The 144179-nt window shown below is 40.0% G+C and overlaps 2 protein-coding genes and 1 long non-coding RNA gene across 14 annotated transcripts; 1 reads left to right on the top strand and 2 right to left on the bottom strand.

Moving 5' to 3' along the window:
* Nucleotides 1-24691: 24691 nt before the first annotated feature.
* On the bottom strand, nt 24692-53208 carry ZNF286A (zinc finger protein 286A). Of its 4 annotated transcripts, none has more exons than XM_004779862.3 (7): nt 52959-53103; nt 52322-52562; nt 51250-51338; nt 47668-47782; nt 46377-46466; nt 29147-30398; nt 24692-25068 (listed from the first exon to the last, which is right to left on the bottom strand). In XM_004779862.3, exons 2-6 carry the CDS (start codon nt 52356-52358, stop codon nt 29170-29172), a joined length of 1560 nt encoding a protein of 519 aa, XP_004779919.1. In that variant the 5' UTR covers nt 52359-52562; nt 52959-53103; the 3' UTR covers nt 24692-25068; nt 29147-29169. The 4 variants fall into 4 exon arrangements, with proteins under 4 accessions (XP_004779919.1, XP_012905084.1, XP_004779918.1 ...); XM_013049630.2 differs by lacking the exon at nt 24692-25068 and adding an exon at nt 26125-28226 and having other exon boundaries at nt 51250-51305; nt 52959-53208; XM_004779861.3 differs by lacking the exon at nt 24692-25068 and adding an exon at nt 26125-28226 and having other exon boundaries at nt 52959-53097.
* Nucleotides 53209-67939: 14731 nt separating this feature from the next.
* On the bottom strand, nt 67940-86154 carry LOC106004431. Of its 3 annotated transcripts, XR_006608233.1 has the most exons (4): nt 85799-86154; nt 84848-84960; nt 80728-80828; nt 67940-67980 (listed from the first exon to the last, which is right to left on the bottom strand). It is a non-coding gene; the product is annotated as an uncharacterized LOC106004431 (long non-coding RNA). The 3 variants fall into 3 exon arrangements; XR_006608232.1 differs by lacking the exon at nt 67940-67980 and having other exon boundaries at nt 80351-81718; XR_001177422.2 differs by lacking the exon at nt 67940-67980 and having other exon boundaries at nt 80351-80828.
* Nucleotides 86153-132065, top strand: LOC101692738 (zinc finger protein 624). Of its 7 annotated transcripts, none has more exons than XM_045085397.1 (6): nt 86153-86237; nt 95178-95266; nt 98393-98458; nt 118888-119014; nt 119724-119819; nt 129334-132065. In XM_045085397.1, exons 2-6 carry the CDS (start codon nt 95180-95182, stop codon nt 131550-131552), a joined length of 2595 nt encoding a protein of 864 aa, XP_044941332.1. In that variant the 5' UTR covers nt 86153-86237; nt 95178-95179; the 3' UTR covers nt 131553-132065. The 7 variants fall into 7 exon arrangements, with proteins under 7 accessions (XP_044941332.1, XP_044941334.1, XP_044941338.1 ...); XM_045085398.1 differs by lacking the exon at nt 86153-86237 and adding an exon at nt 89133-89174; XM_045085399.1 differs by lacking the exon at nt 98393-98458.
* Nucleotides 132066-144179: the final 12114 nt, after the last annotated feature.

The raw sequence follows: 144179 nt of genomic DNA, 5'->3' as shown, positions 1-144179 counted from the left end.
TTATTAATTACCAAAGAAATGCAAATCAAAACCACAATGAGAAAATACAGCTGTCAGAATGGCTAAAATAAAAAAGACAAGAAATAGCAGGGAGGATTGGCAAGGTTGTGGAGAAAAGGGACCACTTGGGCACTGCTGGTTGGGGATGCAAGCAGGTGCAGCAGCTATGGAAAACAGTATGGAGGTTCCTCAAAAAAATTAAAAACAGGATGACCCTATATGATCCAGTAATTCTACTGCTACTTACCCGAAGAAAATGAAAACACTAATTCAAAGAGATATATGCACCCTTATGATTATGGTAGCATTATTTCCAATAGCTAAGATACAGAAGCAATCCAAGTGTCTACCAAAAGATGAACAGATAGGGACGTCTGGGTGGCTCAGCCAGTTAAGTGGCTGCCTTTGGCTCAGGTCATGATCCCAGCCTCCTAGAATCGAGTCCCACATTAGGCTCCTTGCTCCGTCGGGAGCCTGTTCTGCCTCTGCCTGCCACTCTGCCTGCCGGTACTCTCTCTGTCTCTCTAACAAATAAATAAATAAAATCTTAAAAAAAAAAAAAGGATGAGTGGATAAAGATGTGAGATATGTATACTATTCAGCCATAAAAAGGAAAAAGATTTTGTCATTTGTTGTAACACCGATGGACCTAGAGGGTATTATGCTAAGTGAAATGAATCGAGGACAAACACCATATGACTACACTTACATGTGAAATCTAAAAAAACAAAACAAAATGAAAAACAAAAGCCAGAAACAAACTCCAAAATATAGAGAACAAACCGGTGGTTCCTAGGAGGGGAGGGTAAAGAGTGAAAGAGGTGAAGGGATTATGAGGTACAAACTTCCAGTTAGAAATAAATATGTCACAGAGAAGAAAAGTACAGTATAGAGAGTACAGGTAATAATACTGTCACAACAATATAGGGTAACAGATGGTAACTACAGCTACTGTGGTGAGCACTGTGTAATGTATAGAGTTGTTCAATCACTAGGCTAGACACCTGAAACTAATAAACTTTGTACATCAACTAGACTTCCAACAAAAACTTAAAAAAAAATTTAAACCCTACAATTCTAGAAGTATCATCAACAGAAGCCCAAGAAACGGGGCACATGGGTGGCTCAGTCAGTTAAGTGTCGGCCTTTGGCTCGGGTAATGATCCCAGCGTCCTGGGATGGAGCCCCATGTGGGCTTCCTGCTTGGCAGGGAGCCTGCTTCTCCCTCTCCAGCTCCCCTGTGCTTGTGTTCCCTCTCTTGCTATCTGTCATAAATAAATAAAAATCTTAAAAAAAAAAAAACCCCAAAAAACAGAAGCCCAAGATTTATGTAAGTCATTAATGAGACATCAGCCACTTGACAAAGCTGGTTCAAAGTAGATAGAAAAACAGGTGTCTACTGATAGCCAGAATAAGACATGTCTAATATGACAATGAAAGGGTACACATTTATTTTATGCCTTATTTCTTATTTCTAAGTTTTAGGTAATTTTTCTTACATATTTCATAAATTTCTGACTTCATTATTTTTTGGAAAAGTCAGGTGGATTCTGTACTCACAAATAAGAAAATAAGCTTAAATGATAATGAAATAAAAAAAAATCTAAACTAATTTAAACACATCTTAAGAATGTTTCCACTCACATTGATGCATCCTTGGTATTTCTTTTTAATTTTTATTTATTTATTTGAGACAGAGTGTGAGAGACAGCAGGGGAGAGGGCAGAGGGAGAAGGAGAAACAGACCCCCGGCTGAGCGGGGAGCCAGATTCCAGGCTCGATCCCAACACCCTGGGATCGTGACCAGGGCAAAGGCAGACGCTTAACTGACTGATCCACCTAGGTGCCCATTCTTGGTATCTTTAATGACATTGACTCTCACAATGCAAATCGAGAATCAGAGAATGTCATAAAGGATACTTCATCAATTAGCCATGACAATGTGACCATCTGCCACATTAGGGCTGCCACCACTGACAGAAATGAAATCTGCCAAATGGATGGGACCAGCCCTGGGGTTACCACACCTATCAAGTGAGATGGTGTTCACTGTAAACTTGCAGTGAACTAGGAACATTAAGAACCAGGGGCAGTAAAAGAGACCCTTCTCCATCCCCTTACATACATGTTATTACCTTTACCAGCTAGGGCTTCTCTGGCTGAAGGTGAAGATCATTATCTGCCTGGGAATCTTCAGGATTCTGAGGGGATACAGGATAAGATCTTTCAGTGACAGGCTGCCTATGACCTATAGCAGATCCTCAAGAAGCAACATCCGTCCACGGTGGATATGGCATATACAGGATAACCTCTTTTGTTGTTTTATTTAGGGCTGAAATTAATGTCCTGGAGTAACATCCAACTATAATTTTCTGTGACCTTGTTTAAGACAAGGACAAACATAAGACTGAGACAGATAGAGGGGTGCCTGGGTGGCTCAGTGGGTTAAGCCTCTGCCGTTGGCTCGGGTCATTGTCTTGGGGTCCTGGGATGGAGCCCCACATTGGGCTCTCTGCTACACGGGGAGCCTGCCTCACCCTCTCTCTCTGCCTGCCTCTCTGCCTACTTGTGACCTCTGTCTGTCAAATAAATAAATAAAAGCTTTAAAAAAAAAAAAGACTGAGACAGATATAACTGCATAGTTTTTAAAGCAGGCTTCCAACAAAGAACCTACCACAACAAAAATAAATTTACAAAAAGAGGCCTTCAGATGCTACACAATTTTCCCTTTAGATGTAGGGTTGAAATGTATTTCTCAGAAACAATCTCTCTCACTCAAGAAAAGTACTTAATACCTGCCAACACTACATATTTTTCACAGCTGAAAATCATTACAGTGTTGTGGGGGGTCCAAGGGACCATCTCATTCAGGAAATATTTCAGGGACTTCTCACTATATTGTTTTCTTCCAAACCTTATAAACTGTATCCCCATGAGGGACTGATTTTTACAGATGAAATGATCTTTTATTGTATCTTTCCATTAGCACTTCACAATTTTAGGTTTATGTGTGCCATTTTAAAAACTATGGGTAATATAACTATCTAAAGTCCATTGAGAAAAAAATGTTATCTTTCTCCCCTCCCAAGTTCTTATCTAAAAAATATAAATATTTAGCTTCCAGAAAATGTGAACCTCAATATCTGGTAATTAGGGATGGGTTTGACCATGTCAATACCAGACAAATGCTTTGGATCTACTGATCAAATGCAATATTTTGCTTTTTATTTATCTTTTCTCTTTTTCAAAAAAAAAGGATCCATGTGGAGGTCCTGAACGCAGGACCTGAACCCCAGACCCTAAGATCAAGATCTGAGCTGAGATCAAGAGTCAAACACTTGAGGCACCTGAGTGTCTCAGTTGGTTAAGTGTATGTCTTCAGCTCAGGTTGGCATCCCAGAGTCCGGGGATCCCACCCTGCATCAGGCTCCCTGCTCAGCTGGAAGCCTGCTTCCCCCTCTCCCTCTGACTGCTGCTTCCCCTGCTTGTGCTTTCTCCCTCTCTCTGTCAAATAAATAAATAAAATCTTAAAAAAAAAAATACCAGATGTTCAACCAACTGAAGCACCCAGGCGCCCCTCATTTATCTTTCAAGGTATGTTTTAAGGACTATTTTCACTGTACATCCCAACTACAAAGAATAAAAGATCACAACTACAGGTTACTGCGGATTATTACTAGAACAAATTATATTTGTTGGTATCATCTTTCTTCGGGATCTCCTATTTCAGAAAGTCATGCTAAAATATAGCTTTTATCACATTAACACCTATCTCAAACACATTCACACACACACACATACGTACACTTAAATGTCTTCAGGGAAACATTGAAAGATTCAGCTTTAACATCTAACTCCCAGGCTTCTTTTTCATAACTTTCCCACTGGAATCACTAGCTCACTGCACTGTTCTCTGATGCAGAGCCTTGCCCTTGAACTCCCTTCTCACCTAAAGTACCTTCACAAACACTTCAAGACAATTTAAATCATTGAATCATTGTCTTGGTACCACCTTAAGTCTCACGGCCCTCGTGAGCTTTTCCATAGACCAATTTGCCCATACTCATGTCCCACTTCTTTTCTTTCTTTTTTTTTTTTTTCTTTCAATATTTTATTTATTTATTTATCTGTCAGAGACAGGGAGAGAGAGAGACGGAGCACAAGCAGGCAGAGAGGGAGAGAGAAGCAGACTCCTCACTGAGCAAGGAACCTGATGCAGGACTCAATCCCAGGACCCTGGGATCATAACCCGAGCCAAAGGCACCGGCCTGACTGTGCCATCCAGGGGTCCCCATTTCTTTTCTTTTATAGCAATCATCTCTTTATCATATGGCTAAGCAACTATCATCCACCTAAATAAATTATGGAACTATTTCTTTTGTATGCCTTACTCAATGAGACTATAGTTCCCTACAGCCAAGCACTGTGTCTTGAACACTTTTTTTCTCTCCATGTTATCTATTAAGCTTGATCACTTCTTAATGGGTAGCAAAGAGGAGATCACTGAAAGTGGTGGGCACAAGGGGAATGGTCCCTCTTAATTAAGAGGGTGTGTGGGTGTGTCTGTGTGTGTACATATTTTTCCAAAATTTCCTAAGCAAAATTCCAATTTAAAATATTCCATTCTTCTATCCCATAAATATCTGGGAACTATACAAACTGAACATTAAAAGTAAATTTCCTAGGCTCTCTATCAAAACTAGCAAAAGTATTTTTTGAAAGCTCATGTACCTTAATAATTGGTTCAATACGTATAATGAATCTTTTTATAGAGTCTAAGCTTTACTATGATGAACCCAACTTCCATGGGTGAAACAATTTGATTCAGTTTGGATGTGGGTAAGGTAGAGAAGTCACAGACTTCAACAAAAACCAACATGCTCTCAACCCATGAGGCAGGTCAGGACCCGAAGAAACCCCAACCTACCAGAGGTCCAACTGAAAAAAACCACGGCAGCCATAATCTCTTCCTCTGTGTTCCCCTCTCTGGCAAGAGTGAAGTCCTGCAGAGGCATACCTGAGAAAGAGAAATAAGCCATGAAAACCCATCCTGCTTTGGAAATCGTAGACTTACCCAGCTGGAATCCTGACATTACAAGAAAGCAATGACTTTCCTAAAGAACACAAGATTAACCCTCCAAAATCAGTGGGAAAAAATGATCCTTGATCCTGGAGATTTTGTCATTTTAATGCCATTAAACGTAGTCATGGCTAGCAGGCCATTGTACAAGGTTCTTTTAATTTGAACTTCACGTCAATCCAATGGGAATTATATTCCCATTCCACTGATCAGGAAAATGAAGCTTAGAGAAATAATACTATTTATCCAAGGCAATGCATGACCCCAAATCAGTCTAACTCCAATGCTCACAACTTTTCCACTAAATCAACTTGCTACATGATGTTGAAGAAAACAATATAATCTTTCTTTGCCACAATCACCTATTCATCTAAAAATGAAACATTCGGGACGCCTGGGTGGCTCAGTGTGTTAAGCCTCTGCCTTCAGCTCAGGTCATGATCTCGGGGTCCTGGGGTCGAGCCCCGCATCAGGCTCTCTGCTCAGCAGGGAGCCTGCTTCTCTCTCTCTCTGCCTGCTTGTGATCTCTGTCTGTCAAATAAATAAAATCTTAAAAAAAATAAATAAAAATGAAACATTCTAAGAATCTCTTCTTCCTATCTTTCATGTGATGATCAATTTGCTAACATCTTCAGAGATTTCAGCTACAACTTCCAAACTTAAAAGAAGCCCTAATATGCTTCTCTCAATCTCATATTCAAACAGATCTTTACCTAGTCATTCTGTATCAAGCAAACCCAAATAAGAAAGAAGCAAGGGGAAAGAAACAAAAAAAAGAATATGACCCAGCTAATGCTGAATTTGGTTGCAAAACGAGAGTTTGCAAACTCTTATAAAAATGTTTGTAAACGTTCTCTTAATTAAAGGGCAAAGTTTCAGGATGATCCTGCAAGACACAGAAAACGGCAGTGGTGCAATAAGAATTAAGCTTCCCAGATTTTGTGAAATTCTTTTTAATGACAGTTTCCTAGGAGGTTTGATGCTCTCACCATGCAGTAGGGCTTGTGGGGCCCAAATGAATCTTGGCAGGATTATGCTGAATCTGTCCCTGCTTTACAGAGTCCATCTGCCTCCATTAAGAATTCATATCCAAGACCTTTGTATTCAAAAGCCTAGTCCAAAGAACAGCAGAGTAAGTATTACTGGAGAGCTTGTGAAAATGCAAAATTTGAGGTCCAACTCTAGAACCGATTGAATCAAGAATCAGCTTTTTAGTAAGATCCCTAGCTGATTCATGTGCACATATCAAACTTTAAGACAATATGGATCAGGCCAACAAATGGACAACCTAGAAGAAATGAGTAAATTCCAAAAACACACAATCTACCAAGACTGAATCATGAAGAAAGAGAAAATCTGACAGGCTGAATACTAATAAGGAGATTGAATCAATAAGAGTCTCTCAAAAAACAAAGTCCAGGACTAGCTAGTTTCACTGAATTCCACCAAACATTTAAGATGAATTAGTACCAATCCTTCTCAAACTCTTCCAAAGAACACAAAGGAAGGAACACTTTTAAACTCATTTTATGAGGCCAGAATTATCGTGAAACCAAAACCAGGCAAAGACATCACAAGGGAAAAAAAAAAAAAAAGACATCGCAAGAAAAGAAAATTAGATGTCAATAACCTCTTGAATATAGATGCAAAATTCCTCAACAGAATACTAGCAAACTGAATTCAACAATACATGAAAAGGCACATACACAATGACCAGGTGGGATTTATTCCAGGGATCCAAGAATGGTTCAACATCTGCAAGTCAATCAATGTGATGTACACCACATGAACAAAATGAAGAATAAAAATGATATGATCATCTCAAGAGATGCAGAAAAAGAGTTTAGCAAAATTCAGCATCCATTTATGATAAAAACTCTCAATAAAGGCTATATATGACAAGACCACAGCTAACATACTCAGTGGTGAAATGATAAAGCTTGTAGAACAAGACCAGGATGCCCATTCTCATCATTTATATTCAGCATAATAATGGAAGTCCTAGCCACAGCAACTTGGCAAGAAAAAGAAATAAAAACTATACAGATTGGAAAAGAACCGTTACTATTCACAGATGACATAATATTATATATAGAAATCCCTAAAAACTCTGCCAAAAAACTGTTAGGATAAACAAAAAATGGTTAGGATACAAATCAACTTACAAAAATCAGTTGTGTTTCTATACGCTAATAATAAACTGTAAGAAAGAGAAATTAAGAAAATAATCCCACTTAGAATTGCATCAAAAAGAATAAAATACCTAGGGATAAATTTAACCAAAGGGCTGAAAGACCTGTGCATTGAAACCAGAAGACATTAAATGGAAAGATATTCTGTGCTCAAGGATTAGAAGAACCAATATTGTTAAAATGTCCATACTACCCAAAGCAATTTATAGGTTTAATACAATCCCTATCAAGTACCAACAACATTTTTCACAAAACTAGAACAAAGCATACTAAAATTTCCTCAAAAAATTAAAAATAGTACTACATTTTCCAGTAATTCCACTTCTGGGCATTTATCTGATGGAAACAAAAACACTACCTCACAAAGATATCCACACTCGTATGTTCACTGTAGCATTAATTACAATAGTCAAGAAATGGAAGTGTTTGTTGACAGCTGAATAGATAATATAATACCCTCAGAGGAATATTATTCAGCCATAAAAGGAAGGAAATCTTGCCATTTGTGAAAAACGTGGATGGAGCATGAGAGCATTATGCTAGGTGAAACAAGTCAGACAGATGTAGACAACTATCAGCTCGCTGCTATGTGGAATCTAAAACAACAAACAAAACAACCCCCTACGCCAAACTTGAACTCATAGAGAACAGACTGCCAGAGATGACTGCCAGAGGTGGGGGTGAGCAGTGCAAGAGATGGGCAAAAGTGGTCAAAAGCGATAAATTTATAAAAGTTATAAAAATAGTTATAAAAAAGTTATAAAATAAGTAAGTCCTGGAGATGTAATGTACAGAATGGTGACTATAGTTAATTATACTGTATTAGATATTTTAAGTGGATAAGGGTAAATCCTAAAAATGCTCATCACAAGAAGAAAACCTGTAACTATGTGTGATAATGGATATTAACTAATTTGTAATGATCACTTTGTTATCTATATCTATATCTATAATGATTATTTTATATACCTGAAACTAAGATAATATTTGTCAATTATATTTCAATTAAAAATGAAGTACTGGGGTGCCTGGGTGGCTCAGTGGGTTAAGCCGCTGCCTTAGGCTCAGGTCATGATCTCAGAGTCCTGGGATCGAGTCCCACATCGGGCTCTCTGCTCAGCAGGGAGCCTGCTTCCCTTCCTCTCTCCTGCCTCTCTGCCTGCTTGTGATCTCTCTCTGTCAAATAAATAAAATCTTAAAAAAAAAAAAAAAGAAGTACTAAGTATCTCTGTAGAAAAAAAAGAAAGATCTCATTATAAACACACATACATACACTAAAATAAATCATCATGCCAGGTGGTGGGGAGGTGGGGGGCACATGGGTGGCTCAGTTGGTTAAGTGTCCAACTCTTGATTTTGGCTCAGGTCATGATCTCAGGGTCATGGGATTGAGTCCCATGTGGGGCTCCATGCTCAGTGCGAAGTCTGCTTGAGCTTCTCTCTCTTCCTCCCCTTCTGTCCCTCCCTCTGCTCTCACTGCTCTTTCTCTAGAATAAAATAAATAAACCCTTAAAAAGAAAACTGAATAGGGCACCTGGGTGGCTCAGTGGATTAAGCCACTGCCTTCGGCTCAGGTCATGATCTCAGGGCCCTGGGATGGAGTCCCACATCGGGCTCTCAGCTCAGCGGGGAGTCTGCTTCCTTCTCCCACTCTCTCTGCCTGCCTCTCTGCTTACTTGTGATCTCTGTCAAATAAATAAATAAAACCTTTAAAAAAAACCCTGAATATATGACATTCTCTAACCACGATGTAGTAGAATTACAAATGTAAGTTTGAAGAGGGGGGAGAAAAACTCCGTCACCAGGAAATTAAAATAGATCCTCTTGAGTACTTATTAAGTCAAAGAGAGAACTTTAACTGCCAGTGAAATAGAAAATGAGAATTATAGGTTAAAAACTCATGGGTTGCCAAAACTTTCAGAAAGATAAAATTTATATCCCTAAATACATGCAACTGATATTTTTAAAAAGAATAAAAATATTAAACACTCAACTATGTAAGAGAAATAATTAACAAGCAAACCATAAAGAAAAAATAATAAAGAAATAAATAAGAAAACAAAACAGTAGACAAAGGGAGGAGCTGATTCTCTAAATAATGAAATACATATGCCACTGGCCAAAGAAAAATACCAGTAAATCAAAAACAGAAACAAGAAAGGGGCTATAATATATAAATTATCTTAAAACCATATGCCAATAAAAAGAAAATTTCCCAAAGAACAATTTTTGCTTAAAAATTTTGTAAGACTGACTCAAACAGCAGGAAACTTATATAGGCCAAAGTAGCAGATAACTGCTAATTGCCTTCCAACATCCAGTCTCCCCTTTCATACCGACAAAGGCTTGAAATCTCAGCTGGACACAAGGCCACCCAGGTAGAGACATTTCCCAGCCACCACACAGGCAGGTGTGCCCATGTGACTAAATTATAGCAAATGGGATTTAAACAAGAGAGCTGACGTCACATATTTAAAAGGGAGCTGCACGGCCTCCAGTTCCTCATTTCCCAAAGGCCTGGAACGCAACTGATGAGAGTGAGCCAGCCTCTGCCAAAGGAAAGACATTCAGGAGGTGCCAAAGCGAAAAGCTGAATGGAAACTGGGTTTCCAGAAAAACCTAATGGATGAGAGCTGCCTACCCCTATCACTTTGGGCCACCTAACAGCTCAGAGTTCTGTATCAGAAAGAAACAGGCTTTCTTGTTCAAAACACATAGACTCCATTAAAGCTGAAAAATGAATTTCCTAATTAGTAGAATGAGTGGCCCTGAAAGAAAAAAGGCAAGTTCTCAGGTAAGCAGGGGAGAGTAGGATTTTAGTTAAATCAAGAGAACATGTGAAGGGGTCCCTGCGTGGCTCAGTGGGTTAAAGCCTCTGACTTCGCTCAGGTCATGATCTCAGGGTCCTGGGATCGAGCCCCACATCCGGCTCTCTGCTCAGCAGGGATCCTGCTTCCCCCACTCTCTCTGCCTGCCTCTCCGCCTACTTGTGATCTCTATCAGAAAAATAAATAAATTAAAAAAAAAAAAAAAAAAAAGAATGACCTGAAGAGTGGGTTGAGCATCTGCTTTCAGCTCTGGTGGAGATCCCGAATCCTGGGATCAATCCCCGAATTGGGTTTCCTGCTAGGCCTAGAGTCCACTTCTCTCTCAACTTCTGCGCCTCCCCTGTTTGTGCTCTCTCTCAAATAAATAAAATCTTAAACAAACAAACAAAAAGAATGACATGTGTCATCATTGCTTTTTAAATTTGTAAGGATTAATAAACTCCCCCTGGGCAATATGCCATACAGATAATGCTAGCTAAATCTGGTTAATACCAAACTGTGCCATAAACATCTTTTAAAGTTTTATCATCAGAATAAGCAATGCTACTTCAAATTCAATAAATTCAGCCTGATCTCAGTTATGTCAAAATAATGCACAGAGACAAAGACAGCATGCGAATCAGCCAAAACCCCACTGTGACCTGAGCGTTGGGCCCGAGGTGTCTACCTTCCTTCAGTTTTTCTTCACTTTCCACGTTGACAATGAGGAGGAGTCTGGTGTGGGTTCTAACTTAACTTCGGTTTGGCTACAGTGGAGACTCGCCCACAAGCAAACCACCTGGGCTCAAGGCGAATCATCTGAGCAGTTGCTCCTTTCACCTCCGACAGGACACAGAAGATACCCAGGCCGATACTTCACTCAGCAGTCATAATTTCCTAGATGTTTTCTCTGGATATTGCGACTTCACCCAAGCCCTGTCTACGCAAGCACTGCGGAAGCATCAGGGACTTGAGAAATTTCTCTCGCTGTGGCTCCCAAGCCAGCTTTGTTATTTTAAAATAACGACGGGGACCCTATTCTCGGTGAGAACTTCAGCGCCTGGGACCAGTGCAGCATTTCCCAGCCGAAGCAATGGTGCCATTACCACGTCAGGGAGAGACAAGGGACTTAAAAGTGATGACGTGAATGTAAGGGCCTATTTCGCCAGAGCGACTCCGTCTCGGTTAAACAGCTGTTGTTCGTTGTTTGTGCAGTAAAACTAAACCTGGCCCCCCACCCCCATCCACAGTCCCTGACAACGGAGCCCAAATACAAGGACGGTCAGGTAAGGTGGAGATAACAGAGCCCAGAATGCAAGGACGAGTCGCGGCAGGAGGCCGGCTGGAGACATCTAAACAGTAAAGCAGGCACACACTATCCCCTAACCACCAAGGAATGTAAACCCGGCCTTTTGGCCGTCAATTCTGACCAGAGTGATTGGCTAGTTCAAACAGCTACTATAGGGCAAAGTGTAATTCAATTGGCCACCTGCGTGTGACCTAACATGACTATGCAACCCTCTCTGTGTGTTACAATCTCATTGGCCAGGCTCAACCACATGGCCATTGCTCTATAAAGGCTAGCCTGTGAGGCTGGGGTGGTCCCTCTCTCCATAAGAGACGGCGGTCCTTGGCTTAGCTTGACCTTCGCTTTGTATTAGTCTCCCTCCTTTGACCACGGACCCCATCAGTGAAATGCCATAAAATGAGGCAGGGAAAAACTGTCCTAGGCATAGAAAGACCGGAGTTCGTCCGCCTGTCAGGTCACCACATATGAAACCGGTCCGTCCCCGCCGCTTCAGAAGCCGGCAGGAAGACTCCTTCCTCCCCCCTCGCACCCTCTCCCTAAGAGTACATCGGGCGTCCCCTCCTCCCTCCATCAAGGGTAAAGGACTGGGAAGAGGCGGCCCGCCCCAGGGCATCACGCAAGCCGGCCCCCGCCCCGGCGCTTCCCGACCCCGAGCCAAGCCAAGCCGGCGAGAGACCAAGCCGAAAGCCAGGCAGGAGGCCCAGCCCCAGTCGCCTATCAGGTGGGGGTGTCGGCTCAGGGACCGGAACTCTGGAGGTACTGGCCATGGCCCGGATGCCGCTAGGGGCCAAGGGCCGAGGGAGGTGCAGCGGAGAACCAGGGCAACGAGTACCTGGCTGCCAAACTTACAACTGCGTGCACTCGCAGAGCCCGGACAAGAACACTTCCGGGAATGGCGCCATATGGGGGTGGGGCGGCCTCCAGGCAAGCCATTGTGCCTGCGCAGCCGGGGCTCCCGAACTACAGCACCCAGAATCCTCAGGGCGGAGCTTTTTTTTTTTTTTTTTTTCGCCGCCTCCTCTTTTTCTTCTACTCTTTTGTCTGGATTAAGAGGAATTGGATGTGTTTATCGACAGTTTGGATGACCTAAAAAAACCTATTCAAATTGAACAAACTTGTATTGAGAAGCTATAACTATGTGTCAAGCATTATTAGCACGAAGGAGGCAAAAAAGAATGACACCACTCCTTGACTCTGAACGTTTCAGGGTGACTAAAGAAATAAAGTCAATGATAGAAGATACAGGCCTTTTGTAAATTAGCTAAAACTTCGGATGTCAGTAAAGTTGGGAAGTGCTGTGCGCACTTTTGTTTGTCTTTCTTGAATGAAAAATCGATAATAATTTCAGGGTTTTTGATCTAGAGCATCCTTCCTCAGCTCATTCAAATTTAAAAAAATAATTAATATTTATATTAATTTATAGTAATATTTTAATCTTATTATTCATATTGATTTTTATTATATTATTATATATGATAAAGCATGTTTTCCTTTGTCTCAGTTCCACGGTTTAATGCCCGAAAGCCATATTTTCCATAGTGAAACAGGCTCCATAAAGTCTCTAGGGCAGCTTCCCTCAGTGAAACCATTTCCTCCCTAACCCAGTCCTATTCTGTGTGCCTTGGATTGTATGCTGCTGTGACTGTGTATGGGGCCCACACAGGGTGAGCATATGGGGAGCATATGACATATGGGGATCTGCAGGGAAATAGCTCAGTGAAGCTGAACGTTGTAGAACTGGGTTCTTGGGATCTCAAAAAGCCAGTGGATACCTTTGGAGAAAGTATGACATGTGACACTTGAACTATGAAAGGAAAAAAAGTAAGTGGGAAATCAAACTATTGGAGATAACAAGTATATCTGAAATGAAAAAAGAAAAAAAAAAACAGTAGATTAAGAGCTGATTAGACACTGTGAAAGGAAAGAATCATGAATTCAAAGGCACAGAAATAGAAACTGTCCAAAATGAAACACAGGGGTAAAAAATAGAGCATCAGTGAGTTACGGAACAACATGAAGTAGCCTAACTGTGTGTAATTAGAATGGTAGAAGGAGGGGAGAGAGTTAGGGAGTAGACAAATATTTGAAGAAATAAGTAAATACTGTCAAAATTTGATGAAAATTATAAACCCACAGATCCAAGAAGCTCAGTGAAATTCAAAGAAAGCACATGAAGAAAATCACACCAAGGCACAGCATAATCAAATTGCTATAAACCAGTAATAAAGGAAAATCTTAGAAAAACAAAGGTATGTGCTTACTGGGTTCAAAGATAATTTCTTTTCATCAAGGGGAAAAAAAAAAAAAGCAAAGCAAGCCAGAGGATAATGGAGTGCTTTTAAAGTACTACTTACTACCAGTTTCCTAAGAACTGAGGAATGTATAAGCAATTAGTGCTCAAATGCATTTGCACATACTAGAATTCCAGAAAGGTAAGAAGATTCCAGAAAGATGGGAAGATTGCTTAAGAACCCCTGGAGGGGCACCTGGGTAGCTCAGTCATTAAGCATCTGGCTTCTGCTCAGGTCTTGTCCTGGGATCAAACCCTGTGTCTGGGCTCCTGGATGAGCAGGGAGTCTGCTTCTCCCTCCTGGACTCTCTGCTTGTGTTCCCTCTCTCGTTGCTCTGTCTCTGTTAAAAAACAAACAAACAAAAACAAACCAAAACACAAAAAAAACAAAAAACAAACCCATGGAAGTGCTGAGTCACTTTTACACCTCTACAAAGTCCAAAAAGCACAAGGCCCAGGCTACAACAGTACCAGCCAAGGGCTTTTCTTAGCCCTCTTTCCTCTCCTAGCTCCAACTCTGGAGGAGCTGTAGCAGCTTTTATTGAGATAAAAGGAGTCTATCATGCCCTCCTCCTGCACATACATGTATGAAAACTCTGCATGAAACAAAGAGCAGAAGGGAAATTTCACTTTAAAATCAAGTTCACATTGGAGGGGCATCTGAGTGGCGCAGTGCGTGAAATGTCAGACTCTTGGTTTTGGCTCAGGTCATGATTTCAGGCTCCTGGTCTCAGGGTCATGAGACGGAGCCCCCATGACAGGCTCTGTGCTCCACACGGATTACGCTTAGGACCATCTCTCCCTCTGCCCCTCCCCCGTGCGCGTTCTCTAAAATGAACAAATCTTTTAAAAAACTCAAATTCACATTGATTCTTAATTATATGGAACCAGCCATTTTCATTTCTAAATTGTGACTATATTTTACAAATACAATTACAAAATCTCTTTTTCTCCAAATGTTATGGGGCTTCTTTTCCCCAAATTGTGATGGACAGGATTCCAGATGACTCTATTGCCATCCCTCTCACATGTGACCCTCATTTGGTTCATATTCATGTGATGCAGACTTGGCCTGGATTTTCAGCCAAACGAAAATCCAGCCATCTATGAAATTTCAACTGAAAGTGACACATAAAGTTGCTCCCTCCTCCTTCTCTTGATTTCTGTTTAACACCCTGGTTACACTTCACACCACAAAGGGGAAATATATTTATGATGTAATGTTAAGTGAAAACATCTGCATAGTGAGATTTTTTAAAGTTCATTTACTCTTTTTTAGTAACCATTACCATGTGGGGCTCAAACTTATGACCCCAAGATCAAGAGTCACAGGCTCTTCTGAGAGAGCCAGGAACCCCCTCATCTGTGTAATAAGATAAAAACTACAAAATATGTATATAAAAGTAAAGCCTAGAATAAACATGTTATACTACTTATTTCTGGGTGGCAAGATTTAGGTTGTTTACTTAACATTTTTCTCTATTTTTACCCTTATTACAGTGTTATTTTTACAATAAAACACACATGGCTATTTTATTTTTAGAAAAGACTTGAGGGGTGCCTGGGTGGCTCAGTTGTTAGGAGTCTTCCTTCAGCTCAGGTCATGATTCCAGGGTCCTGGCATCAAGCCCCACATGTGGCACCCTCCTTGGAGTGGGGGCTGGTTCTCCCTCTCCCACTCCCCCTGCTTGTGCTCCCTCCCTTGCTGTCTCTGTCAAATAAATAAATAAAATCTTAAAAAAAGAGACTTGAAATAAATAAGCAAAAATTATGAAATGATTATTAGGATGGTTGGGTTATAGTGAATTTTTTTTCTATACTTCCTTAGTACCTAGCAAAATAATTACATAGGTTTTATAAGATAAAAATAATTTTTAAAATTTTGCATATCTTTCTGTGCTAGATTATACATGTGTTACTTATTTTTCTACCAAAGTTTTTATTTTACTAATTAACATAATTCTTTAAGAGACTGATGAATGAGGGGCTTTTGTTTTCTCAATTTTGAAGTTGAATACTTACTTCCACAATTCACTCTCCTACATTTGTTGTGCTATACAATTGATTTCCAAGATGGTTTCGAAGGTATTCAGTGAAAACTGAAAGAATGATATTTGGGGAAAAAAATCCATGTCAATTATGGTTCATTTATTAACTCTAAATTTTCTAGTAAGTCACAAAATTTGATATATAATTAATTTTCCATATTTGTAATAGTTGTAAGTTTTCACTCTCCAGAATTTTTTTGATGAATATGAGTTGTAAATAATTGCTGAAGATTTTCCTTCCCGTATTCATTAAACATATACAATGCATTTCAGCATGCATTCTCTGACATTATATGGCCTCTTGTATTCCTTATAGCCATACTGTTTGCTGTGTTCTCTGATGTACTCTCAAGGCTCGAGCTACATCTGAAAGCTTGTCCACATTCACTTATAAAGTTTTTCTCTAGTGTGTACTCCATAATGTATAGTAAAGTCAGAATTACTCCTGATGGTGTTCCCACATTCCTTCCATGCACAGGGCTTCTCCCTGATATGAACTCTTCAAAGAAGGGTAAGTTGTGATACACTGGTAAAACTTTCCGGATCTTCCTTCTCTCTCGTATGTGTTCCCAGATGCACAGCAAGGTTAAGAACCTTTACTGAAGATTTTATTTATTTATTTGACAGACAAAGATAACAAGTAGACAGAGAGGCAGGCAGAGAGAGAGGAAGGGAAGCAGGCTCCCTGCTGAGCAGAGCCCAATGCAGGGCTCAATCCCAGGACCCTGAGATCATGACCTGAGCCAAGAGCAGAAGTTTAACCCACTGAGCCACTCAGGCGCCCCTCCTGGATGTATTCTTTGATGGGCACTGAGGCCTGCATTACTGGGTGAAGACTTTTTCACATTGATTACATTTGAAAGGTTTCTCACCAGTAGGAGAGAATTTATGCAGACTGAGCTGTGACACAGTAGCAAAAAATTTCCTACATTCATTTATGTTGTTTCTTCATCGTGGGTCTTTTGATGTACAATTACTCCTCAAAGATTTCCCACAGTAGGTACTTTGAGATGGCTTGGATGCAATGTGAATTTTCTCACGCTCTGTGAGACTTACCATTTGAGTGAATACTTTCTCACATTTAGCACATTGGTACGGTTTCTCCACAGTACGGATTCTGTGGTGAACAATTAGGTGTGATTTTAGCCTGAATGGTTCCTTGCATTCATTACTCCCATAAGGTTTCTCATTTGTATGAATTCACTGATGAACAGGAAGAGATGAGGAGCATGAGAAGGCCTTTCCACATTCACTGCATGTGCACAGTTTATCTCTCATGAATTCTTTGACGTACAGTAAGGATTGATTTATTTCTAAAATTTCTCCCCCATTCGTTACATGTATACATGTAAAGCCATGTATATGGCTTCTTCCTTGCATGAATTCTCTGATGTGCTCTGAGGTTTTGTGTACAAATAATTGATTTTCCACACTCACTACATTCATAGGGTTTCTCTCCAGTATGGATTCTCTGATGGATGGCAAAATCTGGGAAACTCCTGAATGCCTTCCCACATTCATTGCATTTACGTGGCCTTTCTTCAGAATGGATCCTCATGTACAGTAAGGTATAAATTATTGCTAAAAGCTTCCCCACAATTGCCACATCTGTAGGGCTTCTTTCCAGTGTGACTTCTGGTGAGGAATCCAGTGTGATGTCTGGTGAGTTTTGATGTCTGACTGGAGGCTTTACCCCATTCATGACATACATAAAGTTTCTTCCAGTATGAATTCTCAGTAGTTGAGTAAAGTGTGCACATTTCCTGAAGGCTTTTCCACAGGCAGTGTGCTCATAAGGTTTGTCTTCAGCATGAATTTGCTGATAAGCAATTAAAGTTGAATAAACGGGGGCATCTGGGTGGCACGGGGGCATCTGGGTGGCTCAGTTAGTTAAGTGTCTGCCTTTGGCTCAGGCCAGGGTCTCAGATGTCCTGGGATCGAGCCCTACATCGGGCTCTCTGCTCAGCGGGGAGCCTGCTCCCCACCCCTCCCTGCTTCTCTGCCTACTTGTCTGATAATTGGCAGGCTTGAGACCCAAGGAAAGCTGATGTTTCTACCCAAGTGTGAAGGCCAGCAAAGACCAATGTTCCAGCTCAACAGGGAGGAGGAGTTCCCTCTTACTCAGCCTTTTTGTTCAGTTCTGATCTTCAGTGGATTGAATGGGGCCTACCCACCTGAGATAGGGCAATCTCTACTCAGTCTGTAGATTCAAGTATTCATCTCATCCAGAAACATCCTCATAGACACACCCAGAATAACGTTTGACCCAGTCTGGATGCCCATGACCCACTAAGTTGACATATTCACATTTTCTCTCTAGGGAAAATGTTCTTATATAAAATAGTTAGTGTTGGTCTGTGGTTCTTCAATTAAAACTGTCTTTCTGAAGTAACTTTTCAATGGATGATTAAGTCAGAATTCTTTGTGATCTTCATTCATGTGCATTCATACGTGGACTCTTTCCTGAAGGCTCTGTAGTAAAATAAAGATAAACTTCAATCTGAAACCTCTTTTCCCAGTTTGAGGTATCTTGTAAAAAAGTCTACTTTCCATCAGATGATACCCCCTACCTTTTCAACAAGTCTTCATGTTCCTAGGATTTTTCCACAGTGGACTGTTGACAGCACTGTAAGTCTTCCCATTCTTGCCCCCTAGGTTTTTTTCTGCTTTAGAAAATTCCTCAGATCAGGGGTGACTGGGAGACTCAGTCAGAGAAGGGGCTGCCTTCAGCTCAGGTCATGATCCCGGGTTCCTGGTATCGAGCCCTACATCAGGCTCCCTACTGTGCAGAGGGCCTGCTTCTCTCTCTCTGCCTGCTGCTCCCCCTGCTTGTCCTGTCAAATAAATATATAAGATAAAGAAATAAAGAAGGAAGGAGGGAGGAAAGAAAGGAGAAGAAAAGAGAACAGAAAAAAGAAAAAAAATTCCTCAGATCAGATCTATGTTGGGCAGGTGATAGCAGATGAACCTACTGATGTGTGGGAGAAGATAGAAAATTGGTTTGTTTGTATGTGATTTCATACAACTCCAGAAAATGTCTCCTATTCATCAAAAAGGACAGCAGTCCTATGAGACCTGCACAGGTGAGCTTTTGCATTGTTTACCTTTGACTTGTGGTTAAGGTTGGTGAAAAGCTGCAAGCTATTTGCGTATCTGTGTCTATAAATGAGACACATTTATCTTACTGTGTGTTTTTCAAATATTTCCCTACAATTGGAGGGGATTAATTAAGTTATAAAGACTTTAGGTAAAGGAATTCTGATTAATTTCTAGAGAATGGTAGGAGTTTTTTTTAATAAATCTAATATAAGGAAACTCTAGGAGTCCCAGTGGAGAAACTAAACCTCTAATTCTCTGAATATGGCCTTTTTAGGAATACAAAAATAAAACTTCTCATAGAAACACTAGCTTAGGGGCACCTGAGTAGCTCAGTCGGTTAAGCATCTGCCTTCAGCTCAGGTCATGATCCCAGGGTCCTGGGATCAAGCCCCGCATCAGGTTCCTTCTCCCTCTCCCACTCCCCCTGCTTGTGTTCTCTCTCTCGCTATCTCTCTCTCTGTCAAATAAATAAATAAAATCTTTTTAAAAAGAAAAGAAACATTCGTTTACAGGGTTTTTTGTTTTTTGTTTTTTTTTTTCATAAGAACCAATTGCCCATAACCGAGGTGGCTCTGTAAACAAATCAGACTGGCTTGATGATTTTGGTTGAAAAAGAGCCAGATGCTTCTTCCTGAGTAAGCATGCATTCTCTTGTTTTGTAATATTTGGCATGTTTCAGATCACCAATTCTAGTGTGTAGGTTTTTTTTTTCGTATACATCCAAGCAGTCCTTAGACATCAGATGGGTGTCCTATAACTTAATTCTGATACAAGGACCGGGAGATAGCCTCAGATTCCAGAGGAGGCTAAGGGCTCAGTCCTATAAGACTGTCCCCCCACTCCAGTTGCCAGTCACAAATCCAGGTTGTCACCTGTTCTTCTGACCAACCCCCCCCCCCCCATAGATTGGAGGTTCCAGTGACCCCCTCCTTGGGTTCAATTAATTTGCTAGAGCCACTCACAGAGTCAGAATAGCATTTCACTTAGAAGAGCACCAGTTGACTACAAAAGGATTTAACTCACAAACAGCCAGTTGGAAGAGATGTACTGGGCAAGGGGTGGGGAAAGGGCATAGAGGTTCCCTATCCCCTCCAAGCACACCACCTTCCCCAAAACTTCCCACCAACCTGGGTTTCGGTTTTTATGGAGGCTTTGTTACATAGGTGCGATTGATTAAATCATTGGCCACTGATGACTGATTTGACCTCTAGCCCTTGTCCCCTTCCCAAGGTCAAGGGGGGTAGGGCCAGTTCCAACCTTCTAACCACCTGGATGGTTCTCCTGGCAAGCAGCTCCCATTGTTAGGTGCTGTACAAAAGTCATTAACATTACAAAAGGCTTATCACTCTCATCACTTAGGAAATTCCAAGGGTTTTAGGAACTCTGCCAGAAATGAGGACAAAGACCAAATATATATATTTCTTATTATAAGTCACACTATCACAGTTGGGTTTGCTTTCTCCCTCAGGGCTTAGTTAATCTAAACTTATGATTTTACTTATCTGCTAAGTTATATTACTTCCACATGTTTAAGATTATGAAAAACTTAGCATTGGTGTTCAGTTCCCTTGAATTATACTTGTGACAGGCTTTTTGATATCAACAGTAAATGTGTTGCTCTGTAGTTAGCTTATATATAATTTCCAAAGGACCTTAACCTTAGTGAATTTTAAAGCCTAGAATTTACAATGAAATGAAAAAAAGGGACACATACACACATGCACATTGTTGCTAAACCAATGACTCACCTCACTGGCCTGAAGCAGAAGCTAGACCTGCACTTGCTTTGTCTTTCTTTGGATTTTTCCTTCAGTTTCTCTGATTCGTGGGATGCAGATGTGTATTTAGCTCCAGGATGAAGGGCCTTGCCTTCTGTAGGACGCCCTGGTCACCAAGGTCAGAGGCAAGAAGAATGGATGTAGGTTTCAGTCTGACTGTATGAGGTCCTAGCTCCTGCTAATGGGATTCCAACTTGTTAGTGATCTTCCCCTGCTGACTGCCTGTGGACTTCAAGCATCAGATGCAGGGACTGTGACTGTATTCAGCCTCCACAATCCCCAGTGCAGGTCTCTTTTCAGGTACTAAGCAGGACTCCCCAGGAGAGGATCCATGACTTTCTGGCTCACAGCAGATTTTCCATTACATCAAGGAATGGTCATTGCTGGGATCCAGGGAATACACATGGGCCTTGTCTCCATGGCCACTGTAGCAAACAGAATAGTTATAAGTATGCCCTCTCTGTGATCCTGGAACATAAAATCTTTTCTGATAACAAGGTCACAGAAACTAATGAAAGAAAAGCCTACAATGAGGGGCACCTGGGTGGCTCAGTCATTAATCGTCTGCCTTCAGCTCAGGTCATGATCCCAGGGTCGTGGGGTCAAGCCCAGGATCGGGTTCCGTGCTCAGCAGGATGCTTGCTTCTCCCTCTCCCACTCCCCCTGCTTGTGTTCCCTCTCTCACTGTCAATGTCAAATAAATAAATAAAAATCTTAAAAAAGAAAAACCCCAAATGAGAGATGGCATGTGCTTCTAAGAAATCTCATGTTTTACAGAGATAATGAAGAAATGACTTTTTTGATGTTTCTACTAATTAGTCACAGGTTGGACTCTTCTGGGAAAGCAGCTTCACCACACGGATGGGTGTGGATAGCTAGCTCAACTTTCAACTAAAAGATTACAGATGCAGGGGCACCTGGGTGGCTCAGTGGGTTAAGCCTCTGCCTCAGCTCAGGTCATGATCTCAGGGTCCTGGGATCGAGCCCTGCAACGGGCTCTCTGCTCAGTGGGGAGCCTGCTTCCCTCCTCTCTCTGCCTGCCTCTCTGCCTACTTGTGATCTCTCTCTGTCAAAAAAATAAATAAAATCTTAAAAAAAAAAAAGATTATGGATGCAGCAAACTATAAACATAATTGTGCTTTTTCTACAAACGACATTATATCAGATAGTTGTGGATGTTCAAAAATATACATATATAAAAATATATTTCTATATATTTGTTGATGTAAGCTGAATAATTGAAACATTTCAGCTTGGAATCCTTTGCATGACTAAAATGGAAATGATATTAAGATTGCAAAGTCTCATAATTTACCTTTTTTGTCCTAATAGTAAAAATGTATTCAAATACATTTATCAAAGTATAACATGCATACCAAAAAACACAGGCATAAATCACAGCTCTAATACTCAGTGATGTGTCACAAAGTGAATATGACCTTGTAACTACAACTGAGTTTGAGGAAAAGAAAACAAAACCCAGAAGCCCATCTCTTCAGAGTCCCCCAACCACGATCCATTCTATCTTGCCAGAACTAACCATCATCTAGTTTTTAACACCACAGATTAGTACTGCCTGTTTTAATAAATTTGCGTTTTTAGAACCATACAGCAGAGGGACGCCTGGGTGGCTCAGTGGGTTAAAGCCTCTGCCTTTGGCTCAGGTCATGATCCCAGGGTCCTGAGATCGAGCCACGCATGGGGTTCTCTGCTCAACAGGGAGCCTGCTTCCCCCTGTCTCTCTGCCTACTTGTGATCGCTCTCTGTCAAATAAATAAATAAATAAATTTTTTTAAAAAGATTTTATTTATTTGACAGACAGAGATCACAGTAGGCAGAGAGGCAGGCAGAGAGAGAGGAGGAAGCAGGCTCCCCGCTGAGCAGAGAGCCCGATGCGGGGCTCGATCCCAGGACCCTAAGATCATGACCTGAGCCGAAGGCAGAGGCTTTAACCCACTGAGCCACCCAGGTGCCCCAATAAATAAAATCTTTAAAAAAATTTTAGAACCATACAGCAGGAATTATTCTGTGTCTGGCTTCTTTTACTCAGATTATATTGGTGACACTCATCCATGTTTCACCGAGCGATTCATTCATTCTTGCTGCAATGTGTTATTCTTTTTATGAATATACCACGGTTATCAGCTCTGCTGTTAATGGACATCTGCTTTGTTTCCAGGGTGGGGCCATTAGCATTGAGGCAACCATACCATTCTTGCTGGTTTCCTTTGGTGCACATGCCTTCAATATCTTAAGTATGGGCCAACCTATAAAATGGCTTGGCCAGAGTCCCTGCATATATTCAAATTATGTATCACTAAACAGTTTTCCAGAGGTGTTTGACCAATACGCAACTCAACCACCGGTTTAAGAGAGTTCTAATTACTATATAGTTTGTTTTGATGGCTACAGTAGAAACCATGATAGGCATAGCTATTCCCTTTACCCAATATTAGAAATGATCTGATTGTCATTCTTTCTCATTTTATCTATTATTTCATCTTTATATATTTTGATCATTTAATTATTAGAAGACCTGAGCCTATTTTTTTTATATTTCTTAAAAATTTATATATAGTTTTTAAGGGTCTATGCAAGTTTTCTGCACTTTTTTTCCTACTGTGATGTTAATCTTTCTAAATGGTTTTGAAGAATTTAAAAAAATAATTGTTTTTTTTTTTTCCTGGTTAAATGTGAAAGAATCTTTTCCATTCAAAAACTTATTAATGGGTAATCTTTGGATACTTAGATTTAAAGTAAGATAGAAAAAAGTCTTTTGGGGGTGCCTGGGTGGCTCACTACGTTAAAGCCTCTGCCTTTGGCTCAGGTCATGATCTCAGAGTCCTGGGATTGAGCCCCACATTGGGCTCTCTGCTCAGCAGGGAGCCTGCTTCCTCCTCTCTCTCTCTCTCTGCCTGCCTCTGATCTCTGTCAAATAAATAAATAAATAAATAAAATCTTTAAAAAAAAAAAAAAGTCTTTTAACATAGTTGCATTGTCTGTACTTTTCCCTTTTGTTTACGTATGTTATAGTGGGGGTCTGATTTGGGGTCCTGTTAATGTATTGTTCTACTTTAAAAAGTTTTTTAAAGATTTTATTTATTTACTCATGAGCAGAGAGGGGCAGAGAGGGAGAAGCAGGCTCCGTAAGGAGCAGGGGGCCCAATGTGGAACTTGATCCCACGAACCCAGGATTATGACCCAAGCCAAAGGCAGATGCTCAACCATCTGAGCCACCCTGGTGCCCTAAAATGTTTTTACTTGGAAATAATCTGAAACTTACAGAAGTTGTATTAGCAAAGGATATCATTTATCATTTACTCTATGTATACATACTTTTTCTGCATTGAGAGTAAGAATGTGCATTGTTTTCATCCCTCTATGTACTTCAATGTGTATTTCCCAATAAGGATATGCTTCAATAAATTTAATGGATGTAATAGTTTTATCTACTCTACTTCTTGTATTCCAGTTTGAAAAACTGAATCAATAATGTTCAGGATCAATCAGCATGATCTCAAGCAAAGCTCAGAAATAGCCTTGGGATTTTGCTGGAGATGTATTTTTTTAAGGATTTTATTTATTTGAGAGAGAGCGAGCGAGCATGACAGGAGAGAGGTCAGCGGGAACAGACTCCCCGCCAAGCAGGGAGCCCGATGTGGGACTCCATGCCAGGACTCTAGGATCATGACCTGAGAAGGCAGCCGCCCAACCAACTGAGCCACCCAGGCGCCCCTTGCTGGAGATATTTAGAAAGAAGTATTCTCCTTGGGGTTGTAAATGCTTAGAGCCATACTAATTTGGAATTGCCAGGAGATGTATTTGTCATCACTGGGAAAGACTGATGAGAATATAGCCCATACAGAAAAAAACAATGCAGATGGGGGTAAATAGTCGCAGATCAATGAATGTCTGAGTCTCTAGTTTCACTCCTGATTCCTCAGACATTTGAACTTTTCTGACACCAGTCTTTTTTTTTTTTTTTAAAGATTTTATTTATTTATTTGATAGAGATCACAAGTAGGCAGGCAGAGAGAGAGGGAGAAGCAGAATCCCCCCGGAGCGGGGAGCCCAATGCGGGGCTCAATCCCAGGACCCTGAGATCATGACCTGGCCGAAGGCAGAGGCTTAACCCACTGAGTCACCCAGGCGCCCCACCACAGTCATATTTATGGGTGAACTGGGGGGGAAGGGGAAGGAGAGCGAAGTAAGCACATTTTATGTATAGTCAATTCAATCTAAGGGCAGATTATCTGGTTTATGGACCAACAGAGGTTAAAAAATACGAGGTTACATTGTAAAAAATTTGAAGAACAATTCAATGAAACATCTGATTTTTTTGAGCACATCAACTGGAACTATAGGTAATCCATAGATGCTATGTTCGGTGATTGCCTCTTGGCAATACAACCTATGGTGAAGGACAGCTCATGTGGTTCTGGATCCAGGACTGCCACATTGGGACCTAAAAAGAGGTAAGGAAAGGCAGAAAGCAGGGATGAAGAGCTTCCAACTTGAGTCCTGTTGTGATATTAAAAAGTGAAAACTCATCTAGGAAAACAAAGTTATTAGAAACTTTTAATAGACAATGGAACCTAGCCAATTGCTAATTTGAATACTGTTCGGTGTTCTTTTTTTTAAGTTCGGTGTTTTTTTTTTTTTCTTTAAAGATTTTATTTGTCAGAGAGGGAGAGAGAGCAAGCGCACAAGCAGGCAGAGCGGCAGGCAGATGCAGAGAGAGAAGCAGGCTCCCTGCTGAGCAAGGAGCCAGATAAGGGACTTGATTCCACGACCTGAGCTCATGACCTGAGCTGAAGGCAGGGGCTTAACCAACTGAGCCACCCAGGTGTCCCCTGTTCGGTGTTCTTATACAGTACTATTGCTTTAATTCTTTTGGTGATGTAACATCGTCCTCCCAAAAGCCAGATGTAATTTAAAATTTATACTCGGGGTACCTGGGTGGCTCAGTTGGGGTCTGCCTTTGGCTCAGGTCTTGATCCCAGGGTCCAGGGATCAAGTGCTATGTTGGGCTCCTGGTCAGCGAGGAACCCACTTCTCGCTCTCCCTCTGCCTTTCCACTTGTTTGTGCTCTCTCTTTCAAATAAGTAAAATCTTGCCAATAAATAAATAAATAAATAAATAAATTTACACTAAATCAGTCTACCTGATCTTGTCTAGTTGTAACACTACTTTTTATAGTTACCCCTGATAAATGAGTGGTGTCTTTTTTCCCCAATATCCCCTCCTAAATGAGTGGCACCTGCACTTGGCCAAAGGACTCAACACTGTTTGGTAGAAACAACTTTCCTGTACTCTTTAAGCTTTTTGCAGAGACATGGGCTGTGGGGGGAATTCCCCAACCCATGTCTTCAGAAATTTCTAAGCCCAGATGAACAATCAGAAATGTGATTGGTTTCCCAAATGCTATGGAGATAGTTTATGGTTGGTCTGTCTTTGCCTCTTAAACTATGCTTAAATTAGGAAACTTTAGAAGCGAATTACAAAAGTTTCTGACAATAAATATATAAACAACATCTTTATTGACAGTGGGCCAATAAGAGCAGTCAAATTTAGTTTATAGGTAACCAAAAACATTTGAAAAGTGGAACACTAAAACTTCCAAGGTTCATGTTGGAGTACAAATACAGTCTTATTGAACGTCAAACATAAATAGAATACTGAAATGTCAAGGGCCAGAGTTCCCAGTAAAACTTAGAGCTAGTCTCTTAACACTCCTTAAACTGCACTTAGATTACAAACTTGAGTCTCTGAAACTATCGATAGCTTCTGGCTAAGTGGTACTTAGGAGAGAATAAAGCAGATTCCCCAAGGTCTCAAGGAGGCTGTGTAGGGAGCAGCACCAGATGGAAAGACGAGCAGAAAGAGAAGCCTCTTCTCTATGCTGCGCTATACAGCAGGATGGTGACAGTTCTTGATGTTAACAAAAAGCATGGAAGACACATTCATTCCTAAGTAATTTCTATCTGATCAATGCTTAGCCACTTATTGCAGACTGAGTTTGTTATCTCCCCAAATTTATCTTGAAACTTAACCCCCAGAGGGATGGTACTAGGAGGTGGGGGCCTTTGGAAGGTGAATAGGTCACGAGGGCAGAATTCTTGGGAAAAGGTTTAGTTGGCCTTATAAGAGGCACCAGAGCCCCCTTATCCTTTCACCATGTGAAGACAGAACAGAAAGATGGTGATTCCTGAACCAGAAAACAGACCCTCCCCAAACATGGACCTGGTGGGGCCTTGGTCTTGGGCCCCGGTCTCCAGAACTGTAGCCAGTCTGTGGTGAGTTATTTCATTGTAGCAGCCCAAATGGACTGACGTTTCATTAAAATACATATATCTGCATATGTTTACATACCTTACAAACATATACTTATAGAAGCCATCTGTTTAATTTATTGTGAGCCAGGTCTTTGACACACATTGTCTTATTTAACCCTTACAACCTTACAAGAGAGGGATGATTTATTCCCATCTTACAGATGGAGGCCCAGAGACCTAGAGACAGCAAGTAGTAAGGTCACATAAATGTTAACTGGAGGGGGAGAATCCAAACTCAGCTTTGGAAAGCCCAAATGGATCTTACTCTGGAAGTCAAATTTTGGCCCCAAAATAATGAATTTATTTTCACTCAAGCAACTGGCACACAGAGAAGTATCAAGTATTACAGGCTTTGGGGGGACGTACAATCACTGTTGCAACTGTTGTAACAACCAAATGTAAATGAATGCATGTGGTCAAGATCCAACTAAACATTATTCTGAGATACAGGCAGAAGGTGGACTTCATCGTGGGTCCAGGTCACAGCCTGTCAGTTCCTATTTTTGAACATGAATACTGAGCATGAAGGGGAGCGCCTTTCTCTTTACCTTGTTCCTGTGTCAGCCTCCTACCCTGACCTCTCAGTCCCTGAGCCTTCCCACCCACTTCCACCCCCAATGTGTTTTTTTATTCTTCCCAAAACCTTTTCCCAGTTCCTTCAGCCCCATTTTTGTTTTAATTTCCATCACGGCTGGATTTAATCCATTCATCCTTAATGATCTTGCTCTAAACTCTATTCCTCTACTTCTCCTCAATAATACAACTAAGATTTACAGAGAAGGAATTATAGGAAACAACAGAGATAATGTGGAGAAGGCCAAGAGCAAGGACTAGTTGCTGAACGTTCTTAAAGGATAGAATTTAGAAGAGAAAGAAATCTGTAACTATTTTCCTTCTATCTCTTCTATACTCTTCTCTTCATACAACAGAGTAACAATAAAAATTGACATTTGTATAGTGTTCTACTAAATATTTATTTGAACTTTTGCTTCTGCATTTCCAATCCTACCACTTGTTTTTGATCACCTGTGTAACTTATCATGTGGTTTCATGCCTCTTCTACCTTCTTTAGGGCTCTTGGACATAACCCAACAAACATATAGGGAGAACAATAACAACAACAAAATGTGGGTAGACATGAAAGCCAGAGAAATGGCAACCTCTTCTTCATGGAGGGAAGCTGTTATCCTCCATTGAGTCACTGTCCTGTGAACTATTTTCCATATTTGACAGGAAGGTGTGTCCTTGTGTCTCAGAGTTGCTTCATTTCTCCTCCTTGACTGGGACCCTAAATATAATAACACATTGAACTCATCAACTTTCCATACCCTCAACATCCTAGGGGCTTTTTCTCAAAGCGACAAAGCATCGTTTATAGAAGCAGAATAACTGTAAATGAGTTGGAAATGAAATATCCCTAATACTTTGCTTATAGAAAAACCAAGGACTCATTTAATGCCAAAGATACAAAAAGAGGCATTTGATCAAAAACTGCAGTTAAGATTTTGACCCATTCTTAACTTCAGGGAAATTCCAAGGAAGGAGAAAATAAAAATCTACACAACAGAGGGATAACAATTATCTAAATGTATGACCAGCATAATCCAGGGGAACATAACTTAGAACCTGCAATACATTCTACTTTAGGTTCATCAAATTAGATAGTAGCCTTTGGGGAGGGAGGGAATCCGAAGCATATTTCAACTCTTAACTTTACATTTTATAGCTAATATAAAAGAAATAACCCTCCCTGAAGGAATGACACTAGCTGTACATCTGGAGATCTACTTTGGATCCAAAGAGGAACAACTCCGTGTCTTCCTGATGATAAAGATAGGAGTCTTCCACCTACGTTTATAAATAAGAATTTCCTTACAGAGTGAGAAGCTGTAACAAGGCTCTCATGTAACAAAGAGAGGGAGAAACCAGACTCACAATGATTATACAGTTATCCACTTCCAAGGATTTCTTGAATTTCCATGAAAGGGCTATTTGGTAGTGGTGGTGGGGGATCCAAATAGGAGATCCCTGGCCAGAAGCTTTCATAATGATCAAATCAATGAATATAAAGAACATTCTGTCTAGGGCTCAAAACTATCTGTTATGCAAGTAAAAGTAGATGCATACAAAATTGGTCCTTGGGCAGGACTTTACGGGTGTCCCACCTAAACTACTCAGATATTTAACACAGTGATAAAGCCAACTTACATTTCTTCACATTTAGGAATTTTTCAGAGTTGCTCTTCAGTATGAATTCTTTGATGTCTGATGAGGGATGAGCTGCACTTAAAGCTTTTCCCACATTCATCGCATCTGTAGGGCTTCTCTCCAGTATGAGTTCTCTGGTGTTGAATTAGAGCTGATGAATGGATAAAGGCTTTTCCACATTCATTACATTTGTATGGTTTCTTTCCAATATGAATTCTCTGATGTTTAGCAAAATTTGAGCTCCGGCTGAAGCTTTTCCCACATTCGTTACACTCATAGGGTTTCTCTCCAGTATGAATTCTCTGATGCTGAACAAGATGTGTGCTCTGACTAAAGGTTTTTCCACATTCGCTACATTCATATGGCTTTTCTCCAGTATGAACTCTCTGATGTTTAGTAAGGGATGAGCAGTGGCTGAAGGCTTTCCCGCATTCCTGACATTTATAGGGTTTCTCTCCAGTATGAGTCCGCTGATGTTTAATGAGAGCTGATGAATGAATGAAAGCTTTATCGCATTCATTACACTCATAAGGCTTCACCCCAGTATGAATCAACTGATGCTGCACAAGATGTGTACTTCGATTAAACCCTTTTCCACATTCACTGCATTCATATGGTCTCTCTCCAATGTGAATTCGCTGATGTATTGCAAGGGATGCACTTTCTGTGAAGGCCTTCTTGCATTCGCTGCATTCAAAGAGAATTCTAGTATGAGTTCTCTGATGTTTAGTCAAATTAGCTCTGTGGCTAAAAGATTTCCCACATTCACTGCAGCTATAGGGCTTCTCTCCAGTATGGACCCTCTGGTGTCGGATAAGCACTGAATGGTAAGTGAAGAGTTCACCGCAATCGTTGCATTTATGAGGTTTCTTCTCTTTACAGGTTCTTTGCTTTTTCATTAAGTTTGATTTCTGTTTCAACCTTTTTTCAAGGGTATGGAAGGCATATGATCCTCTGGGAGCTCTGTCTTGAGTGAGAAGAACAGACTTTGGACTCAGGTTTTTCCAATAAACATCATGCTCACGAGCTCTTTCTTCGGGGAGTGAATTCGCATGGCTGAGCATTTCTCTCAAGTGTCTCTCCTGATTTCCTTGCTGATTCTCTAGCCAGTTTTCACATTCAAGAGCTGTTTCCAAGCTGGAGTCATAGACACTATCCCTTGTCAGTCTATCTATTATTGCAGTCTGGCATGATTCATTGGAAAGATCTTGCACTGAAGTTGAGTCTTTGTCCTCAGGTTTAGTTTCCAGGTCTGAAAGAAATTGGAAATGCAAATTTCCTTTGTTTTCAGTGCTCAACAAAAGACAGTTCTGTAACAGCTAATAAAGATGAAAAGCATGCTTCCGAGGAGGAAGTGGATTTGACTTTTTTAAGATGACTTGCAAAGAGAAGCAAATGGAAGGAAACAAACGCACAGTGTTATGTGGAGAAAATGAGTAGACCTTATCCAGCATAGTCAAAAGGGGGTAAAAGATGACCAGAAATACAGAAGGAGAGATGCAGATGAACCAGTATTATCGCTGGATGCGCAGGAAACGAGCACACTAGATCAGAAGAGGGAAGAAACAAATTCTTATTGAATACCCACTTGCTATATTAAATATACTGTTATCACTTTAGAGGACATTATGACTTTCATGTTTCCAGTCATGCAGTCCTACCCACATCCAAATAGGCATTCCATTTCCAGTTTAACCTTCCCTAACAATGCTTTTATATGTCTCTGATCAAAAATGTCCTATGATCTCCCAAAGATATAATGGCAAATATATGGTATCTTATATACATAAGACTACTCCTTTTAACACTGAGATAGCGGAATACTGGTAACATCTCAACACTGATTACAGAGAACTGATTAAATGCAGTATGATATAGACATAAAATGCAGTACTTGCAACTTTTTAAAACATCACAAAGATCTCCATATATAGATATGAAGTTATCTCCAGGATATATTAAGTAATTTTTTTTTAAAACCAGCAAACTGGGGCACCTGGGTGGCTCAGTGGGTTAAAGCCTCTGCCTTTGGCTCAGGTCATGATCTCAAGGTCCTGGGATAGAGCCCAGCATCGAGCTCTCTGCTCAGCAGGGAGCCTGCTTCCCCCAGCCCCTCTGCCTGCCTGCAATCTGTCAAATAAATAAATAAATAAAATCTTAAAAACCAGCAAGCTGCAAGTGAGTGTGTACAATCTGCTCTTTATGTAGAAAAAATGGGGAGGGAGATATAAATATATGCACATATTTGGTTATATTTCCAAAAACCAAGGATGGACAAATGAAATATTAATAAAAATGGTTGCTTATAGGCAAAGTATCAGAATAGAGGAGAGAGGGCAGAGATGGAAGCTAGAGCTCTCTAAATACATCTAATGTATTAGAATATTCTGTCTAATATAAAACTATAAAGCTAAACTAATTTAAGGAGTGTAGTGGGTCAAAGCAACAGATCAATGAAACAGAAGAGCAACTTCAGAAATAGTCGAGCATATACAAATAAAAACAATACAAAGGTGATATTTCAGTCAACAAAAGACAATCTGTTTTCAAACATATGTTGCTACAACTGATTACACATTTACAAGAAAATTAAGTTAGACCTGTCCCTCATTCTATACAGCCAAATGACTTCTATTCCTTCACCAAGCTACTTTTCTATGCATTTATTCAACACTTATCCATTGAATATCTACCATATGCTAGGCTCTGTGCTAGGCACTGGAAAAAGACACATGCACAGGAGGGGAGAGAGAATTTTGTCTAACATTCACAAATGCATGTAAAAATATGCTTGTAGGGTACCTGGGTGGCTCAGTTGGTTAAGCAACAGCCTTCAACTCAGGTCATGATCCTGGAGTCCCAGGATCAAGTCCCACACCAGACTCCCTGCTTGGTAGGGAGTCTGCTTTTGCCTCTGACCTTCCCCTCTCTCATATTCTCTCTCTCTCTCAATTAAATAAATAAAATCTTTTCAAAAAAAGTACTTGCAGTTAAGTATTGAGGAATAAAAGGCAAATGACTATGAAAAAATATGGGGGGAAATCTAGGGAGATGAGGGGAGGCTTCTCTGAGGAAATAAATCACTGAGCTGGAATGAAAGTGCAGTTGGAGTTTGGGTGAATGTTGCAGGTAACTGGTACAAATCACAGAGATGAGCATTACAGGGAGAGGGAATGATACGAACCAAAGTGCCAAGATGAGAGGGACATACAGGGAAAGCACAGTGGTTGAGAGCATGGACTCTAGAATCAGAATGCATGAAGATAATCCCAGCTCTGTCGCTTATGAGCTGTATGACCTAGGGCAAATTATTTAACCTCTCTATTTCAGTTTTTTTATCTGTAAGATGGGCAATAACAGTATCTACTTCATGAGGAATAATGACAATACTTACCTTAATAAGCATTAAAGGGATATAAACCACTAAAAATTATGACACAGCCTAAGAGCTAATAATTTGATGTAAGGCTGATATAGGGATGTAGGTAGAAAGCTCAAAGTATGGTCCATAAACCCTGGGGAAGCCAGAAATTCAAAACTATTTTCAATATAATGTTTAGATGTTATATGTCTCTTTCATTGTCTTGTCATTTGCACTGTTACAAAAGTCATCATGGTAAAACTGCTTATGACTTAGCACAAATCAGGACAACAATAAACTTAGTAGCAGCTGTAACCTAGCCCTGGCATGTACTCTCAGTTAAGGAAAAAAGGAGCCAGTTTCACTTAAAAATGTCTTAGGAAACAGTAAACACTACTGATTTTATTAAATTTCAAGCCTTGAGTATACATCTTTTAAAATTTCTGAATTGAGAAAATAGGAAATATTATAAGGCAGCTCTGTTCCTGTCAAAGTATGATGACTGTCTTGAAGAGAACCACTTGTGGGATCATTTGAGCTGTGAGCTGAACTAGCCACTTTTCCCATGGACCACAGTTTTTACTTGGAAGAATGACTGACAGACAAAATATGTTATCCAAGTTGAGTATTTGACAGATATTTCCTCCAAAATGAACAAACTGGGGTGCCTGGGTGGCTCAGTGGGTTAAGTCTCTGCCTTTGGCTCCGGTCATGATCTCAGGGTCCTGGGATCGAGCCCCACATTGGGTTCTCTGATCAGCAGAGAGCCTGCTTCCCACTATCTCTCTGCCTACTTGTGAGTTCTTTCTCTGTGTGTCAAGTAAATAAATAAATATATATATTTTTAAAAGATTTTATTTATTTATCTGACAGAGAGAGATCACAAGCAGGCAGAGAGGCAGGGAGAGAGGAGGAAGCAGGCTCCCCGCTGAGTGGAGAGCCTGATGTGGGGCTCGATCCTGGGACCCTGGGATCACAACCCGAGCTGAAGGCAGAGGCTTTAACTCAGTGAGCCACCCAGGTGCCCCTCAAGTAAATAAATAAAATCTTTAAAAAAAAAAAAAAAAAAGAACAAACTGAGCCTGTCACTTCAAGAAAAACAATCAAGAGTATTCAGTAAAATTTCAGCTTTTGGGCAGAAATCAGAATTTTGGAAAACTTGTATCTGCTCTTGAGAACCTGGTAGTTTTTTAATCCTTAAAGACTTTTCTGATAAGGTCAGTGGTGATATTAAAAGTTGTAATTTTAAAAACACTACACGATATAATGTGTCAATACTTAGAAGATCTGGGGGTGCCTGGGTGGCTCAGTGGGTTAAAGCCTCTGCCTTCAGCTCAGGTCATGGTCCCAGGGTCCTGGGATAGAGCTCCGCATCGGGCTCTCTGCTTAGCAGGGAGCCTGCTTCCTCCTCTCTCTCTCTGCCTGCCTCTCTGCCTACTTGTGATCTCTGTCTGTCAAATAAATAAATAAAATCTTTTAAAAAAAACCTGAGATCTGCATAACTCAATGAACCAGTATTTTCCAAAAGATCAGTAGATTTTAACAAAAGAGTATGAAAAATTCATGGATCTGGTTCCTGATGCCACATTATATCTGATCTTCAAGAAAGTAAAACTTGCCCAGGGGCACCTGGGTGGCTCAAAGGTGGTTAACGGTCCGACTCTTGATTCTGGCTCAGGTTATGATCTCAGGGTCCCAAGACTGAGTCCCACGTTGGGTTCCACACTCAGTGGGGACTCTGCTTGAGGATTTTCTATCTGTCTGCCTCTCCCCCTGCTCAAAGGCACCCACACACATGCTCTCTCAAATAAATAAATAAATCTTAAAAAAAAAAAAAAAAAAAAAAGGAAAGAAAGAAGCTAACACTTGCCCAGTTTTTGGTGTAGTAATACAACAGCTACACTTACCTGAAAAAGCTATGAAATGTTTCTCCCTTTCCAACTATATTTTAGTGTGAGGCTGGATTTTTCATACATGTCAACCAAAACAATGTATCACAACAACTGCATCCAGAAGTGGAGTGAGAATATAGATTTGCAAAAATGTAAAACAATGCATTCTTTTTTTTTTTTAAGGTTTTATTTATTTATTTGACAGAGAGATCACAAGTAGTCAGAGAGGCAGGCAGAGAGAGAGGAGGAAGCAGGCTCCCCACTGAGCAGAGAGCCCGACGTGGGACTCAATCCCAGGACCCTGAGATCATGACCTGAGCCGAAGGTAGCGGCTTAACCCACTGAGCCACCCAGGCACCCCAAACAATGCATTCTTGTCAATAAATTTTTGTAGCAAATAGGTGTTTATATAAAAATTATATTATTTGTGTTAACATGAAATGGGTTTTAATTATTTTTACATGATTTAATAGTTTAAAAATTTTTCCAATTTTCATTTCTAATACAGTAAGTACTGGTAAATATAACCCAAACATAAAATATAAGTGTATTAATAAAGCTCTTTCGGGTCCTCAGTAATTTTAAACATGGTCCTTTGATGGCAAAGTACTTAAGAACTGCTATGTTAGAGTACAAAAACAGGGACAGCAGGTGTGAGATTAGATTAGAATAATGAGTAAAAGCCAGATTTTATAAGACTGTATAGGCCTCAAGGATTTTGGTTGTTATCCTAAGAGCAATGGGAAGACACTGGAGTGTTTTAAGCCAAAGAATGACACCATCAGATCTGTATTTTGAAAACATCACTCACACTGTGATATAGACTAGTGTAAATCTATGGGGACAGAAGCAGAATTGAGATTACCACAGTGGTCCAGGCCAACAAAAGAGAGAGGGATGCTAACAGTAAAAAAAAAAAAATATTTACAGGATGACTGGATAAATGCGAAGTTGAACTGGATAAAGGAGAGAGGGAGTGTAAAAACTGTTCACACATTTCTGGCTTGTGTAATTTGGTAAAACAGTGAGTGTCATTAAGACAACTGAAGGGGCGCCTGGGTGGCTCAGTGGGTTAAAGCCTCTGCCTTCGGCTCAGGTCATGAACCCAGGGTCCTGGGATCGAGCCCTGCACTGGGCTCTCTGCTCAGCGGGGAGCCTGCTCCTCCCTGCCCCCCCCCACCTGCCTCTCTGCCTACTTGGGATCTCTGCAAGTAAATAAATAAAAATCTTCACAAAAAATAAACATGCTGTATTGCGGTTATATTTATCATAAGCACATGGAAACATCAAATAGTTACACAAATGTTTAGAACAGGAGGCTGAAGGAGAGATCTAGGCTCGAGATACAAATTTGGGATTCATTAGACAAAGCTGATAATTTGGTTATGGAACAAAGTAGAGGCTGCCACCAGGTGCCCAGTGGGACAAACCTGACCCTCAGACATGTTTTGTTTGGCCCACATTGTTTACAGAAATTTTTGAGATTAGTGACAACATTTAAAAATGGGGAGACTTCACACAGAAATTCAAATTTTGGGTAATTTTGGAAAATACTAGAGGCATACTGCATGTCAACAACCAGCCGGAGCAAAGACCAGCAACTATAGCTTGCTGTTTTTTTTTTTTAAATAAAGCTTTATTGGAACACAACCATACCCATTCATTTATGAACTAAGACTGCTTTCCACACCACCATGGCAGACTGAGTTGTTGCAGCAGAGGCCATATGTCTCAGAGATAAATTATTCACTATCTAGCCCTTCACATAAAAAAATTTGCCAGCTCTTGAGCGACGGCTAAATGGAAGGAGGGCCACTCCTTTCTGTTGAGCTGTGTGCTCTTTCAGTATATCAGCCCCACCTGCTTACCCAGCTTGCTTCACTCAGGTGTGTTACCTGCTGTCCCAGGCAGATGCTCAAGATTATGACTGCAAATACATAGAGGGATGAGAGATTAAAACCAATCCTTGAGCCATTCAAACAAGCAAATGTTCAGAAAACAAACCTAAGAAGATACCACCCGAGATGAGGTGATTCCAAATGGATTATGGATTCAAAAGAAAAATTAAAAGACAAATAGAACAGAAGCAAATATGTCTTTCATCTTGGAGGGAGAACTTTTGAAACACTGATCAAATATCAGAAAATGGAGAGGAGGAGTCAAGATGGCGGAGAAGTAGCAGGCTGAGACTACTTCAGCTAGCAGGAGATCAGCTAGATAGCTTATCTAAAGATTGCAAACACCTGCAAATCCATCGGCAGATCGAAGAGAAGAAGAGAAGAATTCTGGAAACAGAAAAACAACCACTTTCTGAAAGGTAGGACTGGCGGAGAAGTGAATCCAAAGCGATGGGAAGATAGACCCCCGGGGGGAGGGGCCGGCTCCCGGCAAGCGGCGGAGCAACGGAGCACAAAATCAGGACTTTTAAAAGTCTGTTCCGCCGAGGGACATCGCTCCAGAGGCTAAACCGGGGCGAAGCCCACGCGAGGTCAGCGTGGCCCCAGGTCCCGCAGGGTCACAGAAGGATTGGGGGTGTCTGAGTGTCCCAGAGCTTGCGGGTATTGGAACGGGAAAACCGGCTACAGAGACAGAGCCGACAGTAAGCTCACAGCTCGGTGTTACCTTGAACTGGCCAAAGGCTCGGTGAGCTCGGAGTGCGGCCGGAGGTCAGGCAAACGGGAGTAACTGGGCGCTGTTCTCTGAGGGCGCACTGAGGAGTGGGGCCCTGGGCTCTCGGCTCCTCCGGGCCGGAGACCAGAAGGCCGCCATTTGTATTCCCGTCCTCGGGAACTCTACGAAAAGCGCTCAGGAAACAAAGCTCCTGAAAGCAAACCTGAGCAGATTACTCAGCCCGGCTCCCGGTAAGGGCGGTGCAATTCCGCCTGGGGCAAAGACACTTGAGAATCACTACACCAGGCCCCTCCCCCAGAAGATCAACAAGAAATCCAGCCAAGACCAAGTTCACCTACCAAGGAGTGCGGTTTCAATACCAAGGAGAGCAGTGGAATTCCAGAGGAGGAGAAAGCAAAGCACGGAACTCATGGCTTTCTCCCTGTGATTTTTTGTCTTGCAGTTAATTTAATTTTTTGGTTTTTCATTTTTTTTTCTCTTCTTCTGCTAAAATTTTTTCTAACTTTTACCCTTTTCTTAAACGTTTTTTAACTAGTTTATCTAATATATATTTTTTTCTTTTTTATATTTTTCTTTATTCGTTTTCTTTTTTTTTAATTCTTTTTTTTTTTCTTTCTTTCTTTTTGAACCTCTTTTTATCCCCTTTCTCCCCCCTCACGATTTGGGATCTCTTCGGATTCGGTTAAAGCATATTTTCCTGGGGTTATGGCCACCCTTTTAGTATTTTATTTGCTCCTTCATATACTCTTATCTGGACAAAATGACAAGGCGGAAAAATTCACCACAAAAAAAAGAACAAGAGGCAGTACCAAAGGCTAGGGACCTAATCAATACAGACATTGGTAATATGTCAGACCTAGAGTTCAGAATGACAATTCTCAAGGTTCTAGCCGGGCTCGAAAAAGGCATGGAAGATATTAGAGAAACCCTCTCGGGAGATATAAAAGTCCTTTCTGGAGAATAAAAAAACTAAAATCTAACCAAGTTGAAATCAAAAAAGCTATTAATGAGGTGCAAACAAAAATGGAGGCTCTCACTGCTAGGATAAATGAGGCAGAAGAAAGAATTAGCGATATAGAAGACCAAATGACAGACAATAAAGAAGCTGAGCAAAAGAGGGACAAACAGCTACTGGACCACGAGGGGAGAATTCGAGAGATAAGTGACACCATAAGACGAAACAACATTAGAATAATTGGGATTCCAGAAGAAGAAGAAAGAGACAGGGGAGCAGAAGGTATACTGGAGAGAATTATTGGGGAGAATTTCCCCACTATGGCAAAGGGAACGAGCATCAAAATTCAGGAGGTTCAGAAAACACCCCTCAAAATCAATAAGAATAGGCCCACACCCCATCACCTAAGAGTAAAATTTACAAGTCTTAGTGACAAAGAGAAAATCCTGAAAGCAGCCCAGGAAAAGAAGTTTGTAACACACAATGGTAAAAATATTAGATTGGCAGCTGACTTATCCACAGAGACCTGGCAGGACAGAAAGAGCTGGCATGATATTTTCAGAGCACTAAACGAGAAAAACATGCAGCCAATACTATATCCAGCTAGGCTATCATTGAAAATAGAAGGAGAAATTAAAAGCTTCCAGGACAAACAAAAACTGAAAGAATTTGCAAACACCAAACCAGCTCTACAGGAAATATTGAAAGGGGTCCTCTAAGCAAAGAGAGAGCCTACAAGTGGTAGATCAGAAAGGAACAGAGACCATATACAGTAACAGTCACTTTACAGGCAATACAAAGGCACTTAATTCATATCTCTCAATAGTTACCCTGAATGTTAATGGGATAAATGCCCCAATCAAAAGACACGGGATATCAGAATGGATAAAAAAACAAAACCCATCTATATATTGCCTCCAAGAAACTCATTTTAAGCCCAAAGATACCTCCAGATTTAAAGTTGGGGGGGGGGAGAATTTACCATGCTAATGGACATCAGAAGAAAGTAGGAGTGGCAATCCTTATATCAGATCAATTAGATTTTAAGCCAAAGACTATAATAAGAGATGAGGAAGGACACTATATCATACTCAAAGGGTCTGTCCAACAAGAAGATCTAACAATTTAAAATATCTATGCCCCCAACGTGGGAGCAGCCAACTATATAAACCAATTAATAACAAAATCAAAGAAACACATCAACAATAATATAATAATAGTAGGGGACTTTAACACTCCCCTCACTGAAATGGACAGATCATCCAAGCAAAAGATCAATAAGGAAATAAAGGCCTTAAATGACACACTGGACCAGATGGACATCACAGATATATTCAGAACATTTCATCCCAAAGCAACAGAATACACATTCTTCTCTAGTGCACATGGAACATTCTCCAGAATAGATCACATCCTCGGTCCTAAATCAGGACTCAACCGGTATCAAAAGATTGGGATCATTCCCTGCATATTTTCAGACCACAATGTTCTGAAGCTAGAACTCAACCACAAAAGGAAGTTTGGAAAGAACCCAAATACATGGAGACTAAACAGCATCCTTCTAAAGAATGATTGGGTCAACCGGGAAATTAAAGAATTGAAAAAAATCTTGGAAACAAATGATAATGAAAATACAACGGTTCAAAATCTGTGGGACACAACAAAGGCAGTCCTGAGAGGAAAATATATAGCGGTACAAGCCTTTCTTAAGAAACAAGAAAGGTCTCAGGTACACAACCTAACCCTACACCTAAAGGAGCTGGAGAAAGAACAAGAAAGAAACCCTAAGCCCAGCAGAAGAAGAGAAATCATAAAGATCAGAGCAGAAATCAATGAAATAGAAACCAAAAAAACAATAGAGCAAATCAACGAAACTAGGAGCTGGTTCTTTGAAAGAATTAATAAAATTGATAAACCCCTGGCCAGACTTATCAAAAAGAAAAGAGAAAGGACCCAAATAAATAAAATCATGAATGAAAGAGGAGAGATCACAACTAACACCAAAGAAATCGAAACTATTATAAGAACATACTATGAACAACTCTACGCCAACAAATTTGACAATCTGGAAGAAATGGATGCATTCCTAGACACATATAAACTATCACAACTGAACCAGGAAGAAATAGAAAGTCTGAACAGACCCATAACCAGTAAGGAGATTGAAATAGTCATTAAAAATCTCCAAACAAACAAAAACCCAGGGCCAGACGGCTTCCCAGGGGAATTCTACCAAACATTTAAAGAAGAACTAATTCCTATTCTCCTGAAACTGTTCCAAAAAATAGAAATGGAAGGAAAACTTCCAAACTCATTTTATGAGGCCAGCAACACCATGATCCCAAAACCAGACAAGGATCCCATCAAAAAAGAGAACTATAGACCCATATCCTTGATGAACACAGATGCGAAAATTCTCACCAAAATACTAGCCAATAGGATTCAACAGTACATGAAAAGGATTATTCACCACGACCAAGTGGGATTTATTCCAGGGCTGCAAGGTTGGTTCAACATCCGCAAATCAGTCAATGTGATACAACACATCAATAAAAGAAAGAACAAGAACCATATGATACTCTCGATAGATGCTGAAAAAGCATTTGACAAAATACAGCATCCCTTCCTGATCAGAACTCTTCAAAGTGTAGTGATAAAGGGCACATACCTCAATATCATCAAAGCCATCTATGAAAAACCCACCTCAAATATCATTCTCAATGGAGAAAAACTGAAAGCTTTTCCGCTAAGGTCAGGAACACGGCAGGGATGTCCATTATCACCACTGCTATTCAACATAGTACTAGAAGTCCTAGCCTCAGCAATCAGACAACAAAAGGCATGCAAATTGGCAAAGAAGAAGTCAAACTATCACTCTTCGCAGATGATATGATACTATATGTGGAAAACCCAAAAGACTCCACTCCAAAACTGCTAGAACTTGTAGAGGAATTCAGTAAAGTGTCAGGATATAAAAGCAATGCACAGAAATCAGTTGCATTTCTCTACACCAACAACAAGACAGAAGAAAGAGAAATTAAGGGGTCAATCCCATTTACAATAGCACCCAAAACTATAAGATACCTAGGAATAAACCTAACCAAAGAGGCTAAGAATCTATACTCAGAAAACTATAAAGTACTCATGAAAGAAATTGAGGAAGACACAAAGAAATGGAAAAATGTTCCATGCTCCTGGATTGGAAGAATAAATATTGTGAAAATGTCTATGCTACCTAAAGCAATCTACACATTTAATGCAATTCCTATCAAAGTACCATCCATCTTTTTCAAAGAAATGGAACAAATAATCCTAAAATTTATATGGAACCAGAAAAGACCTTGAATAGCCAAAGGGATATTGAAAAAGAAAGCCAAAGTTGGTGGCATCACAATTCCGGACTTCAAGCTCTATTACAAAGCTGTCATCATCAAGACAGCATGGTACTGGCACAAAAACAGACACATAGATCAATGGAACAGAATAGAGAGCCCAGAAATAGACCCTCAACTCTATGGTCAACTATTCTTCGACAAAGCAGGAAAGAATGTCCAATGGAAAAAAGACAACCTCTTCAATAAATGGTGTTGGGAAAATTGGACAGCCACATGCAGAAAATGAAACTGGACCATTTCCTTACACCACACACAAAAATAGACTCAAAATGGATGAAGGACCTCAATGTGAGAAAGGAATCCATCAAAATCCTTGAGGAGAACACAGGCAGCAACCTCTTCCACCTCAGCCGCAGCAACATCTTCCTAGGAACATCGCCAAAGGCAAGGGAAGCAAGGGCAAAAATGAATTATTGGGATTTCATCAAGATCAAAAGCTTTTGCACAGCAAAGGAAACAGTTAACAAAATCAAAAGACAACTGACAGAATGGGAGAAGATATTTGCAAACGACATATCAGATAAAGGACTAGTGTCCAAAATCTATAAAGAACTTAGCAAACTCAACACCCAAAGAACAAATAATCCAATCAAGAAATGGGCAGAGGACATGAACAGACATTTCTGCAAAGAAGACATCCAGATGGCCAACAGACACATGAAAAAGTGCTCCGTATCACTCGGCATCAGGGAAATACAAATCAAAACCACAATGCGATATCACCTCACACCAGTCAGAATGGCTAAAATCAACAAGTCAGGAAATGACAGATGCTGGCGAGGATGCGGAGAAAGGGGAACCCTCCTACACTGTTGGTGGGAATGCAAGCTGGTGCAACCACTCTGGAAAACAGCATGGAGGTTCCTCAAAATGTTGAAAATAGAACTGCCCTATGACCCAGCAATTGCACTATTGGGTATTTACCCTAAAGATACAAACGTAGTGATCCAAAGGGGCACGTGCACCCGAATGTTTATAGCAGCAATGTCCACAATAGCCAAACTATGGAAAGAACCTAGATGTCCATCAACAGATGAACGGATCAAGAAGATGTGGTATATATACACAATGGAATGGAATACTATGCAGCCATCAAAAGAAATGAAATCTTGCCATTTGCGACAACATGGATGGAACTAGAGCATATCATGCTTAGCGAAATACGTCAAGCGGAGAAAGACAACTATCATATGATCTCCCTGATATGAGGAAGTGGTGATGCAACATGGGGGCTTTAGTGGGTAGGAGAAGAATCAATGAAACAAGATGGGATTGGGAGGGAGACAAACCATAAGTGACTCTTAATCTCACAAAACAAACTGAGGGATGCTGGGGGGAGGGGGGTTGGGAGAAGGGGGGTGGGATTATGGACATTGGGGAGGGTATGTGCTTTGGTGAGTGCTGTGAAGTGTGTAAACCTGGCGATTCACAGACCTGTACCCCTGGGGATAAAAATATATGTTTATAAAAAAAAAAGAAAGAAAATGGAGAAGACTGTAATGCATTAAATTTGTACATTAAAAAGCAAAGCCTAAAAGCAAAAGCTAGAAAAAATGTCTGACAATAATAATAAATGCCTCAGGTATGAAGAGTTTTAGATCATTCAGAAAATGGCAATATCTCCCTCATAAAAAGGGAGAAGGGTGGTGAATAGGAAAGTCACAAAAACTGACAGGCCTACATACAAGAGGAAACAGACATATCTACAATCACAGGGGAAGATTTAAAAACTCAACATTCCAAAACCAAGAAGATTTTAAAAACAGAATATGACAGTAAGTTTCATTTTAGCGATACATACTAGAAAGTATAATTCAAACAACGTGTTGCTGTGGTAAAGACAGACAAATAAGCCAAGGAGCCTGGAAACAGACCAAAGTATACAAGGGACCAGAGTCTACCAGAGTTAGCGCTACAAATCTGTGAAAAAACATAGATTTTTGAATAAATGATTCTGGACTACCAGTTTTCAGCATGGAAAAAAAATTAAAAGTAGTTCCTTACTCACATAGCATGCAAAAAACCCCCAAGAGGTCCTACCGTTAAGACAAAACTTGAACATTTTAGAATAAAGTAGAGATCATCTTCCCAACATTGGAATAAGGAAGGCAATTCAGAAAATAGTAAAGCACTTAAAAAAAAGAAATAAATCTAATAACATTAAAATTTTAAAATTTTGTATGCATAAGAGACCCTAAAATAGACTAAGCCACAGATAAAAAGGACCGTTTTTTTCCCTCACTGATTTCTAATGGTACCTCTGTCATGTATTACTATTGAAAATGTATAAAGAACTCCCAACAAATCAAGAAAAAGATGGGAATGGCCCAATTTCAAAAAATAAGGCAAAAGATATAAACAGGTAATTTACAAACGAGGAACCCTGAATAGTCAATAAACATATGAAATACTCAAACTCATGAGTTTGAGAAATGTAAATTAAGAAATTAGAGAAATGTAAATTAAGAAATAAGAAATTTCCATTGGGCTCCCCGCTCTCTCTCTCTCTCAAATAAATAAAATAAAATAAATTTAAAAAAACAAATAAGAAATTTCATTTCATACCCATCAGACTGACACAAATTACTAAATGCAATAGCATCAATTGTTTGCCAGGATGGTGGTAGGACCTTGGCAGGTCCTAAGAAAGCTAAACATGTGATACTTGAAGATCCAGTAGTTCTTACTCTAGTTATGGACCTAAACCAACTCTCAAGATACACAAAACACATTAAAATGATTTATCCCAACTAGTTACTTCTATGGAGAAAGCAAAAGGACTTCAACTATATCTGTAACATTTTTCCTTTTTTAGAAACTTTCTATTTTTAAAAAAGATTTTATTTATTTATTTTAAAGAGTGTGCAAGCACGAGTTGGGGTATGGGCAGACGGAAGAGAGAATCTCAAGCAAACTCCCCACCAAGCGCAGAGCCCCATGTGGGGCTCGATCTCATGACCCTGAGATCATGACTTAAAATAAAATCGAGAGTTGGACTCTTAATTGAGCCACCCAGGGGCCCCAACTCTTCTTATTTATTGAAAAGATTTCATGCACCAGTAAGAATGGCTTCAGTGAAGCCATCAGACAATATTAAGTGCTGGGAAGGATGCTGAGCAGCTCCCACAATCACATATTCTGCTAGGAGAAGTGCAACTGTAACTAGGACAATGCCTTTGCAAGCCTATCTGGCAGTTATCTACCAGAAGTAAACATGCACCTATCCCAGGACCCAACACTGCTCCCCGTGTGTTAATGCAACAGAAACGCACAGACAGGCACACCTTGCTTTCATTATCGTCTACTTCACTGAGTTTGCAGATACTGCGTTTTTGTTTTGTTTTATAAATTGAAGGTTTGCAGAGACTCTGCATCAAGCTAGTCTAACAACTCCATTTTTCCAACAGCATTTGCTCATTTTGTGTCTCTGAGTCACATTCTTGCAATATTTTAAACTTTATCATTATTATTATATTTGTTATGGTGATGTCATCAGTGTTCATGACTTGCTAAAAGTTCAGATGACAATGAGCATTATTTTGGGAAAGAAAGTGTGAGTGACAGTGGGAGAGGGTCAGAGGGAGAGAGAATATTAAGCAAGCTTGGAGCCTAACGCTGGGCTCAATCTCAGGACCCCGAGATCATGACCTAAGACAAAATCAAGAGTTCGATACTTAACCGACTGCACCACCCAGCACCCCGATGGTTAGCATTTTTTTTTTAAAGATTTTATTTATTTATTTGACAGAGATCCCAAGTAGGCAGAGAGGCAGGCAGAGAGAGGAGGAAGCAGGCTCCCCGCTGAGCAGAGAGCCTGATGCGGGGCTTGATCCCAGAACCCTGAGATCATGACCTGAGTTGAAGGCAGAGGCTTAACCCACTGAGCCACCCAGGCACCCCGCAATGGTTAGCATTTTTTAACAATATGTTTTAATTAAGGTGTATACACTTTTTTTTTTTTTAGATTTAATGGTATTATACACTTACTAGGCTACAGTATAGTATAAATGTTAACTTTTACATGCAATGGGAAACAAAAAATTCATTTGACTTCCTTTTTTGCAATGCTCACTTTTACTCTGGTGCTCTGAAACCTAACCCATACTATCTCCAAGGTCTGCCTCTATGGGTTCGCCACAAGACATACCAAAGAATATACGCAGTGGCGCTACTCATATAGCCCCAAACTGGAAACCTCCCCGATGCCCATCCCAAGAGAATAGATAAACTGGTCTAGACCAGTGAAAGACCACACAACACAGAATGGAACCCATCTACATGCAAAGACATGGCTGTTTCTCACAGTAACATTCAGTGAAGAAAGCCAGACGTTAGAACAGTCTGTATGAAGTTCAAGAACAGCCAAAATTAGTCTGTGGTGTTAGAAGTTGAGATAAGGTTATCCTTGGGAGAAATGAGTGACAAGAGTACTGCTAGGCTGGTAAGGTTGCTCCTTGATCTGGACACTAGTTACATGAACGTGTTCATTTGTGAAAATTCACAGACCCGTACAGTTATGATTTTTTTTTTTTAAGATTTTATTTATTTATTTGACAGACAGAGATCACAAGTAGGCAGAGAGGCAGGCAGAGAGAAAGGAGGAAGCAGGCTCCCTGCTGAGCAGAGAGCCCGACGTGGGGCTCGATCCCATGACCCTGAGATCATGACCTGAGCCAAAATCAGAGGCTTTAACCCACTGAGCCACCCAGGCGCCCCCAGTTATGATATTTTTATTTTGTGTTGCCAAACAGAAGAAAGAAACAAAGGAAAGAGGAACAGAATATTAGCGTATGTTTGATTTTGACAGTGAAACCATATGTTACTTTTCTTCTCTACTTTTATATTAGTCACAGTGCTCTATCACTTAAAATAAGTGCACCACTTAAAATAAAAGCACATAGGCATTTCTAATATTCTCTCTTAAGCACTGAAAAGTGCCCCTTTCTGCTGTCCTGTGGGGCTGTTATTTCTGGAGACCCCCATTTGGCCAACTCACCATAGTTGCTTTTGGGGGCTTTTCTCTCAAGCACCAATGGTTCTTTTCCATTCTCCAAACTGTAGTTCTCAGGTTTAGAAACTGGAAGCCCTGCTCGTTTAAAAAAGAAAGAACAAAAAAGAAACAGGACTTAACTATCTGTGATGGGCACAAAGACCTATTCTATAACATAGACCCAATCCTATGATCTACAAAGACAGGGTATTATAGGAAGATCAGGAATGAGGGAGGGTGGGCTTCTGAATGCTGCTTAAAGTATTTGAAACAAGAGTCTGGGTCTGGGAAGGTGCTTATATGCATTGGAAAAGGCAGATATTTTTGCCTGTCAAAAAGAAGAGAACTTCTAGGGTACCTGGCTGGCTCAGTCCACAGAGCATGGGACCCTTGATCTCAGGGTCATGAGGTCAAGAATCACACTGGGCAGAGAGCTTACTTTAAAAGACAGAGAGAAGAGAATTTCTCTTTTTTCTCTATTGAGGAATTCTCTCGTCCAGGGAGACACTACAGGTGAGTGCTTTAGCTTTGGGAAGAGATGAAGAAAGCGGACCTCAGTGGCTAAAAGTTGTGACCATGGTGACCAGAATTTTTGTCTTCTTTCTAAAGGTTTTTCTCTTCTTCCTTCTTTAGTTACCAGAACCCACTTTCTTAGAGAATTTATTACATAAGCACAAAACGAACTCAAGGCCAAAAGCATTCAATTGGAAAACGATGGCAACAAATTAGGGGTTCAGATGTAATTTACAATGTTCATGTGTAACTATCACTGGGAAGAGTTAACATAGTTTCTTCTACCCAGTGTGAATCATATAAGGGCACACATTATGCACACGCGCACACACACCCCCCCAGAGAGGTGAACACGAGATCCCTACTGGCTGGAGAGTACTCTAACTGGAAGAATCATGCAACCTTGGAGCTGCCAATGGCCATCTCTGCCACAGGGGGAGATCCTAAGAATAAAGCTTAGACAGAGTAATGCCAAGCCACATGTTTAAAAAAATTAAGAAAATTTCTGCCAGTATATAGGATTCCCTGAATCAATATTTTTATCCCCTTTAAGCCAGTGTGAATTAGGTTTCTAACATTCGAAAAAGAATTTTGACACAAAACCAGCATAGACATTTCACCAAGAAACTATGGCAGAAATAGATTTTTCTCTGGGCCCAAAGGGAGCAATACTTTATGATTCCTGAATGCAAAGGTAAAGGCTTCATTAAGCTATTTCACTTCCAGTAACGTAATGATGTCCCCATACACAGATTCTAGAGTCACGATGAGAACCCATCCTTACAAAGCGAGACCAGGTTCTTATAGTTCTCCAGCATCACCTCCCTTTGTGCGGGATCCAGCTTCCCCCACTCCTCTGGGGTGAAGTCCATGGCCACGTCCTTGAACGTCACTGATGCCTAAGACACAAACACACTTTTGTTCACCATCTCTCACTTAACAGACTCAATTTCAACCCCCAGTTTCTGCTGGCCCTCGAGCAGATGCGTAAGCTATACACAGGACAGGAAATAACAGTAATGTACTAGATTTGAAATACTCTAGGTATAAAGTCACTGGGTATCAATCATGTGCCAGGCAGACTGCGGATTCAGTATGAGAATCCAGAGAGGTAAGACTACAGTTTCTCCATTGAGACTATCATTTTTCTAGGGAATACAAAGTTAAAACATGAATCAACGGGTCAGCAGTGCAGGTTGGCAAAGTAAACAAAACTTGGCCCGAGGAAAAAGGCATGTCTGAGTCATTCTCCTTGTGTGTCCTCAATAAAAACTTAAAGAATCAATCTAGCCAACCAGAAGATGAACTGAAACACAGGATTTGGAGATGCGAAATAGTCACGCAGTGAGAAGACTGACAGTCAAGCACAGAATTCAAAGGAAAAAGCATTAAACTAGAAACTAACAGGAACAAATTAATTGAAGGTACAGATATAACTTATAAATGTTCCTGTGTAAATATCACAGGGTCAAGTTTATATAACACAAAATATATAAAAGCTGTGATGAATTATAAAAAGTAAGGTAAATGTTAACTTTTGGAGACTAACTGGAGAGAATATGAAAAATCTTTTTACTATTTATAACATTTATTTAAATCTAAAATTATTTCAAAATAAAGTTTCCAAAGTAGAAATAATCTGAGACTTAAGTAATAAAACAAAATCAAGAATCATCTTTGGAAAATAAAATACAATATGAAAATCATTAAGTAGCCACTGAGTAGATATTATAAGGAAAAAATGACCTTGTTCCTATAATCTGCATATCTGTAGCTAAAATGACACACAATAGGAATTAATTTCCAAACCATTAAAAGAAAAAAAACAAACAAAAATGCAAGCTATTGCATGAAAGGCAGAAAATACAAAAGAAATAAAGCATAATAAACAATTATAAAAATCACGTGGCAAGAAAAATCTGAAACATAAAGTTAATATGACTTAGTTCATTTACCGCATAAAAAGGTGTTTTTTTTAAAAAAAAAAAAATCGAAATCCTATTTACAGAAAGGACACTCAAACAAAAAACCCAAAGCTGGGAATGAGAGGGAAGTGGAAAGAGATATACACCAAACTGTCCTCCTCCGTAGGGAGAGGGGGAGGGCTGAATTTGGGGAGGCAAGTAATAGTATGCTTATTATATATATCTGTGCTGTTCACCTGGTTACAGTGAGCAAGAATTAAAACTTTAATATTTTTTAAAAATCTAATACATTAAAGATAAAAAAAAAAAAAAAAAAAAAAAAAGAGCAACCAGCCCAGGCAAATTCCAGTAAGAAAGATAGTTGTTAGCATCAAACAAAATCTAATGCAATGCAAAAGACAGTTTTTAAAATTTATATAAAAGATCAGTGGGTTAAGCCTCTGCCTCTACCTTCAGCTCAGGTCATGATCTCAGGGTCCTGGGACTGAGCCCCACATCAGGCTCTCTGTTCAGCAGGAAACCTGCTTCCCCTCTCTCTCTGCCTGCCTCTCTGCCTACTTGTGATCTCTCTCTCTCTCTCTCTCTGTCAAATAAATAAATAAAATCTTAAAAAAAAAAAAAGGTCTAATCCATCCTGAAGCTATTAACAGTCTTAAATCCAATATCAAAGTGTTGAAATATATAAAGCATTCACCCCTCCTCTGGTACCTACACCCTGATTCTCCTCTGGCCACTATGTTTGGCTACTGTTAGTATAGCTCAGGTATTACTAATTCCATCCCTGATTCATGGATGGGATGTGTATTTGTTTGAGTGTGTGCAGGTATATTCCCTAGGCCTCACCAATTAATTAGAGAATTACAACTATATCTGGCCAAAAATGGTGCCAGAATATTCCTCATACCCGTTCAAGAGTTAATTCCAGGACCTGGGCTCCAGTGACTAGGAGACAAGATAACTTTTTTCTGTGGTCTTCAACATAGGGAAGATGTAAGCTTGAATTTGTTAGGAACAGGCACTAAGGAAAAAAGCCTGCTTGAGAACACAATGAGAGAAACAAAAACAAAAACAAAAAATAAAACTCAATGAAATGGAGAGAATACATGCTAATATTACTGTCTGGGTTCTATTTCTAGCCACACTTGGATTTTTCAGTTATGTGACTCAATAACTCTTTTTGCTTAAGCCAATCTGAATTTTCATGAGCTGCAACTTACAACTTCTGGACTGATAAAGTCTTCAGTAATCATGTAAGGCAGCTGAGAAAGCAATGGAAATAAGCAAGTATAGAAGGATCCTGAGAAAGGATGCCTGGCTGACTTAGTCAGATGAGTTTATGACTCTGGTCATGAATTCAAGACCCAAGTTGGGTGTGGAGATTGCTTAAATAAGTAAAAAACTTATTAAAAAAAAAAAAAAACTTAAAAAAAAAGGGATCCTGAGAAGTCACTTTTCAAATAGTAATAGTAGTGCAATGTCTACTTTCTACACTCCGATTATAGTAGCAAAGAGAAAGCGAACAGAGGTATGCCACACACATCATGGAGAGTTCTTTTCTCCTACCCACCTTCTTTTCATAAAAACTTTCAAATATACAGGGGTGCCTGGGTTGCTCAGTGGGTTAAAGCCTCTGCTTTTGGCTCGGGTCATGATTCTAGGATCCTGGGATCAAGCCCCACATCTGGCTCTCTGCTTAGCAGGAAGCCTGTTTCCTCCTCTCTCTCTCTCTCTGCCTACTTGTGATCTGTCAAATAAATAAATCTTTAAAAAAAAAAACTTTCAAATATACAAAAAAATTGAGAGACTAACACACTATTCACCCATATGGTACAGCCACCACTCAAGTTCAACAATCCCTGATATATTCTCTTGGGTGGGGGTTGGGAAGTAAGCCGCAGACGTTAACACTTCACCTCTAAAATACTTCAATGTTCATCATCACGGAAGACCGGATTCTAGCTCTTTAAATTAAATCCTGCACAGGCTTTCCCCTTTTAGCACTTCTTTGAACTATTTGAACCCTTGTTTTCATAATTCGCTTCAGCATTTAAGGTGCTTTCTTACACTTCTATTTAACAGTCATATGTATGTTGTTTCCCCTAGACAGACACATATTTCAATAGGTATGTGCCACATCTTTCAAAATAGTTTTCCTATGTTATTCAAGCACAGAAATTAGCATAAAAGTTAAAAGAAGGGCAAGGCTTTCTACATACCTACTGATAATGACAATAAACACTAGGTGGAGAAGGTACTAGAGGTACATACTAGCCATTTTCTACCGAGTTCATTAGATACTCAAGGAGTCTCTTAGAGCTGGAATCCAGCTCTCTATACGGGCTCTACCGGACACAGAAACTCCTAATCAAAAGCGAGAGAGTACATCTGTACTCTGAGAAATAATGGGGAGAGGGGTTTTTTTAACAGAGACTCACACTCACCTGGGATCTAGCTGTGAGGCGCAGAGCTGCCACTTCTCCCTCTTCTGTGCTCTGCTCTGGGGAAAAGGGAGAGTCCTGGGAAGACAGAGCTAAGGACAAGAAAGCAGTATAATGATAGGGCCTAGAACCATCCTGTGACTTTGATTTACAAGTCGAAAATTCCCTCCCCATACTAATGGTGCTCCCTACAAACACTGTAAAGAAAGGGAGGGAGCCCCAAAAAACCCAGGATCCCGGGATCATGGAGAAATGTCTACAAGTGTTGCTACTCAGGACTTAAGTTCACTCAGTTGCTGTAATTCTAACACATTCTGGAAAGATGGCACACTCTGATCTAGAAATAAAACTAAGTCAGTTTTCCCCCTGAGCTTAATGTCCATATTAAAAAAAAAAAAAAAAAAAACAGGCTCAGTAGCTTTCAGAAATCACCCTGCAAGCTTATTTAAAACGAAGATTGCTGCATACCACCTCCAAATAATTATCATTAGTTGAATCTATGGTGCAATCTAGAAATCTAACAGGCACTCAGGAAGGTAATCCTGATGTAGGAGGTCACAGACCAAACTTCAACAAAGACTGCTCTGGTAAACTGGAGGTCAGTTACTGACTTCTAGGCCCGCTTTCTCCTATATAACACAAAAAATGATTTGCTTATTGAAGTCACATGGTAATCGTGCAAAGTGGCATAAAAGGTGTGGAAAATATTTTGCCAACCAGAAAGCGAAATTCTCAGACCCACGACTGAGGCTAAGTTGGCATAATCATCTGGGAGGAAGAATGTGTGCGGAAAAAGTAATCGAGGCTCTGCTCCCGCCTTAGAAGCTAACCTTACGCTCGGATTTTGGGGGTGGCTTTGAAGGGTCCATTATGCGCCCAGCTGGAGAGGAGAGAGGGTGGATCCCACACCAAGCCCTTCGTGCTCCCTGCAAGAGCCCATGGGTCCCCCAGACAAAGGAGACGGACAGCCCTCTCGGCCAAGAGTCACCTTCTGTGAGGCAACTGATTTTCCTTTCGGGAGGAAAGAATTTCTCCCTCCCCAACACAAGTTCAACAACACTTCGGCAACTCCTACCTCTCTTCTCAGGCTTGTCGGCCAAGTCGGTCTCCATGATCACTCCCTGCTCCGGGTTCCGAATATTCTGATCTCCCACCCAGTTCAGACTTCTCCGGGCAGAACAGCGAGAAGCCCCCGCGGCCTCGTCGTCCTCCTTCCTGCCCTCCCTCCGGGGGCTCTGCTGCTGGAAGGCTTCGATCAGATCGGGTCGGGATTTTTCCTCACTCTCGAGCCTGGCTCGGTCCTACGAGGCTGGAATCTGGAAACCGGGGACAGCATCCCTGAGGCTGGGTGCCAGGTGCCTGTCCCTGCCGCCTGCAGCTGTCCCTGGGGGCACTGAGCGGCTGCGAGGGACCAGCCAGGTACCAGGCGCGCAGACAAATCCCGCCGCGCTCCGGGCTTGGCCCCGCGCCCCGCCAAGGCCCCGCGCCCCGCCCCTCGCGCACCCGCCGGCACCGCGCTCACACCCGCGTCCCGGGGAGGCTGCAGCCGCGGGAGGGATTCGGGACGGAGCTCGAAGGGATGGGGCTCATGGTCCGCCCTCGAGGCCCCCTCCATAAACGCGCACTCCAGCCCCGACTGGGCATGAACTGATGCCCTAGGGGCCACCATCCAGGCTGAGTGGAGAAGAGCGCCATGGGAACGGCCAACTCACCTCCCATCCCGGGCCTGACAAAGGCTACGAACTTCTTGGGCCGGCTCGGAGTCGCGCATGCGTAAGAAGGAGCGGGGCAAGGCTGCCAGGCCTCAGCCAGCCCCGGAACTACGAATCCCAGAAGCCCCTGGGCGTTGCCATACTCCGTTTCTCTGCAGGTGGGAGCACACGTGGCGCGGTTGGGAGAATCGAGGGAGCTGTGGTCTCCTTCCCTCTCGCGAGAGTATCGGGCCGCGGTGCTGGTGTCGGATTCACCCAAGGGAGAGCGCGAACGGTGGAGAGACAGAGCGGAGTTGGTATCGGTACCCGAGCCTTGTGTGCTCGTGGGACTGCCCCGCAGTGCTTAGGGCTGCTGAGGAATTCAACCCTAATGACTTACCTGTAAACTATATTACAGGATATGTCTTTTCCCATACTTTTGCCCTCCCCAAACTCAGCCTTTGCCTTCAAACAACGTGAAAGTCGTGTTTTGCAGAACAGCAGATTGTCTACCCAGACCGATGTTCCTGTATCCAGAGACTGCTTTGTGATACTGCAAATTAACTTGCATAAAATAGATGAGTTGAAAAGACTCAGCCAGTTTCAACAAATTTGGAGCAATAGATTTCCTTGCAGCCGTAAAAATTTAATTTATATAAAGAGGTTGTTTGCTCAGTGGAATACTGTTAGTCTCCGATTCTGCTCTTGCACGAAGCTGCCCAGCCCAAACTAAACATCTAAATACATCTAAACTGCTCTTCCTCTTCTCAGTGAATTGTTTTCACTGTCCATAAACCCGTTCACAAAAGCCAGAACCAGAATATCCTCAACTCTTCCTTTTCACTATTTATCTCCCAAGTCCTATTTGTTACATTTTTAAACAGCTCTCCAGTTTTGTTCATCTCTTTCTATTCCCACTGGCCTTCCCTTATCTCCGACCACCACCATTTCACGAGGATTACACCGAGTCTCCTAAGTGATTTTCCTAATTCCATTTTTCTCTCCTGTGTGTCCATTCTCCACACTTTCTGGGCACTGATCATTCTAGAGCCAGAATTTAATGTTCCTTTACTGCTTAAAACTTTTGAAATGGCTTTCAAAAAACTTTGAGGAAAGATGATTGTTAGTCCCCAGGAGAAGGTACTCCTTCTCTGGTTCCCATTATCTGCTGTGGCTCACACGCTTGTGTAATCCTCTCTTCCTGTGTAATCTCTTCAGGAGTTAAGTAGCACCTGGGACTTACTGTTAAAACAATTGAACACAACAAAGGTGATGTGTCTCTTGCCTCTTGGCTGGAGACTTCTTGCTGGCTTTGATGAAGCAAGGGTGTGATGTTGGAGGGCTCACATGGCAAGGATCTATGGATGGACTTCAGCCAACAGTCAGCAAGAACTAAAATCTGTCAACAAACCCCAGGTGCTTGGAAGCGGATCATTTCTAGTAGAATCGTCAATGAGAACCCAGTCCTGGCCCAAACCTTAATAGCTGGCTGCAGAGGACCCAGATAAGCTGTGCTCAGACCTCACCCAAAGATACCATGTGATAATAAATGTATGCTGTATTGAGCTACTAAGTATATAGTAATATTGCTATGCAAAGAAAAGATTACTAATACAGCATCCTAATGTAGAGGACTAACTCCTTTCCCAAAACCTAACCTGAATATCCATTGGAAGGAGGGAGGTTGTTGAATTGAGAAACTATTGAAAAATTGATTGGCGGGGCACCTGGGTGGCTCAGTCATTAAGCGTCTACCTTTGGCTCAGGTCATGATCCCAGGGTTCTGGGATTGAGCCCCACATCTGCCACCCTGCTCAGCGGGAAGCCTGCTTCTCTCTCCCCAACTCTCCTTGTTGTGTTCCCTCTCGCGCTGTGTCTCTCTGTCCGATAAATAAAATCTTTAAAGCAGAAATTGATTGGAAACCCTCTGGAAGGTAGATGGCTACAGTTGGTCCTAGGAAGTGGGGTGCTTTTTGGTGTTTTGTTGTGCTCCTTTCCATCTACTCCCACACTACCCTGTGTAATTCTTTGCCCACTCCTTCACCATTGCACAGGGTAGCCCTAGAACAGGGCCAGGAGAAGAGTGGATATTAATAGATGCAATCATACCCACCTCAAAGGGTTTTATTGAGCTTTCTCCCATTCTGACACACACACACACACACACACTGAGCCAGGCAATTACTGTAAAAAAAAAAAAAAAAGAGGTAGAGATAGAAAGGTTCTCTGAGGGATAAGATCATCTGGTAGGTAGAGAGTAGTAAATGCCATAGATTCTCTGTTTTTAAAATAACTCAAATTCCCCTAAATAGTCTTTGCCCTGTCTACATACAAACATATGATCTACAACTTGGGCACTTCCTGGTGAGTTGAAGAAGACTGAGGAAACACTCCAGGGCTTGGTTCCCTTCCCATCCTGTGTTACCAGCTTATAACCTGGGCCTGGAGAGTATGGGTTTACAGGGAAAAAGAAATACCTGAAGAACTCTGTTGCCATAAAAAGAAAATAAACTGAAAAAAATTTAAACTGGACAATTTATAGAAGATAAAGCAGAATTAGTGGATCATTTAGGATAAAATATATGTATTTAAAAAAAGTTGTCCTAAAAGATAAAGGAGGGCATAAGAAATATTTAGTGAGAATGTATCATAAAAACGAAACCATGTGTGAAAAATAAATGGTTGAAATAAAATAGTCAATATTTTATTGAATACCAGAATGTATAAAGCTAGAGTAAATTTTAAAGCTGGGCACCACTCTTCCATAAGAGACAGAAATGGATAAAAAGTTGAAAAATATAAAAGAAATTTTTAAAAAAGATTTTATTTAATATTTGACAGAGAGAGACACAGCGAGAGAGGGAACACAAGCAGCGGAAGTGTAGGAGGGAGAACAGGCTTCTGGCTGAGCAGGGAGCCTGATGCCAGGCTTGATCTAGGACCCTGGGATCATGATTGGAGCTGAAGGCAGATGTCTAACAAGTGAGCCACCCACGTGCCCCTAGAAAAGAAATGTTAAGCAACATGGAGACTGAATAGTTACTTATATAATGAGAATCCTAAAAGGAAAGGAAGAATAAACAGGTAAAACACTGAAAGAAATAATAACCAAGGATTATAGAGAAATGAAAGTTTAGGAACTTCAATAGAAAGTTCTCCTAGAAAGTCAAACAAGAAAAATATGAAAAGACACTGCATATTATAATAAAATATAACAACATAAATTTTGATTTACAACCTTGGGAGTTCCCTAGGTGGGATTTGAAACTGGCCCCCATATATGGCAAGGAAAGACTGAAGGAAGAGGCAGACTTCTGCAGGTTGGTAGGCAGCAATTTTAATAAGCAAGGGAACTAATATACTAGGTTCTCTTGAGCAGCTGTTCAAGAGACAAGTTGATCTCTGCACCTGCCCACCAGAATCTTTAAAGTTTCTGTACAGGCTTTAACTGGATTCAGTCCATATGGTCTAAATAACACATTACTCTCTCAAGGCTACATCCCCAAAATGACTCCTACTGTGGGAATGCTGGGTAGAACATATATTTCCAAGGGCAGGGGAGGGGGTGAGGAGTCTCCCATTGCTTGGGTGTAGCTCATAGGTCAATTGGAAGTCACTCTTCATGACCTCTTACACAAAAAATGGCAAGAAATTCTAAAACCTCCCAGATACAAAACTGATCACATATAAAACAGAGTTCACTGCCAAATCCCCTGTGTTAAAAGCAGTGCCTGGCATTTTGTGGCCCTTTAATAAGTAATAATTGAATAAATAAACCTAATTGTTCACTAATAGTACTGACTACAGAAGAAAATGTAATGATATTTTCAAATTGTAAAAGATTAAAAGTTTGAATCTAGAATTTTATATTTTAATTAAGTATCATGCAAATGAGTCAAAATAAGGCTACTCTCGTGCATACAAGACCTTGGAAATTTTCTTGGAGGATGTATGTCAGCAAGAAGGAAAAGAGTTCAGGAAGATGCTTTAGGATATAAAAGACAGTAAGGGCAAAAATAATTTAATAAAGGATTTGTTATCATCTTTAAGGAACAGAGGTAGTGAAACAGGGTGACACCAACTACATGTAAATAAAAATTCCACTAAAATTTTAGTATCAGTGAGGATGAGGTTGGGAAGTAGAAATGCACAAATAAGATGACTAAGTTACTTGTCCTGAGTAGAGGGAGGATATACATAGTTACAAGTTGGATAAAGAGATGGGCTGTGGGTAAGAAATGTAGGTGTGAGTTTTAATAAATTAGGTACAAGTACCATGAGAGTAAAAGAACATGTATAACATCCAAAGAACTGATTAAAAAAAATTTTTTTAAAGATTTTATTTATTTTTGAGAGAGGCAGAGAGAACATGCAGGGTGAGGGGCAGAGAGAGAGGGAGAAGTAGACTCCTCACTGAACAGGGATCCCAGGACCCTGGTATCATGATTTGAGCTGAAGGCAGACACTTAACCGACTGTGCTACCCAGTCACCCCAAGAACTGATAATTTAATGGAAACCCAGACAAGAGGAAAATGAGAAACAACAATAAAGTATGGTCAAGGGAAAACACAGAATAAGACCTGTTACATAACTTATTACAAAAAATGTAAATGAGTCAAACTCATCCATCAAAAGGCAGGGAATCTCTGTTTGAATTCAAAACAAAACCAAAAACTGGGGCACTTGGGTGGCTCAATTGGTTAAGCACCTGCCTTCAGCTCAGGTCATGATCCCAGGGACCTGGCATTGAGCTCTGTGTTGGGCTTCCTGCTCAGCAGAGAGCCTACTTCTCCCTCCCACTATGTCCTCCCCCACCCACTGCATTCACTGTCTCTTTCTCTAAAATTAATTAATTAAGAAAAAAAAACTAACACAAACCCAAAGATGCAGCAATATGTTCTTTACAAAATACACATTGGAAATGAAGCAACACAGAAAAATGGAAAACAAAGTGATGACAAAGGATATACCAAGCAAATTGAACTAAAATAATACCCACATAAAATGTTATTAATAGAATTAGATTCAAGATAAAAGCACCATAATGGACAAAAGAGGGATCTATATACCTGTAAAACTCATGAGGAGTATTGTATTTGCCTACATTTCTGTTTCTTCCATGGTTCTTTCTTTTATGATGTTCTATGAGTCCTTGCTATATCGTTTGTTTGTTTGTTTGTTTGTTTGTTTTTGTCGTTTTAGAATTTCGCTTTGCCATTCTTTAAGGGTAGATCTGCTAAGTGACCAATTTTTTTAGTTACCACTCATCTGAGAATGTTTGGATCATCTCTTCATTCCCAAAGATACTTTTGATACTCACGTCATGGTTGGCAATTTTTTTTCCCTTCAAGCTGACAGCACTTGAAAATGTGCTATTTTCATCTGGCTCTCATGGTTTTTGGTGAGAAACTTCCTGTCATTCAAATAGCTGTGGTCCTGTAGGTAATGTGACATCTCTCCACTGCCTTCTCAGTGTTGGCACTGTCAACTGCCTTTTCTCCTTTAGGTTGTGATCTTCCTGGTTCTTAGTATGATGGGTAATTTTGGATTGATTCCTGGAGATTTTGCCTGTTATATTAGGAGACTCGGTGTTCTATTTAAATCTTCTGTTTTAGACCACTATCACTCTTTTTAGGCTTAGCATACAGGTCTTAGCCTACTTTTGTAGTCTGTGATTTCAGCAAGAATTTAAGTTTCAGAGCTTTTGTGGTACAATTTTGGTCTGGTTGGTGTATCTGGTACTGCTGGGTCTCCCACTGGTCCCTGCTGGTGCTGCTTGAGTGAGTGGAAAGAGCTTCCCAGGCTGGGCTAAGGTGGGGTAAAGGGTTTCCAGCCCAAGAAGAAGAAGAGTGCTTCCTGGGTTGGGCCCTTTATGTGGTGGCATTCACATGCCAGCAGTAGGACTCATCCAACTGGTATCTCTAGATGTGGGTGTGGATGTGTGCTGCGGTGGGCAGGTGGGGATTCCTGGGTCTAGCTGGGGCAGAGAGCACTTCTTGGGCCAACTGGTTGTTGTGGTCAGATCCCCCAGATTGTGACATCTAGAGTCTGTTTCTCTCTGTGCATGAGAGAGGTCTCACATTTGGGGGGGGGGCAAAGAAGCTTCTCAATCAGGACAGTTGTAGTGGTGGGATCCCCTTTATCAGTCCCATTTCTCATTAGTGACAGTCCCCTCCTACCTTAGCTCTAGGTTGGGGAGGGAGGTTTCAGCTTCCTGACTGGACGATGTGGCAGATCCTCTCCTTTTGCGAGTGCTGCCCATCTACTTGGTGTTATGGATGGGGGAAGAGAGTCAGGCTGGTAGGGAAGGAGGATACTTTCCCTGGTTTCTTATTGTTGGTGGGGCTTCCAATATGTCCCCCTTCCAGTGCTACAAGGATCCCCTGGTATTATAGGTAGGGCCTCTATTCATTCTATGGGAGAAATGAGTCCACCTGGGCCACCTTCCCATGCTAGGTTTGGGTTGTGACTTGCCCTGCCACCATGCTGTTCCTCAAGTCCTGAGGTCTGTCTCTCTACCCAGTCCACGTTCCTCTTTCCACCTGTCAGAGTTCTTGTTTGTTATTTCTAGAATTTATAATAAATGCAGCAGGAAGGATTAGGGAGAAATAAGTCTACATATCATCTCATCTAGACTGATTGTATACTTATAAAAGAAATGAGAGATCAAGTAGATAGTATGACTGATATCAATAATTATAGTAGGAAAGTTTTACATAACCCCTGAGAAAATGGTGAAATAAGCAGACAAGAGGAAGGAGAGCTATAGAAGTTTTAATAACAGGATTAAGGAACCCAAGATAAGGGGCATCTGGGTGGCTCAGTTGGTTAAGCGTCTGCCCTTCAGCTCAGGTCATGATCCCAGCATCATAGGATCATGCACTGCGTTAAGCTCTCTGCTCAGTGGGAGCTTGCTTCTCCTTCTCCCTGACACTCCCCCTGCTTATACTCTCTCTTTCTGTCAAATAACTAAATAAAATGTTTTTAAAAAGGAAGGCCAAGGTAATAGATTGACATGCAACTTGACATGCAACAAACAGATATGCATTCTTTTCTCGTATACAGGCATTATTCAGAAAAATTGACTATAGGCTTTAATACAGAAGATGCCTCAGTGAGTTTAACTATCACACATCTATTCACTACATACATTATAGATCATTGAAATATAATGTAAACCGCATATGTAATTTAAAACTAGCCAGTGACCTGGGTGGCTCAGTTGGTTAAGCATCTGCCTTTGGCTCCTGTCATGATCTCAGGGTGCTGGGATCAAGTCCTGCATCAGGCTCCCTGCTCATTGGGGAGCCTGCTTTTCCCTCTGCCTGATTCTTCCCCTGCTTGTGCTTTCTCTGTCAAAAAAAAAAAATAATAATAATTTTAAAAAAGTAGCTGTATTTTTAAAATATTTATATATTATATATAATATTTATATATTAAATAAATATATTTACTTAACCCAATAAACCCAATATATTTAACTTGCAATCAATATCAAATTTAGTAATAAGACACTTTGTATTTTTGTGCCAAGTTGTCCAAATCTGTGTGTATTGTTCACTAATAGCACATCTCAATTCAGATTAGGCACATTTCGAGTTCTCTATCCACATATGGCTATTGGCTACCATATTGGATAGCACAGATCTATCTTTTTTGACCATATGTGATAAAACAGAAATCAAAAATAAAAAGAGCTAAAAATTCTCTTTCCGAATAATAAAACCAAAACGAAATATACTACTAAATAAATTTTGGGTTAAAGAGGAAATAGTGAAAGAAATAAGGGAATACAATGAAAAGATTCATTCAAAATTTGTGGGACACAACCAGAAGAGTACTTAAGGGGATACACATAATTTCAAACACATTTTAGAAAAATTGGAAACAAATGGGCTAAGGAGTCTATTCAAAGAGCTAAAAAGAAGGACAGATTAATCAAAAGAAATAAGAAATATGGAAATAAGAAAGGATTAAAGTCAATGAAGTAGCATACCCAAAACCAATGGAGAAGATAAAACCAAAGCTGGTTCAATAAATAGATTAAGAAGTTACAAAAAAACTGCAGTGACAGTAATGAATCTCAAAAAGAAAGCAGGGGTGTCTGGGTGGCTCAGTGGGTTGAAGCCTCTGCCTCTGCTCAGGTCGTGATCCCAGGATCCTGGGATCAAGCCCCTCGTGGGACTCTCTGCTCAGCCAGGAGTCGGCTTCCTCCTCTCTCTCTGCCTGCCTCTCTGCCTACTTGTGATCTCTGTCTGTCAAATAAATAAATAAAATCTTAAAAAAATAAAAAAGAAAGCAGACAGATGAACTAAGCAGAAAAAATGGAGACACAACAGATTAATAAACAATACATTTGAAAACATAAATTTATGAAAATATACAATGAAAAAAATCAGTACAAAACTAAAGTAGATATTTTAATAGATCACTTACCATAAAATATGAGAAAATATACAATGAAAAAATCAGTACAAAATTAAAATAGATATTTTAATAGATCAATTACCATAAAAGATTGAAAAGATTGAAATAAGAAACCAATTTCCAAATTCTACTAAACTTTTAAGGAATAAATCTCTATCTTATGTAAGATGTTCTAAAAACAGGAAAATAGGAGTGCCTGGATGGCTCAGTTGGTTAAGCCTCTGCCTTCAGCTCAGGTCATGACCCCAGGTCCTGGGACCGAGCCCCACGTCAGGCTCTCTGGTCAGCAATGAGTCTGTTTTTCTCTCTCTCTTTCCCTCCACCTGCTTGTGCTTGCTCTCTCTCTCTTTCAAGTAAATAAATAAAATCTTAAAAAACAAACAAACCAGGAAAGGGGCACCTGGGTGGCTCAGTTAGTTAAGAAGCTGCCTTCGGCTCAGGTCACGATCCCAGGATCAAGCCCTGCATCAGGCTCCTTGCTCAGTGGAGAGCCTGCTCCTACCTCTCCCTGTGCCTGCTGCTCTGCCTACTTGTGCTCTCTAGCTCTCTGTCAAATAAATAAATTAATTAAATGGTTTAAAAAAATGATTAAAAAAAACCCGAGGAAAATAAAAAGAGATAAAGCTGTCACATTTGTTTTAGTAACCCAGTATAACCTGGATTCTTAACATTGATAACAACACTATATGGAATAGGAAAATTATAAAGTAATTCTAACTTTAGATATAGATGCAAAAGTCCTAAATAGAATATTAGGTAACTGAATTTAACTAATACCATGATCATACAGACTTTAACATCAGAAAATCTAGCTATGAAATTTTCCACATTAATGGACTCTAAAGGATAAAATTAAAATGATTAAATCAACAGAAACAAATATCATTAGTAAAGTTCAATATCTATTTACGATTAGGTTGAAAACTCAGATAAGCCTCCTTAACTTTTTTATTTATTTATTTATTTATTTATTTATTTATTTATTTGACAGAGAGAGATCACAAGTAGGCAGAGAGGCAGGCAGAGAGAGAGGAGGAGGAAGCAGGCTCCCTGCTGAGCAGAGAGCCTGATGCGGGACTTGATCCCAGGACCCTGAGATCATGACCTGAGCCGAAGGCAGCGGCTTAACCCACTGAGCCACCCAGGCGCCCCCCCCTTTTTTTTTAGCCTCCTTAACTTTTTAAAAAAGATTTTATTTATTTATTTGACAGAAAGAGATCACAAGTAGGCAGAGAGAGGGAGGAAGGGAAGCAGGCTCCCTGCTGAGCAGAGAGCCCAATGCGGGGCCTGATTCGGGGTTCAATGCAGGGCTTGATGGGGGACTCTATCCCAGGACCCTGGGATCATGACCTGAATTGAAGGCAGAGGCTTTAACCCACTGAGCTACCCAGGCGCCCCAAGCCTTCTTAACGTTTATAAATCTATATTCCAAAAGCATAAATGTGAGTTTAATAAGGGTGATTAGGAGCATTCCCTTGCAGACTTGGAATTAGACAAGAACATTATCATTGTTGATGTTCAACATAGTAGAAGAGAAAATACAGTACTGCCCAATATAAGGAAGGAGGGGGGAGAAAAGAGGAGGGGCTTGTTAGGGTGTTGGAAGAGATAACATCTGAATGGCAATTATTTATATACATAGAAGTTAAGATCACAGACCCTAGAGCCTGACTACCAGGTATTAAATTTAAAATCTTGGCTCTGCTGCATATTATATGACCCCAGGTGCATTCCTTAACATCTCTGTATCTCAGTTGTCTTTTTGTAGAATGAGGGCAATAAGTAATACATACTTCAATGGTGGTGTGAAAATGAAATGAGCTATCTAAGAGAGGATTAAATGAGTTGAACTCTTATGTATTTTATGTAGTTATTTGCTGGTGATATAACAGGGTATGAGTATCTCTAGAGAAAACCTAAAAGAATTAACGAATCATTAAAGTGAGTTCAAGCCCTATGCTGGGCTTCACTCTGAGTGGAGCCCACTTAAAAAGAAAAAAAAGAAGGACATGAAATGTGGTGTACCTATTTCGTGAGGTCTTTACCATTTGCCGCAGCTTATGATCCATCCAGGAGTGATGACTTGGGTCATTACAGCTAGCCCTCGGAGTGCACATGGTCCTGCAGGTTTCCAAACAGAAGGCTTCTGCTGTCACTTATGACCCAGAAAGAGATCAGAGGCTCAGTGGGCTTTTCAAACATTTTCAACAACAAAATCCTATTTGCAAATCATCTTCTAATGTAAAAGCTCAATGTGGAACATAGACAAAATGACGTTATATTAGAATACATCCATGTTGTAAGTTCAAAGCTCACTTGCTAGCAAGGCAGTTAGGGAGAACAATGTGTCTATTTTGATGAAAAAACACTAGAGTGCTGTATGCAGCATGTGGTAGGTTCATCTATATAAAAACAAGTTTCCTCCAACCCGACAGAAGCTAATATCATTAAAATGAATAAAATGGGGGAAGCCTGTGTGACAGCACAAGACAGTAAGTTTAATGTGGGACAGGTTCCATCTGAGGTGTTTAGAGGGGCCCTGGGCAGGTCAGATCACCTCTCTGTACTACCTTATCTGAAAAGTGGCATAATAATGTAATACATTCTTGATAGGTTATTGTGAGAATTCAATGAATCAGTGTATGTAAGCTGCTTAGAACTGCCTGGTCCATAGTAAATTCTATACACGCTAATCATTATGATGTAGCTAGAGCTTTCTAGTGTGAACTGCACATAGCAATAAGGCAGTTATCTACATGCTCATGGCTGTTGATGACATGCAACACCACCAAAAATACTGCTTTGCACTGTGAGAAGTGGATCCAAAACAGGTGTGAGACACGAGCTGCTACCATGAAGGCAGGAGGAGAACCCGGAGCCCCCAGGCTGGTGCAGGAACAGTCTAGAGAGAGAACCCTCTCCTGCTTAAGTGGAGCAGCCTCAAAGAACCCAAATGTCCTCAACTTCACCAAAGAGCTGGAAGATACTTTTCTGGGTATTAAGAACAAAACTGGGGCAGCACCAGGAGGAATATGTGGCCCAACACCCAGGAAAGGGACGTTCTGTTACAGAGCATGGGGTGAGGGCAGGGTTTTCATTCGCGGATCTGAGGAAGAACGAGCTGAGGACTGGACACCATGGGCCCCTCCAGGCCAGAATCGAAGGCTTTTACCTAAGTTATAAAAGTCCGCCTATCCTGCCTGTGGGCCACAGTCTCCCGTGTGCTTCTCAGTCATACTTTTACAGTCGCTATTGGAGTCTACATCGGTTTGAAAGGGTCTGTGGCAAAAGGACGAGACTGATACAAAGCGAAAGTTAAGCAGGGCTTTATTTTGTGCCAAACATCGAGAATCAAACTGACCTGCCAGGGCCGTCTCTTGCAAAGAGGCGACCCTCCCAGCCTCACAGACTAACTTTTTAGAGTAAAGGCCATGTGGTTGAGCCTGGCCACAGACAGGAGGCCAATTGAATTACAATTCACCCCATGATAGTCATTTAATCAGCCTGTGACCTTGGCTGGAATCGGCACCCTTGTCTGGCGCCTGATAGGCGGGGCTCACACTCTTTGGGGGGTAATACCTGCGCTTTCCATTGATTGGACGTTTCCACCTGGCCTGGCTCATCTTTGGCGGGTAGGGAGGTAATACGTGTGCTTTTACTGATTGGATGTTTCCACCTGGCCGGACAGGTCCTTGTATCTGGGCTCCGTTATTTTTGCCCAGCCTGACATGTCCTGGTATCTGCGTTCCGTTATTGGGGCTATTTGGCCGTATTTAACCAGTTCTGTTTCTAAGCGCTTTCCTCTTGGGGGGGAAGGGGCAGGTTCAATCTAAGTTTACTGCATAAACAACAAAATGGCTCGCTCTGGCTAAGTATGCCCTTACAGGTTTCCTTGGGTTTGCCTCGCCCAGCAGTGCCCTGCACCACCCTGGGTTAGGGCATCAAGCAGACCAGCCTCCATTCCCCGAAACCCGAAGCAAAGGCAAGCCCCTCGTGTGTACTGGAGTGCACTGGAGTGCACGCGCACTGAGTGTCCCCGCTGCCCGCCAGCGCCATTGTGACCAACTGGGCGTTCCGTGCCACCCCAGGCACAGGGCCAGACCCGTGCGGGGCGCTGGGCAGGCCTCTTGCCTTTGGTTGGGGGGCCCCTGAAATGCCAGAGGGGCTGAGGCGTATTGGGGGGAGTAACGTTGACTCTCTTTGGGGGACATCCAGAGGCCAACAACTTTGTACGTCCTGGTGTTGGGAGTCCTGGGCCTGGAGCCTATTCCCCCGAGAGCCTAACGTGCCAACCCCTGGCAGTAGGGCCCCCTAGCCCGCGTGTCCCCTGCTCAACCTGGGCAGGAGGAGGAAGCTGATAGAATCTCAGGTGTCTTCTGAAAAGTGCATCTGGCGGTGTGAGTGGTTGCCTTCTGAGGGTCACGTGTCCTTCCTGCCAGGTGGGCATTCTTCTCCTTGGACCCAGTCCCTTTTTTGTAAGCCCGCTGGAATGCAGAGGCAGTGCAGATAATCCCCTTTTTTATTTTTTTAAAAAAGATTTTATTTATTTGACAGAGATCACAAGTAGGTAGAGAGAGGAGGAAGCAGGCTCCCTGCCAAGCCCAATGCGGGCCTCTATCCTAGAACCCTGAGATGATGACCCCAGCTGAAGGCAGAGGCCTAACCCACTGAGCCACCCAGGCGCCCAGATAATCCCCTTTAAATCCCTCTTCCTTGGCATATTATGATTGCACGAATCAAGGGTTGCTAGATTGGGCTGGGGCCCTGAAGATCACACAAGGGATGATCTCATGTATTTTACAGAGCAAGTCAGGTTTAGGAATCACGGCATAGGAAATTTCTTTCTGATAAAATACCCAAGCTGCTTATACATCACCTAATCTTGGCCATCCTGCTTTGAGAGGTTGAAGATTTAAATTAACAACACCCTAAAATACCCCAGGAAAATGTTCTGACCTAAGGGGCGGGAAGTAGCTGGTCATTTAGCAGGTGACTGGCAGAGGACACTTCCTATTAGAGGGAGAAAGGAAAATAGGATGGTTTTCCCTGTTTAAAAGAGGTTACCCAAAGCCCTGAAGCGGAAGGAAATTGCCCAAATCACCCTTCCAGGCATTGCCACAATCAAGACATGGAATTACAGATCAAAAGATTTTAATCTTCTGATTACATAAATATTTATCACCAACTTGTCCTTACAGTGGTTATACTATTTAATGTTATTTATTTATTTATTTATTTTTTATTACTGCCTGTATTTACTGGCAGTGTTTCCCCACATTCTGCCACATTTGGTATTGTCAGAACTTTTTACTGTATCACTTTTTTTAATTGAATGAATTGATTAAATTGATTCATTTCTATTTCACTAATGATTGCTGAGACTATCTTTTCATGTTTATTGGGCATTGCATTTCATGTTGTGAAAATGCCTACTTTTTTGCCCATTTTTCTTTAATCCTTAAATTTTATACAAGATACAAATAAAACATAAATCAATTTTCAACTAAAAACAAAACCCCAAGCATCACAGGTAAATCTAAAGACTCCTTTGATTACCACCTTAAGATCATTTCCTCCATCTCCTCAGAGGAACCACTGTTGTCAGTATAGTATATATTTTTAGAATATTCCAAAAATAGTTTTATAACCGGAACCTACTGATAAATCATAGCAGTGAGAAAAAAAATCAGAAATGAGTGTTATGAGTACATATAAAATTATAAAAAAATTATAAAATTATAATTATAATTATTAAAATTACAAATCATAAAATTTAATTATATAATTAAAATCATAAAATTATTTAAAAAATCAGAAATGAGTGTTATGAGTACATATAAAATTATATTGACTATACTGTAGTCCATTAAGTGTGCATCATATCTAAAAAAGCAATGCACATAACCATCATCTGAGCTTTCAGCAAGTCCTAATCTTTTTGCAGGCGGAGGGTCTTGGTTCAGTGCTGATGGCTGCTGACCAGTCAGGGTGGTGGTTGCTGAAGTTTGGGATGGCTGAGGCAATTTCCCAAAATAAGACAACAGTGAAGGTAAACACATGGGTTGACTCTTCCTTTCACAATTTCTTTGTGACATGTGGTACCGACTGATAGCATTTTGCCCACAGCAGAACTTCTATTAGAATTGGAGTCAGTCTTCTCAAACCCTGCCTCTGCTTTATCAACTAAATTCATGTAATCTAAATCCTTTGGTGTCATTTCAACACTCTTCAGAGCATCTTTATCAGGATAGATTTCATCTCAAGGAACAGCTTTTTGTTTATCCATAGGAAGCAACTTCTCATCTGTTAAAGTTTTATCATAATCTCAGGGTCATGAGATCGAGCCCCAAATCAGCCTCCACGTTGGGTGTGGAGCCTGCTTAAGATTCTCTTTCCCAGAATGTCCAATGGAAAAAAGACAGCCTCTTCAATAAATGGTGCTGGGAAAATTGGACAGCCACATGCAGAAAAATGAAACTGGACCATTTCCTTACACCACACACAAAAATAGACTCAAAATGGATGAAGGACCTCAATGTGCAAAAGGAATCCATCAAAATCCTTGAGGAGAACACAGGCAGCAACCTCTTCGACCTCAGCCGCAGCAACATCTTCCTAGGAACATCGCCAAAGGCAAGGGAAGCAAGGGCAAAAATGAACTATTGGGATTTCATCAAGATCAAAAGCTTTTGCACAGTAAAGGAAACAGTTAACAAATCAAAAGACAACAGACAGAATGGGAGAAGATATTTGCAAATGACATATCAGATAAAGGACTAGTGTCCAAAATCTATAAAGAACTTAGCAAACTCAACACCCAAAGAACAAATAATCCAATCAAGAAATGGGCAGAGGACATGAACAGACAGTTCTGCAAAGAAGACATCCAGATGGCCAACAGACACATGAAAAAGTGCTCCGTATCACTCGGCATCAGGGAAATACAAATCAAAACCACAATGCGATATCACCTCACACCAGTCAGAATGGCTAAAATCAACAAGTCAGGAAATGACAGATGCTGGCGAGGATGCGGAGAAAGGGGAACCCTCCTACACTGTTGGTGGGAATGCAAGCTGGTGCAACCACTCTGGAAAACAGCATGGAGGTTCCTCAAAATGTTGAAAATAGAACTGCCCTATGACCCAGCAATTGCACTATTGGGTATTTACCCTAAAGATACAAACGTAGTGATCCAAAGGGGCACGTGCACCCGAATGTTTATAGCAGCAATGTCCACAATAGCCAAACTATGGAAAGAACCTAGATGTCCATCAACAGGTGAATGGATCAGAAGATGTGGTATATATACACAATGGAATACTATGCAGCCATCAAAAGAAATGAAATCTTGCCATTTGTGACAACATGGATGGAACTAGAGTGTATCATGCTTAGCGAAATACGTCAAGCGGAGAAAGACAACTATCATATGATCTCCCTGATATGAGGAAGTGGTGATGCAACATGGGGGCTTAAGTGGGTAGGAGAAGAATCAATGAAACAAGATGGGATTGGGAGGGAGAGAAACCATAAGTGACTCTTAATCTCACAAAACAAACTGAGGGTTTCTGGGGGGAGGGGGTTTGGGAGAAGGGGGTGGGATTATGGACATTGGGGAGGGTATGTGCTTTGGTGAGTGCTGTGAAGTGTGTAAACCTGGTGATTCACAGACCTGTACCCCTGGGGATAAAAATATATGTTTATAAAAAATAAAAAATTATATAAAATAAAATAAAGATACTTGGAATGTTAAAAAAAAAAAAAAAGATTCTCTTTCCCTCCTTCTCCCTCTGCAGTGCCCCTGCCCCCCACCGTTCTCTCTCTGGCTCTCCCTAAAATAAAATAAAATAAAATAAAATAAAATAAAAGTTTTATCATGAGATTGCAATAATTCGGTCCCATGTTTGGGTTCCACTTCTAATTCTAGGTCTCTTACTAATTCTACCACTTCTTCAGTAACTTCCTCTACTGAAGTAGTCATCCATATGATTGGAATCAACTTCTCTCAGCTCAGTCTGTTTCTCCCTTTCCCTCTGCCTCTCCCTCTGCTCATGAGCTCTCTCCCAAATAAATAAATAAAATCTTTTTTTTAAGAAAGAAAATGGGGGCACCTGGGTGGCTCAGTGGGTTAAGCTGCTGCCTTTCGCTCAGGTCATGATCCCAGGGTCGTGGGATCAAGCCCCGAATCAGGCTTTCTGCTCAGCAGGGAGCCTGCTTCCCCTCTCTCTCTGCCTGCCTCTCTGCCTACTTGTGATCTCTCTCTGTCAAATAAATAAATAAAATCTTTTTTAAAAAAATTAAAAAAAAGGAAATGTGCAAAATTATAGCTTTTGTATGGGGATGAAATAAACATTAGATGTAGTGATACAGGTAAATCTTAGTAGAGTTCCATGGAACAAGGAAGGCACTCAACAAACATTTCCTTCTCTTTCTTGTATGTGTGTTCTGATATCCGGAGCTAATCTGCTTTGTGGTTATTGCTGGCCTCTAGGAAAATAGTGAGAGTGTTAAGACCCCTGGCAGCAAGGACCACGGATGCCCCTCTCTGGGATCTGTGAGGAAATGTAGCAACTCTTGTGACCCTTCTGAGGTGGGACACTGTAAGGGTTCTGATGGGTGCTATTGGGTGAGGACATCACACTCCTATGAATTGGTATGTCAGGATTTCGAGTCCGAAGTGTCTGGGACTTTCAAGATAGACTTGATTTTCATGTCTTTTATCTCATCTTCAGGTAAAGTCTTCCCAGAGCCCCATCATTTAGAGGAGAATTCCATAGGAAGTATGGCTGCTCTACATTTATCAGTTTTGTGTGAGGTAGGATGTACCTTCTGCCATTTCTTTTTTTTTTTTTTCCTTCTGCCATTTCTAAACAACTATTTTGGTTTTCATTAAATAACCAAGAAGTTTGTAAAATAAAGAGTGAAACCTTTTATCATCCCTTCAGTCCACCCCACAGAAATAAGTGTTAGCAAGTTTGGGATGTGACCGTTGGGATTTTGTCCCACTTGTTTGAGTGCGTGTACGTTCGAATGTTCTAGAAGCACCTTCTTCTTTTAAGTGATTGTATATGGCATCATATGGTTGTTCCATAATTTCTTCATATATTCCCCTTTTGGTGGCTGACTTCCTTGCTTTTACACTCCATGCTACAGCAAGAATTCTTGCACAAATCATTTACAGACTTGTATTAATGTGTTACAGATCATAAGATTTCCACCTTAAAGATTTTGATAGAGGCGTCAAAAATGCCTTTTGAAAGATTCTCATCATTTGTAAATAAGAATGAGAATATCAATTTCCAGTACGTGTAAATATCAATGTTAGGTGCTGTCAAGCTTCAACATTTTTGCCAGGCATGTACTAATGAGAAAATGTATCACATTATGGAATTTATTTTTAGAGATCAATGAAGTAAAAATCTATCTTGCCAAATGAGTAGCCGATGCAATATTTTCTGAACGAGTCATGTTTTCCTCAGTTGTCTGAAATGCTGCCTTTATTATAAACCAACTTGATCTATGTACCAGGTAGTGTTTCCTTATTCCTTAATCTGTTTGACTGATGTATTTATACATTTGTGCACGAGGATCATCACATAGTCCTGATTTATAGAGATATAAAGCACTAGCAGATATCTGGTAGAAAATATTTCCAATATTTTCCTTTTCTGAAAGTTTCTTGGGGCACCAGGGTGGCTCAGTTAGTTAAGCAGCTGCCTTCTGCTCAGGTCATGATCCGAGGGTCGTGGGATCAAGCCCTACATGGGGCTCCCTGGTCAACGGGGAATCTGCTTCTCCCTCTCCCTCTGTCTGCCGCACCCCCTGCTTGTGCTTGCTTTCCCCACCCTGTGTGAAATAAGTAAATAAAATCTTTAAAAAAAAAAAAGAAGGAAGGAAAGTTTCTTGACTACTCTAGTACATTGACTATCAGAATTTTGTAATCAATTTACCAAGTTTTAGCAAATATGCCATGTAGCAAATATTCCATTATAATTGGAATTGTATTGGATTTATAGATTATTTTGGAGGCAATTGATAGACATTAAGTCTGCCAACCTAGGAAAAATGATATAGGTTCCCATTTTTCAAGTTTTTAATGCCTTTTTTTTTTTCACTCAAAAGGTCTCACATATTTATTACTGAACCAACCTACTGGTGCAGAAGCATAGTAACAGAAAAAAATCACTTCTATGAAACAAGTCTGTTGTTTATATAGTAGGGATGTTTATAGAGTGACAAGATAGAAGCATGTGACCTTCGAGCGGCATAAATATGTGTGTGGTCTTATGTGCCACCCTTATAGACCCACCTTGTTCCCTTTCAGTGCCTCCTTTTGGAGTTGTACTTGATTTTACTACCAGTTTTCGTCTGAATCCACTGTGGAATGGGACAATTCTCCTTTTGTTTCATGACCAGGAAGCCCTTGATCCTGAAAGTCCTTTTTTTTTTTTTAAGATTTTATTTATTTATTTGACAGAGACAGCGAGAGAGGGAACACAAGCAGGAGGAGTGGGAGAGGGAGAACAGGCTTCCCGTTGAGCAGAGAACCCGATGTGGGGCTCGGTGCAGGGCTCCATCCCAGGGCAAGACCCAGACCAAAGGCAGACGCTTAACAACTGAGCCACCCAGGTGCCCTCCTGAAAGTCTTTTGAGAACACAAGGCAAGGAGCAGTCAACCATATACATCACAAAAGCAGAGAAAAGGAGAGAGCTCAAGTTTTTATTGTCCTTTAAAAAAATGTAGATTTCTTCATATAAATGTTTTTGCTATTTAAAAAAATTTATTAAATTTTTCTTTGATAGAGATAGCAAGAGATGGAATTCATGCAGATAGAACATTCAGATAGAACAGGCTCCCCACTGAGCCAGAAGCCCAATGTAGGACTCAATCCCGGGAACCTGCCATCATGATCTGAGCCAAAGGCGGCCACCTAACTGACGGAGCCACCTGGGCATCCCAATTGTTTTACATTCTTTTTGGGTTTCTTCCTTTTATGATTATGAAGTATCCTTCTTCATCTCTTATTATGGTCTTTGTCATAAAGTCTGTTTTGTCTGATATAAATATTGCTATCCTGGCTTTCTTTTCACATCCATTTGCATGATAAATGCTTTACCATCCCTTCCCTATCAATCTGCATGTGTCGTTAATTCTGGAATGACTGACTGTCTTGTAGGCAGCATATAGATGGGTCTTCTTTTTTTTTAATCCCCTCCATCACCCTCTGTCTTTTGACTGGAGCATCCAGTTCATTTATAGGTATGTACATTTTGTTACTTGTCATGATTGTTTTTATGGTTATTCTCTTGCTCTCTTCTCCCACAGTTTTCTGGCTTTCATTGGCGATATACTTGGATTACTTTCTCTCTAGTTTTTGTGTATCTATATTGATTTTTAATTTATGGTTACCATTAGGCTTATATATAACATCTTATGCATATAGTAGTGTGTATTAAGTTGATGGTCACTTAAATTTGATAGATACAATTGGTTTCTGTAACAGAAACAAAGCTAATCAGTGTATTGTTTAGAGATACATATACATTTAGTCAAACTATAAAGAAAAGCAAGGAAATGTTTAACCCAACATTTAGGATAGGTTATTACCCCCACAAGGATAAAATCCAGGAAGGCCACACAGGTGGATTCAAATGTATTGGTAATGATTAATTTAATTTAATTTAATTTTATTGTTTCTTTTTTTTTAAGCTGGGTATTGGTGCACTGTTGTTCAGTTTATAGTGAACTGGGGTCTCCACAGATTTGCATTTGCTCAGTTTCTAATCTCAGAATATTCTAAAGAAATATTTTTTCAATTTTATTTTATTTTTAAAGATTTTATTTATCAGAAAGAGAGCACAAGCAGGGGGAGCAGCAGGCAGAGGGAGAAATAGGCTCCCCACTGAGCAGGGAGCCCAATGTGGGGCTCTATTCCAGGATCCTGGGACCGTGACTTGAGCCAAAGACAGACGCTTAACCAACTGAGCCACCAAGGCATCCCTTAAAGAAACACGTTTAAAAATCTTTTTCACTGCAAACACTTTTTTATTCCAGTCTTGTGTGAAAAATATGTTGTTTAATTAATCTCTGATACCACTCTCCTTTGAGAATCTGCCTCTTTCCCTGAGCATATCTACATGTGGGAATATATTAGAAAGAGGGCTTTAAATAATTCATTCTTCTTATATTTATTATATGAGCCCTTTGCCAAGTAGTCAGCATGGATAATAAACTCCATGACACATAGTTTCTGTTTCCAAGATTTCCTCTTTGGCAGTAGAAGAAAATAAATCTTTTTATTTAGAAGTAAATAAATCTTACCACAGCTTGTAGATGAATAGCTCTTGAAAAAAATAAAAAAAGAATGCTGTAAATGAATACTTTCAGTCATTGTATTTTAAGAACTCTCACTTTATATGCACGGTGGAGAATTTCTATAGTTTTTCTTTGCATTTTGAAGAATTTTTGCTTTTTAAAATTTCCTATTTGTTTCCAAGCATTTATATATGTTCTACTTAATTGGCACTATGATCATGAATTTTTGTCTCTTTCAACTTTATGGGAATTGTCATAAAGCAAATTACTGAGAAAATGTATTGGTTAATATATGATGACTTTTATGGACTCTAGTTATCTCTATAAACTTCCATGCATTAATTTTTTTAATTTTCTAAGTTGGGCAATTTAAAAATATCATTACCCTTCTCTTGTATCCTAAATCTATATTATAGTTATAAATACTTTTTACTGTAGTTGTAATCTTGGTATATAAGTTGTATCAAATATGAGTAAAGCAGGGGATTTTATGCTAAAGGTAATAAAAGATGCTAAAATGTAAAATATGTTGTCAAAATATCACTTAAATAGCTATATTGGAAAATAAGTTGCATTTGCTGAAAATAAATTTAATTTTTTAAACCCTTATTTCCATAAATATACTTAATTTTAAATAAATGCATGAATCATTTACTATTTATATTTAGTAGAGTCTTTCATTTTCTTTTTCTCTTTTGATAGGCCCTCCCTCCATTATTCCCCTCTCCCCACCTCTGGTGACCCATGTTAACAAACATATGTATTTTGACATATTTTTCTCTGTACTTAAATGCACATATATATGTACTTGAATATTCACATTTGGGGACATTGGTCATTGTTTTTACAGAAATGGAATTATATTTTATATACCTTCATATGTTGCTTTTATCTTATTTTTAAAACCTTAAAGTATCTAGTACAATACTTCTGTCTTTTTTTAAAAGGTTATATTCATTTATATGCCAGAGAGTGAGCACACAAGCAGGGGGAGTGGCAGGGAGCCTGATGCAGGACTCAGTCCCAGGATCTTGGGATCATGTCCTGCACCAAAGGCAGATGCTTAACCAACTGAGCCACCCAGGCACCCTACTTTGTCTTTTAAAAAATACTTTGTGGCTGGGGCGTCTGGGTGGCTCAGTGGGTTGGGCCTCTGCCTTCGGCTCATGATCAGGGTCCTGAGATCGATCCCCACATCAGGCTCTCTGCTCAGCGGGGAGCCTGCTTCCTCCTCTCTCTCTCTCTCTCTCTGCCTGTCTCTCTGCCTACTTGTAATCTCTGTATATCAAATAAATAAATAAAATCTTTTAAAAAAATAAAAATACTTAGTGGCTATATAATATTCCATGTGTAGATGGTCATGGGATGAAAAGCTAATACAATGAAAATTCACTGTGATGTTTGCATGCTTTAACAAATGATTGGAATTCATTTTAGTAATAATTTAGTAGTAGAAAGTTGATCCTTTTCACTTTCACTATCACTTTTACACTAGAGCAGTTAACTTTCCCTTTGCATTGGAAATAATTTTCTGCTTTTTCCATCTCTTTCAGACTACAAGATCAAACTTGAAACTAAGCAACCTGATCCTAGATACTTCTGAAGAAACTTGCCAGGGGACCATAATAGAATGATTCATTAATAATGACCCACAGGACCCTAGTTTAAGAGAATCCTGGAAAAGATATAACAGGTTATTGTGACAGAATAGTTAGGAAATTTTGAATGGAAAACAATTACCCATGAAAAAACTGTCCCCGAGAAAGTTACTTCTTGTTGAAGTCTATTCTCTTTAAAGAACAGAGAATTCTGGGGGCACCAGGGTGGCTCAGTGGGTTAAAGCCTCTGCTTTCAGCTTAGGTCATGATCCCAGGGGCCTGGGATCAAGCCCCACTTCGGGTTCTCTGCTCAGCCAAGAGCCTGCTTCCTCCTCTCTCTCTCTGCCTGCTTCTCTGACTACTTGTGATCCCTGTCTGTCAAATAAATAAATTAAAAAAAAAAAAACCAAACTTTAAAGAACAGAGAATTCTTATAGAAGATAGTGATACCTAAGTGATCTATATGGACAAAGTTGTCAAGAAAACTCTGAGCTAATTATTCCATCAGGAACTAACCTGGGTAAGACAATTTTCAAAACTACTAAAGGCAACAGAGATGTGAGCCAGGCCTCCCGACTTAAAATAGAAGAGATAAGTAATGGTAAAGAGAAATCTTATAAATGTAATACATGTGGAAAAGCTTTTAGTTTTAGGTCATCCCTTATTCAATGCCACAGAATTCATACTAGAGAGAAACTGTATGAATCTAAATGTGATAAATGTGGGAAAGTTTTGAGTCAACCTGCAGACCTTCATATCAACAGAAGAAAATCAACAGAAAATTCACAGTGAAGAAAACCCTATAAATGTAATCAATGTGGGAAAGCCTTCATTGTTTCTTCAACTTTTAAAGGATTTCATTTATTTATTTGACAGAGAGAGAGAGAGAGATCACACATAGGCAGAGAAGCAGGCAGGGGTGGGGAGCAGGCTCCCCGCTGAGCAGAGAGCCCAATGTAGGGCTCGATCCCAGGACCCTGAGACTATGACCTGAGCCAAAGGCAGACACTTAACTGACTGAGCCACCCAGATGCCCCTGTTTCTTCAACTTTAATCGCTTATCAGCAAATTTATGCTGAAGTCAAACCTTATGAGCACACTGTCTGTGGAAAAGCCTTTGGGAAATGTGCACCCTTTACCCAACTACTGAGAATTCATACTGGAAGAAACTTTATGTATGTCATGAATGGGGTAAAGCCTCCAGTAAAGCCTCCAACATCAAAACTCACCAGACATCAAGAAAATCACACTGTAAAGAAGCCCTACAGATGTGGCAATTGTGGGAAAGCTTTCAGCAATAACTTATACCTTACTGTACATGAGGATCCATTCTGAAGAAAGGCCACGTAAATGCAATGAATGTGGGAAGGTATTCAGGAGTTTCCCAGATTTTGCCATCCATCAGAGAATCCACACTGGAGAGAAACCCTATGAATGTAGTGAATGTGGAAAATCATCTAGTTGTATACAAAACCTCAGGGCACATCAGAGAATTACGTGGCCATATACGTGGCTTTACATGTATATATGTAATGAATGTGGGAGAAACTTCAGAAATAAATCAAGCCTTACTGTACATCAAAGAATTCATGAGAGGGGCGCCCGGGTGGCTCAGTTGGTTAAGCGGCTGCCTTCGGCTCGGGTCATGATTCCAGGGTCCTGGGATCAAGCCCTGCATCAGGCTCTCAGCAGAGAGCCTGCTTCTCTCTCTCCCTATCTCCCTGCCACTCTGCGTACTTGTGCTCTCTCTCTAGCTGTCAAATAAACAAATAAAATATTAAAAAAAAAGAATTCATGAGAGACAAACTGTACACGTGCAGTGAATATGGAAAGGCCTCCTCGTGTTCCTCATCTCTTCCTGTTCATCAGTGAATTCATACAAGCGAAAAACCTTATGGGAGTAATGAATGCAAGGAACTATTCAGGCTAAAATCACACCTAATTGTTCACCACAGAATCCGTACTGTTGAGAAACCGTACCAATGTGCTGAATGTGAGGAAGTATTCACTCAAATGGTAAGTCTCACAGAACGTGAGAAAATTCGCATTGGATTCAAACCATCTCAATGTACCTAGTGTGGGAAATCTTTGAGGAGTAATTGTACATCAAAAGACCCACGATGAAGAAAAAACATTAATGAATGTAGGAAATTTTTGCTACCATGTCACAGCTCAGTCTGCATAAATTCTTTCCTACTGGTGAGAAACCTTTCAAATGTGGGGCACCTGGGTGGCTCAGTGGGTTAAAGCCTCTGCCTTCTGCTCAGGTCATGATCTCCGGGTCCTGGGATCAAGCGCCGCACCGGGCTGTCTGCTCAGCAGGGCGCCTGCTTCCCCCTCTCTCTGCCTGCCTCTCTGCCTACTTGTGATCTCTCTCTCTGTCAAATGAATAAATAAAATCTTAAAAAAAAATAAAAGAAACCTTTCAAATGTAATCAATGTGAAAAGGTCTTCACCCAGTAATGCAGGCCTCAATGCCCATCAAAGAATACATACAGGAGGGGCTCCTGGGTGGCTCAGTGGGTTAAGCTTCTTCTCTCAGCTAGGTCATGATCTCCGGGTCCTGGGATCAAGCCCTGCATTGGGCTCTCTGCTCAGCAGGGAGCCTGCTTCCCTTCCTCTCTCTCTCTGCCTGCCTCTCTGCCTCCTTGTGATCTCTATCAAACAAACAAACAAATAAATAAATAAATAAAATCTTAAAAAATAAAAAAAGAGTACATACAGGAGAGAAACCACTGACGGGTAATGACTATGGAAAGTGCATTCAGCCAGATGATACATGGTGTAGAACATCAGAGAATTCAAACTGGGGAGAAACCCCATAAATGTGATGACTTTAGAAAGGCCTTCAATAAAGGTTCTTAACCTTGCTGTGCATCTGAGAACACATACTAGAGAGAAGAAATATCCGGAATGTTTTACCAGTGTATCACGACTCATCCTTCTTTGGAGAGCTCATATCAGGGAGAAGCCCTATGCATGGAAGGAATGTGGGAACACCATCAGGAGTAATTCTGACTTTACTGTACATTACAAAGTACATAATAGAGAAAAACTTCATAAGTGAATGTGGACAAGCTTTCAGATGTAGCTCGTGCCTTAGCGTACATCAGAGAACATAGCAAACAGTATGGCTATAAGGAATACAAGAGGCCATATAATGTCAGAATGCATGCTGAAATACATTTTATATGTTTAATGAATACAGGACGGAAAATCTTCAGCAATTATTTACAACTCATATTCATCAAAAAAATTCTGGAGAGTGAAAACTTACAACTATAACAAACATGGGAAATTAATTATATATCGAGTTTTGTGGCTTACTAGAAAATTTAGAGTTAATAAATGAACCATAATTGACATGGATTTTTTTTCCAAATATCATTCTTTCAGTTTTCACTGAATACCTTGGAAACCATCTTGGAAATCAATTGTATAGCACAACAAACGGAGGAGAGTGAATTGTGGAAGTAAGTATTCAACTTCAAAATTGAGAAAACAAAAGTCCCTAGTTCATCAGTCTCTGAAAGAATTATGTTAATTAGTAAAATAAAAACTTTGGTAGAAAATCAGTAACATGTATAATCTAGCACAGAAAGATATGCAAAATTTTAAAAATTATTTTTATCTTATAAAACCTATGTAATTATATTGCTAGATACTAAGGAAGTATAGAAAAAAGAAAACATTCCCTATAACCCAACAATCCTAATAATCATTTCATAAATTTTGCTTATTTATTTCAAGTCTTTTTTTAAAAAGATTTTATTTATTTATTTGACAGAGACAGCAAGGGAGGGAGCACAAGCAGGGGGAGTGGGAGAGGGAGAACCAGCCCCCACTCCAAGGAGGGAGCCACATGTGGGGCTTGATGCCAGGACCCTGGAATCATGACCTGAGCTGAAGGAAGACTCCTAACAACTGAGCCACCCAGGCACCCCTCAAGTCTTTCCTAAAAATAAAATAGCCATATGTTGTATTGTAAAAATAACATTGTAATAAGGGTAAAAACAGAGAAAAATGTTAACAACCTAAATCTTGCCACCCAGAAATAAGTAGTATCACATGTTTATTCTAGGCTTTATTTTTATGTACCTATTTTGTAGTTTTTATCTTATTACACAGATGAGGGGGTTCCTGGCTCTTTCAGAAGAGCATGTGACTCTTTTTTTTTTTTTAAAATATTTTATTTATTTATTTGACAGAGAGAAATCACAAGTAGATGGAGAGGCAGGCAGAGAGAGAGAGAGAGAGAGAGGGAAGCAGGCTCCCTGCTGAGCAGAGAGCCCGATGCGGGACTCGATCCCAGGACCCTGAGATCATGACCTGAGCCGAAGGCAGCGGCTTAACCCACTGAGCCACCCAGGCGCCCCGAGCATGTGACTCTTGATCTTGGGGTCAAGAGTTTGAGCCCCACATTGGGTGTAATGGTTACTAAAAAAGAGTAAATGAACTTAAAAAAAAATCTCACTATGCAGATGTTTCCATAACATTACATCATAGATATATTTCCCCTTTGTGGTGTGAAGTGTAACCAGGGTGTTAAACAGAAATCAAGAGAAGGAGGAGGGAGCAACTTTATTTTTATGTGTCACTTTCAGTTGAAATTTCATAAATGGCTGGTTTTTCATTTGGCTGAAAATTCAGGCAAAGTCTGCATCACATGAATATGAACCAAATGAGGGTCACATGTGAGAGGGATGGCAATAGAGTCATCTTGAATCCTGTCCATCACAATTTGGGGAAAAGGAGCCCCATAACATTTTGGGAAAAAGAGATTTTGTGATTGTATTTGTAAAATGTAGTCACAACTTAGAAATGAAAATGGCTGGTTCCATATAATTAAGAAAAGTCCTTGGCTGGTGCTGTTGTAGCCTGGTCTTGTACTTTTCGGACTTTGTAGAGGTGTAAAAGTGACTCAACACTTCCATGGGTTTGTTTTGTGTGTGTGTGTGTGTGTGTGTGTGTGTGTGTGTTTTAATAGAGACAGAGCAACAAGAGAGGGAACACAAGCAGAGAGTGGGAGACGGAGAAGCAGACTCCCTGCTCAGCACAGAGCCTGGACACAGACTTGTTCCCAGGACAAGACCTGAGCAGAAGCCAGATGCTTAATGACTGAGCCACCCAGGGGCCCCTCCACGGGTTCTTAAGCAATCTTCCCATCTTTCTGGAATCTTCTCATGTTTCTGGAATTCTAGTATGTGCTCATGCATCTGAGCACTAAGCAATTATACCTTCCTCAGTTCTTAGGAAGCTGGTAGTAACTTCAGCTGCTTCTGCTAAAAGCCCATGTACTCTACCTCTCATCTCAGAGATGACCCCATTGCCATCTCTCGCATGTTCATGGTATGGACACTTTGCCTTAAGGAACTCTGCAAATGCAAGGCACTCGTGCAACCACTCCTCTCATACATATCAGCCATTAGACACCTCATTTCTTACCCTTTGGATTTCTTCAGTGGTCAGACTTCATCTGCAGAGAATGCATATCAAATACATACAAGGGATCTTTAAAAGTCTTTTTGTATTCTCCAGTTTATGCCCTTAATAGAGAGGGGGAAAAAAGAATTAGGAGCCATCTAATTCATTCTTGGCCATGTACTTTTAAAATGTACATCTGATTGTTATCTTGGGGCTTTCTCCAATATTTTCATTTTAACATCACACTTCAGAAGGTTTTTTTACCCCCAAGAATCTATTATCTTGAGACATCTTTTGAATAAGTAAGGGGTGCCTGGGTGGCTCAGTTGGTTATGTGTCTGCCTTAGGCTCAGGTCATGATTTCAGGGTCTTGGGATTGTCCAGTGGCTCCGCATTCAGGTGTTTCTTCTTCCTTCTCCCTCTGCCCTTCCCCCACTCATGTTCTCTCTTTCTCAAATAAACCCCAAAAAACAAAAAACAAAACAAAACAAAAAAAACAGTGACATCTCAGATAACTTTCAAGCAAAAATAAATAAGTTAAAATAATGTCCATCCTGAGGAAGATAGACTAGACAAAGCACTAAGTTTAAAGCGTTTTCTTACTCTTCCATCTAGAACAAAAAAGCTCAATACATGCGAATAAATGTATGAAATATATAGACACATTCAAGATGAAAACTTGTATTTCACTTATGAAATGTTTATAATGTGTGCACTTTAAAAAAAAAGATTCATTTAAAATCATCTCAGTATTGCCTCCTTTAAGCTCTTAGATCCATATTAAGTCAATAACTGAACATCCTAGCCATGGCCAACACACAGGATTTTTTTGGTTACATTATGCCTAAAGGCAGCTGCAGTTTGCTTTGGGCCCAAAACTAATGTAACTTAAAATGATCTCATTCTAACCGTCCATGAAAATATGGAATTCTTAGATACTATATTTATTATGTTCAAGAGTCCAGTTCATTTAAGTTCAACAGCAACAGGGAGGCTGAGTAAGAAAGAAATTCTGCAAATAAAAATATAAAAACAATTTTTAGTTCTAATTTTAAAGTACAGAAAGACCCCCCCCCATTTTTTTTTTTAAAGAAAGATCTTTTTAAAATAAATTTCTCCTACTCTCTTACTCCTGAAATCCTGGTGCTATACAAAAGAGTTGGAAACAAGGATTTGGATATGCATAAAAGAATTTGGACATGGTATATACACATGTACGTCATTAACAAATGTAAGGAAAATTCTAGAAAAGAACAATGGCTAAGGATTACCAAGTTAATTTTTCCAAGCCCTTTAGAACACAAAAGCAAAGAACAATTGCTATGATTTTTTTTTTTTTTTAATGCTGGTAACATTTGGGAATAATTTCCAGAGTTGTAAAGTCTTAAATGTGTAGTACCTTTTAAACTGTGCCTTTGAAAAATACTGATATCATAGAACCATCTATTTTAAGTTGTCAAAACTTTCATTTTGGGAGAACATGAAGATGATGACCAAGTTGCTTTTCTGTAGATCTGATTATGTGAAATATTCTTACTTAAGAATATTCTATTCTTGGGGCGCCTGGGTGGCTCAGTGGGTTAAAGCCTCTGCCTTTAGCTCAGGTCATGATCCCAGGGTCCTGGGATTGAGCCCCACATCGGGCTCTCTGCTCAGCAGGGAGCCTGCTTCCTCCTCTCTCTCTGCCTGCCTCTCAGCCTACTTGTAATCTCTGCCTGTCAAATAAATAAATAAAATCTTTAAAAAAAAAAAGAATATTCTATTCTTGTGATGACACCATCACATATGCGGTGAAATATTTATAAAAATGAAATCTGGCAATTTGCTATTGTTTGAATACCGAATCTTGAGGTAATGCAGAAATTTGCAATTCCTATGAAACTGGGAGAGAGAAAACTTTGATTTTCAAGTGTAACTGATTTTTATGGCAAAAAGAAGTATGTATTTTCATTTCTTTTTTTAAAAAAAGATTTTATTTATTTGACAGACAGAGACCACAAGTAGGCAGAGAGGCAGGCAGAGAGAGAGAGAGGAGGGAGCAGGCTCCCTGCTAAACAGAGAGCCCGATGCAGAGCTCGATCCCAGGACCCTGGGATCACGACCTGAGCCGAAGGCAGAGGCTTTAACCCACTGAGCCACCTAGGCACCCAAGTATCCAGAAAAAAAGGCATCCCCACTACCTAACACATTCCACCATGAAAAGCTAATGCTCATCTGGGAAACCAGCTCAGCATGTCTGCAGTGAGCACCCAAGGTTTTCTCAGCTATGCATATTCTGAACCAGCTCTGACATCCAGGGTCCAAGAGAGGAAAATGCTTCTGACCCTTCTGTGCTTGGCAAACCTCTTTCATGAACTATCTTAGCATCTGAACAACTTGAAATAAAGACCATCTGTCACCATTGCAGCCAGAAGGCACATGCTTAACTATATACTACATGCTGGAGAACTTTACTTTTCTCCTAGATCATCTATTTTTAACCCACACTGCTTCTTATTCTTTCACTTCTAGCTTCTCTTATAGTTTCTCTTCTTTAAATTATTGACTGTTGTCATCAAATAGTTTTTGGCTCATCTTCAGGAAGAATCTTAGCATGTTATATCAAACAATGTATTTTCTTGTTTCCATGTACCTTTAAATTGCAGTACAAGGGTAGAAACACGATGGGAAGAATGTTTGCTTCATTGTCACTGACTAAATTCAGATTCTGGGTTTACAATTACTTTCTTTCTTGAAAAATGTTGTTTCATCTCCTTCTGACCCCCATGGTTTCTGATGAGAAGTCTACTGTCATTTGAATTGTTTTTCTGTTACTTGTACAATGTCCTTTATTTCTTGTTGCTTCCAGGATTCTTCATCTTTAGTTCTCAAGAATTTGATTATGATCTGTCTTAGACTGCAGTTGGCATTTTCTTATCATCTTGCATATGAAGAATTTTGTCTTAGGTCAAATTTAGAGACCAAATTTTGGTTAAATCTGTGTTTTAGCAGGCCTCCCCTGACACCACTCTGGTGGGAGAAGGATGTTCACCACTATGGTGGGAATTCGAGTCCAAGAAACTCAGCTTCTATTAACAGCTCTGAGGAGGGTTATTTCTTGTTCCTGCTGGTCAGGGGTAGAATTTCAGGCTCCTCACTAAACCATCACCATTAATGACACCTTGTCTAGGAGAAGAGAGGCATCTCTTACCACTTCCATGTAACTGTCACTGACATTGTGTGTAGGGAGGCTCAATACTACTAGCTGGGTGGGAATGAAGGTTGCAGCTGCCCATACTGCCTGCTCTGACACTATCCCTGCAAGGAAAGAAGAGCACCCCATTTCAATCTTTGTTGTTGGGGATGAAATAGGACCACAGTTTTTTCTGTGGTGTTTGGCTGAAGCAGAGTGGTTATTTTCTTAAAGGATTTTTGCCACTCTAGGCTGCTCTTTTCTTGGTCCATTAGCCGGAGAGCGACAAGCTTTCCTTGGAGCTTTTTCTCTTTTTCTTTCTTTCTTTCTTTTTTGGTATCGGCACCCACTGGAATATTGGATTGCCAGCTTCTCCAGCACCCAGCTCAGGATACAGGATGCAAAACAAAAATGTAGAAAACCTACCACTGTGTCTTTCCCCAGGTTGTAAGATCCCTAGCTGGTCTGCCTCCTGTCCAACTTTCAGAGTTTTCTTAATTTGTTTTATATAGAGTATCAAGGGTTTTTAGCTGTAATTAATGGATACAGAGAGAAGTGTTCCTATTCCATCTCATCTCACTATCAGTTTACCTTCATTTATGAGAATAATTTGATGGGTATAAATTTCTGGGTTGACAGGTTTTCCCCCCCTTTCAGTACTTTATTTATTTATTTATTTTTAAATATTTTATTTATTTATTTGACACAGAGAGAGGTCACAAGTAGGCAGGGAAGCAGGCAGAGAGAGGGGGAAGCAGGCTCTCCACTGAGCAGAGAGCCCGATGCAGGGCTCGATCCCAGGACCCTGACACCATGACCTGAGCTGAAGGCGGAGGTTTAACCCACTGAGCCACCCAGGTGGACCCCCTTTCGGTACTTTAAAAGCACTCCATTGTCCTCTGGCTTGCTTTTTGCTTTTTTCCCCCCCTTGATGAAAAGTAATTATCTTTGAACCCAGTAAATACTTACTTTTGTTTTTCTAAGATTTTCCTTTATTACTGGTTTGTAGCAATTTGATTATGCTGTGCCTTGGTGTGATTTTCTTCATGTGTTTTCTCTGAATTTCACTGAGCTTCTTGGATCTGTGGATTTATAATTTTCATCAAATTTTGACAGTATTTAGTCATTTCTTCAAGTATTTTTCTACACCCTATCTCTCTCCCCTCCTTCTACCATTCTAATTACACACAGGCTACTTCATGTTGTTCCACAACTCACTGATGCTCTATTTTTCTTCCCTGTGTTTCATTTTGGACAGTTTCTATTTCTGTGCCTTTGAATTCATGATTCTTTCTTTTTGCAGTGTCTAATTAGCTCTTAATCTTCTGTTTTTTTTTTTCATTTCAGATATACTTGTTATCTCCAATAGTTTGATTTCCCACTTAAAATTTTTCCTTTCATAGTTCAAGTGTCACATGTCATATTTTCTCCAAAGTTATCCACTGGCTTTTTGAGATCCGAAGAACCCAGCTCTACAGCGTTCAGCTTCACTGAGCTATTTCCCTGAAGATCCCCATATGTCATATGCTCCCCATATGCTCACCCTGTGTGGGCCCCATATACAATCACAGCAGCATAAAATCCAAGGCACATATAGTAGGACTGGGTTAGGGAGGAAATGGTTTCACTGAGGGAAGATGCCCTAGAGACTTTATGGAGCCTGTTTCACTATGGAAAATAAGGCCTTTGGGCGTTAAACCGTGGAACTGAGGCAAAGAAATGCATGCTTTATCATATATAATAATGTAATAAAACCCGATATGAATAATAAGATAAAAATATTACTATAAATTAATATAAAAATTATTTTTAAATTTGGATGAGCTGAGAAAGTTCTAGATAAAAACCCCAGAAATTATAATGAAAGCATTATAATTTTTCATACAAGAAAGACAAGCAAAAGTGCACACACGCACTTACCAACTCTACTGGCATCCGAAGTTTCAGCTAATTTGCAAAAGGCCTGTATCTTCTATAATTGACAAGAGGTGGTGTCATCTTTTGCCTCTTTCGTGCTAATGCTTGACACATAGTTATAGCCTCTCAATACAAGTTTGTTCAATTTGAATAGATTTTTTTAAGTCACCCAAACTGTCGATAAACACATCCAATTTCCTCTTAAGCCAGACAAAAAAAGTAGAAGAAGAAAAAGAAGAAAAATGGGGGGCCAAAAAACCCCACAAAAAACCAAAACCAAAAACGCTCCGCGCTGAGGATTCCGGGCGCTGTAGTTCGGTAGCCCGACTGCGCAGGCGCACTGGCTTGCCTGGTGGCCGGCCTCGCCAAGCCGGCGCCATTGATGGAAGCGGTCTCATCCGGCTCTGTGAGTGCCCGCAGTTGTCCTCAGTTCGGCAGCCAGGTACTCATTGCCCCCGGCGCCGGCCCCGGTTCTCCGCTGCCCCTCCCTCGGCGCTTGGCTCCCGGCGGCGTCCGGGGCGTGGCCGGTCCCTCCGGAGTCCCTGTCCCTGAGCCGACACGCCCACCTGAGAGGCGACTGGGGCTGGGCCTCCTGCCTGGCTTTCCGCTCGGTCTCCGGCTGGCCTGGCTCGGGAGCCGTCGGTGTCCTCGGCTCGGGCGCGGGGCCCCGGCTTGCGTGGTTCGACCGGGGCTGGCCTTCTCTTCCCAGTCCCGCGCCTTTGACGGAGGGAGGAGGGGACGCCAGATGTGCTCCTTGGGGAAGGGGGCGACCGGGGAGGAAGGAGTCTTCCTGAAGCGGCGGGGACGGACCGGTTTCACACCTGGTGACCTGACAGGCGGACGAACTCCTGTCCTTCTGTGCCCGGGGCAGTTTTTCCCTGCCTCGTTTTATGGCACTTCACATCATCACTTTTAAGTCCCTTGTCTCTCCCTGACGTGGTAATGGCACCATTGCTTCGGCTGGGAAATGCTGCACTGGTCCCAGGCGCTGAAGTTCTCACCGAGAATAGGGTCCCCGTCGTTATTTTAAAATAACAAAGCTGGCTTGGGAGCCACAGCGAGAGAAGTTTCTCAAGTCCCTGATGCTTCCGCAGTGCTTGCGTAGACAGGGCTTGGGTGAAGTCGCAATATCCAGAGAAAACATCTAGGAAATTATGACTGCTGAGTGAAGTATCGGCCTGGGTATCTTCTGTGTGCTGTCGGAGGTGAAAGGAGCAACTGCTCAGATGATTCGCCTTGAGCCCAGGTGGTTTGCTTGTGGGCGAGTCTCCACTGTAGCCAAACCGAAGTTAAGTTAGAACCCACACCAGACTCCTCCTCATTGTCAACGTGGAAAGTGAAGAAAAACTGAAGGAAGGTAGACACCTCCGGCCCAGCGCTCAGGTCACAGTGGGGTTTTGGCTGATTCACATGCTGTCTTTGTCTCTGTGCATTATTTTGACATAACTGAGATCAGGCTGAATTTATTGAATTTGAAGTAGCATTGCTTATTCTGATGATAAAACTTTAAAAGATGTTTATGGCACAGTTTGGTATTAACCAGATTTAGCTAGCATTATCTGTATGGCATATTGCCCAGGGGGAGTTTATTAATCCTTACAAATTTAAAAAGCAATGATGACACATGTCATTCTTTTTTTTTTTTTTTTTTAAGATTTTATTTATTTGAGAGCACAGATGGGGGAGGGGCAGAAGGACAGAGAGAAGCGGTCTCTGGGCTGATCGGGGAGCCCAGTTTAGGGATTGATTCCAGGATCCAGGATCTCCACCAGAGCTGAAAGCAGATGCTCAACCCACTGAGCCACCCACCCATGCACTCTTTAGGTTATTTATTTATTTTTTTTTAAAGATTTACTTATTTGACAGAGATCACAAGTAGGCAGAGAGGCGGGTGGTGGTGGAGGGGTGGTGGAGAAGCAGGCTCCCTACTGAGCAGAGAGTCTGATGAGGGACTGGATCCCAGGACCCTGAGATCATGACTGGAGCCCAATGAGCCACCCAGGCCCCTCCCCCCCACATGTTTTGTTGATTTAACGAAAACCTTACTCTCCCCTGCTTACCTGAGAACTCGCCATTTTTCTTTCAGGGCCACTCATTCTACTAACTAGGAAATTAATTTCTCAGCTTTAACAGAGTCTGTGTGATTTGAACAAGAAAACCTGTTTCTTTCTGATACAGAAGTCTGAGCTGTTAGGTGGCCCAAGGTGATAGGGGTAGGCAGCTCTCATCCATTCGGTTTTCTGGAAACCCAGTTTCCATTCAGCTTTTCGCTTTGGCACCTCCTGAATGTGTTGTCTTTCCTATGGCAGAGGCTGGCTCACTCTCAGCCCGTTTTGTTCCAGGCCTTTGGAAGGGGAAATGAGGAACTGGAGGCCTTGCAGCTCCCTTTTAAATATGTGACGTCAGCTCTCTTGTTTAAATCCCATTTGCTATAATTTAGTCACATGGGCACACCTGCCTGTGTGGTGGCTGGGAAATGTCTCTACCTGGGTGGCCTTGTGTCCAGCTGAGATTTCAAGCCGTTGTCTGTATAAAAGGGGAGACTGGATGTTGGAAGGCAATTAGCAGTATCTGCTACTTTGGCCTACATAAGTTTCCTGCCGTTTGAGTCAGTCTTACAAATTTTTTAAGCAAAAATTGTTCTTTGGGAAATTTTCTTTTTATTGGCATATGGTTTTAAGATGATTTATATGTTATAGCCCCTTTCTTGTTTCTATTTTTGATTTACTGGTATTTTTGTTCTTTGGCCAGTGGCATATGTATTTCATTATTTGGAGAATCAGCTCCTGCCTTTGTCAACTGTTTTGTTTTCTTACTAGTTTCTTTATTATTTTTTCTTTATGGTTTGCTTGTTAATTATTTCTCTTATATAGTTGAATGTTTAATATTTTTATTTTTAAAAATGTCAGTTGCATGTATTTAGGGATATAAATTTTATCTTTCTGAAAGTTTTGGCAACCCATGAGTTTTTAACCTATAATTCTCTCATTTTCTGTTTCACTGGCAGTTAAAGTTCTCTCTTTGACTTAATAAGTATAAGTACTCAGGAGGATCTATTTTAATTTCCTGGTGATTGGGTTCCCCCCTCTCCAAACTTAAATTCGTAATTCTACTACATCATGGTTAGAGAACGTCATATATTCAGGTTTTATTTATTTTATTCTAGAGAGAGAGCATATGAGAGCGGGCGGAGGGACAGAAGAAGAGGAAGAGAGAGAATCAAGCAGAATCCACACTGAGCATGGAGCCCCACATGGGACTCAATCCAATGATCCTGAGATCATGACCTGAGCCAAAATCAAGAGTTGGACACTTAACCAACTGAGCTACCCATGTGCCCCCCACCTCCCCACCCCCTGGCATGATGATTTATTTTAGTGTATGTATGTGTGTTTATAATGAGAGCTTGCTTTCTTTTTTTCATCTACAGAGATACTTAGTACTTCATTTTTTAATTGAAATGTAATTGACATAAATATTATTAGTTTCAGGTATATAAAATAATCATTATAGATATAGATAACAAAGTGATCATTACAAATCTAGTCAATATCCATCATCACACATAATTACAGGTTTTTTTTTTCTTGTGATGATAATTTTTAGGATTTACCCTTATTAACTTAAAATATATAATACAATATTATTAACTATAGTCACCATTCTGTACATTACATCGCCAGGACTGACTTATTTTGTAACTAGGAGTTTATAGCTTTTGGACCACCTTTGCCCATCTCGTCCACTGCTCACCGCTGCCTCTGGCAATCATCTCTGGCAATCTGTTCTCTGTATCTGTGAGTTCAAGTTTGCAATAGGCGGTTGTTTTGTTTTTTATTTTAGATGCCACATAGCAGCGAGGTGATAGTTGTCTACATCTGTCTGACTTGTTTCACCTAGCATATTGCTCTCATGCTCCATCCACGTTTTTCACAAATGGCAAGATTTCCTTCTTTTTTATGAATAATATTCCTCTGAGGGTATTATATTATCTATTCAGCTGTCAACAAACACTTCCATTTCTTGACTATTGTAATTAATGCTACAGTGAACATATGAGTATGGATATCTTTTTGAGGTAGGGTTTTTGTTTCCATCAGATAAATGCCCAGAAGTGGAATTGCTGGAAAATGTAGTACTATTTTTAATTTTTTGAGGAAATTTTAGTATGCTTTGTTCTAGTTTTGTGAAAAATGTTGTTGGTACTTGATAGGGATTGTATTAAACCTATAAATTGCTTTGGGTAGTATGGACATTTTAACAATATTGGTTCTTCTAATCCTTGAGCACAGAATATCTTTCCATTTAATGTCTTCTGGTTTCAATGCACAGGTCTTTAAGCCCCTTGGTTAAATTTATCCCTAGGTATTTTTTTCTTTTTGATGCAATTCTAAGTGGGATTATTTTCTTAATTTCTCTTTCTTACAGTTTATTATTAGCGTATGGAAATGCAACTGATTTTTGTAAGTTGATTTGTATCCTAACCGTTTTTTGTTTATCCTAACAGTTTTTTGGCAGAGTCTTTAGGGGTTTCTCTGTATAATATTATGTCATCTGCGAATAGTAATGGTTCTTTTCCAGTCTGTATAGTTTTGATTTCTTTTTCTTGCCAAATTGCTGTGGCTAGGACTTCCAATATTATGCTGAATATAAATGTTGAGAGTGGGCAATGATGAGAAGTTTTATCATTTCACCACTGAGTATGTTAGCTGTGGTCTTGTCATATATGGCCTTTATTGAAAGTTTTTTAAATCATAAATGGATGCTGAATTTTGCCAAATGCTTTTTCTGTATCACTTGAGATGATCATATCATTTTTATTCTTCATTTTATTAATGTGGTGAACATCACATTGATTGACTTGCAGATGTTGAACCATTCTTGGATCCCTGGAATAAATCCCACTTGGTCATTGTGTATGATCCTTTTGATGTATTGTTGAATTCAGTTTGCTAATTTTTTTGAGGAATTTTGCATCTATATTCAAGAGGGTCATTGACATCTAATTTTCTTTTCTTGTGGTGTCTTTGCCTGGTTTTGGTTTCACAATAATTCTGGCCTCATAAAATGTGTTTGAAAGTATTCCTTCCTCTATGTTCTTTGGAAGAGTTTGAGAAGGATTGGTACTAATTCATATCTTAAATGTTTGGTGGAATTCACCAATGAAACTACCTAGTCCTGGACTTTGTTTTTTGAGAGACTTCTTATTATTGATTCAATCTCCTTACTAGTATTCAGTCAGTCATATTTTCTCTTTCATCATGATTCAGTCTTGGTAGATTGGTATGTTTCAGGAATTTACTCATTTCTTCTAGGTTGTCCATTTGTTGGCATGATCTTTATTAGATCCATATTGTCTTAAAATTTGATGTGTGCACATGAATCAGCTAGAGATCTTATTAAAAAGCTGATTCTTGATTCAATCGGTTCTGGAGTTGGACCTCAAATTTTACATTTTCACAAGCCCTCCAATAATATTTATTCTGCTGTTCTTTGGACTACGCTTTTGAATACAAAGGTCTTGGATATGAATTCTTAATGGAGGCAAATGGACTCTGTAAAGCAGGGACAGATTCAGCATGATTCTGCACAGATTCCCTTGGGCCCCACAAGCCCTACTGCATGGTGAGAGCATCAAACTTCCTGGGAAACTGTCATTAATATGAATTTCACAAAATCTGGGAAGCTTTATTCTTATTGCACCACTGCCCTTTTATATGTCTTACAGCATCATCCTGAAACTTTGCCCTTTAATTAAGAGAACGTTTACAATCATTTTTATAAGAGTTTGCAGACTCTCGTTTTGCAACCAAACTCAGCATTAGCTGGGTCATATTCTTTTTTTTTTCCCCCCTCTGCTTCCTTCTTATTTGGGTTTGCCTGATACAGAATGACTAGATAAAGATCTGTTTGAATATGAGATTGAGAGAAACATATCAGGGCTTCTTTTAAATTTGGAATTTGTAGCTGAAATCTCTGAAAATGTTAGCAAATTAATCATCACATGAAAGGAAGAAGAGATTCTTAGAATGTTTCATTTTTATTTATTTTTATTTTTTTTAAAAGATTTTACTTATTTATTTGACAGAGATCACAAACAGGTGGAGTAGAGAAGCAGGCTCCCTGCTGAGCAGAGAGCCTGATGAGGGGCTCGACCCCAGGACCCCGAGATCATGACCTGAGCTGAAGGCAGAGGCTTAACCCACTGAGCCACCCAGGTGCCCCGAATGTTTCATTTTTATTTATTTTTTTATTATTATTATTATTATTTTATTTATTTTTTTTTTAATTTTTTTATTTTTATAAACATATATTTTTATCCCCAGGGGTACAGGTCTGTGAATCACCAGGTTTACACACTTCACAGCACTCACCAAATCACATACCCTCCCCAATGTCCATAATCCCACCCCCTTCTCCCAAACCCCCTCCCCCCGGCAACCCTCAGTTTGTTTTGTGAGATTAAGAGTCACTTATGGTTTGTCACCCTCCCAATCCCATCTTGTTTCATTTATTCTTCTACCCACTTAAGCCTCCATGTTGCATCACCACTTCCTCATATCAGGGAGATCATATGATAGTTGTCTTTCTCTGCTTGACTTATTTCGCTAAGCATGATACGCTCTAGTTCCATCCATGTTGTCGCAAATGGCAAGATTTCATTTCTTTTGATGGCTGCATAGTATTCCATTGTGTATATATACCACATCTTCTTGATCCATTCATCTGTTGATGGACATCTAGGTTCTTTCCATAGTTTGGCTATTGTGGACATTGCTGCTATAAACATTCGGGTGCACGTGTCCCTTTGGATCACTACATTTGTATCTTTAGGGTAAATACCCAATAGTGCAATTGCTGGGTCATAGGGCAGTTCTATTTTCAACATTTTGAGGAACCTCCATGCTGTTTTCCAGAGTGGCTGCACCAGCTTGCATTCCCACCAACAGTGTAGGAGGGTTCCCCTTTCTCCGCATCCTCGCCAGCATCTGTCATTTCCTGACTTGTTGATTTTAGCCATTCTGACTGGTGTGAGGTGATATCTCATTGTGGTTTTGATTTGTATTTCCCTGATGCCGAGTGATATGGAGCACTTTTTCATGTGTCTGTTGGCCATCTGGATGTCTTCTTTGCAGAAATGTCTGTTCATGTCTTCTGCCCATTTCTTGATTGGATTATTTGTTCTTTGGGTGTTGAGTTTGCTAAGTTCTTTATAGATTCTGGACACTAGTCCTTTATCTGATATGTCGTTTGCAAATATCTTCTCCCATTCTGTCAGTTGTCTTTTGATTTTGTTAACTGTTTCCTTTGCTGTGCAAAAGCTTTTGATCTTGATGAAATCCCAGTAGTTCATTTTTTCCCTTGCTTCCCTTGCCTTTTGCGTTGTTCCTAGGAGGATGTTGCTGCGGCAGAGGTCGAAGAGGTTGCTGCCCGTGTTCTCAAGGATTTTGATGGATTCCTTTCGCACATTGAGGTCCTTCATCCATTTTGAGTCTATTTTTGTGTGTGGTGTAAGGAAATGGTCCAATTTCATTTTTCTGCATGTGGCTGTCCAATTTTCCCAGCACCATTTATTGAAAAGGCTGTCTTTTTTCCATTGGACATTCTTTCCTGCTTTGTCGAAGATTAGTTGACCATAGATTTGAGGGTCTATTTCTGGGCTCTCTATTCTGTTCCATTGATCTATGTGTCTGTTTTTGTGCCAGTACCATGCTGTCTTGATGATGACAGCTTTGTAATAGAGCTTGAAGTCCGGAATTGTGATGCCACCAACGTTGGCTTTCTTTTTCAATATCCCTTTGGCTATTCGAGGTCTTTTCTGGTTCCATATAAATTTTAGAATTATTTGTTCCATTTCTTTGAAAAAGATGGATGGTACTTTGATAGGAATTGCATTAAATGTGTAGATTGCTTTAGGTAGCATAGACATTTTCACAATATTTATTCTTCCAATCCAGGAGCATGGAACATTTTTCCATTTCTTTGTGTCTTCCTCAATTTCTTTCATGAGTACTTTATAGTTTTCTGAGTATAGATTCTGTGTCTCTTTGGTTAGGTTTATTCCTAGGTATCTTATGGTTTTGGATGCAATTGTAAATGGGATTGACTCCTTAATATCTCTTTCTTCTGTCTTGCTGTTGGTGTAGAGAAATGCAACTGATTTCTGTGCATTGATTTTATATCCTGACACTTTTCTGAATTCCTGTATAAGTTCTAGCAGTTTTGGAGTGGAGTCTTTTGGGTTTTCCACATATAGTATCATATCATCTGCGAAGAGTGATAATTTGACTTCTTCTTTGCCGATTTGGATGCCTTTAATTTCCTTTTGTTGTCTGATTGCTGAGGCTAGGACCTCTAGTACGATGTTGAATAGCAGTGGTGATAATGGACATCCCTGCCGTGTTCCTGACCTTAGCGGAAAAGCTTTCAGTTTTTCTCCATTGAGAATGATATTTGCGGTGGGTTTTTCATAGATGGCTTTGATGATATTGAGGTATGTGCCCTCTATCCCTACACTTTGAAGAGTTTTGATCAGGAAGGGATGTTGTACTTTGTCAAATGCTTTTTCAGCATCTATTGAGAGTATCATATGGTTCTTGTTCTTTCTTTTATTGATGTGTTGTATCACATTGACTGATTTGCGGATGTTGAACCAACCTTGCAGCCCTGGAATAAATCCCACTTGGTCGTGGTGAATAATCTTTTTAATGTACTGTTGAATCCTATTGGCTAGTATATTATTATTATTTTTTAATTTATTTATTTGACAGAGAGAGACCACAAGTAGGCAGAGAGGCAGGCAGAGAGAGAGGAGGAAGCAGGCTTCCCGCAGAGCAGAGAGCCCGATGTGGGGCTTGATCCCAGGACCCTGAGATCATGACCTGAGCCGAAGGCAGAGGCTTTAACCCACCGAGCCACCCAGGCGCCCCTCGAATGTTTCATTTTTAGATGAATAGGTGATTGTGGCAAAGAAAGATTATATTGTTTTCATCCACATCACGTAGCAAGCTGATTTAATGGAAAAGTTGTGAGCATTGGAATTAGACTGATTTGGGGTCATGCATTGCCTTGGATAAATAGTATTCTCTAAGCTTCATTTTCCTGATCAGTGGAATGGCAATACAATTCCCATTGGACTGATGTGAAGTTCAAATTAAAAGAACCTTGTACAATGTCTGGCCTCCTAGCCATGACTACATTTAATGGCATTAAAATGACAAGATCTCCAGGATCAAGGATCATTTTTTCTCACTGATTTTGGAGGGTTAATCTTGTGTTCTTTAGGGAAGTCATTGCTTTCTTGTAATGTCAGGGTTCCACCTGCGTAAATCTATGATTTCCAAGGCAGCATGGGTTTTCATGGCTTATTTCTCTTTCTCAGGTATGCCCCTGCAGGACTCCACTCTTGCCAGAGAGGGGAACACAGAGGAAGAGATTATGGCTGCCATGTTTTTTTCAGTTGGACCTCTGGTAAGTTGGGGTTTTTTCAGGTCCTGACCTGCCTTGTGGGTTGAGAGCATGTCGGTTTTTGTTGAAGTCTGTGACTTCTCTACCTTACCCACATCCCTTCTGGTAACTGAATCAAGTTGTTTCACCCATGGAAATTGGGTTCATCATAGTAAAGCTTGGACTCTATAAAAAGATTCATTATACATATTGAACCAATTATCAAGGTACATGAGCTTTCAAAAAATACTTTTGCTAGTTTTGATAGAGAGCCTAGGAAATTTACTTTTGATGTTCAGTTTGTATAGTTCCCAGGAAATTTCAGATATTTATGGGATAGAAGAATGGAATATTTTATTTTATTTTATGTTTTTAAAGATTTTATTTATTTAATTGACAGACAGAAACCACAAGTAGGCAGAGAGGCAGGCAAAGAGAGAGGAGAAAGCAGGCTCCCTGCTGAGCAGAGAGCCCGATGCGAGGCTCAATGCCAGGACCCTGAGATCATGACCTGAGCTGAAGGCAGAGGCTTTAACCCACTGAGCCACCCAGGTGCCCCAAAGAATGGAATATTTTAAATTGGAAATTTTGTTTAGGAAATTTTGGAAAAAAATGTACACACACAGACACACCCATATACCCTCTTAATTAAGAGGGACCATTCCCCTTGTGTCCACCACTCTCAGTGATCTCCTCTTTTCTACCCATTAAGAAGTGATCGAGCTTAATAGATGACATGGAGAGAGAGAAAATGTTTAAGACACAGTGCTTGGCTGTAGGGAACTATCGTCTCATTGAGTAAGGCATACAAAAGAAATAGTTCCATAATTTATTTAGGTGAATGGAGGTTGCTTAGCCATATGCTGAAGAAATGATTGCTATAAGAGAAAAGAAATGGGGACCCCATGGATGGCACAGTCAGTTAGGCTGGTGCCTTTGGTTCGGGTCGTGTTCCCAGGGTCCTGGGATTGAGTCCTGCATAGGAGTCTGCTTCTTTCTCCCCCTCTTCCTGCTGTGCTCTCTCTCTCTCCCTCTCTCTCTGACAGATAAATAAATAAATAAAATCTTAAAAAAAAAAAAAAAGAAAGAAAGAAAAGAAATGGGACATGAGTATGGGCAAAATTGGTCTATGATAAAGCTCATGAGGGCAGTGAGACTTAAGGTGGTATCCAGGCAATGATTCAATGATTTAAATTGTCTTGAAGTGTTTGTGAAAGTACTTTAGGTGAGAAGGGAGTTCAAGGGCAAGGCTCTGCGTCAGAGAACAGTGCAGTGAGCTAGTGATTCCAGTGGGAAAGTTATGAAAAGGAAGCCTGGGAGTTAGATATTAAAGCTGAGTCTTTCAATGTTTCCCTGAAGACATTTAAGTGTATGTATGTATGTGTGTGTGAATGTGTTTGAGATAGGTGTTAATGTGATAAAAGCTATACTTTAGCATGACTTTCTGAAATAGGAGATCCCGAAGAAAGATGATACCAACAAATATAATTTGTTCTAGTAATAATCCGCAGTAACCTGTAGTTGTGATCTTTTATTCTTTGTTGTTGGGATGTACAGTGAAAATAGTCCTTAAAACATACCTTGAAATGTAAGTGAGGGGCACCTGGGTGCTTTAGTTGGTTGAACATCTGATTTTTTTCTTAGGATTTTATTTATTTATTTGACAGACAGAGATCACAAGTAGGCTGAGAGGCAGGCAGAGAGAGAGGAGGAAGCAGGCTCCCTGCTGAGCAGAGAGCCCGATGTGATGTGGGGCTCGATCCCAGGACCCTAGGATCATGACCTGAGCCAAAGGCAGAGCTTTAACCCACTGAGCCACCCAGGCGCCCGTATGATTATTTTTTTTGTAAGATTTTATTTATTTATTTGACAGAGAGAGGGAGAAAGCACAAGCAGGGGAAGCAGCAGTCAGAGGGAGAGTGGGAAGCAGGCTTCCAGCTGAGCAGGGAGCCTGATGCAGGGTGGGATCCCCGGACTCTGGGATGCCGACCTGAGCTGAAGGCATACACTTAACCAACTGAGCCACTCAGGTGCCTCGAGTGTTTGACTCTTGATCTCAGCTCACATCTTGATCTTAGGGTCTTGGGTTCAGGTTCTGCGTTCAGGACCTCCACATGGATCCTTTTTTTTGAAAAAGAGAAAAGATAAATAAAAAGCATAATATTGCATTTGATCAGTAGATCCAAAGCATATGTCTAGTATTGACGTGGTCAGACCCATCCCTAATTACCAGATGTTGAGGTTCACATTTTTTAGATAAGAACTTGGGAGGGGAGAAAGATAACATTTTTTTCTCAATGGACTTTAGATAGTTATATTACCCATAGTTTTTAAAATGACACACATAAAACCTAAAATTGTGAAGTGCTAATGGAAAGATACAATAAAAGATCATTTCATCTATAAAATCAGGCCCTCATGGGGATACAGTTTATAAGGTTTGGAAGAAAACAATATAGTGAGAAGTCCCTGAAATATTTCCTGAATGAGATGGTCCCTTGGACCCCCCCACAACACTGTAATGATATTCAGCTGTGAAAAATATGTAGTGTTGGCAGGTATTGAGTACTTTTCTTGAGTGAGAGAGATTGTTTCTGAGAAATACATTTGAACCCTACATCCAAAGGGAAAATTGTGTAGCATCTGAAGGCCTCTTTTTGTAAATTTATTTTTGTTGTGGTAGGTTCTTTGTTGGAAGCCTGCTTTAGAAACTATGCAGTTATATCTGTCTCAGTCTTTTTTTTTTTTAAGCTTTTATTTATTTATTTGACAGACAGAGGTCACAAGTAGGCAGAGAGGCAGGCAGAGAGAGAGGGGGAAGCTGGCTCCCCACGGAGCAGAGAGCCTGATGTGGGGCTCCATCCCAGGACCCCAAGATCATGACCCGAGCCAACGGCAGAGGCTTAACCCACTGAGCACCCAGGCACCCCTATATCTGTCTCAGTCTTATGTTTGTCCTTGTCTTAAACAAGGTCACAGAAAATTATAGTTGGATGTTACTCCAGGACATTAATTTCAGCCCTAAATAAAACAACAAAAGAGGTTATCCTGTATATGCCATATCCACCGTGGACAGATGTTGCTTCTTGAGGCTCTGCTATAGGTCATAGGCAGCCTGTCACTGAAAGATCTTATCCTGTATCCCCTCAGAATCCTGAAGATTCCCAGGCAGATAATGATCCTTACCTTCAGCCAGAAGAGCCAGAGCTGGTAAAGGTAATAACTTAACATATATGTAAGGGGATGGAGAAGGGTCTCTTTTACTGCCTCTGGTTCTTAATGTTCCTAGTTCACTGCAAGTTTACAGTGAACACCATCTTGCTTGATAGGTGTGGTAACCCCAGGGCTGGTCCCATCCATTTGGCAGATTTCATTTCTGTCAGTGGTGGCAGCCCTAATGTGGCAGATGGTCACATTGTCATGGCTAATTGATGAAGTATCCTTTATGACATTCTCTGATTCTCAATTTGCATTGTGAGACTCAATGTCATTAAAGATACCAAGAATGGGCACCTGTGTGGATCAGTCAGTTAAGCGTCTGCCTTTGCCCTGGTTACGATCCCAGGGTGTTGGGATCGAGCCTGGAATCTGGCTCCCTGCTCAGCCAGGAGTCTGTTTCTCCTTCTCCCTCTGCCCCCTCCCCTGCTGTCTGTCACACTCTGTCTCTCTCAAATAAATAAATAAAAATTAAGAAAAAGTACGAAAACAAGAATGCATCAATGTGAGTGGAAACATTCTTAAGATGTGTTTAAATTAGTTTAGATTTTTTCTTTCATTATCATGTGCTTGCTTTTTTATTTGTGAGTACAGAATCCACCCGACTTTTTCAAAAATAACGAAGTCAGAAATTTATGAATTATGTAAGATAAATTATCTAAAACTTAGAAATAAGAAATAAATCAAAAAATTAATGTATACCATTTCAGTGTCATATTAGACATGTCTGTCTTATTTTGGCATTCTTTTTTCTGCCGTCAGTACCTGTTTTTGTATCCACTTTGAACCAGCTTTGTCAAGCAGCTGATCTCTGATTAATGACTTACATTAATCTTTGGCTTCTTTTGATTTTAGAATTGTGGGGTTTAAATTTTTTTAAAATTTTTTTTGGAAGTCTAGTTGATGTACAAAGTTTATTAGTTTCAGTTGTCTAGCCTAGTGATCGGACAACTCTATACATTACACAGTGCTCACCGCAGTAGCTGTAGTTACCATCTGTTACTGTAAAAAGTTGTGACAGTATTATTACCTATACTCTCTATACTGTACTTTTCTTCTCTGTGACTTATTTATTTTATAACTGGAAGTTTGTACCTCCTAATCCTCTTCACCTCTTTCACTCTTTACCCTCCCCTCCTAGGAACCACTGGTTTGTTCTCTAAATTTTGGAGCTTGTTTCTGGTTTTTGTTTGTTCATTTTGTTTTGTTTTTTTTTTAGATTTCATATGTAAGTGTAGTCATATGGTGTTTGTCTTTGATTTATTTCACTTATTATAATACCCTCTAGGTCCATTGGTGTTACAACAAGTGACAAAATTTTTTTCCTTTTTATGGCTGAATTGTGTATATATATCTCACATCTTTATCCATTTATCTTTTGGTAGACACTTGGATTCCTTCTGTATCTTAGCTATTGGAAATAATGCTACAATAATCATAAGGGTGCACATGTCTTTTTGAATTAGTGTTTTCATTTTCTTTGGATAAGTAGCAGTGGAATTACTGGATCATATATGGTCATTCTATTTTTAATTTTTTGAGGAACCTCCATACTGTTTTCCATAGCTGCTGCACCTGCTTGCATCCCCAACCACAATGCCCAAGTGGCCCCTTTTCTCCACACCCTGCGAATCCTTGTTATTTCTTGTCTTTTTTATTTTAGCCATTCTGACAGCTGTATTTTCTCATCGTGGTTTTGATTTGCATTTCTTTGGTAATTAATGATGTTAAGCATCCTTTCATGTGTCTGTTGGCCATCTATATGTATGTCCTCTTTGATAAAATATCTGTTCAGGTCCCCTGCCCAATTTTAATTGGGTTACTTGGTGTTTAGCTGAGTTGTATGCATTTTTTATAGTTTGGATATTAACTCCTTATCAGATATATCGTTTGCAAATACCTTCTTCCATTTTTGTGTTGGTGATTTTTCCGCTGTGCAAAAGCTTTTAAGTTTGATATGGTCCCAGTTGTTTGCTTTTGCTTTTATTTCCCTTGCCTGAGGAGACAGATCCAGAAAACTGTTGCTAAGGCCAGTGTCCAAGAGTTTACTGTCCTTGTTTTCTTTTAGATGTTTTATGGTTTCAGGTCTTATATTTAGGTCTTTAATTTGTTGTTACCTTATTTTTGTGGGGGGGTATAAGAAGGTTGTCCAGCTTCATTCTTTTCCATATAGCTTCAAGCTTTCCCCATACCCGTTTGACTGCCTTTTCCCCATTTATATTCTTACTTCCTCTCTTATAGATAATTATGGTTTAAAAAAAAAAGAGTATGTTGGAGTTCAGCTCCTTTTTTTTCCCCCAGAATTATGTTTTTAAGTTTTACAAAATTTACACTTTAGAATTTGGTTTTATTCCAAGAATATTTTATGTGAAACTGGGCTTTTCTTTTTGCTCTGTGACAACATACATTCTGAGACTCTTACACATAATTTTTATATAGTCTTTTTGAAATTTAATACTGGGCCAATCCTTCTTAAATTTGTCCTTGAACATATGACAGTTTAGACTTAAAAATTTTTAAGGTGAAAATATTAATAGTTTCAGGCTTTGAACCATGAACTGTCGGAAAATACCATTATTTTTGACATGGTGAAAAATTCATGGGGTTTATTTTTGTTCTGATGGGGAGTCCTTGGGAGAAGGTTAATTCTGTCTGGCTCTTTCTTTCCTTTTTTATTTTTTTAAATTTATTTGAAGGATAGAGATCACAAGTAGGCAGAGTGGCAGGCAGAGAGAGGAAGGAAAGCAGACTCCCTGCTGGGCAGAGAGCTGGATGTGAGGCTCTATCCCAGGACCTTGAATCATGACCTGAGCTGAAAGCTGAGGCTTTAACCCACTGAGCCACACAGGCACCCCCCTGTCTGACTCTTTCTTAAATTCTGCATCCTGTTTATAAGTACTGAGCTTAGTTTTGTTTAATATTTTTTTTAAAGTAGGCTCCACGCCTACCATTGAGTCCAATTTGAGGCTTGAACTCAAAACCCTGAGATGAAGATGTGAGCTGAGATCAAGAGTCAGACATTTAACTGACTGAGCCACCCAGGTGCCCCTAGTTTTAATTTTAATTTGAGTAGAACCAGTATTTTGATGATACATTTTAACATTTCTATTGCTCCAAGAAAGGCAGATAGACTTTTCTTAGGGCTTGTGTTAAAAGTGTTAATCAATTTGGGAAATATTCCTGTGTTCATACTGCATTCTAGTAAGAAGAATATGGAATGTCCTCTCATTTATTTAAGTGTCCTTCAGTCTCTTAGTGATATTTTGTATTTTTAATGTATGGGTCTTACACATTTTTTGTTAAATTCATTCCTAAGTGTTTTATTCTTTTTGTTCTCTTAAATGGATTTTTTTTCTTAGTTTCTTATTTGAAATGTTCAATGATAATGTATAGAACAGTTGACTTATGTATATTGATCTTGTGTCCTGAACCTTGCTAATCTAGTTTTTTTCATAGGAAAAGGGTTTTTGTTTGTTTGTATGTGCATGTGCACGAGTGTGGAATCCTTAGGGTTTTCTGTATGTAAGATGATATCATCTGTAAGTAGAGATTATGTCATTTCCAAATAGAAATTCACTTTTTCCTTTTGAGTCTGGATACCTTCTATTTCTTTTTCTTCTCTAGTTTTTCTTGCTTAAACATACAGTACACTGTTGAATAGAAGTGAGGAGATAGGACATCTTTGTGAGATTTGTAATCCCAGGGGGAACGCATATGGCCATTCACTGTTAAGTATGATGTTAGATTCATGCTTTCATAGATGGTCTTTATCGCGTTGATGAAGCTTGCTTCTGTTTCTGGTTTGTTGGGTTTTGTCACATAATTTTTTGATTCTGTTAAGATAATTGTGTGGGTTTTGTTTTTTATTCTGCTAATATTATGTGTTATGTTGGTTGATTTTAAGATATTAAATGAATTTTGTATTCCTGGGGTAAATCGCATTTGCCATGGCATATATTTTGTTTTCTTTGTTGCAAGATTCAAACTGAATCAGACTGAATTAGTTCTGCCTGGTTCTTCCTTAAATTTTGCATCTGTCTTGTTTTATTAACACTGACCTCATAGAATGAGTTGAGGATTATTTCCTAAAGTTTTTTTGGAAGAGTTAGTGTAAGATTGGTATTAATTCTTCTTGAAATGTTTGTTAGAATTCAGGGAAGCCACTTGAACCTGGGCTTTTATTGTGGGAAGTTTAATTATTATAGACCTATTTGTATTTTCTATGTCATCTTGAGTCAGTTTTGGTAGTTTGTGTGTTTCTAGGAATCTGCCATATTATCTAGGTTTTCTAATTTTTTGGCATACAGTTGTTCCTAGTATTCTCTTATAATCCTTTTTATTTCTGTAAGGTCAGTAGTAATGTCTCCTTTTTTAAAAATTTTTTATTTTTTATAAACATATATTTTTATCCCCGGGGTACAGGTCTGTGAATCGCCAGGTTTACACACTTTCACAGCACTCACCATAGCACATACCCTCTCCAATGTCCATAACCCCACTCCCCTTCACCCAACCTCCTTCCCCCCAGCAACCCTCAGTTTGTTTTGTGAGATTAAGAGTGACTTATGGTTTGTCTCCCTCCCAATCCCATCTTGTTTCATTCTTCTCCTACCCACTTAAGCCCCCATGTTGCATCACCACTTCGTTATATCAGGGAGATCATATGATAGTTGTCTTTCTCTGCTTGACTTATTTCACTAAGCATGATACGCTCTAGTTCCATCCATGTTGTCGCAAATGGCAAGATTTCATTTCTTTTGATGGCTGCATAGTATTCCATTGTGTATATATACCACATCTTCTTGATCCATTCATCTGTTGATGGACATTTAGGTTCTTTCCATAGTTTGGCTGTTGTGGACATTGCTGCTATAAACATTCGGGTGCACATGCCCCTTTGGATCACTACGTTTGTATCTTTAGGGTAAATACCCAATAGTGCAATTGCTGGGTCATAGGGCAGTTCTATTTTCAACATTTTGAGGAACCTCCATGCTGTTTTCCAGAGTGGTTGCACCAGCTTGCATTCCCACCAACAGTGTAGGAGGGTTCCCCTTTCTCCGCATCCTCGCCAGCATCTGTCATTTCCTGACTTGTTGATTTTAGCCATTCTGACTGGTGTGAGGTGATATCGCATTGTGGTTTTGATTTGTATTTCCCTGATGCCGAGTGATACGGAGCACTTTTTCATGTGTCTGTTGGCCATCTGGATGTCTTCTTTGCAGAAATGTCTGTTCATGTCCTCTGCCCATTTCTTGATTGGATTATTTGTTCTTTGGGTGTTGAGTTTGCTAAGTTCTTTATAGATTTTGGACACTAGTCCTTTATCTGATATGTCATTTGCAAATATCTTCTCCCATTCTGTCTGTTGTCTTTTGATTTGTTAACTGTTTCCTTTGCTGTGCAAAAGCTTTTGATCTTGATGAAATCCCAATAGTTCATTTTTGCCCTTGCTTCCCTTGCCTTTGGCGATGTTCCTAGGAAGATGTTGCTGCGGCTGAGGTCGAAGAGGTTGCTGCCTGTGTTCTCCTCAAGGATTTTGATGGATTCCTTTTGCACATTGAGGTCCTTCATCCATTTTGAGTCTATTTTTGTGTGTGGTGTAAGGAAATGGTCCAGTTTCATTTTTCTGCATGTGGCTGTCCAATTTTCCCAACACCATTTATTGAAGAGACTGTCTATTTTCCATTGGACATTCTTTCCTGCTTTGTCGAAGATGAGTTGACCATAGAGTTGAGGGTCTATTTCTGGGCTCTCTATTCTGTTCCATTGATCTATGTGTCTGGTTTTGTGCCAGTACCGTGCTGTCTTGATGATGACAGCTTTGTAATAGAGCTTGAAGTCCGGAATTGTGACGCCACCAACTTTGGTTTTCTTTTTCAATATCCCTTTGGCTATTCGAGGTCTTTTCTGGTTCCATATAAATTTTAGAATTATTTGTTCCATTTCTTTGAAAAAGATGGATGGTACTTTGATAGGAATTGCATTAAATGTGTAGATTGCTTTAGGTAGCATAGACATTTTCACAATATTTATTCTTCCAATCCAGGAGCATGGAACAATTTTCCATTTCTTTGTGTCTTCCTCAATTTCTTTCATGAGTACTTTATAGTTTTCTGAGTATAGATTCTGTGCCTATTTGGTTGGGTTTATTCCCAGGTATCTTATGGTTTGGGGTGCAATTGTAAATGGGATGGACTCCTTAATTTCTCTTTCTTCTGTTTTTTTGTTGGTGTAGAGAAATGCAACTGATTTCTGTGCATTGATTTTATATCCTGACACTTTACTGAATTCCTGTACAACTTCTAGCAGTTTTGGAGTGGAGTCTTTTGGGTTTTCCACATATAGTATCATATCATCTGCGAAGAGTGATAATTTGACTTCTTCTTTGCCGATTTGGATGCCTTTAATTTCCTTTTGTTGTCTGATTGCTGAGGCTAGGACTTCTAGTACTATGTTGAATAGCAGTGGTGATAATGGACATCCCTGCCGTGTTCCTGACCTTAGCGGAAAAGCTTTCAGTTTTTCTCCATTGAGAATGATATTTGAGGTGGGTTTTTCATAGATGGCTTTGATGATATTGAGAAATGTGCCCTCTATCCCTACACTTTGAAGAGTTTTGATCAGGAAGGGATGCTGTACTTTGTCAAATGCTTTTTCAGCATCTATTGAGAGTATCATATGGTTCTTGTTCTTTCTTTTAATGATGTGTTGTATCACATTGACTGATTTGCAGATGTTGAACCAACCTTGCAGCCCTGGAATAAATCCCACTTGGTTGTGGTGAATAATCCTTTTAATGTACTGTTGAATCCTATTGGCTAGTATTTTGGTGAGAATTTTCACATCTGTGTTCATCAAGGATATTGGTCTATAGCTCTCTTTTTTGATGGGATCTTTGTCTGGTTTTGGGATCAAGGTGATGCTGGCCTCATAAAATGAGTTTGGAATTTTTCCTTCCATTTCTATTTTTTAGAACAGTTTCAGGAGAATAGGAATTAGTTCTTCTTTAAATGTTTGGTAGAATTCCCCTGGGAAGCCGTCTGGCCCTGGATTTTTGTTTGTTTGGAGATTTTTAATGACTGTTTCAATCTCCTTACTGGTTATGGGTCTATTCAGGCTTTCTATTTCTTCCTGGTGCATTTGTGGTAGTTTATATGTTTCTAGGAATGCATCCATTTCTTCCAGATTGTCAAATTTGTTGGCATAGAGTTGTTCATAGTATGTTCTTATAATAGTTTCGATTTCTTTGGTGTTAGTTGTGATCTCTCCTCTTTCATTCATGATTTTATTTATTTGGGTCCTTTCTCTTTTCTTTTTGATAAGTCTGGCCAGGGGTTTATCAATTTTATTAATTCTTTCAAAGAACCAGCTCCTAGTTTCGTTGATTTGCTCTATTGTTTTTTTGGTTTCTATTTCATTGATTTCTGCTCTGATCTTTATGATTTCTCTTCTCCTTCTGGGCTTAGGGTTTCTTTCTTGTTCTTTCTCCAGCTCCTTTAGGTGTAGGGTTAGGTTGTGTACCTGAGACCGTTCTTGTTTCTTGAGAAAGGCTTGTACTGCTATATATTTTCCTCTCAGGACTGCCTTTGTTGTGTCCCTCAGATTTTGAACCGTTGTATTTTCATTATCATTTGTTTCCATGATTTTTTTCAATTCTTCTTTAATTTCCCAGTTGACCCATTCATTCTTTAGAAGGATCCTGTTTAGTCTCCATGTATTTGGGTTCTTTCCAAACTTCCTTTTGTGGTTGAGTTCTAGCTTCAGAGCATTGTGGTCTGAAAATATGCAGGAATGATCCCAATCTTTTGATACCAGTTGAGTCCTGATTTAGGACTGAGGATGTGATCTATTCTGGAGAATGTTCCATGTGCACTAGAGAAGAATGCGTATTCTGTTGCTTTGGGATGAAATGTTCTGAATATATCTGTGATGTCCATCTGGTCCAGTGTGTCATTTAAGGCCTTTATTTCCTTGCAGATCTTTTGCTTGGATGATCTGTCCATTTCAGTGAGGGGCGTGTTAAAGTCCCCTATTATTATTGTATTATTGTTGATGTGTTTCTTTGATTTTGTTATTAATTGGTTTATATAGTTGGCTGCTCCCACGTTGGGGGCATAGATATTTAAAATTGTTAGATCTTCTTGTTGGACAGACCCTTTGAGTATGATATGGTGTCCTTCCTCATCTCTTATTATAGTCTTTGGCTTAAAATCTAATTGATCTGATATAAGGATTGCCACTCCTGCTTTCTTCTGATGTCCATTAGCATGGTAAATTCTTTTCCACCCCCTCACTTTAAATCTGGAGGTGTCTTCGGGCTTAAAATGAGTTTCTTGGAGGCAACATATAGATGGGTTTTGTTTTTTATCCATTCTGATACCCTGTGTCTTTTGATTGGGGCATTTAGCCCATTAACATTCAGGGTAACTATTGAGAGATATGAATTTAGTGCCATTGTATTGCCTGTAAGGTGACTGTTACTGTATATGGTCTCTGTTCCTTACTGATCTATCACCTGTAGGCTTTCTCTTTGCTTAGAGGACCCCTTTCAATATTTCCTGTAGAGCTGGTTTGGTGTTTGCAAATTCTTTCAGTTTTTGTTTGTCCTGGAAGCTTTTAATCTCTCCTTCTATTTTCAATGATAGCCTAGCTGGATAGAGTATTCTTGGCTGCATGTTTTTCTTGTTTAGTGCTCTGAAAATATCATGCCAGCTCTTTCTGGCCTGCCATGTCTCTGTGGATAAGTCAGCTGCCAATCTAATATTTTTACCATTGTATGTTACAGACTTCTTTTCCACGGCTGCTTTCAGGATTTTCTCTTTGTCACTAAGACTTGTAAATTTTACTATTAGGTGACGGGGTGTGGGCCTATTCTTATTGATTTTGAGGGGCGTTCTCTGAACCTCCTGAATTTTGTTAGGCTAACGTGATAACCACTACACTACGGAAACTCACGGCTGAACCTCCTGAATTTTGATGCTCGTTCCCTTTGCCATATTGGGGAAATTCTCCCCAATAATTCTCTCCAGTATACCTTCTGCTCCCCTCTCTCTTTCTTCTTCTTCTGGAATCCCAATTATTCTAATGTTGTTTCGTCTTATGGTGTCACTTATCTCTCGAATTCTCCCCTCGTGGTCCAGTAGCTGTTTGTCCCTCTGTTGCTCAGCTTCTTTATTCTCTGTCATTTGGTCCTCTATATCACTAATTCTTTCTTCTGCCTCATTTATCCTAGCAGTGAGAGCCTCCATTTTTGTTTGCACCTCATTAATAGCTTTTTTGATTTCAACTTGGTTAGATTTTAGTTCTTTTATTTCTCCAAAAAGGGCTTTTATATCTTCCGAGAGGGTTACTCTAATATCTTCCATGCCTTTTTCGAGCCTGGCTAGAACCTTGAGAATTGTCATTCTGAATTCTAGATCTGACATATTACCAGTATCTTTATTGATTAGGTCCATAGCCTTTGGTACTGCCTCTTGTTCTTTTTTTTGTGGTGAATTTTTCCGCCTTGTCATTTTGTCCAGATAAGAGTATATGAAGGAGCAAGTAAAATACTAAAAGGGTGGCAACAACTCCAGGAAAATATGCTTTAATCAAATCCGAAGAGATCCCAAATCGTGAGGGGGGAGAAAGGGGATAAAAAGAGGTTCAAAAAGAAAGAAAAAGAAAGCAAATAAAAGAATTAAAAAAAAAGAAAACGAATTAAGAAAAATATAAAAAGGAAAAAAAAAATATATATATTAGATAAACTAGTTAAAAACGTTAAAAAAGAAAAGGATAAAAGTTAAAAAAAATTTTTAGCAGAAGAAGAGAAAAAAAATGAAAAAGAAAAAAATTAAATTGACTGCAAAATTAAAAAAAAAATCACAGGGAGAAAGCCATGAGTTCCGTGCTTTGCTTTCTCCTCCTCTGGAGTTCTGCTGCTCTCCTTGGTATTGAAACCGTACTCCTTGGTAGGTGAACTTGGTCTTGGCTGGATTTCTTGTTGATCTTCTGGGGAAGGGGCCTGGTGTAGTGATTCTCAAGTGTCTTTGCCCCAGGCGGAATTGCACCGCCTTTACCAGGGGCCGGGCTGAGTAATCTGCTCAGGTTTGCTTTCAGAAGCTTTTTTCCCTGAGCACTTTCTGTAGAGTTCCAGAGGACGGGAATACAAATGGCGGCCTTCTGGTCTCCGGCCCGGAGGAGCCGAGAGCCTGGGGCCCCACTCCTCAGTGTGCCCTCAGAGAACAGCACCCAGTAACTCCTGTCTGCCTGACCTCCGGCCACGCTCCGAGCTCACCGAGCCTGCGACTGGTTCAAAGTAACCCCGAGCTGTGATCTTACTGTCGGCTCTGTCTCTGTAGCCGGCTTTCCCGTTCCAATACCCGCAAGCTCTGGGACACTCAGACACCCCCGATCCTTCTGTCACCCCGCGGGACCTGAGGCCACGCTGACCCCGCGTGGGCTTTGTCCCGTTTTAGCCTCTGGAGCGTTGTCCCTCAGTGGAACAGACTTGTAAAAGTCCTGATTTTGTGCTCCGTTGCTCTCTCAATGTCTCCTTTTTCATTCCTGATTTTAACAGTTTGAGTCTTATCTCTTTGTCTAGTTAAGGGTTTGTAATCTTTTCAAAGAACCAACTTCTGCATTTGTTGATTTTCTCTCTCTTTTTTTTATTCTCTATCTTGTTTATCTCCATTTAGATATTCATTATTTTCTTCTGCTTTAAAGAAAAATTTAGTTCCTTTTCTAGTTCTTCTTTTTCTAGTTCCTTAAGGTATAAATTTATTTTGTATTAATTTTTAATTTTAATTCCAGTATAGTTACATACAGTGTTGTATTAGTTTCAGGTGTACAATATACTAACCAATTCAACAGATCTGTACCTTACTCAGTGTTTATCGTGATAAGTGTACTCTTAATCCCCATCACCCATTTCCTTCATCTTTCCACCCAGCTCACCCCTGGTAACCATCAGTTTTTTCTCTATAGTTAAAAATCTGTTTCTTGGTTTGTCTCTCTCTCTTTGTTTTCCTTTAATCATTTGTTTTGTTTCTTAAATTGCACATATGAGTGAAATCATATGATATTTGTCCTTCTCTGACTAACTTATTTCACTTAGGATTATACTCTCTAGATCCATTTATGTTGTTATAAGTGGCAAGGTTTCATTTTTGATGGATGAATAATATTCCATTATGTATACACACATGTATATCACATCTTCTTTATCCATTCATCTATCGATGGACTACTTGGATTGCTTCCATAATTTGCCTATTGTAAATAATGCTGCAGTAATCATAGGGGTGCATATATCTTTCCGAATTAGTTTTCATATTTTTAGATAAATAACCAGAAATACAATTCCTGGATCATAGGGTAGTTCTATTTTTAACTTTTTGAGGAAGCTCCATACTGTTTTCCACAGTGGCTGTACCAGGATGCATTCCCACCAGTAGTGCATGAGTGTTCCTTTTCTTCACAACTTCACCAGCAGTTCTTTTTGGATTTTTGATTTTAGCCATTCTAACAGGTGTGAGATGGTATCTCATTGTAGTTTTGATTTGCATTTCCCTAATGAGTGTTGTTGAGCATCTTTTCATGTGTCTGTTGGCCAAATGTCTGTTAAAGTCTTCTTGTCCATTTTTAAAAATTTTAAAATATTTTATTTATTTATTTGACAGAGAGAGATCACAAGTAGGCAGAGAGGCATAAGAGTGAGACGGGGGGAAGCAGCCTCTCTGCTGAGCAGAGAGCCCGATGTGAGGCTCGATCCCAGGATCCTGGGATCATGACCCGAGCCGAAGACAGAGGCTTTAACTTACTGAGCCACCCAGGCGCCCCTCTTGTCCATTTTTTGATTGGATTATTTGTGTTTTTGTTGAGTTGTATCAGTTCTGTATATATTTTGAATACTAGTGCTTTATCAGATATGTCATTTGCAAATATCTTCTCCCATTCAATACATTGTTTTTGGATTGTTGGTTCTTTCTTCTCTGTGCAGAAGCTTTTTGTTTTGATGTAGTCCCAGTAGTTTATTTTTGCTTTTCTTTCCGTTGCCTCAGGAGACGTATCTTAAAATTTTGCTATGGCTGTTGTCAGAGAAATGACTATCTGTGTGGTCTTCTAGGATTTTTACGGTTTCAGTTCTCACATTTCAGCCTTCAATACATTTTGAGTTTATTTTTTCTGTCTGGTGTAAGAAAGTCATCCAGTTTCATTCATTTGCAGGTAGCTGTCCAGTTTTACCAATCCCCTTTGCTGAGGATACTGTCTTTCTTCCATTGTATATTCTTTCTTCTTTTGTTGAAGATTAGTTGACCATGTAATTATGGTTTTACTTCTAGGTTTTCTATTCTGTTCCATTGATCTATGTGTCTGTATTTATGCCAGTCCTATAGGGCTTTGGTTACTACAGCTTTGTAACATAATTTGAAGTCTGGAATTTTGATACCTTGTTTCACTTTTCTTTTTCAAGATTTCTTTGGCTATTTAGGGTCTTTTGTGGTTCCATACAAATTTTAGAATTGTTTGTTCTAGTTCTGTTAAAAATGCTGTTGGTATTTTGAGTGGGGTTGCATTTAATCTGCACATTGCTTTAGGTAGTATAGACATTTTAACAATGTTTGTTCTTACAATCCATGAACATGGAATATCTTTCCATTTCTTTGTGTTGTCTTCAGTTTTTTTCATCAGCATTTTATAGTTTTCAGAGTACGGGTCTGCATAGTACCTATTTCCACAAGGTATGAGTTTAGAGTGTTGATTTGATATCTTTCTTTCTTTAATGTAGGCATTCACAGCTATACATTTCCAACTACACACTTCTTACACTGCATCTTCTTCCAACCACACACTTCTTACACTTATCCCACAGGTTTTGATAGAAAGTAATTCATTTTTATTTTTCTCAAATTATTTTCTAAATTCTCTTGTGATTTTTTCTTTGACTCATTAGGTTTTTTTTTTTTTTAAAGATTTTGTTTATTTATTTGACAGAGATCACAAGTAAGCAGAGAAGCAGGCAGAGAGAGAGGAGGAAGCAGGCTCCCTGCTGAGCAGAGAGCCTGATGCAGGGCTCAGTCCCAGGACCCTGGGATCATGACCTGAGCTGAAGGCAGAGGTTTTAACCCACTGAGCCACCCAGGTGTCCTGACTCATTAGTTTTTTAAGAATTATTTATTTCTTACGTGCTTTTGAATTTTCTAGTTTTTTTCTTGTTGATTTGCAGTTTCATTTCATTGTAATCAGAAGTGATACTTTGTACGATTTCAGTCTTTTAAAATTTTGAGAGTTGCTTTGTGTCCTAACATATGGTCAGTCTTGGAAAATATTCCATGTACACTTGAGAAGAATGTATGTTCTGCTATAACTGGATGCCTCCGTGTTCTACAGATGTCTGTTCAAGTCAACTGTTTCCTTGTTGATCTTTTGACTTGTACTGTTTTTGGAAATGGGGCATTGAAGTCTATTGTTGGCTAATGTTTTTGTTTCTTCAATTCAATGAATTTTGTTTCTTGTTTTTTTGAGATTCCTTTAAGGGAATATATGTTTAAATTTTTTATGTCTTACTAATAAATTAACCAGTTTATCATTACAAAATAGCTTTCTTTGCTTCTAATAACAATTTTTTTTAAAGATTTTATTTATTTATTTAACAGAGAGAGAAAGATCACAAGTAGGCAGAGAGGCAGGCAAAGGAGGGGGAAGCAGGCTCCCTGCCAGGCAGAGAGCCTGATGTGGGGCCCAATCCGAGGACCCCAAGATCATGACCTTAGCCAAAGGCAGAGGCTTTAACCCACTAAGCCACCCAGGTGCCCCACAAATAAATAAATCTTTGAAAAATAAAAAATAACAGAAAATAAGAAATGAAAGATTTACAAATGAAAATATGTTTGTTTTGTTATCTGTAGAATTATGTTTTTCTATTTCTTTATGTGGACTTGTGTTACTGTCTAATGTCCTTTCATTTTACTTGAAATGAATTTAGTGCAGGCCAGATGTGTTAGCAGTGTATTCTCTCATGTTTTATATATCTTTTTTTTCAAGATTTTATTTATTTATTTGATAGAGAGAAATCACAAGTAGATGGAGAGGCAGGCAGAGAGAGAGAGAGGGAAGCAGGCTCCCTGCTGAGCAGAGAGCCCGATTCGGGCCTCGATCCTAGGACCCTGAGATCATGACCTGAGCCGAAGGCACCGGCTTAACCCACTGAGCCACCAGGCACCCTATATATCATTTTTGAAGGATAATTTTGCTGGTTGTAGAATTCTTTGTTGACTTTTTTTCTTCCAGCCTTCTGAATGTTGTAACACAGCCTTCTACTTTCACTGATTTCTGGTTAGAAATCAACTAACATCGTTACTGAAGATCCCTTGCACATAAGGAGTCCCTTCTGTTTTGCTTTTTTCAAGATTCTCTCCTAATCTTTTCATCAGTTTGACTATGACATATGTAGGCATGGGTCTCTGATTTTATCCTACTTAGTGTTCTTTGAGCTTCTTGTATGTGCAGATTAATGTTCACCAAATTTGGGGAGTTTTTTTTTTTTTTTTACAATGAGAGAGAGAGTGCATGAGAGGGGGACAGAGGGAAAGGGAGAAGCAGGCTCCCCACTGATCAGAAAGCCCAATGCAGGACTCTATCCCAGGACCTTGGGATCACAATCTGAGCAGAAGGCAGATGTTCAACCCACTGAGCCATGTAGGTGCCCCAACCATTATTTATTTGAATATTTTTTCTGCCTCTTTCCCCCCTCTCCTTCATGGACTCCCATCATGCGTATATTGGTATTCTCATTGTTCCACAAGTCTCTGAAGTTTTATTTACTTTTTTCATTCTTTTTTGCTCTGTTCCTCAGTCTAAATAATGTCATTTTATCTTTTTTCAAGTTACCAATTCTCTCTCTCTCTCTCTTTTTTGCCTCCTTATTTTAATCTGTTTGGGCTTCTATAGACAAAAGACTGGGTGGCTTATAGAGAATGGAAACTTATTCATCACAGTTCTGAAGGCTGGATGTCTGATATCAGTGTGCCAGCATGTTCAGATGAAGGCTCTCTTCTGGGTCACAGATTTCTCACTGTATTCTGACGTGGCAGAAGGAGCTAGGGATCTGTCTGGAGCTACTTTACTAAGGCATTACTTCCATTAATGAGGGTTCCACCTTCATGACTTAAGTATCTCCCAAAGGCCAGACTTTCTAATGTCATCACACTGGGCATTATGATTTTGACACATGAAAGTGGGGAAGGAGAAGGAGACACAAACATTCACACTCTACTGCTGCTCAATTTGCTCTTTCCCTTCACGGAACCTCTCTAGTGAATTTTTTATTTCAGTTATTATGTTTTTCAACTACAGAATTTCTATTTCATGAGATACCATTTTCATAATTTCCTTTAATTCTTTAGATCTTTGGATATATTTTTTTTAAGATTTTATTTATTTATTTGACAGAGAGAGAGATCACAAGTAGGCAGAGAGGCAGGCAGAAGAGAGAGGAAGGGAAGCAGGCTCCCTGCTGAGCAGAGAGCCCGATGCAGGACTCAATCCCAGGACCCGGAGATCACAACCTGAGCCAAAGGCAGAGGCTTTAACCCACTGAGCCACCCAGGTGCCCCTGAATATACTTTTAATATTCATTTAATATCTTTATTTGGTAAGTACAATTTCTTGGCTTCCTTAAGGACATTTTCCATTGACTTTTTTTTAAGCTTGGCCCATGCTTTCTTGTTTCTTTTATATCTTTTTTTTTTTAAGATTTTATTTATTTATTTGACAGACAGAGATCACAAGTAGGCAGAGAAGCAAGCAGAGAGAGAGGAGGAAGCAGGTTCCCTGCTGAGCAGAGAGCCTCATGTGGGGCTCCATCCCAGGACCCTGGGATCATGACCTGAGCCGAAGGCAGAGGCTTTAACCCACTGAGCCACCCAGGTGCCCCAATTTCTTTGTGTATGTTGTAATTCTTATTCAAAAAACATATTTTTAAAAAAATTTATTTGACAGAGAGTGAGATCACTAGTAGGAAGAGAGGGAGAAGAGAGAGAGAGAGAGGGGAGGAAGCAGACTCCCTGCTAAGCAGAGAGCCCAATGCAGGGCTCAATCCCAGAACCCTGCGATCATGACCTGAGCTGAAGGCAGAGGCCTTAACCCACTGAGCCACCCAGGTGCCCCTCAAAACACATATTTAAATAAAATGATGCAGCAACTCTAGAAATCAGATTCTCTGGTCCCCAGGGTTTGTTGTTGCTGCTGCTGCTATGCTGTTCTGTTTTGTGACTTTTCTGGACTAATTCAGTAAAGTTTGTATTCTTTGTCATGTGCAGTCTTTGAAATAATCTGCTTGGTTGACATAGTAATTAATGACTGGACAGAGATTTCCTTAAACATCTTAAACCAGCAAGTCTTCTAGCACTTGTCAGAAGATTTTTGTATGTGCTGGGCATACCTTCTCTTCCTAGTCTTAAGTAGGAGTTTACAACTCCTACTTTCACAGAACCTCAGGGTAAGCCCAAGGTGAGAGCTGAGGGCCTTCTTAACTGGGGGCTTAGCTCTTGGTGGGAAAAGAAAATAAAGCCCAGTAAGTTCATTATACTTTGAGTGACATGTGAAGTGTTTAACAGTAAAGTTTATGTACTGTCATTCTCTTCCATATTAGCTATAGTTTATTATTAGCAGAATGAAAAGTTTGTTTCATGAACTTTCAGGTACAAATAAATAAAGGGTTTAAACAGTTGACAAGTATACAGATCTATATGGCGGGAAAACTCCCCAGAGGAAATCTGTTTCTTCTGATATAGAGCAAATCATAGACAAATAAAATCTAACTTGAGGCTTTTGGCTAATCAGCTAATCAGGATCTTTAGTTTATTAGATCACAGAGTTAGGGATTATGAGTTTGAATTCTGAAGTCAAACTGCCTGAATTTGAATCTAGACTTTACCTTTATGAGAACTTGGACAAGACATGGAACCTTTTCATGCTTCAATTTTCTTATTAGCACCTTTGTTATTGGAAGATTTAGTCATTATATAACAAGGCCTTAGATCAGTACCTGACAAATATTATGCACTGTATGTATACAAAAGAAGAGAGAGTGGTTTCATGAATCCCTTTGTACCTAATGCCTGTGTTCAACAATGATCAGCCACTGGATAATCATATTTCATTTGTAATCTTACCCTCTCTCATTAATTATTTTTAAGCATATACGTTATATAATTTCATTGATAAATATCTTGTCACATATCTTTAACATGTTTTTTAATGTTAAGTATATTACCATAGTTTCAGCTAAAAATCAGCAGAAAGCCTTAATATTATCAAATGTTGACTTGGTATTTGTTTCCCTGGTTGATTTATATGTTATGATTGGTTAATAGTGTCTCCTAGGTCACTTTTAGGCTAGAATTTCCTGCTTTCCTCTTTTTTTCTCCTTGTAATAATTCGTTGAAGAAACCCACGTTATTTGTACTTTCTTTGTACTGTTATTTGTACTTACTTGTACTGTTGCCCAGTAGAGTAGCCTCTAGCCACATATGGCTGTTGAGCACCTGAAATGTAACTAGTCCAAATTGGGATGCCCTGTAAATTTAAAATGCGTGTCATGGGGCACCTGGGTGGCTCAGTGGCACCTGGGAGCCTCTGCCTTCGGCTTAGGCCATGATCTCATGGTCCTGGGATCGAGCTCCACATCGGGCTCTTTGCACAGTGGGGAGCCTGCTTCCCTCTCTCTCTGTCTCTGCCTGCCTCTCTGCCTACTTGTGATCTTTCTCTGTCGAATAAAAAAAAATCTTAAAAAAATAAAAATAAAATGCGTGTCCTATTTCAAAGTCTTAGTACCAAGGATAGTGTCTTATTAATAATTTTTACTTTGATTGTGTGTTGAGATTATAATATTGCATATATATTAGGCTAAGTAATATTGAAAATTTCACTTGTTTCTTTTTATTTTAATGGGTCTGCTAGAAACCTTAAATTACATATGTGACTTGCAATACATTTCTATTGGACAATACACTTCTATTGGACAGTATTGATTTAGCATTTCATACAACATGGATTTTATTGATTGTCCCTGGATATTGTTAGTTGGATCTGGAGGCTTAATCAGATTCTGATATGATTGTTTTCAAAATATTTTTGGCAGATATCTGGTATATACCCCCAGAAGGCCCATAATGCCCCACTGATGACCCTTTAATTTATTAGAGCTTGCAAAATGATGATATTTGAATTTTCGGTTCCTTTTCATGTATTAGCTGGAATCCTTCCATAAAGAGAAATCTCTCCTCACCAATTGTGTGATCACAATTGATTACTATGCAAGCCATAAATATTTTCCATAAGAAATGGATAAAAGGTTAATTCTTTCTATTTATCAGTTTCCAGTCATCCTCCAAAAATATTGAGTATTTTTATAGTAGTATATGGAATCATGAATTTAAATGTGTTTTTGAAACCCATTCTATTTATTATCCTCACTGATATTAAAATTATCCCATTATTATTAAGTAGTGGGAGTCTCTTCAAGTTTCTCCTGCATCTTAGATATGATCTTAGTAGTCTTTGATAGCTGCCTTGCCTTTGGTATCTCAGAATGTTCCAGGCCTTTGTTCCTTTTAGTGATAAGTAATATTTAGAGGCCAAATTCTAGCTTGCATCATGTTACCTTATTAGTTATTGTTTATATTTTTAGGCCTTTTCCATAGATGAAACTAAGAAATATATTTTATTTTCTTCCTTAAAACTAAAATAATTCATGAGTTTATACTGATACTTCCAATTCAAATTTGGATCTATGGAGTTATTACATCATCTCACCAATATCATATATCTTCTTTCTATCACGCTAATTTTATTGGTTCTCATTGGCGTCAATATACTAATTTGCTTTAGCAAACACTATGCACACAGCAGTTACAAAATAACATTTTCTTCACTACCACCAACAGTATGGTTTTTTATTGAAAACATAGTTTTTTATAATTTTTATGTTCTTGTGAGGGAAAAAAAGTAAAACCTATTTAATCTTATTTGACTTTATGACATTGCTTTCAATAAGCAAATATTAAATGTGGTAAGACTTGACTTTTGTACTAGTATTGTAATTTTTCAAGTTAAAAGTGTCCCTAAAGGCCACTTCCTACGTTCGATTTTTCTCAGTAAGTGAGGCAAAGCAATTTTAAGACCTTCCACAAACATCTAGCCATCTAAAATGGAGAGGTGAATCCTTCTGCCTATACAAACAAGCTAGCTGTTAGAGGGTGGTCGGGGTATGCTACTTGTAGGATTTCAGAGGGTTTTCAAACTGAAATCTCAATGTTCTCAGTATGAAAAACCTGAGATTGGATGCTTATGTAAGGAAAGTGCTATTCACCCAGTAAACCCAAAAAACCAAATGGATAATGCAGGCCATATTTTGCCTTTCTGACATTTCCGTGGGAATCTACAAGAACCTCCCCTTTCCCCTCCCACCAATAAGACCATTTAAGTATATGTTAAGCAACTACAGAATACTAAATAAAAAGTTTGGCCAAAACCAAAACCAAAACAAAAAAAACAGTTTTTGCTTTTTGCCGTTCTTTTTCTTCTTGGGATATATTTAACAAAGGATATATAAAAAAATTGTTGTTTTAAAGTCACTTAAAATATTTCATCTTTGATGAATGTGCTTCAGACTGGTTTCATTTTCCTTTTAATTTTTGGAGATTTTAATTTTTTTCATAACACATTGACATGGTCTACAAAACAAGAAATATTCAAAAGAATCTAGCTTCTAATTCCAGTCCTCTGCACTCTCTCTGTTCCCTTCTTCTTTTAACAGGTAACCACTAAAAAAATTTTATGGCTCATTCTTGCATTTTTTTATACAAGCACATGTATAATTCATATCCTGACCAAAGAAGTTCTCCACAGTGCCCATGATTTCTTATTTTTTTCTTGCTCAAAGACAGAGCTTATGATATTCTGTATCTACAATCTGAATGATAAACTGTATGTTTTATTAAGTCATATTATGTAGATTTGGTACTGAAGAAGAGCAGATAGTATAGATAAGCCAGAGTTTTGAGGGAGAAAGGATGATTTGGGTAGAGACTACTAGCTGTTATCAGATGTTAGGACTTTCTAGGGAAGGAGGAAACCATGCTGTTTTACTCCAGATAATATAGTAAGACCCATATTTCAAAATTAGAGAAAGGCAGATTTTAATTAGTCTGAAAAGAAAATCCTGCTTCAAGTCAAACTCAGGAAATCGAATGGGCTTCGTCTCGTGGTTTTAAGTTCTTATTGCTGGAGAGATTCCGTCAGCCTCTGAGGGTTGAACTGGTTGACTTCAGTGGTAGTTTGGTGATTCTGATTTCTGGAGTATTCCTCCAGTTTTATATGTATCATTCTGCCCAACAGGTCTCCCTGTGTAGTGCTGGGTGATCACAGTGTATTTATTTTAGGATCCCGTGACGTTTAAAGATGTGGCTATAGACTTCACGTTAGAAGAGTGGAGGTTGATGGACCCTTCACAGAGGAACCTACACAAGGATGTGATGCTAGAGAATTATAGGAATCTTGTCTCCCTGGGTAAGAATAACTTCCGGTTCCCCTACCTACCCACTTGATCAGGTGTGCTGAAGATACAGAGCCTCTAAAGTACTTAACTGACCTGGACTTAGAGTTTAGGCATTAAAATCTCATATTAGGGGGATATTGTTGGGATCATGCTATCCCTTGCTCTTAGTTAAGTGGCCCACCCATTGTAGAGTAAGAAATACATATTTCATTGGCATCTTGGGAGATTGTGGACAGCTCCCCAGATTTAAGACTGAAGTTTTTTCTGATCATTTTTATAAATGGGAGTTATCAGTACCTCCAGAAAGAAAGGAACAGATGTGTTCATTTTCTTTCTAAATGCAGATTATTCCCATGATCTATAATCCCAGAAAACCTAGGATCATAGTGTTGGACTCCTTTGTAATCATCTGTAACACCGCTGTACAATAGAATGTTCTGTGTCTGTGCTGTCCAGTATGACAGGCACTAGATATTTGGGGCTGCTGAGAACCTGAAATCTGGCTAGTCCAATGGAATAACTGAATTTTAAATTTTATATAGTTTTAACTAACTTAAATTTAAATAGCCACCTGTGGCTGTTGACAACTGTATTGGGCAGTGCATCTCTAGAACCTTCCATAATAACCACTCTGCACTGAAGATTAAGAGCTGAGAGTAAATTTGGCAGTAGTTCTTACTCCTAGACACAGTCAAGTCCTATTCATTTTTCTCTGAACAGGGCTCGCAGTTTCCAAACCAGACATGATATCTCATTTGGAGGCTGGAAAAGGACCATGGGTGGTAGTGAGAGAAATTGCAAGAACCCCCTACCCAGGTGAGTGCATAAGAACCAGGAGGACTGGATTTCTTTCAAGTTCATGGGTTATGGATGGAGCAGAACCTCTGAAATATTTTGGGCAGTATCCTTGCTCTAAACGATCTCAGAAGAAGGGAGCCTCTCCGTCCCTTGCTCGCTCTCTCCTTTTCCCTGTCCTGTTGTTTCTCCTCTCTGCTTTTGATTCCCATGCTACTTTACTTTCTTGAGGACATGATCTTCGTAATTAGTCCTTCATTCAGACATGCAGGAAGCACCGCTTTCAGTTCTGTCTCTTAAGTTAACTTTAACTTTACACTTTTCTCATCTGTTTAACCATTTTCTGACATCTCTTCCTTCATTATTTTTCCTGAAAATGCTTTTCTAAGGGTCCCCACTCTTTCCGTTTAAGCCAGACCTACTTACTCATTATTTAACTTTCTTCCCCTGTAAGCCTGCTGCAATTCTGGGGGCACGCTCCTCTTCTCCTCCAAATTCTTTGCTAATTGAAAATACAAACAAGGAACCAGTGGAAAGTCAAAATACAGTATTTATGTATTTAATGAATATTTATTGGATATCTGTATTCTGCGTAGTGGGTTAGGTACTAGTTCTAGAGCAATGAGTAAGATGGACCGGGTCCCTGCCATCATGAAGATTAAATTTTGAGAAATTAACAGGTATAGAAATAAAAAGAAGCTAAATAATGGCTGTAAGTCTTCATTTATGAGATAAATTGGGGGATATAAAAGAGTGACTGGGATGGGGATGAGGGTGCCTCCTCCAAATGGCTAAGGAAGGCTTCTGAGGGGCGACATCTGCCTTGAAGATTCAGAAGCAACCAGCCAAGGGAAGGGGAAAAGAGAAGCATTCCAGGCAAAGGACTGGACACAGAAAAGAATGAGGGGCGTCTGGGTGGCTCAGTCATTGGGCCTCTGCCTTAGGTTCAGGTCATGATCCCAGGGTCCTGGGATCGAGCCCCATGTCAGGCTCCCTGCTCAGCAAAAAGCCTGCTTCTCCCTCTCCCACTCCCTCTGCTTGTGTTCCCCCTCTTGCTGTGTCTCTCTCTGTCAAATAAATAAAATCTTTTTTAAAAAGTAAAGGAATGAAATGTGTTCTCAAAATGAAAAGGAGGCTGCTATGAATGAAGCCTAAGTAAGCAGGAGACTGCGTAGACAACCGCCTGCCTACTTTAAGCTTTGTAGCTTAAAACCATTTGGATTTTAATCAAAGCAAGTGTGAAGGCATTGAAGGACTTTAATCAAGGATTTTTAGGAAGTAACTGTGTATGTGGAAATCGAGCTTGAGGACATTAAACTAGGTAATGAGGTTGTTAGGATAGTCTAGGCAGAGATTGTAACTTGGGTTAAGCTGATAGTGGAGATGGAATCCACGAGTTGGATTCTAGTTCACTTGAGAATTTTATTGTGATGCCATTGGTAACTCAGTAGGTGTTATACATATCTTTTCATGTATCAATATTACAGATTTTTTAGTCAAGTATAATTAACATAGTTTTATATGAGTTTCAGGTATACAATGTAATGATTCAGTAATTCTGTTCATCACTCGGTGCTCATCAAGATAAATGTGCTCTTAATCCCCTTCACCTATTTCACCCATCCCCCACCTGCCTCCACTGGTGGCCACCAGTTTGTTCTTGGTATTCAAGAGTCTGGGGTTTTCTTTAATCTCTTTTTTTCATTGTTCATTGTTTTGTTTCCTGTATTAAACTCTGACTGACTTATTTCACTTGGCATAATACTCTCTAGGTCCATCTATGTTGTTGCAAATGGCAAGATTTCATTCTTTATCGTGGCCAAGTAATATTCTATTGTATGTACACACCACATCGCCTTTATCCATTCCTCTGTCATTGGACACGTGGGTGGCTTCCATAGCTTGACTATTGTAAAAAATGCTGTAGTAAACATGGGGGTACATATATCTTTTCAAATTAGTGTTTTTGTTTTATTTGGGTACGTACCCAGTAGTGGAATGAGTGGATCATATGATAATTGTTTTAAAGTTTTTGAGGAACCTACCTACTGTTTCCCACAGAGGCTGCACCAATTTACATTCCCACCAGTGGTGAATGAGGGTTCCTTTTTGTTTTTTGTTTGTTTGTTTGTTTTGTTTTTTTGAGGGTTCCTTTTTCTTCACATCCTCAACAACATTTCTTATTTGTTGTGTTTTTTTATTTCAGCCTTTCTGGCATGTGTGAGGGATATCTCATTGTGGTTTTAATTTGAATTTTCCTGATGGGTAGTGATGTTGAGCATCTTACCATGTTTCCGTTCTCTATTTCTTCAGAAAAATGTGTTTTCCTGCCTTCTCCCCATTTTCAATTGAATCGTTTGTTGTTTGGGTGTTAAGTTCTTTATTTTGGATGTTAAGCCCTTATCAGAATTATCATTTACAATTATCTTCTCCCATTCAGTAGGTTGTCTTCATGTTTTGTGGGTGATTTCCTTCACTATGCATAAAGTTTTTTAGCTTTGTGTGATCCCAGTAATTTAATTTTTCCTCTGATTTCGTTGCCTGAGGAGATATATCTAGAAAAATGTTCTGTGCCCAGTGTCAAAGAAATCACTGCCTATGTTTTCTTCTAGGAATTTTATGGTTTGAGCTCCCACACTTAGGTGTTTAATCCATTTTGAGTTTATTTTTCTGCATGGTGTAAGAAAGGGGTCTATTATCACTCTTTTGCATGTAGCTGTCCAGTTTTCCCAGCACTGTTTGTTGAAGACACGATCTTTTCCCTGTTATATATTCTTGCGTCCTTTGTTAATTGACCATATAAATATGGGTTTATTTCTGGACTCTCTGTTCTGTCCTGTTGCATTGATCTATGTCTGTTTTTGTGCCAGTATTACACTGTTTTGATCACTGCCACATTATAATATATCATGAAATCTGAGACTGAAACCCCCAGCTTTGTTCTTTTCTTTTTTTTTTTTTTTGAAAGGGGTTGGTGATCATAACCTGAGCCAAAATCAAGGGGCAGATACTTAACCAAATGAGCCATCCAGGAGCCCCTTTTTTTTTTTTTTTTGAGATTGCTTTGGCTATGTGGGGTCTTCTCTGGTTCCATACAAATTTTGGGATTATTTGTTCTAATTCTATGAAATATGTTGTTGGTATTTAATCGGAATTACATTGAATATGTATATTCCTTTGAGTAGTATGGACATTTTAACAGTACTGGTTCTTGTAGTCCATAAGCATGGAATACCTTTCCATTTGTTTGTGTCATCTTCAGTCCTTTTCATTAACATTGAGTGTTGGAAATATTATATATATTTTTAAGCATTCTGCCTTTGGCTCAGGTCATGATCCCAGGATCCTGGGATCCAGTCCCACATCGGGCTCCTTGCGCAGCGGGAAGCCTGCTTCTCCCTCTGCTGGTGCACTCTCTCCCTCTCTCTCTCTGACAATTAAATAAAATCTTTAAGAAAATAAAAACAGCTTAAAAAAGGAAAATACTATATATTTTTAAAAGAGCGAATGAAAAGTAGACTTTAGAGATAGTTTATGTGACTCTTTAGAGAAGAAGATACCCCCCACCACCATGAAGAGGGAAAGAGAAATGGGGCAGTAGCTACAGGAAAGTACAGAATGAAGAACAAAGCTCTTTTGTCTTATATTTGAGATGGGAGTTTTTATGGCATATTTGAGTGCTGATAAGAATAATGCCGTAGTAGAGAGGGAGAAATTTATGTTGCAAGACCAAGATGGGACTCAGTGAAGAATGAAAACTAAAGTGTGTCAGAAGGTTAAAGTGCATAAACTCAAGAAAGGAAAAGGAGGGTTTTACCATTTTTGGGCAGAGGCCGCCTCTTTGGTTCTAACACTTGGAAGGATGGAGAAGGCAGGTGGAGATGATAGGTCAACCCGTGATAGGAAGATCAAGGCATTCTATTATAATAGATTCTGAATTGATAGAAAAATAAGAAGCAAGACCATCAGCTTATGGTGAGGAGTAAAGAAAGAGCTGTGAGAGAGGGAACGATAGATATTTTAAGGTACATAGATTTCATGAGGGAAGCCATGTTGGCCTGATGCTTTTATTATGGAAGGTGTTTTTAGCTTCTATTCCTTCTGTAGTTATAGAAATATTGATATGTCTTGGTTCTTTTTGTTTCAGTTTAGTAAGTTATGTTTGTCTGGCAGTGGATCCATTTTATCTAAAATTTAAATTTATTGGCATATTATCTTCTCTTAAATGTCGGTATGGATCTGAAGTGATGTCTCCCTTTTCATTCCTGACATTGATTTTTTGTTTCTTTGTTTTCTCTCTTTTATCAAGGTCTTGCCTAGGGTTTATCAATCTTATTTGGCTTTTAAAGAATCTTTTTTGTATGTTTGACTTCTGTTATCATTATTTTCTGCTCTTTATTGTTTTTAACCTTTTTAGCATTTAATTGGCTGATCTTGTCTAAGTTCTGAGTTGGATACTTGTATCATTGATTTTAAGCCATTCTTTTTTTAGAACTTATTTAAGGCTATCTAGATTGCATCACACCCCAAAAAGGACAAAAAAAAAATTAACAAGTAAAAACCCCTATATCAAACCTTTTTAAGATTAGCAACTTCATAATTACTGAATTCCAAGCATTTGATAATATCCATTGTGATGTCTTAGTCCTTCAAGTTATTCAGAAATATTTTTCTTAATGTTGTACCATCTGGGGAGTTTTTGGTAATCTTGCTACCTTATTTTTTCCTGTGGTCAGAGATACTGTGTATGAATTCAGTCTTTACAAATTTATTAAAATTTTATTCACCACATGGACAATTTTGAGAATATTTTGTGTGCACTTGGAAAATGTGTAGTCTATAGGTATTGAGTGCAGTTTTAGATACAAGTTTTTGTTTTAAATTTTATTCATTTGTTTATTTGAGAGAGCACACAAATGGGGAGGAACAGAGGGCGGAGGCAGGAAAATGGGGGAAAGAATCGCAAGCAGACTCTGCACCAAGTGTGGCTCCTAATCAGTCTCACGACCCTGAGATCAGGACCTGAGCTGACACCGAGAGTCAGAGGCTTGGCTGCCTGAGCTATGAAGGCACCCCAGCGATGTCAAATTGTTTATGTTGCTAAAATCTATGTACTTACGGATTGTCAGCTTTTTCTGTCAGGTACTGGGAGAGATTTTTTTTTTTTTTAGATTTTATTTATTTATTTGACAGGCAGAGATTACAAGTAGGCAGAGAGGCAGGCAGAGAGAGAGAGAGGAGGAAGCAGGCTCCCCACTGAGCAGAGAGCCCGACGTGGGGCTCCATCCCAGGACCCTGGGATCATGACCTGAGCTGAAGGCAGAGGCTTTAACCCACTGAGCCACCCAGGTGCCCCCTGAGAGAGATTTTTAATATTTCCTAGTAAGACTGTAGATTTCTCTGTTTCTTATTTTAGTTACTTTAATTTTTGGTCTATGTATTTTATGGCTGTGTTATTAGGCAAATACAAAGTTACACTGTCCTTTCAGTTAAATTGGACCTTTTATTCTTCTGAAGTGTCTTCTCTATCTCCATAATGGTTTTTGCCTTAAAGTCTATTTTGCCTCATACTCACATCACAGTAGCATCTTTCTTTTTTGTTTTTGTTGATTTTCTTTCTTTCTTTTTTTTTTTTTTTACAGTAGCATCTTTCTTTCAGTTATTGTGTATATGGTGCCTCATTTTAATTCTTTCACTGTTATCTTTTGTATATCCTTGTATTTTGTTTCTCTTATAAGTAGCATATTAGATTTTTGTTTTAACCAGATTTTGTTTTTAAGGCAGATGGTACAAAATTACCTCTAAATAACCTGAGGGAGTGTCCATATCTTTTGGAGTATTTAGTTTATATTTACATAATACAATTATATAGTGTTTAAATCTGTCATCTGACTATGAAAGTCTCTTTCCTGTTCTATATTCTCTTTTTCCCCATTTATGCCTTCAGGTTTATTAACTTTTATTTTTCTATTTCCTCCCTAATCACTTGGTAATTATAAATTTCTAGAATTATTTGTGTGGTGGTTAACTTTGAGATTAAAGCACACATCAATGATTCATCTTAGATTTTCTCTCTTAGATTAGATTTTCTCTCTTACCAAACAACACAGAGATCTTAGAATAACTTACTTTTTTTAAAAAAATATTTTATTTATTTGTCAGAGAGAGAGAGAGGGAGAGAGAGCAAGCACAGGCAGACAGAATGGCAGGCAGAGACAGAGGGAGAAGCAGGCTCCCTGCTGAGCAAGGAGCCCGATGTGGGACTCCATCTCAGGACGCTGGGATCATGACCTGAGCCGAAGGCAGCCGCTCAACCAACTGAGCCACCCAGGCATCCCTTAGAATAACTTACTTAACCTAATTTCTATGTTGTTCAAATTATGTATTTTAATCCTATTTATATGTCAAATTTCAAAAGACTATGTTCTATGCAGTCAGTATTCATTTAGATTTACCTATAATTTTGCCTATACTTTCTCTTTTTATTTTTCCTCATTTCTAAGCTTCTACCTGGGATTATTTTTCTTCTGCATAAAGAATACCCTCTAATATTTAATTTTATTCATACCTGCCAATATCATATTCCCTCCATTTTTCTTTTTATCTTCATTTAATCTTCATTTTTGGATAGTTTTTTGGTAGGTTTAGACTTCTAGGTTTTATTAAATTCTTTCAGCATTATGAAGGTATCATTCCATTTTTTTCTGTCTTATATCATACCTGTTGACAAGTCAACCATCTGTTTAATTCAGGACTTGGCAAACCTTTTCTGTAAAAGGTAAGACAGTAGATATTTTAGGCATTTGGGGAATATGATAGCTCTTTTGCAACTATACCATTTAGCAATTAAAAGCACAAAAGCATCCAAAGACAAAGTGTTAACCAAAGAATGTGGTTATATTCCACTAAAATCTTATTTATGGACACTGAAATTTGAAATTCATATAATTTTAATGATTCATAATATATTATATTTCCTTTGTATTTCTCCTACATGGGATGCATTTGGCTTCTAATATCTATGGCTTGATATTTTTTAAATGTTTTGGAAAATGCTTTGGTGTTAATGTCTTTGAATTTGATTTCATCTCATTCTGTCTCACACACCTTTCTAGTCTTCTGGGACATCTGTGATCGACCTTTTCACTCTATCCTGTATTTCTCTGTAATTTTTTAAAATAATTTTTTCAAGTTTTTCATCATGCTGTACTTCATCATGCATATTGTCTACTGACCTATTTTCCATTTTGTTAACACGCTCATGTGCCGTATCTACTGTGCTTTTAGTCTTTGAGTTCTTATTGTCCAGTTCTAGAATTGCCAGTTGATTCTTATTTTAACTTCTATATTTAAACTTTCCAATTATTTGGTGAAATTATGGGTCTTATTTTCTTAAATGTATAATCGTGATTATTTTAAGTTTATGTCTGAAACCTCAATTGTCTGGATACCTTTTAAATCTGTTTGTATTATCTGTTTTTTTCTCTTGACTTTTTTCTTTTCTCTGTCTCTCTCTTTTTAATATTTATTTGAGAGAGAAAGAGAATGGGGGTGGGGAGGGAGAGAGAGAAACTTAAGCAGACTCTTTGGCTCAGCAAAGAGCCCAGTGCAGGGCTTGATCTCACAACCCTCCAAGCTGAAACCAGGAGTTGGACACTGACCAGCTGCAGCACCCAGGTGCCCCTCTCTTGACTTTTTGGTTGAGAGACATGACTTGTCAAGAGACACAAGACTTTGATCTTCTTATATGTTTATTATTTTTCATTGTCAAGCATTGATATGAGAACCTGTAAAAATAGTTTGAAGTTCTGGATTGTGTAACCTTTTTCCATGGAGAATTGTTTGCTTTGGTGGGCTGCTAGGGTAAAGGCTGTAACCATCCCCAGTTACCTTAATTGAATTAGACATTTAAGTGAACTGGGTTCTAGGGTTCTCCTCTTTGGTGTCTTGGAATTCAAATCTTTGTCCTTTTTTTTTTTTTTTTTAAAGATTTTATTTTTAAGTAATCTCTGCACCCAACATGGGGCTCAAACTTAAAACCCTGAGATCAAGAGTTGCACGGTCTACCAACTGAGCCAGCCAGGCGCCCCTCAAATCTTGGTCTTTTTAAAAAAAGGTTACACTGTGGGATGGTTGTCTTAAAACTTGCTTGTATATACAATTTAAAATTTTACTCTTTTTGAAAAATTTATTTATTTGAGAGAGACCGAACATGTGTGCCTGCACATGTGGGGGAAGGAGCAGAGGGAAAGAATCCTCAGGCAGACCCTCTGCTGAGTGTGGAGCCCAGTGCAAGGCTCAGTCTCACAACCCATGAGATCATGACCTGAGCCAAAACCAAGAGATGGACACTCACCAAGTGAGCCACCCACGTGCCCGAATATTTTACCTTTTTTAAAAGGATTTATTTGAGAGTGAACACAAGCAGAAGCAGGAGAGGGAGAGAGAATCTAAAGCAAACTCCACACAGCACAGAGCCCAACCCGGGGCTTGATCTCACAACTCTGAGATCACAACCTGAGCTGAAATTAAGACCTGGACACTTAACTAACTGTGACACCCAGGCTCCCCAATAGTTTACTTTTAGAACAGTTTTATACTTTGTTTTTTTAAGTAGGCTCCACATGGAATGCAGTGTTGGGCTTGAACTCACAACCCTGAGAAAACCCGAGCTGAGATCAGAGTCAGATGCTCTTGATCAAGAGATCAAGAGTCAGTACAGAGCCACTCAGGCACTCTGTATTTTTATACTTCTTTTAAATTTCTAACTAATTTTCAGGCAATTATTTCTAAATGTTTAAAAGCTAATTAGATCAAAACCTTTTGTGGCTAGTGGAATGCTTCATGGCTTTAAAATTCAGTGTGTAAGTCGTTTTTATCCAGTTTTTTTGAACAAGCTTTTAGGCATGATCTTAAAACACAAGAAGGTTGCAAAACCACCCTTCATAATTATTATCACTGTTGGAAATATTAATAACTATAAACATTAATTTTGACTAATTTACTGTTCAGCCTACTTTCTGAAAAATCAAAGTGTTGTTTTCCATTAACATTTTATTAAAAACTACATAAAAAGATTTGAATAAGCTACTCTGACACAGAAAGTTGAGAAAGCCATCATTTAAAAAGCTAGCAAACGAGTGAGAATAAATAGAAAGTATGGTTGGGAGCAACATCTGGTTTGTAGAGTAAATGGGAATCAAAAAAATAATCACAACCTATGAAGAATGGTCTGGGAAAAAAAAAGTTTATTATTAAGGGAATGAAAAGAGAAGTATTAGAGATACCTAGATTCTAGGAGGGTTACCATGAATGAATTTTTTTTGTAGGGGAAAAGTGAATTTGCTGCTTTGGTTCTTGACTCAACTGGCCTCCTTCAAACATACGTCTTTCTTCTTAAAAACAAGGCCAGTTTGCAAGCAGTTAAAACTTGACATTCATTATCAGCTAAGGTTTACATTTTATTTTCTTTTTTACTGAGATCTTCCTAACTTCAGAAATAGGAGTCATTTGCTTTCTTTTTTATTTCCCCCAGAGTTGGAGACCAAACCTGCAACCAAGAATGCTTTATCAACAGAGGATGGTTCTGAAGATGTATCACAAGAGACCATAATAGATAAACTCACAGAGAATGGTCTATGGAACTCAAGAATGGGAGGATTATGGAAATGGAATGAAAGGAAATTAAAATTGCAAAACAGTCAGGAAAATCATTTGAATCAAAAAATAGTTACTCACAAGAAAATTCCCTCTGGTCAAAGAAGATTTAGATTTGGATCTCTTCTTTTTCCTGAAGCAGGCATTATCACAGAAGAACCCCACAGCAAATGTCAAACACATGAGAATTCCACTGAGAATTTAGATTTGATTACAGATACCCATCTGGGGAAGAAACTTTGCAAGGATACAGAAGGCGGCAAAGCCATAAGGCCTACTTCAGAACTTACCATAGGGGAAAAATACAATAATAAAGAAAAGCCCTATAAATGTAGTACATGTGAAAAGTCCTTCCGTTACAGGTCATTGCTCATTCAACATCAGAGAACTCACACTAAAGAAAAACCTTATGAATGTAATGAATGTGGGAAAATGTTTAGCCAGCCTTCATATCTCAGTCAACACAAAAAAATTCACACAGGAGAAAAACCCTATAAATGCAATGAATGTGGAAAGGCCTTCATTGCTTCTTCATCACTTATGGTACATCAGAGAATTCATACTAAGGAGAAACCTTATCAGTGCAATGTCTGTGGAAAGTCTTTTAGCCAGTGTGCTCGCCTTAATCAACACCAGAGAATTCAAACCGGAGAGAAACCCTATAAGTGTAGTGAATGTGGGAAAGCATTCAGTGATAAATCAAAACTTGCAAGACATCTGGAAACTCACAATAGAGAGAAATCCTACAAATGTAATGATTGTGGGAAAGCCTTTAGGAATAAGTCATATCTTAGTGTACATCAGAAGACCCATACTGAAGAGAAACCATATAAATGCAATGAGTGTGGGAAATCTTTCAAGAATACCACAATTTTTAATGTCCATCAGAGAATTCATACTGGAGAGAAACCCTTTAGATGTAATGAATGTGGGAAAGCCTACAGAAGTAATTCAAGCCTTATTGTACATATAAGAACTCATACTGGGGAAAAACCCTATGAATGTAATGAATGTGGGAAAGCATTCAATCGTATAGCAAATTTCACAGAACATCAAAGAATTCATACAGGAGAAAAACCCTATAAATGTAATGAATGTGGGAAAGCATTCATTAATTATTCATGCCTTACCGTACACCACAGAATGCATACAGGAGAGAAACCTTATAAATGTAATGAATGTGGAAAGGCCTTCATGCGTTCTTCATCCCTAATTATACATCAGAGGATTCATACTGAAGAGAAACCTTACCTATGTAATGAGTGCGGGGAATCTTTCAGAATAAAATCACACCTAACTGTACATCAGAGGATTCATACTGGAGAGAAACCATATAAGTGCACTGACTGTGAGAGGGCATTTACCAAAATGGTAAATCTCAAAGAACATCAGAAAATTCATACTGGAGTGAAACCTTATAAATGCTGTGATTGTGAAAAATCGTTCAGGACTAAGTCATATCTTATTGTACATCAAAGGACCCATACTGGAGAAAAACCATATAAGTGTAATGAATGTGAGAAAGCTTTCACTAATACGTCACAACTTACTGTACATCAAAGAAGGCACACTGGAGAAAAACCCTATAAATGTAATGAGTGTGGGAAGGTTTTCACAAGTAACTCAGGCTTTAATACCCATCAAAGAACACATACTGGAGAGAAACCATTTAAGTGTAATGACTGTGGGAAAGCATTTAGCCAGATGGTACATGTCACAGAACATCAGAAAATCCATAGCGGAGAGAAACCCTATAAATGTGATGTCTGTGGAAAAGCCTTTAGGAGAGGTTCATACCTTACAGTGCATTGGCGAACACATACTGGAGAAAAACCCTACACATGTAAGGAATGTGGAAAAGGTTGTATCACTCTATCGCAGCTAACTCTCCATCAGAGAATTCATACTGGGGAAAGGCCCTATAAATGTGAAGAATGTGGAAAAGCCTTCAGAACCAACTCAGACTTTACTGTACATCTGAGGATGCATACTGGAGAAAAACCCTATAAATGTAAGGAGTGTGGGAAAGCCTTTAGGAGTAGCTCCAGCCTTACTGTACATCAAAGAATCCATCAAAGAGAAACTCAGCTAATATAAAGATTAATAAAGCATTCATCCAGATGCCAAAACCACAAGAAGAATCAAACTGTATCTTTTATGGACAATTCACCAGAGAAAATACACACTTAAGAGATACTTTAGAGGGGGTGTCTGGGTGGCTCAGTTGGTTAAACATCTACCTTCACTCAGGTCATGATTCTGGGGTCCGGGGATGGAGCCCCACATCGGGCTCCCTGCTCAGTGGGGAGTCTGCTTCTCCCTCTGTCCCTCCCCCTGCTCTTGCTCTCTCTCTCATGCTCTCTCTCAGATAAATAAAGTCTTTTAAAAAGAGAGAGATACTTTAGAAACATAAGAATGTGTTAAAGCATACCATCATTAAATCTTAGAAGTTCTAAGAAAATTAACAATAGAGAAAAATAATGGACAAATGAAAATACTCATCCAGATTTCATACTGTACTCAACAAATCATCTTCAGTGAATTGCCTATATATTTTTGGCCTATTTTTGTATTGGTTTGACTTTCTTATAAATCTGGAGGTGCTCTTTATATGTTTGAAATATTAATCTTTTTTCATGTGTGTTGCAAATTTTTTTAATCTAGTGATTGTCTTTATGCTTTTTTTATATAGTAAAAGAACATTTTAATTTTTCACAGTAAGATATTTATATATTCTCCTTTTTAGATTGTTACTTTACTCTTTTAAAAAGTTAAAATGGTCTCCTTAATCCCTAATTTGTTTCTGAGATTTTGATTATTTTTTACATTAAAGTCTTTAATCCATCTGGACTAGATGGCTAATCATAGAAGAGCAAATGGCGATTAATCTCTGAAAGTGTTAATGAATCTAAGAAGTACTCAGGGAAATGTGAATTAAAACAACCAATGAAAAACAAAAAAGAACACACAAAAATCCCCAACCAATGAGCTATCACTTTGACTTCGTGAAGTTGGCAAAAATTAAAGAGATCTTTTGCTAGTGCATTTTGGGAAACCATCTACTTTTACAAAAAGGTTATATATCAACTTATATTTCCAGCAGCAATTCAGCAATATGTAAGTTTTTAAATTTTTAAAATAAAAATCCTTTGACCTAGCAGTCTCATGTTGGGAATCTGCCCCCACAGAAGTAACATCTTCAATGCATAAAGATACAGTTAAGGCGTTTTGTTGAACTATTGTTTGTAGAGGCAAGTAGAAAACCAAGTGGAGACAAAGTGAATGACCATTAATGGGGGAATGGTTGATATAACCATTTTGTGGAACAGCATGAGAGTGATTTTTAAAATTAGTTATATGTACACTAGTTGATCTCAAGGTATTTCCACAATTTTGATAATTGCTTTATTACAGAGTTTTATGTGTACAGGGCATTTTTAGAGAGTGAAATAGAACAGAAAAGAAGAAAAAACACTAGAATGATGAAGACAAAAGTTGGGAACCTGAGGTTAAAGATGACAGACACGCGGGACACCTGGGTGGCTCAGTCAGTTAAGTGTCTGACTCTTGGTTTGGGCTCCGATCATGGTCTTAGGGTCATGAGATCAAGCTCTGTTTGGGAGCCTTCTTAAGATTCTCTCTCTTCCTGGGGGCACCTGGGTGGCTCAGAGGGTTAAGCCTCTGCTTTAGGCTCAGGTCATGGCCCCTGGGATCGACCCCCCACATCTGGCTCTCTGCTCAGCAGAGAGCCTGCTTCCCTCTCTCTCTCTCTCTGCCTACTTGTGATCTCTCTCTCCCTGTGTCAAATAAATAAATAAAATTTTTAAAAAATTACAGCTTCCCTCTAGGATGAGATCAGATGTGTGAGACCAGCTGTCACTGCTCTTGTCGATGTAATGATTTCCCTAGATTACGCCAAAATGTTTGGGGTAACTGAGCATTTCTGGTGCCCACATCTGGAGACCAGGCACAGTTTGAGAAAGGTATAGGATATCATTGCCTGGCTCGGTGGCAAAGGCAGTCTCACACAAGGGTCAGGGTTGGGGGCAGGAATCAGGCTGGGAAGGAGATCAGTTCTAACAGGTTGGTCTCTTCTGCCTGAATCAGTATCTGGAGAAAAGGTGAAGGTGGGTTAGCTTCTAAACTCTAGGGAAGGGGCACCTGGATGGCTCAGTGGGTTAAGCCTCTGCCTTCGGCTAAGGTCATGGTCCCAGGGTCCTGGGATGGATCCCCACATCAGGCTCTCTGCTCAGCGGGGAGCCTGCTTCCCCCTCTCTGCCTGCCTCTCTGCCTACTTGTGATCTCTCTTTCAAATAAATAAATAAATAAATAAATAAATAAATAAAATCTTTAATAAATAAATAAACTCAACTCTTGGGGAGGGTGGCCAGGAGGAAAGGATTCCCACATGCATAGGGTTTGGGTCTCTACGCAGGAGACACACTACCAACGCCCCAGAACTACTACAAGCTCAAAGTAGCTTGTGTTTTTTGTTTTGTTTTATTTGTTTTTAGAGGGGGAGGTAGAGGGTGAGAAAGAGAGAAAATATTAAGCAGCTGCACACCCAGCAGGGAGCCCGATGTGGGGCTCCATCTCACAACCTTGAGATCATGAACTGAGCTGAAATCAAGAGCCAGATGCTTAACTGACTGAGCCTCAGAGGCGCCCCTAAAGTGGCTGGTTTTTGAAGGTCTAAATTAATTAGTGAGGATGACATACATCAAAGCGGTTTTGCCCACCCAGCTCAGCCTTGATTAGCTGAGGGCCAGCGGTGGCCCTGGGGGAGCACAAACCTGGGAGTCAGAGAGACCGGCTGGAACCCCATTGCTGCTCCTTACTAGCTGTGTGACCTTGAGCGAGGTACTCGTGCTTCCCTGAGCCCCCGTTTTCTTACCTGTAGAAGACACATAGTCCCCACCCCGCAGGGTGCTGTCCTATGAGGACTAATTAATTTAATTAGCTGAGCATGGAATTTCTTTCTGCTGCCTCTGCATTCCACTCACTACCAACACACACACACACACACACACACACACACACACACACACACACACACGGCATCTTACCTGCAAAGTGACCAGAGGGGATAAGCCAATGATGGGGAACTAGCACCACTTCTACCGAAAGAGGCTTTGGGGCTGAGAAGTCCACCTGGAGATTTCTCAGATATCCATGCTGCCAGCAGCCTGTAGACTGCGTGCCAGTCCCCTGGCTGTCGTCCTTTCTGCCTTGTGTTCTTCACGATTCCGATGAGACGGTCTTCCCATACGGCCTCAGTCTCTACTTTCCTTTCCCACCTCTCACAGCGTTTGGAAAGTCCCAGAGAGCAGGGCTGCTTCACCCTTTCCGTTCCGCTGCCCTATCTAGGACCACACCCACGGCCACCTGCCGGGCTCAGCCAGCGGGAAGTCGGGAAAAGGCTGGGGGGCCGGAGTAGGAGGGTGTGGGAGGGTGTGGGGTGAAACCAGGCTGTGCTGCGGCCAGCGACTCGCCCCTCAGTAATTCCCTTGCTGCACCCCTTCTGCAAAATGGAGCTCATACTTCTGCTTAGCTCGTGGGTGAGAGTCAGGGTCAAGCGAAGGGATGCATTTGAAGGACATCTTACAATGTGAAGAACTATCCAAGTACTGTTATCCGGGAAAGCGGGGGAAACTCACATTTTATCATCATCTCTCCTTCATGCAGCGTTTCAAAGTCAATCGAGCAAAGTTTCTGCTCCCGAGAAGCCCGTCAATTTCTAGGCTTTCAAATGGCCCATTGACTTTGAAAGGTGGAACACAAGGGCCTTGGCTCCACGTGTTTTATGATGCACGAGGGGGAGGACGGAGACAAGCACAGAAAAGCTGGAAGCCCAGCTGCTGGCAGTTGACGAGCAGAGCCGGTTAGGGAGAGAGAGATGCGAACCGTGGTTCTCACACTTCGCGCGGGCTTCAGAATCGCCTCGAGGCCTTAATAAACCAGACTGCTTTGCCCGGTCCCCAGAGTTTCTGATTCCTAAATCCAGGCTGGGAGCCCCAGAATTTACATTTCTAAGAAATTTCTGGATGGTGCTGACGCCGCTGGTGGGGAAATCGCACTTTGAGAAACACGACTGTGAGCTATGCTTGCGTCTGAGAACCGAACTTCGCTTTAAAAATGAAAGCGGGGGTGGGGGTGGGGGTGGGGTGCATGGCTGGCTCAGTGGGTTAAAGCCTCTGCCTTCGGCTGGGGTCATGATCCCGGGGTCCTGCAATGGAGCCTGGACGGGCTCTCTGCTCAGCGGGGAGCCTGCTTCCCCTTCTCTCTCTGCCTGCCTCTCTGCCTATTTGTGATCTCTTCCTGTCAAATAAGTAATAAAATCTTAAAAAGAATTTTGTAACTATATGAGGTGATGGATGCTAACCATACTATTGATTTCACAATATAGGTGTATGTCAAATCATTATCTTGTACACGTACAACTAGGCTACGTTGTATATCAATAACACCTCAAAAAATGTGTTTTTCTGTTTTTATGCATTTAAGAGAGAGAAAGACAGTGAGAGCCAAGGAGGGTGAAAGGCAGAGGGATAAAGAGAAACAGACTCCCTGCTGAGCTGGGAGCCTGATGCAGCCTCGATCCCAGTACCTGGAGATCATGACCTGAGACCAAGGCTGATGCCTAACCATCTGAGCCGCCCAGGTGCCCCAAAAATGTGTTTTAAAAAGGCATATTTTGGGGCGCCTGGGTGGTTCAGTGGGTTATGCCTCTGCCTTCGGCTCAGGTCACAATCTCAGGGTCCTGGGATCAAGGAGCCTGCTTCCTCCTCTCCCTGATGCTCTGGCTACTTGTGATGTCTGTCTGTCAAATAAAGAAAATCTTTTTTTAAAAAAAAATCCATAAAAAAAAAATCCTTTAAACTCTTAAAGGAGGAAGAGTGGTCCCCACTGGTCAAGTTGGCAATTTGAGCCACATGACTTTGACAGGTCCAACAAGTGGACTCTATAAAAGCCTCAAAGTTTGTCACAATCCCCCAAAACACAAAGTTAGTATCGGGTGTGAACAAAGACCTCCGTAATGCCAAAGAACAGAGGTTATAATACAATACGTTTCATCTTTATCTTAATGTCAGGAATAAAGCGTGTTTGGTTTCTTGTATTCATTAGATCTGTGTATAACAATACAGATGTGCTTCTTTCAGGAAGCAGGAAAGAATACATAAAGGAAACTATGTGGAAGTGGAGAGGTCCTGAGGAAAAGTAGGAGCCGTGGCAAAAACAGGAAACAGTCCTTGGAACCTGGGGCTCCATGGAGAAGGAGGTCCCGCACTTATCCAACCAGCAGTCACCCCCAGAAAACAAGCAGTAACAGGATTCAATCGCGTGTCCCAAAAAGATTAATTTGCCAAATGTCATAAAAATATGCAGTTCTGCCTCTCCTGGGAGATGAAAGCATATGGACTGGTTATGTCCTGATCGGAAACACAGTGTTTTATTTTTTTTAATTATTTATTTATTCATGAGAGACAGAAGGAGAGGCAGAGGGAGAAGCAGGCTCCCCAAGGAGCAGGGAGCCTGGTGCGGGACTGGATCCCAGGACCCCTGGGGAACGTGACTTGAGCCAAAGGGAGACACCTAACCTTCTGAGCCACCCAGGCGCCCTTGGAAACACAGTGTTCTAAAACATGCTAACAGACCAGATCAGAACTACACAATGACAGGACAACAGGGAGTCATCTGGTAACTAGCCAGGAGCTTCCGACCTGCCAAGTTCATGAAAGACAGGCTAAGGGATTGGACCCAGGTTGGGGGAGACTAAGGAGGCAGGGAAACATCTGTGATCCTGGATCAGACTAGGGGCCAGAAAAAGGACACTGGTTGGCACGCTTGCTGAAACACTCGGATAATTCTACAGATTGGTTAATAGCAGAAAACTGATGTTCGTTTCCTGGTTTTGGTCAATGTACTGTAGTTAAAGGAAGTGTTAATGTTCAGAGAAGTCTGATGAAAGGTATACGAAAATTCTGTCCTATTTTCTCCACTGCCTTTGTGAGTTTGAAATTGTCTCAAATGTGAAACGTAGGGGCGCCTGGATGGCTCAGTGGGTTAAGTCTTTGCCTTTGGCTCAGGTCGTGATCTCAGCATCCTGGGATGGAGTCCTGTATCGGGCTCTCTGCTGAGTGGGGAGCCTGCTTCCTCCTCTCTCTCTGCCTGCCTCTCTGCCTACTTGTGATTTCTCTCTCTGTGTGTCAAATAAATAAATAAAATTTTTAAAAAAGCTACTTCAAACTCATAAAAAGAAAACAGCTCAATATAATAATGAGAAAAGGAAATGAATGGGTTGATTCAATGGGCAATTCATGGACTAAGATGAAAATATAGATAAGTATATGAAATGATGAATCACTAAGAATGGCAGTATAATAAAATATAAATTAAGATAAAATATTGATCATATCCAATGTAGGAAAAACTATGGGGAAATAGGTATTCCCTTACACTATGAGAGTACAGATGAGTACTGCTAATTCGTCAAGATTCTAAATGTACCTGCACTCTGACCCAGCTCTCACATTTCCAGGAGTCTGTCCTACAGAAATAACAGCAACACCACAGAATTGCTTGTATCAGCAAAAAATTGCAACGACCCAAATGCCTATCAATAAGAATATATTTGAATAAATTCTAGTCCATGTAATATCAGAATACTATGTATCCACTTACAAAATGCGGTAGCTCAAAAAACAAAATGAGGTAGCTCTAAATTACTTCGTTCACAGTATAGTGTTGAGAATTAAAAGGAGTTGCAAAACATAACCAACAGTATGAGACTAATTATATGTGTGTGTACATACACAAGTACACAGAAATCTGGCCAGGTCCGCGTCAAACAGTTCTAAAGGCTTGAAAAATTGAAGGGGGAACAGAACAACCCTTTTTAGTTTATAATAGTTCATATTTATAGTTCATAGGTTATATTTAGTTTATATACTTAGTTTTTTAGTGTATATACTTATATTTATTTATTTATTTGACAGAGTGAGAAGGGGAGAGAACACAAGCAGGGGGAGAGGGAGAAGCAGACTCCAGCTGAGCAGAGAGCCCCATGCCGGGCTGGATCTCAGGACTCCGAGATCCTGACCTGAGAGGAAGGCAGACGCTTAACCGACTGAGCCACCCGGGGCCCCCAGTGTATAAACTTGTATATTATTTGACCCTATTGTAAAATTATTTTCACTTTTGTAATGTAAAAACAGTTTGTGTCTGTCTGTGTTGAAAGGAGAAAGACTGCTCCAATCAACTCTGCCCCTGGTGAACTCTGTTACGGGCTCGGCATCAGGCGTCATGACTGCCATCTGGTGGTCAGACAGAGTCGTGACAAATTGCGCATCTGAACGTTTCTCCATGTCTGCACTCTTGCCATTTGGTGCCAGATAAATGGGGGTAGGGTGGGATGGGAGGCTGTCCTGTGTGTTGCAGGATGTTTAGTAGCGTCCCTTGCCTCTAACTTCTAGATGCCAGTGATACCCTCTCCCTAAGTTGTGACAACTTAAGAGGTTTCTAGGCTGGCAATTCTCCCCCCACAAAGGGGACAGGGCACAACTGACTTTGGTTGAGAACCCTGATCTAAGAGAATGGAAGTCTTGTGAATGTACAGTAAACATACAAGATGTGCTCATTCGTTCACTCACAAAAATATTACAGTAGGGGCGCCTGGGTGGCTCAGCGGGTTAAGCCTCTGCCTTCAGCTCAGGTCAAGGTCTCAGGGTCCTGGGATCATGTCCTGCACTGGGATCTCTGCTGAGCAGGGAGCCTGCTTCCTCCCCCTCTGCTTGCCTTTCTGCCTACTTGTGATCTCTCTCTGTGTGTCATATAAATAAATAAAATCTTTTAAAAAGTTTACAGTAGACAAGGTATCTTTACGAGATCTGTTTCTAATGTCAGCTGGAACCAACAATCTCTGACCCATGGTTGTGCCCACACAGAATTCTTTTCATAGCTTTGCAATACTCTGAGGCTTAAATTCAGTAGCAAGAAAAGCCATTCTTGGGCTCCCAGGCGGCTCAGTCAGTTAAGCATCTGCCTTTGCCTCAGGTCATGATCTTGGGGTTTATGACCTTGGGCTCCCTACTCAGTGGGGAGTCGGCTTCTCCCTCTCCCTCTGCCCCTCCTCACTGCTTGTGCTCTCTCTGTCAAATAAATAAATAAATAAATAAGATCTTTTTTAAAAGAAAGAAAAAGAAAAGCCATTCTTATCCAGTGAATCCCTAACTGCCTCAAGTAAATCCCAGCACGGGTGCCCCACACCCCGCTCCCAGACCCACAGCAGAAATTCACAGCCCCCTACGTTGTGGCCTCAGCCCAGTGCCCCAGGCAGTAAGTGCCACAAAACAGTAAGCCGGTCACCTCCTGTCCCTCACTCAGCCGACTGATTTACCCTGTGTGGAACCATTCCTATGTCCATTGCACTCACAGTATTACTGCCTTAGAGTCTACAGGTTACCAAGAAGTATTTGGCAGGTGGGGGGTGGAGGGGGTGGGGGTTAGGAGGGTGGAATGTGGGGCGGGGGGACCTCTGTGGAAATTAACCTCTGCTATTGATTACCCCCGCCCCCCCAAACCCATAGAAACCACAGAAACAAAAACCTCAAACATGGCCTTGGGCATCACAGTTAATCTCAACAGATCTCGATCTCCTTATTTATGAAACAGAAGATTAATACTACATATTTGAAGCTCCTTTTCAGTTCTAAAATCTATGATTAGAGACAACTGGAAATGATCCACCATAGGCTTTGCTATGCCAATGGCAATGTAAGTATTTTCTCCAGTAAGGATTATCCTGTATAAAATTGAGCAGGTGTTACTGGAGTCTTTTTATTTATCTATTTGTCTATTTTAATTCCAGGACTTGGGTGTCCTATAAGAATTGTAATTGCTGAATAAGCATAGAATTCTAAACCGCAGTTTCCTGAAACATTTTTTTAAAGATTTTATTTATTTATTTGATAGACAGAGATCACAAGTAGGCAGAGAGGCACACAGGAAGGGAAGCAGGCCCCCTGCCGAGTAGAGAGTCCGATGTGGGCTTGATACCAGGACCCTGGGATCATGACCCACGCCGAAGGCAGAGACTTTAACCCACTGAGCCACCCAGGTGCCCTGCCGATACATTTATTGTATTTCTGGGGCTGTGTTGTTTTTGCCAGTGGGCATTATCTGATATCAATACTATATGAATTGTATTCTCATTTTCATTATATTAATATATTCATATTTATTTTATGTGTAGTATGTAAGTTATCTGGTGCTGATTAAGGTTAACTGAAAACAGAAGGTTTTATTTTATTTATATGATCTCTCTAGGATGAATTCACAGAGCTAGGTTAAAAGCTCAGTGATGACAGGTCCCCTCAAATTCACAGCATTTGTAAGACTTCTTGTTAGTGTGAATTGTCCGATAAAGAGTAAGGGGGGAGCTAAGACCAGGGGCTTTGACACGGTAGTTGCATCCATATTCTTCTCTCTGGTGTGAGTGTTGGAAGAGCAAGATGTGTGTCACGGTCAAGGGTGTTCCACTTTTGAAATATTCGGAGGGTTTCTTTCAAGTATGGATTATTTTATATCAAATTAGGTTTCCGTGATTACTGAAGACCATTCCATACTTACTGCATTATATGGCTTCTTTCTAGCATAAGCCTTTGGTTTGGTTTGGTTTTTGGTTTTAGGTTTTTAAGAGAGAGAGAGAACTGGCGGGGTGGGAGGGGTAGGAGAGGGAGAGAGAGAATTGTAAGCAGGCTTCGCACTCAGCACAGAGTCTGATGTAGGGCTCAGTCTCATGACCCTGAGATCATGACCTGAGCCAAAACCAAGAGTCAGAGGCTTAATGGACTAAGCCACCCTAATGCCATTTTATTTTAAATTCTAGTATGGTGAACATAGTGTTATATTAGTTTCAGGCTTTCACAGTCTTATTCAAACACAGACATTCCAGAGAAGAGACATTCTGCAGAAATCTTTCTACTACTCTTTTGAGCCTGTGCTCTACGTAACTCCAGAGGTGAGGGTAGGGGGGCACTACTCACATGTACCCTGGTGCTAATGTCACTTGGAATCCTTTAAAAGTGGTCCTGCTAAGAGGATAAATAAAATCTTAAAAAAAACAAAAAGATGGTTATATGGCAAACATTTACAATTCAGTTGGGATCAGTTGGGAGTTAGAAAACAGAAGATCTTTGAGACTATGGGTTATGGAGACACTTGGCAAAATTTCAAAATATTTGAAATGCCTAGGAAACGTTGTGCATGTTTTCCTGACTCGGTGCTGTTGGTAGCTTGAAATCAGCCATGATGGCATTACTTGCACCGCGGAAAATGGCTAATACTACAAATCCAGACTTTCCCCGCTCTCCCTCCCAAAGTCTAGTTGTTGAGAATTTCCCAGCATACCCTTGGGTGTACCAAGTTCCACACACACCTCTCTATGAGAGAAGGTGCACCTCTCCAATAAAATCAAGTTTCCCCAGCTTCTATGTGGAGTCTAAAAAAAAATAACAAAACATAAAAAGACTCAGAGATACAGAGAACAAACTGGCAGCTGCCAAAGGGTAGCGGGATAGAGGGATAGGCAAATTAGGAAAGAAAATTGCTTCCAGTTATACAATACATAAGTCACAGAAATGAAAAGTACAGCTTTGGGAATATGGCCAATAGTATTATAATAGTTGGTGATAAATGGTAGCCGCCCTTATCATGGTGAGCATTCCACAACATATACAATCATCCCTTCACTATGTTGTATACCGACACTCATATGTCAACTATCCTCCAATTAAAAATAAAAAGTTTTGAGATTCCCTAGCTTAAAATCCCCTTTTAAATGCTTGCCTTATTATTTTCCTAAAAAATATCAGGAAGTTTGTCTCTCAGTATCTAAATAAGGTACAAGAAAATTATCTTTGATATTATCTTAGCCTGCCATTTCTGTCCTCTGTGAACAGTAAGACATGAAAAACTCTTCCCCTCCACCTAGCCCAACCCTCACAGTTGCCCGGCCTACCCACTGCGATTCTCGGGTCACAAGCAGCCCTTCCGTTTTCTGCTCACACGGCCAAGAGAGCAACACAAGCTCTGGGGGAAGGTATGTAGGTGACTTTTGGGTGGGCAAGTTGACAATATTTGTTTAAAATATGGGTATAATTTTGGGGTACCTGGATGGCTCAGTCATTAAGTGCCTGCCTTCGGCTTGGGTTGTGATCCCAGGGTCCTGGGATCAAGCCCTACCTCAGGCCAAGAAGTCTGATTTCCCTCTCCAACTCCCCTTGCTTGTGTTCCTGCTCTCACTCTTGCTCTTTCAAATAAATAAATAAAATCTTAAAAAAAAACCATTAAAATACAGGTATAATTTGACCAAGAAATTCCACTTCTGGCACTTCATCTTAAAGATACAACCAGTCAGGGGGTACTGGGGAGGCTCAGTCAGTTAAGTATCAGACTCTTGATTTCAGCTCAGGTCATGATCTCAGGTCGTGAGATGGAGCCCACTTCAGGCTCCACACTCAGTGTGGAAACTGCTTGGGATTCTCTCCCTTTGCCTCTGCCCTCCAACCTTTAACATGCTCTCTAAATAAATAAGTAAAAAAAAAAAAAGTTATACAGCAAAGATGTACAAAGTGCCAATTAAGACTCCAAAAGCAAACCTCAACCAATGAGGAATGGAAGTCGGTGAATAAACACCCATGTTCCTGGACCCTTCCTGGGCAAGTCTGAGACGTCATCTACACAGTCTCTCAGGGGGTCTACAGAGGCAGTGAGCCTCAATGGTCACCTGCTCATTAACTGCCCTTTATTGACTTTCTCACTACCCCATTTCCTCACCATGGTTCTTGGGATCACCTCCAGATTAACTACTTGCCTCCTAAACTCTTGTCTGAGTCAGCGTTGGGGGAAGACCCTGCTAAGACTGTGTGTTTAAACCCAAACCCCTAAGTTATTCATGGGTCCTCATATTGACTTATCTTCACTACACACAAGCACGTGCACAGGAGGGGAGGGGTAGAGGGAAAGACTCCCTCGCTGAGCACAAACCCCTATATATGGGGCTGGATCCCACCACCCATATCAAGACCTGAGCTGAAACCAAGTGGAAGTCTGTTGCTTAACCAACTGAACCACCCAAGACTCCAAGAGCCATTTTGTTAAAACAATAATTGTTACTCAAATACAAACTGTTCTGTAAAGCTTTGTAAAGTTACTTCCTCAAATGCAAATTGTTTTGTAAAGTCAGACATTTAATTGATTAGTCTTGCAGTTCCCTGGTGAGCATTTTTCCTTTCGAAACTGATTGTTTAGGGGCGCCTGGGTGGCTCAGTGGATTAAAGCCTCTGCCTTCAGCTGGGGTCATGATCCCAGGGTCCTGGGATGGAGACCTGCATCGGGCTCTCTGCTCAGTGGGGAGCCTGCTTCCTCCTCTCTCTCTCTGCCTGCCACTCTGCCTACCTGTGATCTTTCCTTCTGTGTCAAATAAATAAAATCTTAAAAAAAAAAACCTGATTCTTCAAGTCTACTTCAGTGTTTCTACTAGAAGATTCATAATGGTTTTGTAAGTCATTTTAGGTCTTTCAAGTAGGAATTTGATTGTGAGGGAAGGTTTGAAATAAAAAGTTTAGAGACATTAATTCATAGTAAGGACTAAAATTTTGCACACGAGAAATACCTGGAAACATTTTCTTACCCTATTATATAATATTTTTACTGTCATTAAAC

This window comes from Mustela putorius, unplaced genomic scaffold (assembly GCF_011764305.1).
Source record: "Mustela putorius furo isolate JIRA1106 unplaced genomic scaffold, ASM1176430v1.1 tig00000867_pilon_pilon_pilon, whole genome shotgun sequence".
Classification (NCBI taxonomy): domain Eukaryota; kingdom Metazoa; phylum Chordata; class Mammalia; order Carnivora; family Mustelidae; genus Mustela; species Mustela putorius.
Note: the sequence above shows the minus strand (reverse complement) of the source record. Positions and strands in the feature narration are given on the sequence as shown.

Excerpts from the sequence above, each read along its gene's own strand:
- ZNF286A (XM_004779862.3), bottom strand. The coding sequence starts at position 52,358 with ATGGAGACCGACTTGGCCGACAAGCCTGAGAAGAGAG. Across the intron at positions 47,783-51,249 it reads GCCTCACAGCTAGATCCCAG|GCATCAGTGACGTTCAAGGA; the intron begins GTGAGTGTGAGT and ends TTTGTGTCTTAG. Across the intron at positions 30,399-46,376 it reads AGCCCCCAAAAGCAACTATG|ACCTGGAAACTAAACCTGAG; the intron begins GTGAGTTGGCCA and ends AATTTCTTTCAG.
- LOC101692738 (XM_045085397.1), top strand. The coding sequence starts at position 95,180 with ATGCCCCTGCAGGACTCCACTCTTGCCAGAGAGGGGAACACAGAGGAA. Across the intron at positions 98,459-118,887 it reads AAGAGCCAGAGCTGGTAAAG|GATCCCGTGACGTTTAAAGA; the intron begins GTAATAACTTAA and ends TATTTATTTTAG. Across the intron at positions 119,015-119,723 it reads TAGGAATCTTGTCTCCCTGG|GGCTCGCAGTTTCCAAACCA; the intron begins GTAAGAATAACT and ends TTCTCTGAACAG.